This window comes from Onychostruthus taczanowskii, unplaced genomic scaffold (genome assembly GCF_017590055.1).
Source record: "Onychostruthus taczanowskii isolate IOZ18803 unplaced genomic scaffold, ASM1759005v1 scaffold25, whole genome shotgun sequence".
Lineage (NCBI taxonomy): Eukaryota > Metazoa > Chordata > Aves > Passeriformes > Passeridae > Onychostruthus > Onychostruthus taczanowskii.
The window spans coordinates 1,119,853-1,255,222 of record NW_024499796.1 but is presented as its reverse complement, the minus strand read 5'-3'; the positions used below and the strand labels follow the sequence as shown (position 1 = coordinate 1,255,222).

The 135,370-nt window shown below is 56.2% G+C and overlaps 6 protein-coding genes across 11 annotated transcripts in view; 2 read left to right on the top strand and 4 right to left on the bottom strand.

Moving 5' to 3' along the window:
• Positions 1-2,242, bottom strand: part of WDR31 (WD repeat domain 31) — a 6,546-nt gene extending 4,304 nt beyond the window's left edge. Inside the window, exons 1-4 of the mRNA XM_041406904.1 lie at positions 2,196-2,242; positions 1,351-1,480; positions 881-955; positions 1-6 (exon numbers count right to left, since the gene is read on the bottom strand). The exon at positions 1-6 is cut by the window's left edge and continues 139 nt beyond it. Coding sequence (XP_041262838.1) covers positions 1-6; positions 881-955; positions 1,351-1,480; positions 2,196-2,242 — 258 coding nt within the window. The remainder of the gene's footprint in view (positions 7-880; positions 956-1,350; positions 1,481-2,195) is intronic.
• Positions 2,243-4,609: 2,367 nt separating this feature from the next.
• BSPRY (B-box and SPRY domain containing) lies at positions 4,610-14,017 on the top strand. Its single transcript, XM_041406688.1, has 6 exons — positions 4,610-4,633; positions 5,322-5,420; positions 6,334-6,564; positions 8,134-8,159; positions 9,369-9,493; positions 13,488-14,017. Exons 1-6 carry the CDS (start codon positions 4,610-4,612, stop codon positions 14,015-14,017), a joined length of 1,035 nt encoding a protein of 344 aa, XP_041262622.1.
• A 1,385-nt stretch (positions 14,018-15,402) lies between these two features.
• Positions 15,403-16,597, bottom strand: HDHD3 (haloacid dehalogenase like hydrolase domain containing 3). The gene has a single exon (XM_041406937.1). It carries the CDS (start codon positions 16,266-16,268, stop codon positions 15,552-15,554), a length of 717 nt encoding a protein of 238 aa, XP_041262871.1. The 5' UTR covers positions 16,269-16,597; the 3' UTR covers positions 15,403-15,551.
• A 150-nt stretch (positions 16,598-16,747) lies between these two features.
• On the bottom strand, positions 16,748-24,627 carry ALAD (aminolevulinate dehydratase). Of its 2 annotated transcripts, none has more exons than XM_041406935.1 (12): positions 24,576-24,627; positions 21,124-21,265; positions 20,897-20,947; positions 20,100-20,196; positions 19,628-19,763; positions 19,140-19,223; positions 18,875-18,963; positions 18,544-18,599; positions 17,795-17,882; positions 17,213-17,299; positions 16,967-17,096; positions 16,748-16,887 (listed from the first exon to the last, which is right to left on the bottom strand). In XM_041406935.1, exons 2-12 carry the CDS (start codon positions 21,234-21,236, stop codon positions 16,814-16,816), a joined length of 1,005 nt encoding a protein of 334 aa, XP_041262869.1. In that variant the 5' UTR covers positions 21,237-21,265; positions 24,576-24,627; the 3' UTR covers positions 16,748-16,813. The 2 variants fall into 2 exon arrangements, with proteins under 2 accessions (XP_041262869.1, XP_041262870.1); XM_041406936.1 differs by lacking the exon at positions 24,576-24,627 and adding an exon at positions 23,669-23,731.
• Positions 24,628-27,123: 2,496 nt separating this feature from the next.
• On the bottom strand, positions 27,124-29,599 carry POLE3 (DNA polymerase epsilon 3, accessory subunit). Of its 2 annotated transcripts, XM_041406971.1 has the most exons (5): positions 29,534-29,599; positions 29,336-29,411; positions 28,594-28,679; positions 27,814-27,932; positions 27,124-27,338 (listed from the first exon to the last, which is right to left on the bottom strand). In XM_041406971.1, exons 2-5 carry the CDS (start codon positions 29,399-29,401, stop codon positions 27,178-27,180), a joined length of 432 nt encoding a protein of 143 aa, XP_041262905.1. In that variant the 5' UTR covers positions 29,402-29,411; positions 29,534-29,599; the 3' UTR covers positions 27,124-27,177. The 2 variants fall into 2 exon arrangements, with proteins under 2 accessions (XP_041262905.1, XP_041262904.1); XM_041406970.1 differs by lacking the exon at positions 29,534-29,599 and having other exon boundaries at positions 29,336-29,527.
• A 14,431-nt stretch (positions 29,600-44,030) lies between these two features.
• On the top strand, positions 44,031-113,911 carry RGS3 (regulator of G protein signaling 3). Of its 4 annotated transcripts, XM_041406746.1 has the most exons (24): positions 44,031-44,118; positions 47,739-47,789; positions 48,865-48,923; positions 49,561-49,655; positions 50,483-50,551; positions 51,230-51,290; positions 52,603-52,682; positions 53,759-53,776; positions 57,615-57,763; positions 58,446-58,551; positions 59,070-59,403; positions 59,763-59,806; positions 60,976-60,983; positions 62,946-63,133; positions 64,776-64,859; positions 71,048-71,165; positions 77,492-77,532; positions 88,817-88,939; positions 102,802-103,443; positions 106,842-106,915; positions 110,798-110,899; positions 111,724-111,785; positions 112,397-112,563; positions 112,651-113,911. In XM_041406746.1, the coding sequence occupies exons 1-24, from the start codon at positions 44,031-44,033 to the stop codon at positions 112,834-112,836; spliced, it is 2,949 nt and encodes a 982-aa protein (XP_041262680.1). In that variant the 3' UTR covers positions 112,837-113,911. The 4 variants fall into 4 exon arrangements, with proteins under 4 accessions (XP_041262680.1, XP_041262682.1, XP_041262681.1 ...); XM_041406748.1 differs by lacking the exons at positions 44,031-44,118; positions 47,739-47,789; positions 48,865-48,923; ... (4 more) ...; positions 53,759-53,776; positions 60,976-60,983 and adding an exon at positions 54,821-55,004 and having other exon boundaries at positions 57,682-57,763; positions 59,763-59,802; positions 71,048-71,159; XM_041406747.1 differs by lacking the exons at positions 44,031-44,118; positions 47,739-47,789; positions 48,865-48,923; ... (4 more) ...; positions 53,759-53,776; positions 60,976-60,983 and adding an exon at positions 54,821-55,004 and having other exon boundaries at positions 57,668-57,763; positions 59,763-59,802; positions 71,048-71,159.
• Positions 113,912-135,370: the final 21,459 nt, after the last annotated feature.

The window sequence follows — 135,370 nt, the reverse complement described above, 5'->3', positions numbered from 1 at the left end:
GGTGACCTGCCAAGGACCAGGAGGAGAAGCTGCTCATCTTCCCACCCAGCTCACAGGGAGAGCACAGCTCTGCTGCTGTCCTGCCACAGCCTAACACATGCAGGAACATGACTGGGGAGAGCCTGGCCTCCCAACTCTGTCAGAGCCAGGGATGGTGGATGGGTGCTCTCAAGTCTTGTTTGTAGAAACCATTCCTTTTATAGGAAAAACATCTTTACAAACCCAAATGAGCCCAGTGCACAGTTGTTTTGAGCACTGAGGTGAACAAAGCCCCCTTTGTCTTTGCAGTACCCACAGCTCAGGGGAACTGGGGCTGTCCCCTGCAGAGGTGCACTGGCCACACCACGCACAGCTACAGCCCCTCTGCACATATGCCCTCCCAGAAGCCTGCTTGGCTTTGTCATCCCAATCTCAGAAAGGAAATTAAAGCCCTGCTATTCCCAGAATATGCCAGCTACGGCACATGGCATGGGTATTCCCGGAATGTCTCAGCCAGGCATGGCTGATTTGTGGAATAATGTCAAGTCTAGCAAAATGAGGCCTGAAGAAAAGTGAATGGCATCTCTGCAGCAGAAGCTTGACCTCATAATTCATCCTGAGCTTTTTCTATACAGTCTCTTGGAAGGGAAGACAAGCTCACATCCAGACCTCCTACAGCCCTGTTTAGTCTGAATGCAACACTCCATTCTGCTTCCAAAAGTATCTCTTGGGACCTTGGGAAAAATCGAATGTGTTCTGATCACAGATTCATGAATCATTAAGTTGGAAAAGACATTTAAGGTCATCAACCATTCCAGCTGGACACCAGGAATACTCTGATCCCACCTTTCTTGTGGATGACAAACCAGTGCTCCAACATTCCTGTCTCCCCAGCTCTCACCTTGGTGACCTCACGTTCATGGCCGGTGAAGCGGCGCAGGACAGCCCCAGACCTCCAGCTGGACACAGCCACACTCTGCAGGGACAGGGACAGGGGTCAGCACAGGAGCAGGGCAGGGAGGATATGTCATACCAAGACTTGTGCACAGTCCACAGGACAGGGAACAGGTTCCTCTGGTTTTCAGCTCCCAGAGCATGTACAGCTGTCCTTAAAGACAGGTGATGTAAGAGTCAGTCTGGCGATCCCAAGCCTGGGAGGGAGCATTTGATGTGATATGAGCTCTGGAGAGGTTACAAAATTTGAGTCCTTGTGCTTCAGGGTGTGCCCTCACTCTAAGCTCATTTTTCCTTTCTAAATCCAGGCATCAACATAGCCACCATCCACGGAAATGCTCAAAGCTCACATTTCAACCTTACTTTTGAAGCTGTTGATACTGTTGATATATTATCCTGTCCCAGGGGATACCTCACCTTATCCCTTCCTCCTGACACACACAGCTCTGGTTTGAGGGCAGCCACAGAGGTGACAGCGTCAGTGTGAGCGGGGCTGTGCTGCCGGGAGGCACCAGCGGGTCCCGTCTGTCCCACGGAGCCGTCGGCCCTGCAGAGGAACAGGGACAGCACTGGGGGCTGCAGGGCTGGGAGGAGAGGTCAGGTGGTATTCCCTGGCACCTCTGGCATCTTCTGACATGACAACATCTGCCTTGGAAAGGCAGAGAGATGCTGTGAATGAGATGGAGCAGACCTATCCCAGCTCCAGAGCTGCTGAATATTTAATTGTCGCTCACTCTGTGCTGGTGCAAAGAAGAAAAGATATTTTGACCTCACCAGCCTCCACAGTCCTCAAACGGGTCAGGCTCTGCTGCTCTGTGCTGTGACACCTCCCTGGCCACAAGTCCCCCCACTGCCACCCCGTGCTGCTCTCCAGGCAGAGAAGCCTCTCCCCGCTGCCAGGGACTGAATTGTTTCATCTTGGCCATGAAGGCTGGAGACAGGCTCTGGGGGGACAACAAAGCAGTTTGGGTATTTGGGCCACAGAGCCACTCCTGGAGCTGTTCCCCTTCCTCAGCCATCACAGAGCACAACCACTGGCCATGGTTATGTGCTTGGCCATTCCTGTGAGTGACACTTGGGATTTCAGTCCCCCCAAAGAAGCTGAGCAGACTTTATAAGTGAGAGTTAGAAATTAAAACCTGGTTCAAACATCCAATAATGAAACTAAACCCCTGTGCTTGCCATATTCTCTGCTCATTTGTGCTCTCTTCACTCTCACACCTGGTTTATTAAGAAGACCTGATCTTCCAGCATTGCTTTACCTGTATTTGGTGGTGTGGAAGCTGATTTTACTCTGCAGTTTCCCCATGGTCCTGGCAACCAGTGGTGGGTGTCACATCAGCACCTTGAGTACCTGCTGTGGGGACACGACCTGTGGGTGAGGGGACATGGCACCACCAGGGATCCAGAGGGGTTTCTGTTTGTCACACATACAGGATAAAGTGCTGGTAATGTGTTATCTACATCCTAGAGTAAGGAGAAAACCTCAGAGGAGGGGACATCTGGAGGTCCTGAGTGGAACCTTTAGCTTAGAGCAGAGCCAGCAGCAGGGTGGGGTCACTGGGACCTCACACTGAGCTTAAAAATGCCCAAGCTTGGTGAGGCCACAACAGAGATGGAGCTGCTGCCTGTCATTCTTTACACCTCCTGTTACTCCTGGATCTGGTCTGGACTTCCATACATCCTGGAGATCCCAGTGCTTGGCTTGGTGAAGGCAAACACCTTCAGACTGAAGCTCGTACAGCAACTGGTGGGACCACGTGCAGGCACAGGCAGCCCCAGCTCAACTGAGCCAGCCTGGCAATACTTGAAGTGATCTTTCCCTGAGCTGAGGAACACTTTGGGAAAAGTTTCCATGTCCACACACCAGTTCCAGGCATGGTAAAACCATGTGGATAACCCAGATGCATTCAGCAAACACCTGCTGGCCAGGCTGGCTCCTCCCCAGAGGGGTCAGCACAGCCAGACCCTGCAGACCCTTCCAGGTGAGGAGCAGCACCTCCCCCGTCCTCACAGACCCAGCAGAAACCAGTCTCAGTGACAGTGAATTGTCACAGACAATAACTGCTTGCTGCTTAGCTCGAGGCACACTAATTGGATTTAGTCTGCTGGCATGCCCATCTTCCATGGCTGCAGCATTTTGCCAATCAAAATCAGGGGAAAAAAAACCCAATCTGCTTTTTCCAGCAAAAAACTGCTTGAAGGTTCTGCCCACAAAAAAAGTGAAAACCAAATCCTGGAAGCACTGAGCAAAAGGTTTCTACAAAATTCCCTTTCTAATTTTACCCTGACAGCCTTTGTGATTAGCAATTAATAATACCCAGTTAATCCCCTGCTGTTCTATCCATGAGTTTGCATGTTCCAAAGATGTGAGGAATGATCAATCTCACAGCTATGGGGCTGTGTTAATTTGGCAATTTATTCTTTCAATCAGACTGAGTGCCCCAATCATTTCAGTCCATCAAGAAACTGATTTTTCTCGGACAGTGGGAGAACTCTGGAAGTTGCAAAACAAGGCTCTAGGAAGAGGTAAGGCAGGAATTCTGAGTTTTTAATTCTGATGGTTACTGTTTCCAACCAGCAGTTAGTTCATGTTTATCCCTACCTGCACATCAGCTCACAGGGAGTTGCCCGAGGCCAGGGGAGGCTGCAGGGAAGGTGGAAGCTTTGTTCTGGGTCTCACTGTTCTCCTGCCTCTTCCTCACTGCAAGAAAGAACAGATTTTTCTGCATCCTGGATGAGAACAGCACTCAGACAGGATTTAATCCAAGCTTTTGTTGTCTGCATCCCAACACACATTTATCCATCAGGCTGCTCCACCACAAAACTCTAAAACTCAGGGATGCTATGACAACTGATCCACACCAAGCTTCACCTCGGCAGCCTGAGTTTCATGCTGGAGGATGCCGTTATCCTCCCTTCCCCCCAAATGCATCACTTGACAGAAACCTTTTTTACTGAATTGCTTTTGAGAATTAAGCCGTGCTGCTGCCTCCACCTGTCCAGGCTCTGCAGTGAAACCTGCACCGTGGGATAAGGAATGCCAACAACCACAGCAGCAGCACAGGGACGCAGCAGAGCTGCCCCATCCTCTCGGGGGAATAAGCATCCCTTTGAGGAGGGTGTTCGGCTTTGGGGAGAATCGGGAGGATATCCTGGGATCCTGGAGCTGGGTGTGACCCACAGAGGTGCTGGCAGCTCTCTGTGGATGGGAGTGATCCTGTGGGGTTCAGTGGGAGCATCCCGGGTCTCTGTGGATGGGGGAGGCCTTGTGAGGCTCAGCGGGAGCATCCTGGGTCCCTTGGGATGGGGGTGTCCCTGTGCGGTTCAATGGGAGCACCCCGGCTCCCGTGATGGGAGCGTTCCGAGGGAGCCCCTCAAGTGCCATGTGCCGCGGGCAGGGGCGAGGCGGGGCAGCCCTCGGGAAAGGTTTGTGAGGAAAGGTTTGTGAAGAATCGCGTCCCTGCGCTGGGGCAGCCCCGCGGCCCGGCCCGGCCCCGCCGCGCACTCACCCTCACCGGCCCCGGCGCCGTCCCGCCCGTGCCACCGCCCGCCGCCGGCTCCCGGCCCCGCCCGCCGCCGGCTCCCGGCGGGGCCGGGCCGGGGCGGAGCCGAGCCGGGAGCGCCGAGCGAGGCCGGGCGGGGCCGTCGCCCCCGCGGCAGGTGCGGGCACAGCATGGCCCGGGCCGAGCGGCTGCGGGTGAGCGGCGGGACCCCAGCCCGGGCCGGCTGAGGGGAGCCCGGGGCTGGGGGGGCAGCGGGGCCGTGCGGGGCTGGGGAGCTCCGGCGGGACGGGGGTCCGGGCGGGCGTGCCGGTGTGTCGGGGAGTGTAAGGGCTCCTGGGTGGGTATGAGCGTCCTTGGGGGAATATGGGGCTCCCTGGGGAGATATGGGGCTCCCTGGGGGTGTGTGGGGGTCCCGATGGGGGTATGGGGCCACAGGTGTCCCTAGCGGGGTGTGGGGGTGCCTCGGCAGCTGTGGCGCCGGGGGGGTCCCTGGCAGGGAGTGGAGGTGCCAGACGGGGTGTGGAGGTCTCAGACCGGGTGTGGGATCCCTGAGGGTGTGTAGGGTCCCTGGGGATTTGGGGGGCCGCGGGGGTCCCTGGCAGGGTGTGGGGCCATGCGGGTGTTCCCACGGGAAGCTGGGTGCTCTGAAGGAGCCCCTGGCGGTGTGGGCCCACCCAAGGATGGGGACGGGGGCTCTGCGAGGCGCTCCTGGCGGGTGTGGGGTGCTGTGGGGCCCTGGTGGGGTGTGGGGCTGTTCGGGGCCCCGTGGGGATGGGGGCTCTCTGTGGGGTGGTGCAGGGGAGCGGGCAGGTGTGGGGTGGCTGCCGGGGCTCGGGGCCCCGTCCAGACCCGCATCCATCGCCGCACTGCTCCGTGTCCCAGAACAAGCTCGTGGAGCGCTGCGAGCGGATCCAGCTGCAGAGCGCGGCCATCGCCCGGCACGTGGAGGAGGTGCTGCCTGCCAAAGACCAGGGCGTCCAGGTGAGTCCCTGGGGCTGGCCCTGCCTGCTCCCTGCTCGCCATTGCCGGAAGGGATGCTCAGCTCCCAGGGGGGAAGACGTCGGGATGCCGCTGTGGAAATGGAATGCCAGGGTGTGCCTGGAATTCGTGCTTCATTTGCCTAGAAAATGCGCATAGACAATGGTGTGAGTGTACAACAATCAAACATCCTACTAGGATCAGTGCCTTAGAATTCCTACGTTTATTTTATTTGTTCCTTGCAGTCAATGAGGACAAAGGACAGTGATAGAATCAGAATTCCAAAAACTGGTTTTGGTTGGAAGGAACCTTAAAGACCACCCAGTTCCAACCCTCTACCATAGGCAGGGACACATCCCACTATCCCAGGTTGTTCCAAATTCCATCCAGCCTGGATTTGGACACTGCCAGGGATCCAGGGGCAGCCACAGCTTCTCTGGGCACCCTGTGCGTCTCACCACCCTTGCAAGGAAAATTTCTTCCCAATATTCCATATAACCCTGCCCTCTGGCAGTGGGAAGCCATTCCCTCTTGTCCTGTCTCTTCAGGTTCTTGTCCTGAGTCCCTTTCCAGCTGTCCTGGAGCCCTTTTAGGCACTGGAAGGAGCTGTAAGTTCTCCCTGGTGTCTTTCCTTCAGGCTGAGCACTCCCAGCTGTCTCAGCCTATTCTCCTGTTTCTCACCCACAGTGAATCTGTGGAGGGACAGGACTCTGGTCCCTCACAGGTTGTCACTTAGGTACTGGGGCTGGCTGAGGAGGCAGGGGGCAGGTTTGGGACTGGTATGGTGCCAGGTGCCATGGGCTCAGTTAACGGAGTAGCACCAATGGCTGAGCCCCAGGAGTGCTGGCAGAAGCAGCTGGGCTCCTCTCGGGGCTGGAGCAGGGCTGATGCTCCTGCTGTGTCCTTGCCGTGGCAGAGCGCAGCCAGCGCGGCGCGGGAGCTGGTGGTCCAGAGGCTGCTCCTCGTGGGGAAGGCCTGTGAGAACGAGGAGCAGCGGCTGCTGGAGAGGGTGCACGCCGAGGAGGAGCGGGCACACCAGAGCATCCTCACCCAGCAGGTGCACTGGACAGAGGCGCTGCACAAGCTGGGTGCCCTCCGCACCTACCTGGTGGACATGATCACCAACCTGGATGACCAGGGCCTGCTGGTGAGTACTGAGAGCCAGGCAGCCCAGAGCTGACCTGCACGTCTTGTTATGGGACTTAAATGCAGAGTTCAGTGGCTGCTGTGCTGCCAGCAGGGAGGCAGAGGTGAGCAGGACATAAGGAATTCACAGAATCACCGCGTTGGAAGAGACCTTAAGGACCATTGAGTCCAACCCATGCCCTGACACCTCAGCTAAACCCTGGCACCCAGTGCCACATCCAGGCTTTTTTTAAACACATCCAGGGATGGTGACTCCACCACCTCCCTGGGCAGGCCATTTGCAGACATTTGGAGGTCTGGCTCAGTGAACCTCCTTGACCTGATCCTGATAAGCCCCTGTGGTTTCTGGTGGTTCCTAGAGCATCTGCTCTGCCCGATCCTGCTCTTGCTTGCAATGAGGTCCAGAACGACCCATATTCAGGTCTCCAGACTCTGGGCTTGTAGTTGCCCTTAGGCTGGACAGCCAGGACAGCTCTGGGTTGTGACCTGCTCTTACAACAGTTGTGCCACCAGTTTTCTAGTGTCTAGTTTAATCAAAACTGACCCTTGGAAACACCTGCAGCTCTTCTGGAAAGTCCCCAGTGTTGCCTGGCTTAGCCCTGTTAGGGATATTTGCCGTGCAAAGCAGCCTGTGCTTCCCCTTGCTCAGTTCCTTCTCTGGTTATTGAATCATCTGGGTTCACCCAAGTGATTCCTCTCGTTTTAGATGTGAGCAGGACCTCTGCCTTGCCACCACCATGCTCAGCCTCTGCTTCCCACATGTAAATTTGTGAGGAGAGGAACAGCAGTTTGGCTTGGAAACCAGACCCAATCCCATGGAAAGAGGGCAGAAGCTCCTTTGGTGGGAAAGGCAGTTCCTATCCTGCCCCAGCACCTCGATGTGCTGGGCTGTAGCTGCACCATAAAGAGGAGAGGCTGGACATCAGGATCCATCAGCTGCCTGCGGCAGAGAGCGGCCACACCCTCAGTTTCTCCTTTTGGAAGGGAATTAGGGGTTCATGTGTTTTCCACCTTGGGCTGTCAGTGTTGGTACTTTTGCCTATCTGGAATCAACGCATGGCATGCCACAGGAAAGCTGAAGGCATGCAAAGTGCGCTGCTTGGATTTGAGCAGGGATCAGGTATTTTCTTATCACTTTGCTGTACCTTTAGAGTGCCTCATGGCCAGCAGGTACAGAAACAAGTGGGACTGACCATGAGGTCACCTGACCCTTGGCTTAGTCCCTCTGCAGCCTCCCTCCTTTGCTGAAAGCCCTGGGGTTGTTTGCTGGGAGCACAGGCTGTTCCTGTGGCCTGCCCTAGTGGGGTGGGGACAGAGGGAACAGCAGACAGTATCCCAGCCACAGTGCAATGTACTGCCTTCAGCATTCCCACTCACTTTTGGAGTCGGGAAGTGCTGCAGCTGAAGAAAATGGATGTTGGATGCTCTTGCTGCTCCCCAGGGTTGGGATGAGGGGTGGCTTCTCTGGGTCAGGAAGGGGAACGCTGCTCCCTGGGTCCCGAGTTTGCTGTGTTGGGGTGTCTTCTGTGGGGATTTAAGCTCTGATGACTCTTTCTCTCCTTGTCCCCAGCATGCAGAACAAGAGATCTTCGAGAGGTCAGTACCTGGCTGCTCCTGGTCCTTTCCCTAACCTTGCTTAAAGCTTTTCCTGCTCCACACCTGCATCCCCACCCCAGCATGCAGAACAAGAGATCTTCGAGAGGTCAGTACATGGCTGCTCCTGGTCCTTTTCCCTAACCTTGCTTAAATCTTTCCCTGCTCCTGCTCCACACCTGCATCCCCTCAGCTCCTGTGCTGTGTGCCATGACTCAGGCACACCGTGATACCTCCTTTGTCCCTCGTGCTGCTTTTGTTCTGAACAAGGACAGAGCACAGAGATGCCAGCGTGGCCTCTTGTCTCTGCTCCTTGTGCTGTGCTGCACCTGGAGATGCTCCATGTGCTTTCCCAGATCAACAGTCCTTGCTCATGGGAGAAATGCTGCAGCTCCTTAGAAACCCACAGGGCTTGCTGGGGAATGGAGCAGGCTGTGCCAAGCTGTTGGAGGAGGTAGGATGGTCTGTGCTCCATGTAGGAGGTGGCTGGCACAGCATCTCCCCAGCCCTGCATGGGCAGGGAGAGACAGCTGCAGGTCCCAGTGTCCCCAACAGCCCTATCACTGACACTGGGCTGCCCTTCCTGAGGAAGCGCCTTGTGGCTGTGTTTTTATTTAATCTATTTCATTTTATTTAAGTCATTTATTTCTGTGGCTGCTGTGAGGGTGCTGGCCCTGGCTACACTGTGCTGCCCAGAGGGCCTGTGGGGGTATTTGTGCCTGTGGGGGTATGGAATGTGCTCCAGCACATCCCCAGCAGCCCGTGCCACAGCCTGTCCTCACAACCAGGAGTTCTGCAGGCCACAGGAGCCAGCAAACCCCTGGCTCTGTGCTGGGTGGAGCCTCTGTGCCCAGACTGTGGGGCTGTGGCAATAGAGGGAAATCTGATTCTCTGCCTGTTCATTGTGCTCCCCTGGTACCCTGATGGCTGCTCTCAGACACATTTATTTACCCTGTGTCTGCTGAGTGAGGAGCTGTTGACTCAGGCTGCTGGGATGTGTTTTACAACACTGCAGCCCTTTCACCAGGAACTGTAAGCAGAGCCAACCGAAAGTATTACTCGGGGTGAGAGCTGGCCCAGACACCCCTGCTGTGGTCTCTCTGCAGCCAGAGCTCCTCTTTAACCTCTGCCATACCTCCTTGTAATCTTTTAGACACCTCCCAGCACAAGAAATCGTTGTATTTTGAAACAACTCCTGTTTTCCTTTGCTAGGACGGAGGTGGCGGAGGGAATCTTGGAGCCACAGGAGTCCCTGAAGTTAAACTTTAATCAGACCTGTGTTCAGAGTCCACTGCTGCACCGACTGTGGGCCTGTGCTGTGCTCTGCTGCCTCACAGGTCAGTGTCTTGCTCAGATCTCTCATGCTCCAGCGATTCCTGCACCCTCACTCGTGTTGTGCCCAGACAAACACCCTCATGCTGTGTCCAAATTTCCTCAAGCTGTGTCCTGCCCCTCTGCTCTCCCAGCCCCTGCTTGTTTCTGGGAGCCCATTCAGGGAGGCAGCAGCAGCTGTGGGAGATGTAGGGGGTGCCTCCAAGCAGTTGTGGCTCGGGGAAGAACTGGAGTTTGAAAAGATTGTGTGTTTTATCAGCTCTGTGGCTTTAGTGTTGTGTGGTTTCTTTTGCTGTTTCCTGAGTCTCTGGGTGACAGCAGTGAAGCTGTTGCTGCTGTGGGAATCTCTGTCACAAACAGGCTGCTGGGGACTCTGAGAGGGTGATTTCTTCTGTGGGGTGTCTGTGAGACTGCCCAGTGCAGGAGGCAGTGAGTAGATGGAGCAGTGTTCTGATCACAAGCTGAGGTTGTGGCTGTGCATGAGCTGGTGGTTGTAGAGGTGTTTGTGCTCTGGCTCAGCCCCTGCTGTACAGCTGAGGCTGCACTGGAGGCATTTGCCAGGCCACTGACAGGCTCTGGGACTGGTTTACCTGGTTGGTGCTGGCTGTGTTAAGCAGGGAAAGACATTTTTCCTCTGGCTGTGATGTGCTTGAATGGCTGGTTGTGAAATGTTTGCTTTTACTCGGGTTTCAGTCTGTTGTTAGAGTATTTCAAATGCATTTTTTGTTTCTCAGAGATGGCAATATCCTTTGTGATTTGTCTTGTGAACAATCCCTAGCGTGGTTTTTCCAAAGCTGCTGTAAGACTTTTGATTTCTGCTCATCTTGATGTGATTCTGAGCTGTTTCCAGTTTTTCCCTGTTTCCAGGCCCATCTCCAAAGTCTGCACTTCAGGCTTTTATTGCTCTATGGTTTTAAGTATTAGCTTGAGAGTCTATGCCTATCAAGCACTACCATCATGTGTTTATCTACTGCAAACTCTGGTGTTGCTCTCCCTTTGTGATTAATTTCCCCCTTTGGAATCTGTGAGTGCTGGCAGTTGAGGAAAGTGTCCCTGCAGGGGGTTGGGACTAGGTGATCTTTAGGGTCCCTTCCAGCCCAAATCACTCTGTGATTCTATGCCAGTCCCTGCAGTGGTTCATTGACAGTGTCACAAAACCCCAGAATTGTTCAGGCTGGAAAAGACCTCTAAGACCATCCAATCCAACCTGTGATCACCACCTTGTCACCCAGCACTGAGCAACTGCCAGGCCCAGTTGTGCCTTGGACACCTCCAGGGATGGTTATTCCATCACCTGGGCAGTCCCTTCCAGTATTGAACAGCCCATTCAGTGAAGAAATTCTTCCTGAAAGAATCAATCAAGCAGGTTCTCAATGTTCAGAGCTGTGGAGTCAAGCAGAAAGCCTTTCCCTAATTTTCTTTGTTGTGACAGGGTTTTTGTAAGGATTCCTCTCCCAACAGTATCCTTGTGAAATGTAATAACTTAGGGCATTTGATTCTTGTGGTGGGTGTCCTGATGCACTTATTATACAGGAATTTGATTCTGTTTGGGTTTTTTTTTGAGTGTGTGGTTACATTTCACATATTACTGCATTCTGAGGATGCCTGGTGTATCCTTGAGGATCTCATCAGTCCCCAGGCCACCCCGGACCTAAGCCTTAGAGATTTTATATTAACAGCAGTGGTCTGAGCTTGCCTTAAGACACAGTAATGCAAAGTGTCACTCTGTGGTCCCTTCTCTCAAAGGCAGGTGAGCAGGTGGCTGTCTTGTTTATTTGCTTGAAAACAGAAAATTCCAAGCCTTGATGGTTCACTCCATAACCTCTAAAATACTTGGAAAGCAGCTGCAAAAGGGCCTCTATTTCACTCTCAAAAATAAACATGATTCCTATGATGCCTTTACCTGGCACCCAGGCTTCTGTATCACTTCTTTTTGGCGTTGGCAGCTTTTTCCTTACAACACGAGATGATGTAAATCTCCTGGCACAGTTTTGGGAGGGATCTCAGTTCATGGGAACTTGGATTTTTAAAAGAAGCCAGATGTGCTGCAGCTCACACAAATGTGCTTCCCAGAGCTGTTAACCATGGGAATTTATTGTCCCAGTATCCCTCATGTCCCAGGGCCACCCTGATGGATACAGGGCACAGAGAAAATAGATTTGGGGGTGAGATGAATTCCCAGTGGAATCATTCATCAGAATTATATGTGAAAATCCAGATTTAATCATTACAAAACACTTGTGTGAGGGGCAAAATTTGCTGATCTGAATTACTCTGCTGTTATTTTGCCAGCACTTCCCCTCCCTCAGATGCTCCCCTGGAACTGCAATTCCACAGGAAACAATGTGGTTGTCACTGGGGAGGTGTTTCCCCACATGGACCACCAGGATGCAGCCCTAGGTCAGCTGTGTGTGGCACAACAGGAGGTTTAGTGCTCTTCTGCCAGAGGAAGATAAAGTCTGGTGCTGCTGTGTTTTCTATGAATCCAGAGCAGCTCTGGCTTCCTGGAAAGCCACCCTGCACACCAGCAGCGTGGGCAGCCCCAGAGCCCTGTGGAGAGCTCAGCTTTGGCTGCTGTGTGGGGAAATAAATCATCAGGTGAATGAGGCTGACAGCTCCTGCTGAAGGAAATGCTGGCTTCAGCTCCTCTTTGGGCTCACTCTGGCTTGCAATAACTCCTACCTGACGTGCACAGGTGCATGGCACTGATTTGCAAAGGGATAATTGAGCCTCTCTTCATCTGCCAGGGAGCACCTGGGCGGGTGCAGCCTGAGGAAACCCTGGAGCATTGCTGCTGCTGCTGGGTGCTGATTGCTGCTAGAGGGATGCTGATCTGGGTCCTGGAGCAGGCTGGGCTCTGGCATGACCCTGTTGAGGTCATCCTTTGGTTCTTTAAGGGCTCATTGTGCTGTGCTCTGGATGCTGAGCAGAGGGTGTTGGGCAATGGCTGGTGCTGGCATGATGGGATAGAGCTGCTGGCAGGAATGGCAGAGCCACTGAGTCACCCCTCCAGCCCTGTTTCCATGGTGGTTTAAGACCTAAAGTGAATAAAGTGAGGGCAAGGAGGGGCACATACTGGCAGGAACTGGGTCCCCTCGAGCAGATGAGTCCACTGAGCATCAACCTCACCCCTGCTTCACAAATTTAGGGACTGAAGGACACACTTGTGCAGTTCTACAGCCTGCAGACCCACAGAAGGGTCTCAGGGGGAAGAATGCAGCCAGGGAAGGGCACCATGATCTTAGAGATCTTTTCCAGCCTCTACAGTCCTGTGATTCCATGATTTTGAAGAAGTGCAGACCCACAGTGGGTGCTGTGTCCTCTGGCCACCCTGGGCTGCTACTGGCTGGATTTGTGCAGCTGGGCACCCTCTTCTTTCACAGCTAAACCAGATCCAGTCACAGCCATGCTCAGCTCTAGGCCTGGTGCCAGCTCCCTGTGCTGCTCCCAGCACCTCAGGGCGGGTTGATCAGCACCTGAGGCTTTGTAGCAGGAAAGAGATTTCCCTGCCCGGCCCTCTCCAGTCCTGTTTTTCCAGCTTTGCAGGTTTTCTGCACACAGCCCTTGCCAGGCTCTTGGCTCCCCTGACTGGGGGAGGAGCAGCCAGGTTCTGCTCACCCACTATGGGGGTGAGAAAGGACAGGAACTAGGTTTGGATCTCTCCCAAAATTGGGGTGAACCAAACCTGCGGAGTTCTGTTTTGTGGGGAGTCAGGCCAGGGTCAGAGGAAGATGAGCAGGGCCTTTAGTGCAAGGTGGAGAGGTGTCTGGTGAGTCTGGGCTTTGGTGAATGTCTGCCTTGTCCTGGCCCTGGCTGAGAGGAGAAGCTGTGGCACCCAGCCTGAGCCCCCAGCACTGTCACCCTGGGGAGCAGAGGGGGCCCCAGGAGCACTGTGTGAGGAGAGGGTGGTTGTGCTTGTGTTTCTTGTGGCTGTGACTACCTCAGGTGGTTCAGGTGGTGGCCACTGCGTCAGTGCTCATCGTGTGGCTTCTCTTGCAGGCTCACAGGAGATTCACATCGATGAGAAAACCCTGAGCCCCCACCTCAGCCTGTCAGAAGACAAGAGAACCCTGACCTTCAGCCCCAAGAAAGCAAAGGTGGACTCGGGCTGCCCCGAGCGGTTTGACCACTGGCCCAATGCTTTGGCCACTGCGCCTTTCCACTCGGGGGTGTGTGCCTGGAAGGTCAGCGTGGAGCAGAGCTGTGCCTACAAGCTGGGGGTTTGCTACAGCTCCGTGCCCAGGAAGGGCTCTGCCAACGAAGGCCGCCTGGGCTTCAATGCTGCCTCCTGGGTGTTCTCACGCTACGACAAAGAATTCCGGTTCCTGCATGCGGGGCAGCCCCAGCCCGTGGAGCTGATCAAGGCCCCGGCAGAGATCGGGGTCCTGCTGGACTTTGCAGGGGGGGAGCTGCTCTTCTACGACCCCGACTCCTGCGCCATCCTCTTCTCCCACCGCCAGGCCTTCCTGGAGCCCGTGTACCCTGTCTTTGCCGTGGCACACCAGAGCATCTCGCTCGGCCGCGTGTGACTGTGTGTGCTCTGCAGTGCCCGGGCGAAAGGAGCCCGGGCAGGGCTCTGGGCTGTGTCCAGGGCCCTTCAGACAACACCTGCCTTCACACTACACCTGTTCCTGGCGTGTTTTCTGCAGCTTTCCTCTCGTCCCAGAGCCTACACCCTGTGCTGGGGTGAGGGTCTGGTAATGCCTGGCTGGGCCAGCTGCTCCTAGGTGAATTGTGTGATTTCTGCCCCACCAAAGGCAGCTTTCGAGTCTGCTGGTGTGCTGGAAAAAAGAGGAGAAATAGTGAGAGATATGTATGGAGAAGTGGCAGGGAGGAGGCCTGTGGAAAGGGACATAGTGTGCTCTACAACTCCTTGGCAGGAGGGTGGAGCTGGGGGGGTGGGGGTGCAGGCTCTGCTCCCGAGCAACAGTGCAAGGACAAGAGGAAATGGCTTCAGATTGTGCCAGGAGAGGTGTAAGTTGGATCCTGGAGAAAATTTCTTCACTGGAAGGGTGGTCAGGCCCTGCCACAACCTACCCAAGCCAGTGATGGAGTCACCATCCCTGGAGGGGTTTGAAAAGTGTTGTGGATGTGGCACTTGAGAACATGGTTTAGTGGTGGCCTAGGCAGTGTTGCGGGAACAGTTGGACTCAATCCTAAAGGTCTTTTCCAACCTAAATGAGTCTGTGATTCCCTGATTGGGACACAGCTGGAGATGCTTTTGGCAAGAGCTGCCTCCTTGCAGAGCAGGGGGCTGTCCCCTGTAGTGGAGCCATGCTGGGACAGGGGCACTGCTGAGGGGCTGTGGCCATGTCCAAGCAAAGGAACAAGCAAAGACCAGCAGAAAGAAATCAAAACTGATTGTCCCATGGCAGTGGGGTTTGAGTGTAACGTGGTGCAAACATGGGGAGCTGATGGCAGCAGGCAGGGAGGAAGGAGAGGTGTAGGCCTGGAGCTGAGCCAGAGAAAGGGGTTTTAAATGATCTTTATTTCTCACTACCAAAATCAGTAAAATTTGTTAACTGGCAATTCATTAAGTGAAACTGTCCAGCTCCAGGCTGTTTTGCCCACAGCAGAAGACCTGCAGGCACCTCCTGCCTGTGACTGCTGTTGGGAAGGGGGGGATGTTGGTGAGGTGGAAAAGGTGGGGTACACTGAGAGTGCAGGGCCTGGGCAGGGGTGTCCTGGGTGCTCTGTGTGGGCAAACCTTCCCTGGGACAGGGCTACCACTTGCACTGGGGAATACCTGGGCCTGTCCCCGGGGTGACTGAGAAGGGATAAGTCTCAGTATCTTTCTCCATCTCCTGCCAGAATGAACCTCTGCAGTGACCCAGTCCCAGCCCTGTTAGGGGAAGACACCACAGCTGACCCTTTTATGTGTTTTTAGAGCCATGAAACACATTTGCTCTGCTGCTGGGCATCAGAAGTGTTTTATTGCATGAACACTCCTCCTGCTCCATGGGCAGCTCAGCTGCTGCTCTTCCCTGCCCACCTGGCAGCAAGAAATCTCATGTCAGGACAGTTCAGCACTCGGCAGCAGCACCAGCCCCCTCCGAGCCGCAGCTACTCCTTCTCGATGCGAGCCAGGAGGTGGCCGAGCGTGGGCAGGACGTGCTCGGGGGGCACCTCCGGCCCCTCGCCCTGCCCGGCCGCCCGCAGCAGGAAGCCGTGCATGCCCGCGGCCCGCGCCGCCCGGTAGTCCCGGCTGTAGTCATCCCCGATGTGAGCCGCCTGCTCGGGGCGGGCCCCGCCGAGCCGCAGCGCCTGCTCGAAGATCCTCCCGTCCGGCTTGGCGAAGCCCGCGGCCTCGGAGGTGAGCACGAACTCGAAGTGGTGCCGCAGGTTGCACTGCGAGAGGATGGCTTCCAGCCGGCTGTCGAAGTTGGAGACGACTCCCATGCGGAAGCCGAGCTGGCGGCACCGGCTCAGGGTCTCGGCGGCTCCCGGCAGCACCTCCCAGGTGCTGGAGCTGCAGTAGTCGCGGTAGAGCTTCTCTGCCAGCTTCGTCAGGGCTGCCTCGTCCTGCACGCCCGAGAGCCTGAAGCTCTGTTTGACAACATCCAGCCACCACTGCCGGGAGCTGAGCCCCTGGCCGTGGCCGTAGTTGGGGAAGCGCCGGCTCTGGGCTCCGTACACCTCCCGGAAGGAGCGCCCCAGAGCCTCGGGCTGCACCTGCAGCCCCTGGGCCCGGGCCTCGGCCGCGTAGCTCTGGCCCACGGGCTGCCGCAGCCGCAGCAGCGTGTCCTTCACGTCCCACGTCAGCAGGCGCAGCCTGAGCATGGCCTCAGCAGCGCCCGGGGCCACCGCCGAGCCCCGCGGTGCCAGTCACATCCGAGGGCTGCGGGCACCCCGGCCTTCTGTCCACTCCAGTACGAGCGTCGGTGTCCTTGCGGCGGGGCTCGGGGCCCCTCTGGGGTCAGCACGGAGACGCGGCAGGGAGGGCAAACCCTGCTCCGAGTGCCAGGGGCAAAGTCTGCCAGGCCGGGGCAGCGACACTCGCCACGTGGGTGCCGCAGACGGGGCGAGCTGGGGCACCGGGGCTGGGGGTCAGGGGCACGGCCGGGGCGTCTGGGGAGGGTGTTCGGGAAGGGAGCACCGCTGGAACGCAGGTGCAGACTCGCGGTGTCCCCGCGGGTCTCGGAGGTGCGGGGGGGTACCGGTGCTCACCGGGCCGAGCTCCCGGTGCGCGGGGGCTGCGGGCTGGGGGGCCGCGGTGCCGGGGCCCACCTGCGCCGCTGCCCGGAAGCACCGCCCCTCCCGGGGAACCCGCCCTCCCGGAATTCCCTCCCCTCCCGGAGAACCCGCCCTGGCCGCAATGGTGGCACTCAGTGCCGGCCCGCCGCCTCCTTCAGCCAGCGCAGCAGCTGCGGTGTGAAGTAGGTGATGATGATGTCGGCCCCTGCGGAGAGACGAGACACTGGAGCCAGCCCGGGGGGACACGGGGGATAGAAAGGGGGACACGGGGGTCGCAGTCTCACCTGCGCGCCTGAAGGCCGTGATCGCCTCCTGCACCGCCGCCTCCAGGCTGAAGGCGCCGGCCTGCGCCCCGTGCCACAGCATGGCGAACTCCCCCGAGACGTGGTACACGGCCAGCGGGTGCGTGGGGTGCTGCGGGAGCGGGTCAGCGCCGGGGACAGCCCGGCCCGCACACCCCCGGTGCTCCAGTGCCTGTCCCGGCGCACAGAACCCACGGCCCCCACCCAGAGTCCCCCGCAGGTCCTCACCCGAGCCTTGACGTCCCTCACGAGGTCCAGGTAGGGCATCCCCGGCTTCACCATCAGCATGTCCGCGCCCTCCCGCACATCTCGGTCCTGCCACGGCAGCGCGGAGACAACAGCTTGGTTTTGCCCAGGAGTTTGGAGCCGTGGTGGTTTTCCCCAGGAGGGATCACAGGATGCTGTGAGTCCCTCGTGGCCAAGGTGCTCCCCCTGCCATACGCCATGCAGCCTGGGGAGAGCTGATGGCTTCGTGTCCCTGCACCTGACACCCCAAGCCAAGCAGGGCATGGGGACAGCAATTGCACAGCTGCCAGTGCTCAGCCCTCAGGCACACACTGGGACCAGCTCTGCCAGGCTGATGGGCCTTGTGTTTCTTTGGCTCATGGAAGGGGAACACCATTGACCATTTGCCTCCCAACCTCTTGCTCGCCCCAAGCCCTGCGGGGTGCAATCACCCAGACCCTGTGTGAGGGTGTCCCACCCCACAGCCATACCCCACAGCCCACAGTCACCCCACTGAGCGTCCCACCCCACAGCCATACCCCACAGCCCACAGTCACCCCACTGAGCGTCCCACCCCACACTCACCACAGCACGCACGGCCAGCCCGCGGGCTCCTGGGGGCAGCTGGTAACAGCGCCGGTCCCCAAAGGCAGGTTTGGACAGCGCCGCGTCCCTGCAGAGGGGCAGAGGGCAGGCGGTGAGGATCCCCTGCCTCCCACCTCCTACAGCTCCAGAAACACGAGGACAGGCCAGGACAAGCATCTGAGCCAGAACAAGGGGGCACTCCCAATGCAGTTCAGCACCCAGGGATTGCTCTGCGAGGTCCTACAGGCCCAGGCTGGCCCTGGGAGCTGTTTCAACACCCACTGCCCCCTCCATGCCCAGAGTCTGGGTAAAATTATGTTAGGCTCCTTTCCAAGGTAGATTCCTTGGGGACACCCTGCTGGCGTCAGGCTGTTCTTGGGACAAGGTCTAACAGCTAACTAAGCTGAGGCTTGTCCCTGAAGTCACGCTGTGGGGCAACACTGACTGCTGTGACTCCTGACTGCTCCTGGAAGCTGCAGGCAGCTCTCTCTGCCTGCCTTGCCACCAGCACCCGAGCAGGTGAAGGGTTGGGAGAGAAGATCACCCTTCAGTGACCTCGCTGCCAGCCAGCCTCTTCTAGGCAAGTCCTTTTTGCATGGGGAAGTAGGAGTAGGGTGTTGCAAAGTGACCCATGTGCCCTACATGCAGCCCATGCTCTGCGTAAGCCCCTTTCCCAAGTAACTCCCTGGGAATGCATTCCCAGCCAGCCTGGCCCCAGCTGGGCACACCTGGGTGGGGGACAGACCCACCTGAAGGGGCCGTAGAAGCATGAAGCAAACTTGGCACTGTAGCTCATCACTGAGACCTGCAGGGCACAGAGAGGCTGTGAGGGCTGGGAGCTCAGGGCCATATCCCAGTGCTGGGACAGGAGAAATTCCCTCCCTCAGCTTTACCCTCCCCCTGCCACACGTCTGGCAGCTCACCATGCCTGGGCATTCCCCTCCTGTGTGTGCCGGGGCAGGGCAGTGCCCGCGGCACCAAGGCGAGGTTTGCCCCTCCTGCCACTTGCCCTGTCCCGCTGTGCTGCAGCCTCCCATGGATGTGGCTCGTGCCTGTGGCACACACAGGTCCCTGGCTCACCTTGTTGCCCAGGTCGTTGGAGATCAGTGCCTGCTTTATGGCTGCAATGCGCCCGTCCATCATGTCTGAGGGGGCCACGATGTGGCAGCCTGCAGGGACAGACAGGACAGGGATGTTGGGAACACTGGAGGCTCAGGTGCTGTCAGGACAGTGCAGGGGAGCACTCCCAGTTAGAGCCAGGCCCAGTCTGCTTTTGGGTCTGCCCAAAGCAGAGAGGGGCAGCTCTGAGAGCCAGACTAGGGTGTCACTGCCCAGGGCTCCCCACCTGCTTTGGCATAAGCCAGCGCCACCTCGGCCAGCCGCTGGCAGCTGAGCTCGTTCTGGATGGTGCCATCTTCACGCAGGATGCCTGGGAGACAAACCCGGGGTTACACAGCAGAGGGACAGCTCAGTCCCCCGGGGAGTGTGGCTCTGGGGATAAGTTGTGGAGATGCTCAGAGCAGCAGTGGGGAACTTGATGTGTTAAGGGAGGTGGATAAGGACCAGGAGCCTGCTTGGGACTGCACACAGCATGTGGCTGCTCCAGGGAAGGGAAGACAGAGGGGGGACATGGAGGGATGCTCAGACTCAGTGGCCTGAGGGAGGGTCTGAACCATCCATGCTTCCCACTCTGTGGTCAAAACCCAGGAGAGGTTGCCCAGGCTCAACTACAGCAGTACAGGGAAGCCAAGTCTTGGAGCAGGAGCTGGCCAGACCCTCAGCAGAAAATGGCAAATCCCAGAGGCAGGAGAAGGCTCACAGGCCCGTGCTCACCACAGTGCCCATGAGAGGTGTAAGGGCACAGGCAGACATCACAGGCAATCAGCAGCTCCGGGAAAGTAGAGTGGATCTTCCTGATGGCCTGGATGGCAGGAGTGCCCTCGGCATCAGCAGCAGAGCCCCTCTCATCCTGTGAGGACATGAACACCTCAGCATGCACAGCTGACACTTCCCACAGCTCCTCTGTGGCAGCAGCTCTGCCCAGGAAGCATTTCCTCAACTGTGGAACCCTGTAAGGCTGGATGGTGTGACCCCACTGAGGGAAAAGGGTGATGGGCAGCTAGGGCAGGTTTTGGGTCTACCTGCAGAGCTCTGGGGACTTTATGGATGTCACTGCAAAATCCTACCATATCACAGCCAGAAACCCTGAACTGCTCCTGTTTGATCAGGAGACTACCCCCCACGCAGCCCCCATTGCTCTGACAGCCCTGTGGCTATCCCAGCACCCCCACACACGTGCACTGACCTTGTGGACCTTGCTGGGCACCCCAAAGATGAGCACACACTTGAGGCTGTCTTCGACAAGAGGCCGCAGCATCCCCTCCAGCTTGTTCACTCCATACCTGAGAGGGCAAAGGGAAGCAGCTGCCAGGCACCCAGACCTGCCCCGTGGGGAGAGCTGCCCTGGGATGGGGATGCTGCCCTGTGAGCAATCCAGCATCACCAGGCAGTGGCTGGAGGTACAAGGGAGGTGTTGCCTGAACACTGGGAGGAACAATCTGAGCCCTTATCTGGGGCTCCAGGAGCACTATCTGCCCGGCATGGACACTGCTCTGGAGGGATGGGCATACCCTGCCCTTGGATCCCTTATCTTGGTGTCCCTGGTGCAGCTCCAGCCCCCTTTCCCATCACAGCACCCCTGCCCAAAGCCCTGCTAATGTGCAGCAGATGCAGAGGGGAGCTGCCAGTCCAGTGGGATCCAGTGCAGGACCAGATCCCACATCCTTGCAGAGGTTTTCTGGCTGCTGCTGGAAACCCTGTTCACTTCCAGCCTCCCCATGTGCCCAGCCCACACAGCCTGGGAGTACTCTGGGACAGAGCCAGCCCCTGGTGCTGTCCCTCCCAGTACTGACACTTTTCCAGCATTCCCTGCATGATTCCCTCCACTCCCTTAGTGGATGAACATTCCCACCTTGTCTGATGTTGGAGATCTCCAAAGCAGGAACCAGAGGGTTGGAAGCCTCCCCCTGGCTCGTGCTCAGGGCTTAAATGAACTCTCCCCAGGCACAGGACACAGCAGTGACTGGGGGGCTGGATTCTTACCTGGCTTGTCCAGGAAGGCTGGGAATTGGCTCCACGGCATCAGGGCTGTCACTGTGGGAGGTGGATGGGACAGAGACGTGAGCACTCGGTGGGAGAAGGAAGCCTCTCTCCCAGACTTGTCCACAGGGGTTCTGCACCTATTTAAGAGCTGGGGGGCTGCAGGGATGGGCCCAGCCAGACACCCTGAGCCAGGTCCATCCCTCCCCCGAGAGATGGGGTTCACTCACGTGACAAAGATGGGGTAGATGAGGTTGGAGGCATCGAAGGTGGTGGCCGTGCACTGCCAGGAGCGCAGCACGGGGTGGAAGTAGCCGCTGTGGAGAACAGAGTCTGCCTGCATGGTGGGCTCTGCTGTCAGGGAAGGAGACTCTGAAACACCAAAACAAACCAGCGGGGCCCTGGTAAGCTGCTGCTCTTGGCACATGTGAGGAGGGGCTGGGATTCAGGCAGCCCCTGCAGGACTGACCCTGTGCCATGCCAGGCCATGAACTGCAGCCCAGGCAGCTCCACCCCACCAACCCTGGGCACCCTGGGGTGCTGCAGGACCCCCATCAGCAGTCACAGCACACCCTTCCCATTAACAGGGGTGTCGGTGACTCCTCCCCACAAACCTCCCCGTTCTGTGTATGAAACCCCCGTTTCCAGCCACTGACAACCTCCCCCAGCAGAATCATGTTCACCCTCCGCAGGTTCCTTTCCCTGAGCCCCAAGAGGGTCATTCTTCATTCATTTTATGTTTCCTTAGTACTGAGATATTGTGTTTTTGTATGGAGAGGATACAGAGCTGCTCTGTGTGATCTTTAAGGTCCCTTCCAACCCAAACCATTCCATGATTCCGTGTAGCAACACATATTTATGGCTGCAGTGTGAAGGTGCAGTTACAGAAGAGCAGGGGCACTGGAGGCACAGGACAATCCAGGGCTCTAAAGCTCTCACACAACTCACAGTTAAACAACTCCAGTGGCCACTTACTGCTGGGTAAAGAAAACCACGGAGTTGGGCAAAACTGATCTCAGAGGTAACAAAACTCACACATAAAGCAATCATTAGCTATCTCATGAAGCTTCTTCTGTAGCAATGTTTTATTCTCTAGCAGATCTAGTAATAATTCTGTGATCAGCCCATTAAGAACTACATTTCCACGAGGGTTCAATTCCCACCACCATGCTGCTGGTGGATGTGATGGAAGGGGCCGTGGGAAGGGAGCTCTCCTGGGACGAGGTGTTTGGCTGCAGTGCAGAGCAGCAGCTGCTATGGAAGGGGCCGTGGGAAGGGAGCTCTCCTGGGACGAGGAGAGCAGCTGCACGACCCCAACAAGGGACTGCTTGTGCAGAGCAGCTCCAAGGACTGCTGGCTGCTCACACAGGGCCACATGCCCTGAACACCCTGTGCAGAGGAGCTCGGCTGCCCTGGGAGACAAAGCAAAGTTCCTGCTGAAGAGCGTGGGTTTTTGGGAGCTGAGCCTGAGGGAGGTGGGCAGGAGCAGAGCTGAGAGGGGATTCTGAAAGAGCAGGTGGATTCCTGTGAGTATCCTGGGCAGGGCAGGGCTTTCCTGGGGAGATGGAGCAGCATCTCAGGGGAACAGCCTTGGTCTGTCCCAGGAGGGAATTCCCCAGGCAGTAAAACTCTCTGACCCTCAGCCTGCATCCAAACTTTCTCTGGAGAACAGAGTGGGGTCAGAGTTCCCCTGGAGGCACGGCTCCAGCTCCCAGCACAGAATCCAGGGGACAAAGTTTTACACCAGCACCCAGTAACAGAGCTGGGAGATGGCTCAGTTCTTTTGGAAAACCTTTTAACATGAAATGTTTCACCTATTTTACACACTCAAGACCCTTAAGATGTTCTAATATGGAGCCAAACTCTGTCAGAGCACCCCAGTGCACAGGACACTTGGAACAAAGGGGAATTGTGTTCAGTCCAGGGCTGGAATCGAGCCTCTCGTACCCCAGGGAATCGCTTCTGCTTGGGGATGAGGAAAGGCCCCTCTTGGTTCAAGGCTTACACGTATAGAAACCCCGAATAAAAACATCAGGTGGTGCTCGTGGGGGATGCAGAGCAGCTGACAGGCACGCTGCCAGCATCATGGCATCCCTTGGCAAGCCATTTTTAGCCCTTGGAACGCTGCTGCCCCAGGCCTGACTCCAGGGAAGGGGACAGCCCTCGGGTGAACCGGAGCTGGCAGCTCCAGCAGGCGCCTGGCTCCAGGCAGGGCTCCAGGCAATGGCAAACAAAGGGCTCAGTGAACAAAACCCACCTCGAGAATCCAAAAAATGCTTTAAACAGTTAATCCCACAGGAGGGAGGGGAGGGGGCCGGGTGGGACCAGAGGCACCTGACTGGATGGGACAGATAGAGGCCACAGCTCCAGAAACCGCGCTCTGGAGGAGGAGGGGACGGGACCGGCTGGGATTGCAGTGCCGAGATAAGAGCGGCACGGGTGGGTCCCAGGCTGCTGGGCCGGGTCCTCCTTCACAGCCCCACGTCCAGGACAAGCTGCTGCCCACGCGGGGCACCCGGCGGGACGAGGGCACCGGGGTGGCACAGCCGGGGACATCGGGGAAGGAGGGCAGGGCCGCGGAGCGAGGCTGCAAGAGTGTGCCGTGGGGACACTGCGGCACCCGCTGCGCCCTGGGCTGGGCTGCTCCTCCCGAGATCCCGGCAGAGCAAATGAACCTTTCCCCAATATCCAGGGCCCAAACCTGTCTTTCTAAAGCTCTTTGCTCCGCGCACACCGGAGGAGTTCAAGGACAGGTCGGCAGCAGAGCGGCTTCACCTTTGCTCCTTCCACTGGGACCGGTCCAAAGCCGCAGCCCCCGAACCCGCAGCTGTGCCCAGCCCGTGCCCGCGGCACTGCCTCGCTGCTCCCGAGGGACGGGAAGCGACCTGCCAATGGCAGGACCCGGCACGCGCCGCCACCGGCACCGACCGGACAATTTTCGGGGACGGGCTGGAGGCAGACTCGGCGCTGCCCCGGCTCCCCACGGCCCCCCACGAGCTAGGAGGGTTTGTCCCTTCATCTCGCCTCATCTTGGCAGGAAGAGGTGTCCCCCAGCATTTCAGGACACACAAGCACACGTGGATTCAGACGTGAGCTCAACTATTTAGTTAAATCCCAGGGACACGCAGGCTCCCAAAATCCCAGCTGGGGACGGACCGGGGTGTTCTAGGAAAGTGGAGCTCCCCAGGCAGACAACGGAGCTGTGGGTTAATTAACAGCCACTAACGAAGGCCAAGCTATTACAGGGTTAATTAAGAGCTACCTAGAAAGGTCAAGCTGTTAGGTCACGTTTCCCCGCTCCAGGACGGGAACGGGGATGCTCAGGGGTCTGAAATTACACCTCAGGACAAGCGGGAGCTCAGGACCGACGCCAGCTCGCAGCATCACACGCTGCTCGGTGCGTCCCCCGCCGTTGCCACGGTTACCGAGCAAAACCAGAGCAAAAACCGAGCAAAACTGAGCAAAACCCGGGCTGTCCTTATTGCGTTACCCGGGGCTGCCCTTCCTGCCTGCACCCAAGCGCGGCCGGGCCCCGTCCCTGGAGTCATTCCCCGGCAGCCCTGCAAGGGGCCGAGGTCGGGGACCGGAGGAGGGGGGGACGCCCTGGCCCCAGCTCCGATGCCCGTTCCCGGTGCCCGCTCCCGGCCCCGTTCCCGGTCCGGTTCCCGGTCCCGGCACTCACCGATCACCGCGTCCTCTCCTGCCGTGCGACAGTGTCCGCGATTTACATAACCACGCCCACACTCAGCATAGCCCCGCCCCGCGCGGAGGGGCTGGCGGGAAGTCTCGCGGCGGAGCGCGGGAAAGGCGGCGCGGGGGGACGGGGGCGATGGCGGAGCGGGGATTTGGGGTCCGGGGTCTGCGGCAGAGATGGACCCGGGGGGCACGGGGCACGGCCTCGGGGTGCTGCGGGGGCAGGGGCAGGCTCTGGCTGCTGGGGCCAAGCAATCCAGTTCCGGGGTGCTGCAGGGGGACTCAGAGCCAGGTTTTGGGGTTCTGGGGGGCATGGAGCAGGGCTTTGGGTGCTGGGGGGGACAGAAGGCAGGTTTTGGGGGTTCATGGAGGCTGGAGCAAAGCTCCGAGGTGCTGCAGGACCCAGAGCCAGGTTTTGGGGTGCCGAGGGGGAGCATGGAGCAGGGTTATGGGGTGCTGGAGGTCTATGCAGTCCAGTTCTAGGGCACTGTGGGAGGAGCTGGAGCCAGGCTTTAGGATTCTGGAGTGGCTGGGGCAGGGCACTGGGGCACTGTGAGGGTTTGGAGTGCTGCAGCGTTTGCTTTAAGGAGCATGGCTGAGAGGCTGTGCTGGTGTGGAGCAGGGTTTGGGGTGCTGCAGAGGCACCTGGGGCTGGGCTTTGGGGTGCTGGGGGAAGCCCAGACCCTGCCTTGGTCTCTCAGAGCAGGGGAGATGCCAGGATCAGGTTTAGTGCAGGACATTCTGCAGCTCTCCCACCAAAGCACCATTCCCTGGCTCACTCCAGTGCAGAAACCCTGGATCCAGATCCTGGCTCTTCCTCCCAGCCTGGAACCTCTCCATGGAGCAAGGAGGAGCTGGCAGCTCCTTCCCGCAGCAGTGACCTGGAAATCCCCTCCTTTCCACAGTCCCTCCCTCCTCTCACAGGAGGCCAGGCTGCAGCAGCCTTCATCCTCCCCTCATCCTCCTCCGTGTCAGCTGCACCAGAAACAATTTCCCAGAGCATTTCCTGCTCCCATCCCGCTTATGCAACCACAACCTGCTCATTTTATAACTGACCAAATTACGAGACTCCCATTTCTGTAAAAAAAAAACCAAACAAAAACCTGGCTTTTATTTAGATCTTGTTCCTTTCCAGAATATGCACCCCAGATATGCTCTGAAGAGAAAAAAAAAAAAAAAAAAAAGAGAGGAAAAGAGCTGGAAGGTGGGTGTTTTTCAGAAATGTGAGGAACACATCATCAGCTCAGGCTTTCCACAGCCTGACTGAATGCCAGCAGAAACTAGACAGCAGAAAATCTGTGTTGGTTCAGTTCTTTCCAGAAGCTGGGCTTGTGTGCATGTGAAAATCCAGCATGCCAGAAAAGCAGGAAGGCAGGGTGGTTCTTGTGGGTAGCTGCCACCATTTCTTGGTGGAAAGGATCCAGGATTCCTCACAAGTGCTATTTTAAAACTGCACATCATCAAAACCTGGGGGTTTTAAATGTATCTAAAACTTTCTGGGGGAGAAAGGCATCAGAACTAAGAGTTCAAGTGGAAAAGCACAAACCTACACTAGCACAAGGAATATCAACAGCTTCTCTCAATCCTTTCTTGCAGGAGCCTTTTGTGAAACCACATTGGCCCCCTGGCTGGGCACATCCTGCTGCCCTCCCAGAGGCATCCGTGTCCCTGGAATGACCAGCGAAGGCTACAGAGGGACCTTGGATGGAGTTAGCTCATCCCAGCTGGGGGAAAACAACCACCACAATTCACCACTCTGTTCTAGAACATCTCAGCTTGCTGCAAGGGGACAGGGGAGACCACCAGACCTCAGTGCCACCACTGACCTGTCACACCCCCAACACTGCACAAAGCCACCTGTTTTCAGCCCTGCTCCTCATCTGAGCCCCTCCTTGTGCTTCAGATTTTAAATCTGTCTCCTCTTTGTCTCTCAGGACTCTCAAAGTCACTGTCAGTGTACAGGTTACCCTGTCAGCACTGTGCATTTTTCAGATTTGGGTTAGTTTGGGTGAGTCAGTGAGTGAACTCGTGGTCCCTGTACAGCCACCCTGTGCTGCTGCTGAGGCTGGAGGACACAGTGTCACTGTCACAGTACAGCAGGGAGAGAAGGCACAGCCAGGATGCAAGGAAACAAAGGGAAAAAAACAACTCAACTGGATCAAAAGCTTCAATGTGCAGCTTCCAAGCCTCTGGACATCATCACCTACATTCTACACCCCAGAAGTGATCTGTGAATGATCTGCTGGATTCAGCCCCTCATATTCAAGAGTCTCATGTTCTCCTGGCCAGTTTCTGCACTGAGCACCCACCAGTTCTTTTTTCCTCTCTTTCAGAGCCAGCCCAGCATCAAAAGCCCGGGAAGTGCCTGCCCAGAGCCTGGGGAGGACCAAAGCCCCCCAGGCACAGGGAGGAACCACCCTGCCTCGGGAAAAGCTTCAGCAGAGTCCTTTATGTACAAATTACAGGCCAAAAGGGACAGGCCACAGAGGGGCAGTACAAAGCTCTAATGGAAACACGAGGGGACGCAGCAAGGTCGATTTGCAGCCTTTACATCCCTCTGAGCACACCCCAGCCCCTGCCCACGAGCCAGCTCAGTTGTCCACCTCTTCCTCATCGTTTTGTTCTTCCTCCTCCATCCTTTCATCATCGTCATCATTGTCCTCCTCTCGGCTCTTATCTTGCTCCTCCGAGTCTGCCTTCTTATCTTTATCTTTCCTGGCCTCTTTCTTTCCTTTCTGCTCACGCCTGTAAACTGGAGGAGAGGGAACAGTGAGGGTTTGGCGCTGGCATGGACAGGTCAGTGGCTCAGGTCCAATGTCCACTTGCTCTCCCAGCTTTGGAGGGGAGCAGGGAACTCAGAGCACAACTCACCCTACGAGCTGAGCTGTGCTGAGCAGCTCCATAGGAAATCAGGTTAAATTTCAGCAGAAAAATGCTGAAAAGGACGCAGGAGGTCACATTTACAGGCAGCACCTATGGCTTTCCTTAGATAAACATAATAGGGGAGTGAGAGCAGATGAGACTTTCTCAATCCTCATCAGTTGTGCAATAATGTTATCCCAGTCCCGTTAAGGTGCACATTAGTTACTCCCCAGGCAAACTGCAGTGTAGGATGCTGGGCAAAGAGAAGAGAAACAAGACAGGCAATAAGTGTTGCTTGTCCAGCATTGAAGGAAAACAGGACTCAGTGCCTCTCAGAATCCCTGGATACCCACAGAGCACGGTACCTTCCAGGGATTCCTTCAGAGGGGCCACGAATCTCTGGAACTCCATCTCCTCCATGGCAGAGAGCACATCCCCAGCATTCAGGGTTTTCCTCTTCCCCTTCATGGCAAAGTTATTTGCACTAGACAGAAGCAAAAAGAGAGGTAATTGGGAACTGTTAGCAATTCCATCTTCTTTATTGAAGTCATAAGCAACTTTAAAAAGCCATCCCCAAAACATTTAGCGGTTTTTTATCATTTACTAAAGGAGACTTGAGACATTTTTGTTTACACTGCATGTCTGTGCTTTCCCACAGTGTTACTTTCTGCCTGCACAGAACTTTTCTACAAGCAGGAGAAGGAGTAAGGTAAACCTTCGCTGTGACAGTTCCACACAGCCCTAGAAGCACATGACATTAGAGAAATGACTGCCTGCAGAGAATATGCCAAGCCACCCCAAAAATGTGACTGTGTCCTCTGTGGCAGCTCTTGCCCTAACACAGCTTTGTGATGAAGAGCCTGAAAGTGAGTCAAGTGTCCCTGCCTTTGCCAAGAAGGCTGTGCAGCCATGCTAAGGTTAACAGCAGTCTGGGACTCCTCTTTTTGGGACATGGATGTGTCCAGAGCCCAGCTACCTTCCCATGGGCTGCTCTGAGCAGTCCAAACTCACCGGCTGCAGCCTGGTAGATTGGTTTATTTTTATAAACAGGCAATACAGAAAAATAACACTGAGAAAGAGTCCCCAGGCCAGCAGAGATGAATTATCAATCAAGTGCCCCACTGACTGCTGCACCAAGTCCTTACCACGATGTTGCATACAGCACAAACACACTCGCTGCTCGGGAGATCGCGCTCCGGGCTTCTTTGGAAATATTGACTCCATCAGGAAGCTGAAAAACAAATCCAACTTTTATCAGCAGCTGCTAAAAAAGACTTAAACTCACATAATTCAAGTGTCAGTTTATTATGGCACTCAGGGCTCACAAGAACTGAGAACTGCTCTGAGGTGCTGTCACAGGAGCTCTGCTTCCAGCTGGAAGCCAAGGGCAGTAGGAATGTGTCCCTGAAAGGCATGGAGCTGAGCAGAAGCCCAGTGACTGGTGTTTGGGGTCTGGCCACTGTCTGCAGGTAACTCATCCTGCGACCACCCACCGCCTGACATGCCTGCCAGGCCCAGAGCCACTCAGCGACACTCACAGCTCCAGACAAACGAACTAAATTAACCACCGGGAATTATTCTGGATTTTTCTATAGACATGGACTTGTGTGCTGAGGTTTTGGGGGGCCCTGATTCTCACAGTGCCACTGCGGGAGCTGCGGCGCTGCGAGCTGCACTGGTGGAGCTGCAGCCCTCGGGACGCTGCAGTGAGGGCTGCAGCCCCGGCAGCCGAGGGGGACAGCCCAGGGCAGAGCCCCGCGGCGGGGACACAGCACGGGCCGGGGGCCGGGGTTCTCTCCCGGGTTCGGGGCCTCCCGGGGCCGGCATCTCCCGGGACCAGGGTCTCCGGACGCCCCGCTCCGCTGGGCCGCGGGGCCCGGCACCCACCGCCTCCTTGATGATGCGGGTGATGACGGCGTTGGGCAGGTTCAGGTCCTCCGGTCTCTCCGCCATCCTGGGCCTCCTGCAAAGCAAACGCGGCGTCAGGGGCGCGGGGATGGGCGGGATCCCGGCGGGACAGAGGAATCCCCTCGGGACAGGGGGATCGCGGTGGGACACGGCGACCCCGGCCCGGCCCGGCCGTACCCAGCCCGCGCTCCGCCGCCGCCCCGCCCGCTCCCGGCGCGCACCGCGGCCCTGCCCACACGGCGGGAAATGGCGGCGGGGCCTGAGGGACGGGGACGGAGAGCGGGGGAAAGGAAAAGAAGGAGAGGGACAAGGACAAGGACAAGGACAAGGAGGAGAGGCAGGAATAGGAACAGGATAAGGGCAGGCATAGCTATAGGTGTGGGGACAAGTGTAGGTGTGGGGCCAGGGGATGGGAGAGGGACGGGTCTGGGGGATGGTGCCGGGACGGGAACAGGTGAAGGGACAGGTGTAGGTGATGGGACAGGGACAGGGACAGGATGAGTGAGCTCTAGGTGAAGGGACAGGGACAGGTTCAGGTGGTCCCACTGCCTGGGCTTGCTGGGGGCTGAGGGGCTGTCAGGGCTGGCAGCAGGGCCAGGCACAGGCACAGCCTGGGCAGGGGGAGCTGGGGCAGCCCTGGGGCAGAGCTGGTGCCTGTGGGAATGTTCCCAAGATCCCCCAAAGTCCTTGGGGTCTCTCTCTAAGGCTGTGTGACACTGTCAGTGAGTATGGCATTACTGCATCCTCAGCCAAGAGCATGTGTGGCTGACAGAGCTTCAGCCTCTGCGCTGACACAGATACAAAACTTTTTCACTTTTTTATACATTTTTAGAAAACAAATTAATGTTCATCGGCTCTAGGTTACATAATTCTCTTCATTACTTAGTGTTCTATCTGCTCTTGGTTGTTAATTTCTCATTCTTCACACTAATCTGGTCCACATACTGTATTACTTTTATAATATTTTTCTCAGGGAATCTCCAGCTTTCCAGGCCTTAATCTCCTCTGCATTTTCTACTTACTCCAATGCTCTTGAAGGGTCATAAATTTAAGATCCCAGATGTCCAACTCTTTTTGGCTTTGTTTATTGAAGCTTGGCAAGGTTACTTTTAGCAAACTTGAGGTTTTGGTTATTTAGTGATCAAAGTAATTGTAAGAGCCTGTGAAGAAACTTAACTAGTGCTAGCTGGAAGTGGGCGCTGGTTGCAATTAATGAAAACAATTCGTTAGGAAGGTTCCATAATTTCCAACAGGAAACAGCAGCTGTTTTACCCCACACTGGTGTCTGGCCCCTTCCCTTGGTTCTGTGTGAGGTCACTGGGCTGTGAGCTCCTCTGTCCCTGCCCCACTGACCCCATGCCTGGCCTAAACCCTGTAATTCCATGGGACTTTATCCCTGTTAGTAACCTGACCAGGTAATTAAGTAAGCTCAGAGTGCAAGAAAGCAGATTAATTAGGTGCTGTGTTGGGGTGATATCTGAAACTGTGAGCAGTGATTGACAGTGCAGCTCTTTTCCATGGAAAATGGCACACTGAGCTGCTGTGACAGTGACCCATGACAGACTGAGCTGGTGTGACAGTGACCGTGGCACACTGAGCTGGTGTGACAGTGACCCATGAGAGACTGAGCTGCTGTGACAGTGACCATGGCACACTGAGCTGCTGTGACAGTGACCGTGGCACACTGAGATGCTGTGACAGTGACCGTGGCACACCAAGCTGCTGTGACAGTGACCATGGCAGGCTTGGATCCCGGACAGAGGATGGCTCAGAGCTCTTGGAGCCCTTGGGTGCCACTGCTGCTCATTTTGGTTTCTGTTTTTTACAGCATGAGGCGCTTTTGTCCATGAACTGAGAAGTGAGGTGGTGGTGTGGGACTGCCTGGGGAAGGGGTGGGATGGAGCAGAGCCAGGAATGGGGCTGCCCAAATCCAGGGATATGGCCCGAAGCTGGCCCATTCACCAGCAAAGCCTGGGCTGGACCGTCCAGCTCTTTGTGTCTTCTGGACACATCAGGCTCTCCTCCCTGCTCCCTGGTGTGAGTCTGTATTTGTTTTTAATTACAATGTCTGTAGGTTGGTACTTTGAGTCCCAGGAAGGGACATTAAAACCCATTCCATGGGCAGGGACACCTCCCACTATCCCAGGTTGCTACAAGCCCTGTCCAGCCTGGCCTGGGACACTTCCAGGGATCCAGGGGAAGCCATCCTGGCCTTATATCCTGTAGGTCCAGAGCCTTTATATTAAATCATCTTTCTGGTCTTGTTTCACTGTCATGTGTAAAACACGGGAGATGTTGAACATGCAATGCTCAAGTTTACTGCTCTGAGTCACATTTTACACTGGACCAAAAATGATGTTCCATGTAGCACAGGTATAGATACAGAGGAGTGTCACAGATATAGTGACAGAGGAGCAACAGCTCAGCTCAGCCCGAGAGGGAAAGCAAAGCCATGGGACAATATTGTACTTCTGTACCTCAGGGAAAGGCTATAACACATTTAGATTTAAATGCTCTAAATTAGATATTAAGAAAACACCGTGGGAAGGTGGGGAGACCCTGGCACAGGGTGCCCAGAGCAGCAGATCCCTGACAGTGCCCAAGGCCAGGTTGGACGCTGAGATTTGGAGCAGCCTGGGACAGTGGAAGGTGCCCCTGCCCAGGGCAGGGGTGGAATGAGAGGATCTTTAAGGTCCTTTCCACATTCTGTGATTCTGTTCAATGACTCTGCACTGATGTTAGGAGATGAACACTGTGAGTTTTAAGCCTGCAGTGAGGGTGGGCACTCCTTTAGCCTGCTTGCTTTCACAAAATCGCACAAAAATGTGACATTTATGGTTTAGCTGCAGGCACAGAGCTTACCCAGCAGTGTTTGTACTCCTCAGAACCCCCTGTTAGTACAGAGGGACTTGAATCTCACTTGACTTCTGTGAAAATGACACTTCAGTATCATCACGGCCAAAGAAAAAAATATTAATACAAAAATACAGATTATTCGATGTAGAACAGTCATTGTGGAACACCTGTATTGTTCCAGTACTCTTGAAGCCCTGTTTGGATGGGAGCACTCAAGTCCTGTAAATAAGAGGCTGTCGATGCAGTAACAGATAACTCTTCCTCTTGTAGAATCAGGGATGAGGTGTGCCAGGACGTGGTGCACAGCAGAGTTCCGAACAGCAAATCCCTCCCTCTGGGCACTCCCTGGCTCTGCTCAGAATGTTTTGGGGTTGCAGGATTAACTGTGAGGGCTTGAGCCTGAGAAGCGTTCAGCGCGTTCCTCTCCCGTGAGCCACTCCACGCCTCTGCCCCTCAGTAGTGCTGAACGGAACGGATCCACCCGCGCTGCTGCTGGGAGGGATCCCCGCCTCGGGCTGACTCAGGGGGACAGGAGCGCTCAGGAGAGTCAAAACAAACAGCAAGAGACACAGTGGGCACAAAGCAGAAGGCAGGGACACATCCCATGGTGCTGCATGATGCAGGGACACGGGGACTCATCCCAAGCTGGTGCTGGATGAAGGCAGGGGCACATCCCAAAGTGGCATTGGACGAAGGAAGAGAGACAGGACTCATCCCAGAAGTGGTGTGGATGAAGGCAGGGACACAGGGACTCATCCCAAACTGGTGTTGGATGAAGGAAGAGACACAGGGACACATCCCAAACTGGTGTTTGGATGGTTTGTACGTACCAATTTAAATTTCCTTGGAAGACTGTCTACAACTGCTCTGTTTTTAAAATTCCTTTTCCTTTTGGCTGTGGAAGAAGAATGAATGTGAAACACTTGGCAGTATCCTTTTTAAAAGGAAATAAGCTTTGACTTGGTCATTATAATCTCTAAAATTTTAAGTGCATCAGTCCTCTACTGAGAGCTGGTGCCTGGAATGATTCCATTTTTCCTTCCCCTAAAGACAAGCCAGGCCCTGCAGGCAGGAGCCTGGTCCCCAGAGGATGGAGCTGTCCCATGGAGGTGTCACTCACACACTTCTCTTCCTACCTCAGTCCCTCTAAGTTTAGCTCACCTCTGATGAAGGCCTCCAAGTGCAGCGCTTTCAAAATATCTTCCTGGCATTCTTTTTTTAGCCATAAACGAATTCAGCAGTTTTAACTGTCAAAAAAGCACCAGTCTAAAATTCTGCTGATTGAGTGGACCTTCCTATGTGACCTACGACAGAGACTTGGACAAATCCTGTGTTCCAGGTCAGGAGCTATTTTCAGCCACATGGACGACTATTGCATTAACTGTAACTTTGTTATTCCCTTTGGAAAGTGCTTTGGGAAGGAAAGCTGTAGGGTAACCTTTGTGTCACCTCTGGTGGTGTTCACTCGGGTTTGTGGCACCATGAATCTTGCTCCTGTTTGTGCCGTGCTCCAGCCAGAGCTGGGCTCTGCAGCAGGGTCAGACATCCTCTCACCTGGACAGATGACCCTGGGGCTCTGGAACAGCATGGGGACAGTGAATGCTCTCAGCTCCCAGGGAAGGGATTGCCTTCCTGATTATGGGTAATGGGATCATGCTTAAACAATATGGGCAATAATCAGGCTGTGCTCAGCTAATTGATCCAGAATAGCAATTAATCCACAGAGGTGGCTTAAAGATGCCCCAGTAAGGTGGGCTAATGGTGTAGTGTGCCACTACACAAATGGGATCCAGCTTCTGTGTCTGCCAAATGTACATTAAAGTTGACCCTACAGGAGTGGAAAGTCCTTGAATTGAAAATGGTTTGGGGCTGGGCAGCTATTTTGGAAAATGTCTCGTGCCTGCTCTGTTGTTGTGTTCTCCCCTGGGCATCACCTTTTGACATGAAACAGGAGCTTCACCTGCCCCAATGGCTCTGCTTTTATTTTCTTTGATATGCTTAAATATACTGTCTGCTTAAATATTCTTGTAAAGATTCCTCACTGAGAGGATGGTGGTCACTGGCACGAGCTCCCTGGGGAAGTGGTCATGGCACTAAGGCTGCCAGAGCTCCAGAAACATCTGGAGGATGTGATTAGTCATAGATTTAATTCTAGTCCTGCAAGGGAGTGGGGTTTGATGATCCTTCTGGGTCCCTTCTAGCTGGAGAGACTCTGTGTGCCTGTTCCCATGCTTGGGCTAAAGGGGGGAGTCAGGATCAGAGTTCTGGGGGGAGAAATGAGGCAGCTGCCCTTGGAGCAGCAGCTTCACTCTTAGATCAGCTTAACTGAACATAAAAAATGTTGGAGAACCTTGGTTTACTCTGTCCAGCCTGGGAATGGGGTCTCACCAGCTGACAAAGGAGATCTCTGTCAAGAAAAAGGCCAACTTACCCCTTTCTGTTGTGCCCCAGGACAAAGGACAATGGCGTTAAACTGAAGGAGGATACATTTAGTTAGATATTGGGGAGGAATTGTTCCCTGGCAGGGTGGGCAGGCCCTGGCACAGGGTGCCCAGAGCAGCTGTGGCTGCCCCTGGATCCCTGGCAGTGCCCAAGGCCAGGGTGGACAGGGCTGGGAGCAGCCTGGGACAGTGGGAAGTCTCCCTGCCCATGGCAGGGGGTGGGATGGGATGAGCTTTAAGGTCTCTCCCAGCCCAAGCCAGTCTAAGATTTCTGGCATTTGATCTGTCTCCTCCCATCACATGCCCTGGTCAAATCTGTTTGGGTACCAAATGCCAGAAATCTTTGATTTTCTGTGAAATTAGTGAGCTAACCTGGCTCACTGGGAGGCAGAGCATTGTCAGGGCTGGGGAGCAGAGCCATGTGAGGTACCTGAGAGGAGAGCTCAGCTATTTCCTGCAGCTCCAGACTGAGCCCAGCAGTTCAGCTCAGGTGACAGGCAATAACTTCCTAAGCTGTTTTAACTTCATTACTTTGATCCATTTGACCATTCTAAGGCCAAAAGCATAATTCCCAAGAGACCTTTTGCTATATTGAAACTGATCTCTTTTATGAGAAGGGTCACTAAAGACCCAGCTTGGTTATTACATTGTTTTTATTGCATTAAAATAAATCAACAATGGACTAATACTCAGCATTTGTCAAAATGCTGCAGCAGGACTGGATGCTCAAATCAGACATCCTCTAAGAGACCTGGAATGTCTCATGGTGCTGCTCTTCTGTGTCACTGAGGTTTCAGAGTGCAGAAGAATGGTGCTGTGAGCTGATGTGCTGCTGTAATTCACTGGGCTTTTAATCAGGTTAAGGCTGTAGGACAGGTGTGTGTTAAACACCTGGCCTGAGGAAGTCTCACTGCCCTAAGAAAATGCAAAACCAAGGACAAAACTTTGAGCTGGGAAAATTGTCAGATGTTTGGGTACTAAGTCAGAAGTGTGCCCAACCCACTGTTATCCTGCAGGCTAGGCATGGCAGAAGGGAAAAAGAATGAAAAAAAATGGGAAGTAAAAACCATTTTATGATGTCCCATTAGTGCTTTGGGGTCAGCATCCTCCCAGCCTTCTCAGAGGCAATTGGACTGAGCTGTGTGCCTTTCGTGGGGAAAGAATCATGGAACCCCAAACTGGTTTGTGGTGGAAAGAACCCTAAAGCCCATCCAGTGCCACCCCTGCCATGGTCAGGGACACCTCCCACTATCCCAGGCTGCTCCAAGCCCCATCCAGCCTGGCCTGGGACACTTCCAGGGATGGGGAATCCACACCATGGATAACCCATGGTGCTCTGATGGCTGCTGCTCTCTGTGATCACTGCTCCTCACTGTGAAGGGTGACAGTGGAGGCTCTTCCAGCCCTAGAGAGATCACTGCTCCTCACTGTGAAGGGTGACAGTGGAGGTGACAGCCCTAGAGGAGATGTTCTGTACAGGATGCTTCTGGAAGGACCAGGAAACAGCCCTGTGCCTCAAAGGGATCCCTCTCCTGAATTAACCCTGGATGTCTCCCTAATCAGCCCCAGGGCAGCAGGGGAAGAAGCCAGGCAGTTTCTGCAGGTTTAGAGTGCTCAATATGGGTAAGAATCTGAACTGAAATAAAACAAGAGCTTCTTGCTCTCCCACTTTTTCCCTGCTGCCCTCCTCCTGGAGAGGAGCTGGTTTGGAGCAGCTCTTATAGAAACCATGCTGTGGTCACAGCTGCCTTAGTTTCAGCCAGTTTAGCAGTGACAAAGGGACAAGATGAGCTGTTTGCAGCAAGCTTGGCCCTGCCGAAGGATGGGCACAGGAACAAGTGGTTGTGCAGGGAGACTGAGACTGTTCTGTGCTCTACATCCCTGGTGAGCCACCGAGGGGCTGTGCCAGCTCCTGCTCACGTGGGGTTTGTCACAGAGCCTCTGCCTGCCCTAGAAATACTCTGTGCTTCCATCCTGAGCTCTTGCAGCCATGCCTCAGAGCCCAGGAAGGGCCGTGGGCTGCTCCCTGTGCATGTTCAGACCTTGCATTTCGTGGGGAAGGGGCAGAGAGGGAGGTTTAGAGAACAGATCAGCCAAAGAATTTGTTAGCCAAAACGATGGGTGCAAAAGGCCAAACACATGAAGTCCTGTGGAGAGGCAGAGACACAGTTCTTGTCAGACTGGATGTTGCCAAGACTCCAATATTTTGGCAAAGCAGCAGTGTTGAGCTGAGTGCTGTGCTGGGATCATGTGCTGGCTGCGGGGACACTGTGGAAGGGGCTGGGTGGTTTTGTGCAGTGGGCAGGAGCAGCCCGTGAGGCTGGGTCAGTGCTGGTCTGACACCCAGTGCACTGTCCTCTCCCAGCTGGAAGGGGCCATTTTCCAGGAATGTGGAGTCCTGAGTGCATCTGCCTGGAAAGAAGGAGACAAGGGAGCTGCAGGGTGGCAAAGGCAGCAACAAAGACCACGCTGGGGATGTTGCTGCTGCTCTGGCTGAGATTTGGGCTCCAACAGGAAGCTCACACTCTGGGATGTGAGCAGAGGAGGGGTGGGTACCTAAAATACCCTGGAAGGAGGAGAAACCTTTCTTAGGCCTCAGACTGGAAAAGAATTCACTAATGTGCCTGTCTGCCTCTTTGTTGGGTTCCTAATTGGAGTTTTCCAGGGAGAAGCTCAGCTGTGCCTGCTGCAGAGATGGTGTCAGGGACAGCAGCACCTCAGCTGGGCCCTGGGGAAGAGGGGCTGCAGTGTTCCCACTGCTGGAAAGTGCTGTGTTTGTGTGTCTGCTCTATATGCCAGGCTGTGCTAATCCCAGAAATCTGCCCTCAGGATTGCCCTGAAATAGCCCAAACCCTCCTTGCAATCCTCTTACCATCTGGGAAGCCAGATAATTTTTCCCAGCCTGATTTATTTTCCCTAGTTCCAAAGGCAGCCTCAACCTTGTGTGTTTTCTGTGTGCATATGTTACCCTTTTGCCTGGAATAACTGTCTAAGCACGTGTTTGGATTTGAATATCCAGCCAAAGGCAGACCCTAGTGCTGGCAGAGTGAAATTTGTGATGGAGAACAGTGTTAAATTTTAAAAGAAAGTCATTAACTCCCAGGCCAACCAGCTGAATGGGCAGTTTGCTGGAGACTCCAACAACACTGCAGGTTAAGGTCAGTCCCAGGGCTGGAATGTGAGGAGGGAAGTTAGGAGGAGTTGATTCCTTGCTGTTGGGAGCCAGCAGAGAACAGAGCTGTCGCAGGACCGCCATCTCTTCCCAGCTTACAATTTAATTTGTACCTCCCCAGACTGGATCTCTGCTCCCTTGGGACATTTCTGTACTGGTTTGGATTTGGGTTTCCCCCCTCCCCTTGCACTGGTACCACAACCAAAGGCTCGTGGCAGCTGAATCCCAACGTGGCCATTGCTGGAGAGGATCTGACCCTGCGTGGGAGCCATGGAGCAGCTGGATCTCACCCGTGAGTGCTCGGTGATTTCCCCCTGCCTCTGCAGCACTGCTCATTCCCCTGGGGGAGGAGGGGTGCATGGGTGATGGCTCAGTGGGTGGCTGCTCATGGCAGCCAGATCCTGGTGGCTGGAAGAGATGAGGGTCTGTATCTCCCCCATGCCTGTTGTGGGGGGGGTTGGAAATGCCCAGCTCCATGTGAGATCATGTTTGAGCAGGACAGAATGGATTTGAATCTCCTGGTTGTGTATTAGGAGTGATTTCTGCAGCTAGTGAGCCTCAAACCCTCTGGGAGATGGGTGGGGAGAGTTCTGTGGCCCGGGAGTCCTATAGAGAATCTTTACTATAATTTTGAAAACCCTGTCCCCTGGGACTCTTTCACCCAAAGCTGTGAGACTGCCTGCTTTAACTGGAGAGACAGAGCATTTATTACTGTCCTGTTTGCCTCTTAAAAGCCTTTTGCAATGAGAGAGAGAGAGAGGAGGCTTTGTGTGAGCCTGGGGAGCTCCTGGGAGACAGGGGGAGTGTAAACACCTCTGTGTGCTGGGAGAGCTGCGGGAGCTGCTGAGAGGAGCCACACAAATCATGGTGCTGGGGCTGCCAGGGTGCTGTGCTGTGACAGGGACCAGGACACGGCAAGGCTGGGCAGGTACAAACCCTGCTCCCATTCCAGGGGCTCAGGATACCTGGGATTGTGGAGGGAATTGTTTGCTGCTCGCTCAGGAAGCTGCTTGGCGTTGTCTGTCCCGTGGGCTGAGCTGTGCAGTGAAAAAAGCAATCCCAGATTGGTTTGGTTTTTCCCAGGGGCAGATAAATTTGCTGGGAAAAAGCTTCAGTTTTGATGGGTGGCAGGTGGAGATCACTGGCAATGTCAGCAAATGGATTCAGCTGAACAAATGAAGGGTTTTTCATTATTCTGAAAGGAGGAACATTCAGAAATGCCTCAGAAACGACCCTGGATCCCTGAGCAGGGCCACCCCACCTGTGTGCTGGTTCTTGCCTGTCCAGGACAGAGCTTTGGTGTCATGTTCCTGTGTCTGTGGGGCTCTGACATCAGCAGAGCTCCTGGGGCACATGGCCAGGGACAGAGGGGGACTGTGGCAGGGCTGTTCTTCAGCCCTCCTGTCCAGGAGGTGACAGCAGCACTGACTGTGACCCCAGGCAGTCCAGGGCCTCTCCCTCTGCATTATAAACACGCCCATGAGGGAGGGAGTTTGAGCCTTTGTGAGGTTTCTCTGTAGACCCCAGGGCTGGGATGATGAGTGGTCCCCAGACCCTCCCTGTGGGCAGGACAGGAGAGCTCTTGGAATATTCTGTAACATAAATACACTTCAGTTCCTCTCCCAGTGCTGTCTGTTGAGGATGGGATGAAAATGAGGGTGGGATTAAAGGGTTTATCCCCACCCCAGCTCTGTATCCTGGGCTCTTTTGCCTTTCAGCAAGATGTGTAGAGGATGTGACATCTCCAGTGTCAGCCTGTCATATTTTGGAGGAGCTCTGATGTTGGTGAGCTGTGCTGAAGCTGGGGGCATTGCTCCTGGGGAGAGCCAGAACTGCTCCCGTGGCTGTGCCCTTCTGCAGGGAGAGTGTGGAGCAGGCCATGGGGATGTGTTTTGGAATGCCAGGGTGCAAATATCAACTTGGGCAGCTGGGACAGGCCATTGTGGGATGCTGTGGCATTGGCTGAGTGCCTGGCCAGGTTGGCCCCTGGCTGGAGAGCCTGCCTGGGACGCAGGGATTGCTCCTGCCTGCTGGCAAAGGACCCCTTCCCTTTCTGTGCTCCCCTCCTTGTGTTTCTGGGTTTTGATAACTGCATTAATCCCTTCCTCAAGGACCTGCAAAGCAGCTGTGCCAGATGTGGGAAGCAGGTTCTTGTTCTGGGCAGAGCTGCTGGAGCAGCCTTTCCCCTCCTGTGCCCCCCACATTCCACCAGACCTCGCCCTGGGCTTGCTGCTTCAAGTCCCTGGTGGAGGGGCAGGAGCCTGGGGGCTTCCCTGGGGCTTCCCTGGGGCTTCCTGGGTCCTGAAGGATTCCTGAGGCTGCTGGGCAACTCTGGGAGTTTTGGGGCCACCAGGTAGACAGGAGAATTTAGGTGGTGGCCCAGACTTGCAGGGATCAGTGTGACCAGGCTTCACCTTCTGCTCACCTCTGACACTGCCAGCTGGGAATGGGGATCCAGCTTCCCCTGGGCTCCAACCCAGCAGTGCTGTGGGAGCAGGCAGATGTGCTGGAGAGCAGGCAGATGTGCTGGAGAGCGGGCAGATGTGCTGTGAGAGCAGGCAGATGTGCTGTGGGAGCGGGCAGATGTGCTGGAGAGCAGGCAGATGTGCTGTGGGAGCAGGCAGATGTGCTGTGAGAGCAGGCAGATGTGCTGGAGAGTGGGCAGATGTGCTGGAGAGCGGGCAGATGTGCTGGAGCTGCTGAGGAGCTCCTGGTGCTGTCTCACAGATGTTTCTGCTCACTGCCCCGTCCTGCCCTACTTGTGCATCCCCTGCATTGTGATGGGGGCAGCAAAGGCCACTGCTGTGCTGTTCAAACACGCAGCAATTACAGAATAAATCACTTCTTTGTTCCTCAGCCCACCCTGGGCCCTGGATCCCATGGCTGGAGACACAGGAGGGGATGGGGAGCTGCAGGAGTGCTGTGCAGCCCAGCTGTGCTCACAGATGTGCCTGGTGCCTCTGCCCTTGGGCTGTGGGTGCAGGGGCCTCCAGCAACACTGCATCCATGGGCAAGGACCTGTGTGCTTCCCAGAGCTGGAAAGGGACTCTCACAGCCTGAGTGGACTCAGCTCTGGGCCTTTTCCACCCCACTGCTCCCTGAGCTGGACATTGCCCTGCTCCCATCCTGGCTGGTGCCTTGCTGCTCTGCTGTGGGAAGAGGGAAAAGGAGGCACCTGGCCCCTTTCCACTAGGAAAGCAGGACCTTGGCATGGGAGCTGGCAGCAGAAACCCTGCCAGGCCCTCCCCAGCTCTGAACACCCCCCGAGACAGCAGGCCCTGGGCAGTGCTGGCTGGCTCTGGGCTGGGAGCCTCCCAAGGCCCCTGCAGGGTGCCAGGGTCAGGCTGACACTGCAGGCACAGGCAGTCCCAGCAGAGCTGTGCTCTTTGTCCAAAGCCTTCAGAGGCTGCTGGGGTTTTTGTCTCCACCAGTGCCCAAAGGGGCTTGGATTTATGGCAGTGGTACAATAGATGGCTGTGGCAGTGATGGATTGGGCTGTGCAGAGCATTCCTCCCTCCTTGCCTCCCTTGTTTGCTCTGTGTCCCTCCTGTTGTTTTTCCTTCAGTTTCAGGCAGTTTTGCTGTGGAAGTTCAGCTGAATCAATCCAGTGCCCCTGGCAGCCTTTGGGGGCAAACACAGCTTTTCCAGTGAGCAAACAGCCTTTCCAAACTGCTGCCTCTGCCTAGGGGCTGTGAAGATGGAGCTGGAGATATTTTGGGGTACCTGGAGGTACTGGGCAGGGTGTGGTAGGTCTGTCCATCTGTCCATCCTGGTACACACTGGCACAGGGCTGAGGGACACCAAAATCCCAGCTGAGGCTCTTTTGCTTTTACAGCTGCTGTGAGTGTGGCTCCATCAGGGCTGAGGGACACTGCTCTGCCCCACTGCCCTTCGAGGGAGTTCACCTGGGGCTCCACAGCTGGCTCTGTGTTAATGGAAGTGTAAAACAGCTCTGCCTCACCAGTCATACCCTGCTCGAGCCTGTGGAAGAAGCCTGGGCAGATGTTCCTTGTCCTGCAGAGTTACTGGGCTCTGCTGGCTTCTCTGCTCTGTGCTGGGCTGGGAGATCTCTCCACCCAGCTCCCAGTTCTGAACACTTTTGTCTGTCTCAGCATCAGATCCTGTGGCAGGTTTTGATGGCTGTGAGTGAGGAGGGCCAGGCTAGGGCTGCTGTGGCTTTGTCAGGGTGCTGGACATGAGGAAAACATCCAATTCCCCCTTTTGTGGAGCCTCCTCTGAGCCCCCAGCACATCAGCAGGGGTGGGATGGAGCTGGGTCTGAGCCAGAGTCCTGCAAGAGTGTCCAGCTCCAGGGCCACCCACAGAAGGAGGACCTGGGGCTGCTGGATGTGTCCAGAGGAGACACCTGAGCTGCTCCAGGGACTGGAGCCCCTCTGCTCTGGAGCCAGGCTGGGAGAGCTGGGGGTGCTCACCTGGAGAGGAGAAGGCTCCAGGGAGAGCTCAGAGCCCCTTGCAGGGCCTGAAGGGGCTCCAGGAGAGCTGGAGAGGGACTGGGGACAAGGCATGGAGGGACAGGACACAGGGAATGGCTTCCACTGCCAGAGGGCAGGGATGGATGGGATATTGGGAATTAGGAATTGTTCCCTGTGAGGGTGGGCAGGCCCTGGCACAGAGTGCCCAGAGCAGCCGTGGCAGTGCCCAAGGCCAGGTTGGACTTTGGGGCTTGGAGCAGCCTGGGACAGTTGAAGCAGGCATGGAACTGGATGGTCTTTAAGATCTCTTCCAACCCAGACCATTCTGTGATTCTCAGCCTGTCGTGAACACCCAGTTCAGGGCAGCATCTCCAGTGTCCTGGACAGCTGCTTACAGATTAATAAAGCCCTGACAGGACTGGTCATCTGTTTTAAATAAAATAAAACTGTGCTGAGCAGGGCCTCTGGGATGCACTTGGTGTGTGGGATGGGAAGGGCCGTGGCCAAGTCTGCAGCTGGGGTTCCTGCCAGGGGTGAGTCCCCGTGAGCGTGGCTCTGTCTCCTCTGTGACACTGCATCGAGTGAATTGCCATCGTTCCTCCTCTCTGTGCTCACAGGGAAGGCTGGGCCAAGGTGGGCACAAACCCCCGTGGCAGATAAAACTGAGGGTACAGCAGAGCCTGAGCTGTCCCTGCTGTCCCTGCTCCCGGTCCTGCTGCATCCTGCTCTCATCTCCTCTTTCCCCTGGCAGGGCCAGGGCAGAGTCCCGCGGTGCTGGAGCATCTGCCAGCAGCGGCCAGGGCGCCACTCCGGGCTGGACACTCCCGGCTGCGGGGAGCCTCGGGGAGCAGGAGGAGGATCAGCCGTGCCCGAGTGAAGGGGAAAGGTGAGTGAGGGGTGTGGGGGGGCTCTGGGCCAGCGGGGGCTCAGCCCTGGCCATGGGTGTATGGAGGGGCCACTGCAGGCAGGGTGGAGGGGTGTGTGTCCGCCAGCCTGGGCTGCACGGAGATCTTGTTCTTTTCCATCCTGGAGAGATCTGGCACAGCCCAGCCTTTGGGGAGGGCTTTTTCCCTCAAGATCCATCTCCACCATTCCTCCACACCCTCCGGAGCTGGTGCTCATTCCTGGTGCCTCCCGGTGAGCTGTGGTGCAGCACCCAGAGCCGGTGGGAGCACCCCCAGCTCGTGGGTGATGGAATGGGCTGCTCTGGGCTATTGCTGGGTGACCCCATAAGCCTGGGGGGGCTGCGTGCCTCTTTCCTTGTCACATGAAAGCCAAGCAGGTCACCCATGCCCTGCCATCCCCCCGTTCCAGCTCACCCTCCCAGACCAGCTCTGCTGCAGTAATGTCCCCAGGCTGCTGTGCCTGCTCCTGCCCCGCGCTGCTGCAGCTCCTTGAGCAGCTGAGATGTGCCAGCAAACCCGCCCGGGCAGGCCCAGGGACTGCTGACACCAAGGAGGGTCTTATCTTTCTCCTGCAGCTCATTCCTGGGGCACCATCGGCAGGGTGGCTCCGGGGTCCGCGGGGGCCGGCAGGGCACTGTCCCCACCCCGGCACTGTCCCCATCCCGGCACTGTCCCCACCCCGGCACTGTCCCCATCCCGGCACTGTCCCCGCCCTGGCACGTGGCCGCAGGTGCGGTCCCGGTTCCAGCCCCGGGGCCGATGGGAGCCGCTCCATTCAAACCGCGGCGGTTGTTCCGTGTCCCGTGGAAGCCCCGCTCCCTCGGGGACGGCTCCAATTACCGCGGCTCCTAATTAGCGGTGCCGTGCCATGGAGGCCGGCAATGTGCGCAGGGTCTCGCTCTGCTCCCGCCGGGCCGGTGCCCTCCCGGGAGCGTCCTTCTGCCTCAGCAGGTTCGGTAAGCGCGGAGCCGCGGCTCGGGGAGCCCGGGGATGCCACCCCGGCCGGGCGCCCTGGGAAGCGGCTGGGGAGCTGCTCCTCGGAGGAATCGGGGCCGGGCAGCAGCTCCTGCCTCTCTGAGCCGCGGTAATTCCTGGAGGCGGGAGCGCCCCGCGCCCGGCTCAGGCGCTGCGGTGTGGGAAGCGCTCCCAGGTGTCCCAGGCCCGGCTCCTTCTGCCGCCTGGATGGACACGAGCTGGGGTAGGGCTGTGCCCCCGTTCGGGCAGAGCCCCAGTTTCCTTTATTCTCCTCGGGGGTCTCTCTGTGGCTGTCTCAGGTGTGCAGAGTGGGTTTTGGTGGCTCTGCAGGGGGAGCTGGCCCGGCCCTGGCTTGCTGCTGGCCCCAGGGAATCTGGATGTCTTGTGGATATCTTGGTGGTGTGTGATGGCTGGGCAGCAGTGTCACACACAGGGCATCTGGGTGCCCCTTCTGGGTGCTGGTTTCAAAGCAGCAGTTTTGTTTTCTTTCAAAGCTTCTCTTGCTCTCATGAGCAGAGCTGGCAACCACGCAGTAAGCTCCTTCCTAGGGATGTTGCCCCTTCCCAGGGATGCTGCTCCTTCCCCTTTTGGACTTCTGAGTGCCAAAGTGCTGAGGACGGCCTGGAAGCTGAAATCTTCCTGTATCTGTAGGATAAAGGCCAAATAATGTGGGTTCTGTGGTGCCTCCTGGCTCTGTAACCAAGTGCAGGCCAAACATCATCTCTGCAGCCACAGTTCCCCTCATGGGCTGAGCATCAGTAGTGAGATGTGGAGTTGTGTTCTGAGCTGCAGAGCCTGGCAGGACAGGGCCAGCACTGCCCTCTCACTGAGGGTGACTAGGAGAGAGTCTCCCAAAGGGCTGGTGCCAGGGCAGAGACTGTAGATGGTGATTTTGGGGTGCCTTGTGCCCATGGGGACCTCCCACCCTGGCAGGATCTGACACTGTCGTCTGGCAGGAATCCCCACTGACATTTGAGAGAGGGTTCTTGGATGCCCCAGCCAGGCCCAACACTGTTTTTCCTACAGTAAAGCAGAAAAGGATTTAAGAAGAACTCAAAAATTCCCATTTGTCCGAGACCATCAGCAAGGAGCAGGTTTCCCTGCTAGGTCTGCTCCCATAGAAGGCTGCCCTATCCCCTCCCTTAACCTGGCAAACTTCTCTCATGGGTGGGAACCTGTTTGATTACCATCTTGTGCTTGTTCATGCCCATTTTCCCCTGTTCTCCTTGTGCCAGCTTTGTTCCTTGGCATGAATTGCCTCTCCTGGCCCCGTGGGTTCAGATGGATGGGGCTGGGAGCATTCTGTGTTGCATCCCTGCAAGCCTGGCTGAGTCCTGCTCTGTGATGAGATGTTCACCCAGGAGCTGCATGTGGCTTCTCCCTTTGCCCTTCTTCTGCACTTATTTTAATTTATATTAACCTTTATTTAACAGAGAGGACCTGGACAAGCTGTGTCAGGGCCTCTCTGCTGTTTCCCTCAGTTCTTGTTAGGGATGTATCAGGAGATAAATCCAGGGCAAAAGGTTTCGCTGACCCTCTGCACTTGGAATGAGGTGGGAATCCAGCCCATGAACCTGCCTTGACAGGGATTGTGTTCCTACCCACCCAGGTGTGGCACAGGTCACTGCTCTGCTCATCTGACAGTGCCCCAGCCCTGTCTGAGCACAGACCTTGGCACAGCACATCCCTGCCACCAACTCCAGCTGGATCATTCTTCCCAGAGCAGCTTCCCTCTGTGATCCTGGCCCTACACAAGCCAGTGAGTGCCTCCCAGGACTGAGCAGGGGTCAGGCAGGGGCTGGAATGTGCTGGGGATGGTGATTTGTCCTCTCATGGGCTTGGGAGACACTCAGGAGCAAATGCACTAAGAGGGAAATGTCCTCTGTTCCTCACAGAGAGGAGAGCACCTCAACTCCCAAACCCTACTATGGCCAATTTGTGTTTCTCCCAAAAAAAGCAGAGCTGCCCCTCTTCTCCCTGCTCTCCTCTCCTCTCCTTGGTGCTGGGGCAGCCTGTGCCAGGGGCTCTGTCCCCACAGCAGTGACACACACGGGACAGGGGTGGCCCCATCCCTAAGTGTGCAAAGCCTTGGCCCCTGAGCTCCCCAGGAGCAGCCCCAGCCAACCCAGGGCAGGACAGTCCCCAAACTGGCCCCCCCCCCAAATTACCCAGCACAAAAACTTACCTTCTTCCCCTCTCCCTTCATGCCCCTGGCTCCTCCTCATGCTGGGCTGCACTGGGGCAGTTTCCTTTGTGCTGTGACATCTGTTGTGTGCTAACAGAGGAGCAGGCATGGCTTTGGGGCTGGGCCAGGGCTCTCTGGGCACTCTGGGCTCGGTGGGTGGATGGAAACAGGCTTTTCCCACGGTGGGAGAAGGTGCCTAGGGAGTTCCCTGCTCCCATTGCCAGAATGGATGGGCAGTGTGATGCTGGGGTTGGTGTGGGTGCTGGAGATGGGTGGGGGGCTGTTCAAGGAGGGGTCCTGGCACACGGGATGTCACTCCCTTTGGCAGGGGCACAGAGTGGCAGAGATTGGGGGTGCACAGAGCTGTCCCCAGAGGGTTCCCACAGTCCCAGAGGTCTGCAGATGGCAGAGGGGTTCCAGCCTTGTACCTGAAGTGGGAGGATGACACTGGGGACAGCATTCTCTCTGCTGCAAACCAGTGTTAGAGCTGTCCTGCCCCACCCACCCAGCTCCTGCCTTTGCTCTCTCACCTTGCACTTGTGCTACTGCATACACACACCATTTCCACGTGTCCATGAACACGTGAGCTGCTCAGAGGTTGAACCTTTTTTTTTTTGAGTGAAATATGTGTTCTCTGAATTGTTTCAGGTTAACAATCCCATCAGATATCCCCTCCCAAGCAAGCCCAAACCCTTGGGCGTGTCTTTGGCAAAATGAAATGTTGGGTTTTAACTTGCAAGATGTTTATGTGTCTGTATGTTATGTTTAATTGCCTGTAAATGATGTTTACTCACTTGTTTGCAGTGTTTTGTAAACTGGGGAAGAAGTGAAAATGGGATCTTTGCTTTGGACTAAGGGAAACATCGTAGTAGTGATGGTTTCAGTTCTTGGCTTCTCCAGGGGTGTTGGGAAATGTTTAGTTTTGGGTCAATCCAGAACAGTTACATGATTAGAGACCCTTCACTGCCATTAAAATCTGCACATCCCATTGAGGCTGGCAGGCCCAGCTCCTGGGGAACCTTTTGGGAGGACATCCAGAGAGGAGGCAGCTCACCCTGCACCCTGCAACCATCACACCCCGACCCTGACCAACACCATGGGCTGAGTCTTCTGTCAGTATGAGCCTTGTGGTGGGATTTTTGAGCTGATGCAGAGCTGCTAGTGCATGGAAAAGTGAGGGAGTGGGTGTGAGCAGGCTGGCAGAGCAGTGGTGCTGCCCGGGGTGCTGTGCCCTCACAGCAGGGCACACCTTGGCTCTCCCAGCACTGACCTCCTGCACAGGGATGTTTCCCGCAGATCCCTGCCTGGGGGGGAAGGCAGGATATGTCTGGCCCTGTGTGAGCCTTGCAGCTGTGGAGTGGCTGAGTCCTTCAGCCTGTCCTTCAGCCTGTCCTGTCCTGTCCCCTCCTGTCCCAGGCCAGCTGAAGCTGTCCATCGAGGTGCGGGGCCGGACTCTGGTGCTGCACGGTGAGTGTGTCCCTGGGGCATCCCAAATTAGCCACGGTGGGCTGGTGGTGGGGACAGCACTTGCATGCTCTTCCTTCTTGGTCCTGTTGGGAACAACTCTGTGGTGCAGTGCACAACTGGGAGCTCTTTGATTAAGAGACCAAACTGAAATTTCCAGAGACCTTCATGTGTTTGCACCCATGTGTATAAATTACTTTTCTTTTATTCTATATAAAGAGAAAAAGGCAAATCCAATTTGGAAAGGAAAGTCTGAAATGCTTTGTCTCTGCCAAAACCCTTTTGCCATATTTGCCAGGATTTCCAAACTCTTCTGTTGCCTCCAAATGCTGCAGTTTTTAACACCAGCAGTATTTCTTCAATGAAAGTGTTTTGATGGTGATTATCAGAGAGGCCAATGGGAGTGTCAGAACAATATCTTTTTTTTGGGAAACACCTGTCTGAGGGTCTGGCACAGGCTTTACCCCAAATCCCTCCATCTGGAGCAGCCCCACGGTGACTGGGTGTGAGTGGTGAGGTCTTGTCCTGGCACATTCCTGGCACATTCTGGCACATTCTCGCACATCCTGGTACATCCCTGGTACATCCCTGGCCCATCCTGGTACATCCCTGGCCCATCCCTGGCCAATCCTGGCCCATCCTGGCACACCCCTTGCCCCAGGTACCTGCAGGGTCCCGGCAGTGGGGCTGAGGCAGCAGGGCTGAGCAGCTCTGGGCAGTGTCAGGGCAGTGTCACTGCAGTGCCAGGGCAGTGTCAGTGCCAGGGCAGTGTCAGGATGGGCTGTTGATGTTTAACTGGAGGATCTGTTTGGCTCCAGGGGAGGGAGAGCAGGGCTGGGGAGGTCGGGCAGAGGGAAAGCAAGTTGTGCCACCCAGATGCTGAAGTGCTCTGCCACCACCAGAGCCCAGGCTGCATTTATAGCACGGGTGTGTTAAAGGGAAAGTACTATCTAGCCCTGCCCCTGTCTGAGGGGGTTCTGCCCCACAAGGAGGGATCAGCCTGTGGAGCAGAGCAGTGTGGGGTAGAGAGATGCCCTCCCTGCTGCTTTGGGATGTGACCATTTCATTTCCTTTCCAGTCATGGAAGCAAAAGGTCTGATGGGAGCAGAGTGCTGTGTGTGCGACTCCTATGTGAAGGTGGGTTCTCCTTGGGCTTTGCTCAGAGAGCTTTGTGCTTTTTGGGGAGAATTTTGTGGCTGGCTCCTCGAAGCTTGCTCTGCACTGTTTTTCCCTTTCACTTCCTTCTCCATCCTGCTCTGGAAGAGCATCCCCAGCATGCAGGGAGCTGGCTGGGCTCTTGCCCAGCGCTGGACAGCTCATAGGTTTTGTTGGCAGTGTCTGGATGAAGTAGAAAAGTGGAGGACAGGACCCTGCTGAGGGCTGTGCCAACCATTCCTTGCAAGAACATCCAGAGGGTGCCCAAAGCCTGGTGGGGATGTTTGCTGGCACAGGGTGGGTCTCCTGCTGGGATGTGCACAGTGCAGGAAGCAGCTGCCCTGAGAGGGGTGCAAGCCAGACCCCAGTCAGCCACACTTGTGTATATCACTCCCTATTTTCTGCTCTGTTCCCTCCCTCCTCTGCCCTGCCCCAAGGGGTTTTGAAATGCAATTACCTGAGAGGCAGAAGGGTGGAGTGATCCCAACCACCGTTAGCACAGGCTCAGCAGGATCTTTGAGCTCAGCTATCCGTACAAGTGCCTGTGCCAGTGTCCTGCCAGGGCAGCTGGGGAATGTGCTCTGGGAATGTTAACACGCTGCTTGTTTTCCTCTCAAAGATGTCCATTGTGCCAGATGCTGACTGGAAGTGCAGGCAAAAGACGAAGACAGTGCCAGACAGCAAAAATCCCGTGTTCCATGAGCACTTTGTGTTGTGAGTATGGCAGGGCAGAGGCAGCTCTGGGCCATCAGCACCGTGTCACACAGAGCACTGGGGACCCCATGCCACTGTGCCAGGGCTCCCTCCCCACGCCACAGCCCTGTGTTTTCTTTTGCTTTGTGATCTCTAATAAACAGTCAGCACGCCTGAGCGGCTCTGCTGCTGAGATGAGGAGTGACAGCCATTATTCTGCTGGTTTTTGTAGCTGAAGTGCCTTGAACTTTTGGGCACAGCTCTGCAGAGCTGTCAGCACACACAGCATGGCAGCACAGCTCCTGCATGCTCAGACTTTCTTGCTGGGCAGGAGTTGGACAAACACACTTCATTTCCTAGACCTGGCACCTGCAATAGTGTGACTGAGGCAGGTAAAAGGATTTCCTACAGCTCCAGCATGTCTCTGCATGGGAAAGGAGCTGCATGACTTAATGTTTGAGTAGAGCTTGTCACTGCTGGTGGCGGGGGCTGTGCCAGCCCTCTGACCCATGCAGCGTTGGATTTGGCACAGGGTGGTGGTTTCAGAGCATGAACTGTGGCTTATTCCTTGCACTTACCCTTTGGTGTTGGATGTGTCTTCATGCAAGTTTATTTCCCCCTTGAAGTCACATGAGTGGTGTCCCCACACCTGCCCAGAAGAGGTCACATCCCCTTGCAGCTGTCTGTCAGGAGTGAGCAGTTTGCTCTTTGGGGAGGTGCTGCCGTGCTCTGTGCAGAGACTGGAGGAGAACACCTGGCTGTGAGGAGGCTGAGGAGCCTGTGGCTGTGAGGGCAGCCCCTGCTGAGTGCTCCTGGGGAGGCTGATGGGCTGTGCCCTCTTGTTACAGCCCCGTGAAAGAGGAGGATGAGCAGAAGCGTCTCCTGGTCACGGTCTGGAACAGAGAGAGGAATTCCAGGTAAGGGGCTGCCAGCTGTGATAGGATTCTTTTCAGAAGGGGCTGTTGTGGCAGAGACTGCCCCCTGCTCTGGTCACCCCACGTGAGCTCCTCCAGGGTCCTGGGCCCCGAGGGCTGGCCCTGACCTCAGGGCTGCTCTGCTCAAGGCCTTGGGCCAGGGATGTCCAGCTGGGGTCACACTCATGGGCAGCCAGTGCTGGGGAGCATCATGGGCAGCAAACCCTGCCCTTGGCACTCTGTTGCCATCAGTGCTGCTTGGTAGCCACCAGCTGGGCCAGCATTTAAACCCCTGTGGCTGCTCGTGCCTGCACTGGTGGCCAAAGCCAGGTGGGGCTGGAGTGGGCTGGGACCTCCCCTCCCTCTGGGGACAGTGCAGCGAGGGCACCAAGGGGCCTGGCACCTTGCAGGCTGTGCTGCCAGCCCAGGCAAGTGTCACCTTGGCCAAGCTCCTGCCAGCACCAGGTGGGCTGGAGGTGACCAGGGGGCTTCAGCCCAGCTCCTCCTTGCCCTGCAGGTGTGCTTGCACCCTATCTGCTCACACCAGGGGCATGTCCTGGCACTGCCTGGCACCCAGCATGGGCAGGGATGGTGGGGGGCTCCCTGAAAAGGGGTGCCAGGGGGGATCTGGTGCTCCAGCAGGCGTGTGCTGACAGTCCCTGAACTCTGGTTGTCCTGCAGGCAGAGTGAACTGATCGGCTGCATGAGCTTTGGTGTGAAATCCCTCCTGTCCCTGGACAAGGTAGCTCTGTGTCCCAGTGCAGGGTGTGGGGCTGGGGCAGGGCTCTCTGGGCTTTTCCCACGGTGGGAGAAGGTGCCTAGGGAGTTCCCTGCTCCCACTGCCAGAATGGATGGGCAGTGTGAGGCTGGGGTTGGTGTGGGTGCTGGAGATGGGTGGGGGGCTGTTCAAGGAGGGGTCCTGGCACAGGGGATGTCACTCCCTTTGGCAGGGGCACAGAGTGGCAGAGATTGGGGGTGCACAGAGCTGTCCCCAGCAGATGCTGCCTGCCCAGTTTTCAGGGAGGGCACACAGGACACGGGGCCAGGCTGCTGTGGGTCACATCTGAGATGTGGCTGAGGGGGTGTGATGGTGGGGCACATGCAGGAGTCTGCCTGGTTCCCAGCAGTGTGCTGATGGGCACAGGGCAGCCACAGAGGTCTTTCTGGCTGTTCCTGCAGGAATTCTGTGCCAGAATCCCTGTCCCTGCTGTGGCAGGTTTGACAGTGCTGCTGCCCCAGCCTGGCTGCTGCCCGTCAGTACAGCTGCTCTGCCTTCCTCGGGCAGGGCTCCCATGCCTGTGGCTCCCAGCGACCACCAGAGCCTGGGAACGCTTCATCCCATGGGAACTCTTCATCCCATGGGAACTCTTCATCCCAGTGGGAACTCTTCATCCCAGTGGCCAGTGGGGAGGGGTTCTGTCCCTGGGCAGCAGAATGTCTCATCAAGCTGGAGGGGTTTCATGGAAGTGTCAATACATCCCCTGAGCTCACAGAATCACAGAATATCCTGAAGAGACCCACAGAGAGCATTAAGTCCCACTTCTGCACAGACAGTCCCACCCTGTACCTGAGAGCGTTGTCCAAATGCTCCTCGATTTTTAAAATTTTCTTGCCTGAGGTGTGTATGTTTTCTTCATAGCATGAGACTAAAAAGGAGCTGTTGGTGGTGGTGGCCTGAGAGGTGGGTGAAGCAAGGCCTCCTCTGAAATTTGGACAAGTGAGGTGCAGTTTTTTAAAACAGTGTGGTGCTCACAGGCCCTCAGCAAGGCTGAGATGAGGTCCTGTCCCCTGGCTGCTGCATGATCCTGCTGGATATCCCTCTAAAAACCTGAAATCTTGGTGCTTCAGTAAAACCCTGGAATCTTGGTACTTCAGTGTTGCCCGTTCCCTCTTGCAGGGAGGATGGAATTTTAGCTGTTGCTGAGAGCAGGACTGTGTGTGTGTGTGAGCAGGTCTGGGCACCTCTGTGGCTGTACCTGGGGCAGCTGCTGCCCTGGCTGGCTGCAATGGGCTGAGCAGCTGCCCTGCATGCCCAGCTGCTTCCCTCCCCACAGGAGATCAGTGGCTGGTACTACCTCCTCGGGGAGGACCTGGGCAGGACCAAGCACCTGAAGGTGGCCATGAGGAGGCTGAAGCAGAGCACAGGTGTGTCCCACCACGGGAATATCCCAGGGGTGTTGTCAAGGCTTGGAAAAGGAGTCACTGCTGTGTCTGAACCTGTGTGAGGAGCAGCCCCAGCCCCACTGCACCCTGTGCCCCACAGGCACTGTTCAGCCCTGTGGTGCTCAGTGGGCACTGGTATCCCAAAACCTTGTGGGGTGGGGACTTTGGCTGGTTCAGCAGTCCCTGCTCTGCCCTTCAGCCTCATTTCTGGGGCTCTTTGGGGATCCCAGCCCTGCAGCCACATCTCTTTCTCTTGCTTGGCTTGTCCTCATGCTGCCTCCTGGCTCTCAGACTTGGGGCTCATTGCTGTGGCCATGCTCTCTTTGCCCCTGGGGTCTGGGCTGGATGTTTGGGAGCTTTTTCTCCTGCCTTGGTGTCACAGCGCTGCCAGAGTGGAGGAGCAGAGGCTGTCACAGGGCAGGGTGGGGCAGCAGTGCCTGTCTCAGGTGTGCAGCCACCCTCGAGCTGCTGCCTGGAGGGGATGTGCCCATGCCCTGTAAAGATCTCATGTGCAGTGTGGGATTGTCAGGTGTGCTGTCACACTCATGGGGCCTTTTCCTTTTTAAAAAATGTTTTAAAAATAATTTCAGAAGTCAAGCCAGGAAGTCAAAGTGCAGCCCAGGAGAGCCAGGACGCTGTGACCCTGCAGCAGCTGAAGGTGGGTGTGACAGGGCTGTGACCCACCAGCACTGGGAAGATGTGGGGTCGGGTGCCTGCCTGAGGGGTTTCCAGAGAGCCAAGGGACAGTGTTTTAGTGAGGGTGATGCTGAGGTGAGGGAGCTCTGTCACCTCCCTGTCATAGGCAATTTGTTACCCCAGTCAGGCCCCAACTGGTGGAGGGGGTGATTTGAGTGCTAACCCCCCTTGCCCCAGGGACCTTCTGTTTTCCAGTGTGTTCCCACTCCAGACAAAGCACCAGCCTGGCATGGTGGGGCTGGGGCTGGCAGGCTCCTGCCCCACAGCATGGGCCCCTGCCTGGTTCTGTGGCTCCTTGGACACGTCTGCTCCTCTCCTCCTTCCAGGACCATGTGCTCTGGGAAGGGAAAGGCCCATGGTGGAGCCTGGGTGATTTATAGGAGAGGCAAGGATGGGAAATGGGAACACAAACACATGGTTTGCATCGGAAACGGGGCTCGGGCGGCCCCGTGATTTATCTGTGCCGAATTCCGCCCCGTGCTTCCCTCAGCTGCATTTGCAGTTATTTGTTTTACAGCGCAGGGCTGAGCAAGACAAACAAAGCCAGCGCCCCTCTCCTCCCTTCCTCTCCGGCAGTCGCCACTGACTTGGACAGTGGTGGCTGGGAAGGAAGGCTGCTCCTCCTTCCAGCCCCAGCCCCAGCTCCAGCCTGGCAGCGTGGCCGCCCAGGACAATGCTCTGATGGCTCTGCCACCGTGGCTGCCCTGGGAGTGCTGAGGCTCCTCAGCTTCCTCCCTGGCCCTGCCACCCTGGTTACTGTGCATGAGAACTTAGATTTTGTGTTCCCCCCAGCCTTCCCTCCTTTATCATCCCCCTGTAGGAGTGTGGAAGGTGTTTTCTTCTCTGTTGGAACCCCATCTCCAATGAATTGTGCCCAACTCTGGCAGTGGGGCAGAAGAGCCTTGCTGGGTATCCTGCTGCTGGCTGTGCTCAGAGTTCCTCTTGGCCTTTAAATCCCAAATTCCACTATGGATGCAGCTCAGTTGACCTCGGTGCTTCCCCCTTGGTGACTTTATAAGCACAAAGCACAGGGACGTGCATATCCTCTGGGTCTGTGCTTTCAAAAACAAACTTTTTCTTTTTTGCTTCTATAAACCCAAACCTCTGATTTTTTTATGAGCATGGAGTCATGTCCTTCATGGAGCGAGGCTCTCACAGCCAGTGCCTGTGAAACGCCGCTCAAACATCCTCCAAGTGTTTGTGAGAACGTCGCAATAACAAAGTGCTCCGTGCGCCTGAAGAATGCCACGGGAACAAAAGCCACATCAACAGAGCTGGGACTGGGGAATACTAAAGAGTTGACAGGAATTTTAATATAAAACTCTCTCCCTTCCTCGTCAGTGAGGGTTTTCAGGAAGCCTCTGGCTTATCGTAAAGCGGCATACAGCGCTCGCAGGGGCCGGGGAGGTGAAAGGTGGCTTCCTGCCATTCTTCTCGGGAGCTGGGTTCCCATGGGCGGTCATGCCAGTTTGACTGGGGCTCCTTGCGCTGTGAGGAGTCCGGGATCGCCGCGGGAGCCGCGGGGTTTTCATGGGCTCCAGCCATGAACCGCTTCAATGGACTCTGCAAGGTGTGCTCGGAGCGGAGGTACCGGCAGGTCTGTATCCCCCTGGCACCAGCCCCGGGGGCTGCAAGCCTTGGGCAGAACTCTGAGTGCCTGGCAGTTCTCTTGCCGTGGCTGGATGTGGGGAATGGATTTGTAGAGGATTCTTAAAGCTTGACAGAAAGCTCACATAGCGTGTATCTGAATGTAAACTTTGAGAGGAGAAATGCTGGCTTAGAAATGCCATGGAATAGGACAGACATTGCTGAGAGAGAAATGGAGCTAGAAATAAGTTTCAAAGGATGGTCTTGTAAATAAGACTAGATGCTTTGGAGAAATAGAACTATAAAAGATGCATTGTAGTAGGACCCATGAGGGGTAATTTTAGATAATTGGCTTTAAGGCATCTATAGCATGGTGTGGCAAAAAGCTGATAGGCCAAGAAATGCTTATAGTGTATTGTAATTAGAAAATAGTTAGCTTCTGATTGTGATGGCATGAATTATAACATCTGTTATTGTCTCACCCTTCGCATGAGACTGAAAATGGAATAAAAGTTTTTAAAATGCCTTTCAGTTGCCCCATCTCTGCGTCAGAAGAGGGCTTAATCTGACAAATGGACTCTGTGGGTGCTGCTTGTGAGGCATCACCTTGATATCGTTACCATTTGTAAATTACAGTGAGGCTAGAAGGAAAACATCTTCACATGGGTGCCTGTGGCTGGTCTTTGTTGCTGCAGTGGAGAAATGGGCAGGGAGGGGTGCTTTTAAAATATATATAAATTATTAAAATATAGAAATATATGCAAATAGAAAAAATATATTTACTGTGCAACTAGCAGGTAGCATGCTGACAGTAACAGTGTTAAGCTGCAAGGTTTTGTCTTAATTTCCCCCTTATTAGAGAAGAAGCAGGCACAGCAGGCTGCTACTGCCTCTTTTAAAATGATTTTAGTGTTTTTGGGAGCCAACAGTGCTTGTTTCCTGAGGAGTATCTTGCTGTGCTGGTTCCAGTTCTCCCAGTGCACAATGCCAGGTGCTGCTTTTCCATGTGCAGGTCCCAGTCTCCTGCATTTCAAAGAAATATGCTCTCTGTAGTCTGGACTGGGACTCCAAGCTCAGGGTCAGCTTCTCCCTGTGCTCCTGAGCTCAGCGTTCAGGTTATTCCAAAGCTGCTGTGGGGGACAGCAAACACTGGGAATTACAAAAGCTGCAGAATTCCAAACCAACTGCTCCCTTCTTGCCAGGGCTGTGGTGACCAGCTCGTGCAGGAAAGCTGCTCTGCCTTGGCTGAATAACAACTGACTCTGCTTTGTCTCTTAGAGCTCCTCAAGTCTTTATTTTGAAGATTTCCTCTGCATTTTCCAGCAAAGTTTGGGTACATCAAGCCTCCCCACTCATGGCAGCCTATGGCAGATGCTCCTAGTTCTTTAGCTCTGCGCATGGCAGCAAAAATAGGCAAAAAATGGGCAATGACAGCCTGCGATGGCCATGGTGGTGGAGCTGAGGAGCATCAGCAGGGAGAAGCTGCTCTTCAGTGGCACAGGGCAGGCGGGGGGCAAGGTCAGCCAGCTCAGGGAGAAGGAGTGGGAGCCCTGACACAGGGGAAACCTTGGGCTGGGAAGTGCCCATGGAGTCTCTGTGGTGGGAGAGATGCTGGGCTGGCTCCTGAGGCGCCAGTGCTTGGTGTTGGAGATGAAAGTGGAGGATCTGGAATATCCTGAGCTGGAAGGGACTCACAGGGACCATGGAGTCCATGGTTCATTCAAAGGTGCAGTGAGGAACCAGCAAACTCCAGAGAGAAAAATAGTGCAATGGGACTGGATGTGTGTTTTGATCTTGCCAGGGCAAGCCAGTTTCTCTTTTGAAGCCTGAATTTATGCTGAGCAATCACACAGGACAAGGTGCAGGGAAATGAAATCTCGCTGCCTTTGCCCTCCTGTGGTAAAGGAGTGAGGAACCATATTACCTCCTTGGCAACTTCTGCTGAATTCCTCATCTTCCTTCTGCCTGTTTGTTCTCAAAATAATACAGGTCAGATGTTGGATTTTTAATTTTCTTTTCTCTGTCAGTAAAACAAGCATCTTGACTAATGTCTTGGGGGCTAATCAGGTATTTACAGGATCTGTCATGCTGAGCTGCTGCTGGAAGCCAACATCAAAAAATAACCATAATTTTATTAATAAGCTCAATGCTCCTCGAATCAGGAGGAGAAATGAGCCTAAAGCAACCCAGCATCCATCCTCTCCAAACTCAGCGAGGGAAAACACACTCAGCCCAGGGAAGGGGTGATGCACACAGATGTCTGGAGGACAGGAGCGTGCTGAGCTTGCAGCTCCCTCCGGAGCAGGGGAGTGCTGCTATTTCTGTACTCTCCAACAGGAAATGAAATGTTTAAGTGATTTGCTTAGAGAAGTCAGTGTCAGGGCCAGACTGCCAGGTTTTCCTTTCCAATGGCTTCTCAGACCTTTCCTTACACTTGGAAGGGCTGGGAGCAGAGTGTGTGCTAAATAAGCACTCCTTTAGTGGCATTCCAGAGAGCCTTGGCTCGATCTGGCACTGCCTTTTAGCACCCTCTCCACCCATCACCCGTGGGGGTCTCAGTGACAGCCCTTCCCCATCTCTGAAATGCCATGTGCCAGCGTTTCCAGGGGCAGTGGGGCAGTGTGGGAATGAGGGGGGATCATCACACCCAGTGGCTGCTCTCCCACCTGACAGGTGTCTCCCTGCAGATCACCATCCCTCGGGGCACTGATGGCTTTGGCTTCACAATCTGCTGCGATGCCCCCGTCCGTGTGCAGGCCGTGGACTCTGGTAAGAGACTGGATCCTTTTCATCCCTCTTGATTTGAATGAATTATTGCTCCTTTTTTGCTTCCCAGAGCTGGTTGTGATTCTGGAGCTCCCAGGCCTTGCAGGACTCTGTGTGCCTCCAAGAAACTTCATTAGAAGAATTCTCTGTTGCCTCCTGTGAGGTCAGAGACCCCTGGCTTAGCACTGTGTCACTGTTTTGGCAGTGTTTTGCAGTAATTTGCCGAGATTTTGTTCCCTTACCTCTCCAGCCTGAGAAGTGTCTGTCTGGTTGGGTGACCTTCAGAAATCATTTGGGGGGAAAACAAGTCAGAGGGGAGCAGGATTGTGAGAATCCTCAGTTCCCTGAGCAGATCCTCTTGCTGTGGACCTGTGGGATGGACTGGTGTCTCCAGTGTGCCCTGTTGCTCCCCACTGCACCCCATGAAAAATGGGAATTTCATGCAGTAGCTCTGAGGGAGCACTGATGGCTCTGTTCTGATGCTCTGTGTGTGTGGATGTGCTGCAAAGTGAAGCTCCAGGTTGGCTGACCCCACTTCATTTTCGGGTGTGGGTGTCAGACGGTGTTTGGGGGAGTGAGGAGTGCAAGCTGTGGAGCTCTCTGGGTGTCTCCAAGCTCCAGGGCTTCTTCTCCCCGTCCTGCTCGGCCTCCTGCCTGGCAGGTGACTGGAATTTGTCCCTCTCAGGTGGCCCAGCAGAGAAGGCCGGGCTGCAGCAACTCGACACGGTGCTGCAGCTGAACGAGCAGCCTGTGGAGCACTGGAAATGTGTGGAGCTGGCACACGAAATCCGGTGAGTGCTCCCAAAAACCCCAGGGCAGGGAGAGGTGGTTTGGGGGAGCCCAGAGCAGAGCAGTGGGAGCACTGAGTGACTGTGGGAAGGGGAAAGCTCTGAGGGATGCAGGACACTGGGAAAGGATTCCCTGGAAGAGAAGGAAGGATGCAGGGGAGGATTTCCTGGAGGAGAAGGAAGGATGCAGGGAAGGATTCCCTGCAGGGCAAGGAAGGATGCAGGGAAGGATTCCCTGGAGGAGAAGGAAGGATGCAGGGAAAGATTCCCTGGAGGAGAAGGAAGGATTCAGGGAAGGATTCCCTGGAGGAGAAGGAAGGATGCAGGGAAGGATTGCCTGCAGGGGAAGGATTCCCTGGAGAAGAAGGAAGGATGCAGGGAAGGATTCCCCAGAGGAGAAGGAAGGATGGAGGGGCTGGGGAGCACGGGAGAGGGGCAGAGGCTTTGTAGGAAGGAAGGGCTGCAGGGCTTGGTGCAGGACACGGGGCTCCAGCCCTGATTTCCCCACCCATCTCCGCCAGGAACTGTCCCACGGAGATCATCCTCCTGGTGTGGAGGCTGGTGCCTCAGGTGAAGCCGGCCCACGAGGCCATGACCCGCAGGTCCTCCTGCAAATCCGCCTACGACCTGCAGTCCCCTCCCAACAAGCGGGAGAAGAACGGCCCCGCGCAGGCGGAGCAGCGCCGCAGCTGCCACATCCTCTACGATGGCACCGAGGGGCTGGGGCTGCACACCTGGGACAGGTACACGGAGCTGGGCAAGCGGGGCCAGAACACCCTGCCAGCCCTGTCCCGGGTGCCCTCTGCTGCCGACCAGAACTACATCATCCTGGCCCCTCTGAACCCCGGCAGCCAGGTAGGGCTCAGGGACTGCAGCCTCTCCTGGCTCCTGCTTCAGTCTTATCCAGCATCATCTCTAAATATTTGCCAGTTTTACAAGCCACACCTCTGTCCCTCGGTGGAGCTTTCACTGTTTTCCTAAAACATTTCCCTGCTGCCTTCCCTCAGGGCTCACCCCAGGGATGTGGGGAGTGTTCCCACTGCACAAGACCACACTATCAGTTATTGCTCTCCTTTTCTGCTGCAAAAATGTTTTTTTCCCCTCTCTGAAGTGCTCTGGCTTAGCTGAGTTTGGCATATTATCTTCTGTAGCTGGTTGTTGTCCCTGTACCTGGGGCCTGCTGCAGGTGACCGTGTCCCCTCTGTCCCTTACAGCTGCTGAGGCCCGTGTACCAAGAGGACAACACCACCGTGGGTGAGTTGTGCCTGTGCTGGCAGTGCTGCTCAGAGCACCCAGCTCTAAGCTGGGCTTCCTGGCACCATCAACTGCTTGTCCCAAGCCCTGCAGAGGCTCGGGTTTGAGGGCAGGAGCAGCCCAGGGGTTTTGGGATCATCCTCCCACTGTGGCTTCAACCCAAAAGCAGAGGGGAGCAAGGCACGGGGTGAGCCTCATGTGAGAGGGTCTGGGGAGCCCTCAGAGGGCTCTGCTGGTGGGGACCTCCCAGGACAGGCTGAGAACAGGCAGGGTGAGAGCTCTGAGCAGCCTGGCTCCCACGTGTCCCTGGGTCCATGGTGTTCTCCTCATCCATGAGGCCATGATGGAAGAGCTGATCCCTGCTCTGAGCCTCCTTCAGTGCTACAGGAGTGAGGGTGGCTGTGGCTCACATCAGTGTCAAATTATGCCAGGTTTGGGGAATATTCAAGCCCTGGGCTGCTGCAAAGTCTCTGGGCCAGCTCTCCTCAAAAAACCTTTGAAACATGAACTCGTGGCTCATAAACATGAACATAAACCACAGCTGTGACAGGTGTGTGTGGGATGCCTGGAGCTCCCTGGGGATGGTTGGACTTGTGGGAAGAGTGGGCTGAGGTGGGTGGCAGGGCTGGGCACTGCAGGACTCCAGGTCCATGTGGAAATACCCCTTGTCTGCTCATGGATTTGGGAGCTTTGGGAGGCTGTGCTTGCCCTGGCCTGCCTGGATGCCCTCAGGATGAGCCGTGGTTCCCTAGGAGAGCTGAGATCCGGCAGGAGTGTGAACCCCTCAACATTCCCTGTCTGAAGGCACAGCTGGAAAACTTGGTGCCGTCTCTGAGGTGGGGCTGTGTCCAGAGAAAGCCAAGTGTGAGGCTGGCAGAGCCATGGGGCAGTGCTGGGGAGCAGGAGGGAGCAGTGTGGGCCAGGCCCCCCTGCCTCTGGTGCTCCCAGCCCTGGAGCTCTGCAGCCAGGAGAATTTTCCACTCTCAACTGCAGGGGATGTTTTGTTCTGTGGATAATTGCAGCTCTTTCCTGCTGTTTGTGGATCCTGTGAAAAGATGAGCTGGACCACAGGGACTTATTCTTACAGTGGGGTGGGATTTGAAAGGCTTGGCTTCTTCCCGTAGCAAATTTTGGATTTTCATGGATTTGTTTTTAATTATTTAATGTTCCGAGGGAGGGAGGTATCAGTTACCCTGAGCAGCACAAAGCTGCCCACTCAGTGGCAGGAGCTGACATTTGGGTGTTTCTGTGCCAGGACCTGTGCAGGTGATTATTTCCTGTGATAAAATGAGGTGATTTAGGGATAAGAGCAAAAGCAAATCCTGAACAGCCCAGACAGATCTTATCTGGCCAGTGCTGAGCTGTCTCTTGTGCTTTGATGTTATCTGGCAGTGCAACCAGGAAAAAGAGAAAAGGGAAAATGTCAGGATTAATGCACTTAGAGGTGGAAACAAGCTCTTAGGTCATGAGGGTGCCCCCAGCAAAGGCAGCTGCTCCAGCCAGCAGTAAACAGCCGAGCTGGCTTCCCAGCCCCGGCTGGCTGGCTCTGCTGCCTTTATCTGGGAGTAAATGTGCTATTTCCTAATGCTTAATGGAATATGTAATGCTGGGCAGGTTTGTGTGTTTGCTTTGGACAAGACCTTATCTGCCCTGGGCCATGGTCAGGAGTGTTTTGGCTCATTTCTGCCTGGGAAGGTTCTGGGTATCCCTTACAGTGCGAGGGTAAAAGGCTCTGTGGTGGGAGCAGGAGCTCCAAAAAGCTCTGTGGTGGGAGCAGGAGCTCTGGGGTGGCTGCAGCAGGGGAAGGAGAGATGCTGGGGGTCCCCCAGGAGCTGTAGGAGTGATGCTCATCCCTGTGGGGGAGAAGGAGAATGCTCAAGCTCCTCACCTGGATATGTTCAATCCCAGTGGAGAGTTCTGCCTGCAGCCCCAGGCTGGTTCAGTTTATCAGCTACAGGAGGAGGGAGTTGATTTTTCAGTGGGGCTTCTTCTGAAGGTGTGAATTTTTGTTACAGAGCCATGCATTTCCTGTTGGATCTGTTGCCTGTGAGTTTTAGGACAGAGCACAGGTTGCTGGTGTCCAGCAGGACGTGGTCTGGGCTCTGCTTGAGCAGCTGGGGTGGGAGGGTGCAGGAGAAAGGCTCCTGTAATCCCTCCTTTGAGTGAGGATAACTCTCTTCAGGGAAGAGGGACAGAATGGAAACCAGTCAGGCTGCCTGGGCCTTTTCCAGCCCAGAATGTAATGCTGAAAAACAGAGGATGATGTGATGCCAGCCTCATGAACAATGAGGTCATCCTTTATAAATACACCCAATGTCTGAGTAACCACTGCTGGCAGCAGCAGGGATTGATCCCAGCCATGAATGTTTGTAACTTCTGCCTCTTTCTCTGACACCTCCAATCTCAGCATCTTCTGAGAACTGTCATTAACCCACTGCCCCATGTCATGGCATTCCTGCACTTCGCTAATTCCGTGCCCAGAATCCAGAGCAGGCAGGACTTGTGTGGATAGAAATGCTGAAGTTCCTCTCCAGCAGCCCCTTCAGGCCCTGGCAGGGGCTCTGAGCTCTCCCTGGAGCCTGCTCCTCTCCAGGTGAGCACCCCCAGCTCTCCCAGCCTGGCTCCAGAGCAGAGGGCTCTAGCCCTGGAGCAGCTCAGGTGTCTCCTCTGGACTCATCCAGCAGCTCCAGGTCCTTCCTGTGCTGGGTCCCCAGAGTGGACAGAGCACTGCAGGTGGAGACTCACGAGGGCAGATCAGAGGGCAGAGCACTGGTGGGATGTGCTGGCCTGAAGCAGAGCTTGCTGTGGCCTCCCTGGGGTCTGTTTGTACCTTCCCAGCCGTGTCTGTGCTGCTGGTGGCACCCACTGAAGTCCTCAGGCCACCAAGCAAGCAGCTCTGGAACAAAACCACCCAGGGGCCTCTTGTTTGCCCATAGAAACAATGGAATCAGTGCTGTTATTCCTTGAATCCCTGGGACTCCTGGATAGCTGAGTGATGCCTGTCCCTGCAGCTCTTGTCTCCAGCAGTTCCCCAGGATTCCCATGCTCTCCTCCAGGCTTGGAGAGCAGGACTGAGCTGCAGTGGGCAGAGCTGGGGCTCCCTCCTCATTCTGTGTTTCCTTCTGCCTCCTTTGTCCATCCAGGGAATGGCTCTAAAGGGAAATCCCACACGGGCTCTGGGAGGAAATCCAGGCTGATGAAGACTGTGCAGACCATGAAGAGCTATGGGAACTACCAGAACTGCACCATAGTGAGGCCTCACATCCCCCATTCCTACGGCACCTACGTGACCCTGGCCCCCAAAGTGCTGGTGTTCCCCATCTTTGTGCAGGTCAGTGCAGCCAGAGGGGGGCTGGGATGTGCTCAGTGCCCAGGCTGGGCATTCATGCAAGGATCTCCTTCCCAGCAGGATCCCTGTCATGCTCAGCTCTCCTCTGGAGCTGGCTGGACTTGGCACATGCTGGGGGCTCTCTCAAAGGGAGCTGTGTCCTGCCCAAGAAATTCTCTGTTGGATTTTTTTTCTCCTTTTCAGCTTTCGAATCTGGTCCTTGGTACTTGCTTAGGTCAGGAGGAGGTGTCCCAGCTTTTGGGCTTCAGAGCTAACTTTGGACTTGCAGCTCAGTGTGGTTCTTCTTGATGGTTCTTTGTACTCAGTGTGTGCAAAGGGGTTTTAGTTTAGCTGGTGGTCACACTAATATTTAAGCAGCCAGGGCCAGAGCCTCATCATCCTCACAGGGAAGGATTTCTCCCCAGTATCTCATCCAACCCTGCCTCTGGCAGTGGGAAGCCATTCCCTGTGTCCTGTCCCTCCATCCCTCGTCTAAAGTTCCTCCCCAGCTCTCCCAGCCTGGCTCCAGAGCAGAGGACAAGGATTCAGAGCAGTAATGGCTTGACAGGGAATGTTCTGCCTCTGCAGGTCCATGAGCTGTTTTTAGACAACAGCCCTGAATTTGCTGTTAGTAGCTCTAACTCCCTCTGTGTCCTTAATTTTGTCCTTCATATGGCCAGAACCCCAAAAATCTCATCTGCTCCATGTATTTAAGTACATTGCTGATGGATCCCTTCCTTTCTGAGCCCATGGGGACCCCTTTGTCCTCCTGTGCCAGTGGCAGTGGCATTGTCACCTCAGCTCAGCCTGGTGGCTTCCTCTGGGCTGAAACCATGGCCCACATTCCCTGTCACTCCAGCCTAAGCCGTGGGTTGCCTGAGGCCAGTGTGGGCTGGGCTGGAGCTGGGGACAGTGTTTGATCACTTCCTTCCCCCTGATGGCACCTGGGTGAGCCCTCAGCTTGTTTTGCTAGGAACACAACTGGCACTTTCTGCCTCCTTGCTCCCAAACCTCATCCTGGATTGTGCCTGGGAATTTGCCACTTCAGGAGCTGCTTTTTCTCTCTGGTCTGTCACATCTGCAGGGCCCTGTGCAGATCCCCTCCTGTTCCCACTGTGCTGCTCCCAAGGGTGCTCCAGGCTGGTCCTGCAGGGTTTGTTGTGCACTCAGGACACGTGAACCTGTCCCATTCTCCAGCACTGACTGGGGAGCTGGGTGTGGCACAGGAAGAGGCAGGAATTCTTAAAATTTGCTTTAAGAGTGATGCACACCGTCAGGTACAAATACTGGTGCCTGAGGGGCGTGGGAACCTGACGTGCCAGCACTGTGGTTGTGCTTCCTGCTGACAAGCACCCATAACCCCCCCGTGCAGGGCAGCCCCCGTCAGAGGCAAGGGCTGCTGTCTTTTCACAGCTGGGGCTGGTGGAGGTGTGAGTGCAAGGCTTTGTTTTCTCCTCTGACTGGACTGCAGACTTTGTGTCCTTCTGAGCACAGTGCGGGGTGGCTTCTCCCTGAGTGAGTAACAGCTCAAAGCGAAGACAAAGTGGGTTTGGTGGATAGAAAGTGTATCTCACTAACCACACTGTCACTGGAAGGTTTGACTGTTTCTTTTGTTTCCTTTTTTCTTTCCTCCCACCAAATGTAGCCCCTGGATCTTTGCAACCCAGCCCGGACTCTGCTGCTGTCGGAGGAGCTGCTCCTTCACGAGAGCAGGAACAGGACTACACAGGTAAAACTCTTCCACGTTGTCTGAGCTCTCCAAACTTGCTCTTCTGCTGTCTTATATAGAGGATTGAATTGTAGAATCACCATGCTTTGGGTTGGAAGGGACCTTAGCTCACCCAGTCCCATCCCATGGGCAGGGACATCTCCCACTGTCCCAGGTTGCTCCAAGCCCTGTCCAGCCTGGCCTTGGGCACTGCCAGGGATCCAGGGGCAGCCACAGCTGCTCTGGGCACCCTGTGCCAGGGCCTCCCCACCCTCACAGCCAGGAATTCCTTCCAAGTATCTCACCTAACTCTGCCGTCTGGCAGTGGGAAGCCATTCCCCCTTGTCCTGGCATTCCACACCCTTGTCCTTGTCTCCAGCTCTCCTGGAGCCCCTTTAGGCACTGGAGGGGACTTTGAGAAGGGACTGGAAGGGACACCTCATTACCTTGAGAGGGGAAATGTTTCATTGTGCAGTGATTATATTTATATGGTACTTGGAAAGACTTCTAGACAGTTTATTGTGGGATAAACTAAATATCAAAACTCTTCTGTGCTAGAAATCAACTGTTGTTCCTGTTGCCTTTGGGCTCACAGAGAGGAAACTGTGGGTGGCAAATGCACTTCAGTGACAGCCCAGCAGACTCAGGAGGAGGGGGTTTGAGGATATTTTGTGCCAGGTTAGAGAAGCACAGAATGGTTCAGGCTGAAAGGCACCGCTGGAGGTCATCCAGTCCCATCCCCTTGTTCAGGGATCCCCGAAGTCACTCAGGATTGTGTCCACATGGCTTTGCAGCATCTCTAGGGAAGGAGAATCCACTAGAACTAGAACCAGACAGAGAACTTGCTGCAGACGTTCTCAGAATTTCAGTTCCTGAAACAGCTCACATGTTCTGTCCAAATTCCTCTTGCTCTTCTTACTTCAACTTTTCTGCCATTCTGTTGTTGAAGAGCTGTTGGAACTCTGGGGACACAACAGGACTTTGGCACCCTGGGGATGAGACAACTTTTACCATCCAAACTGGCAGGGTTTGGATGCGTTGATCACATTTGCTGTTGGCTTCACTTGCATCCAGCTGCATAGTCTGCAAAGCCTTGGAATTTGGGAGAGAGGCAGAGCCCACTCATGCACTGCTAACCAGAGACATTTCTTCTGGGGTAATTTCAGAGGATCTCACAGAGTAATTTGGGGTTGAATTCAGTAGGAGTGAACAATGTCTCATCTTCACAGATCTGTAGAGGAAGTTCTCCTTCACTAGTTTAAGTTTCTGGGTGGCCAACAGCAGCAGACTAGAGCCATTTCCCACCACTGGCAAGTACAAAACAGTAGAAGGTTGTGCTGACTCCTCTCACTTTCTGGTTTTCATTGTGTAATTCATCCCTTGCTTTGACTTGAATCACTTTTCCTTTTTTTCTGCCAAAAAGTACATCAAAATACATGAAAAAGTCCATGACTGATTAGAAAACTTGGCACTAACTTTTAATTAACCCCTTTCCCTCTCTGTCATACTGTCCTGTGGTGCTCAGGGTCTTCTGGGCACCTGCAGGAATGAATCCCTGTAGGAATGAAACACTGCTGGTTGTGTGGCACAGCTGTGCTGGATGGCTTGGGAGTGCAGCTGAAGTCAGGGAGCTCCTCCTGAGCTGGAGGCTGGAGTGCAGCTGGGTTGGAGGTACCTGCCTTCAGGTCAGACTCAGATATTTGGAGTAACAGCCAAACATGGAATATTTATGGATAACTAATGCTGTTTGCAGCCTGGGTGGGATATCTGTGCACATGGGGGTGATGAAGAACCCCAGGACAAGTGTGTTTGGAGGAGGGTCCTGTGGGCAGGGTCAGGAGGAAAATGTCTCAGGGAAAGGACTCTGCTTAAGATGCTCTTGGGATGAGCCTGGAGCTGGGAGAGGATTTCCCAGCTGGAGCTGGTGCCAGGAAAGGGCAGGATGCAGGCCAGGAATGTGAGGCAGTGCTTGGGAATGTGGTGCCCTGGGGCTGTGCTGTCTGAGTGAGCTGGCACAGGGGCAGGGCAGGAGGGGCTGGGTCTGGGGTGAGAAATGAGAGGTGCAGAAGGGAAACAGCCCGTGGTGCTGAGCCCGTGCTGGCAGTGACAGTGGAGGGGGCAATGCTGGGATGTCACCTGTGGCCCTTGGGAAGGCTGTCTCATGTCTGAGTGTGTGGCACAGCCATGGAAGCCTTTGTGGAGCTTCAAGGAGCCCATGCAGGTCTCTCTGGAGTGCCAGGCTCTGCTTTGGTCCTGCTGAGCTGTGAGGGGAGAGAACCTGAACCTCTGCAGCCACCAAGACCTAAAACAGCCTGGACACCACAGAGCTTCCCCTGGTGCAGGAGGGCTCTGACTCCCCTCTTTGCTGGACTTGAGTTCTTTCCCTCTCTGCCTTCTCTGATGCCTGGGCAGAGGCTGTCTTGTGTCCAGCCAGTCCTTTCTTCCTTGCTACATGAGGTTTTCTGTTTTCCCACTGCTCTTCCCACACAGCCTCTCTCAAGCTGGGCTCCTGTGCTTTGCAGGACTGCTCTCTGTGTGTTAATCTGCTTTACCTGAGAGGCTCAAGAGAGGAGGGCCTGGGTGCAGGGGCTGGAGCTGCAGGTCCTGCTCCTCTCTTTTTTTCCCAAACCCCCAGATGCTTTTCCCTGTGGCAGTTTCCACATCAGGCACTGCATCCTTGTCCCTGAGCAAACTCTCTCCCATCTCCTGAAGGAGTCAACCTATCTCTCTGGAGGCTTGCCAGGGTCTGTCCTTTCCCTGACCTTACCTCTGGGGCAATCCTTATTCAGGCCTTAATCACATCCTGTCTAGACTTTGCTGCAATTCCCACTTTTATGGCCTCCTGAAATCCCTCCAGCCCGTGGAGTGTCAGAGGAGCCAGCGGGTGATGGCACATGGGGTGTCCAATGTGGCCTTTGGCCTTGTCCATCCATCTCCAATGGACTGGAGGCCTCCCAAAGCCCTGAGGTGCCTGCTCAGTGTGGGCCATGCTCTGCCCTCCTCATCCCTTCTTTCTGCCACTCTGGCAGGGTCTGCAGGTCAGGATGGGCCTTTGGAGTCCTGCAGCCTCATGGATGGGCTTGGCTGGGCTTATGCTCCTCTCTATAGAGCAGGAGGCTTTCTCCTTTTTCTCTCTTCAAGGCTGCATTTCTGGGCACCTTTTCACGTAATTTTGCTGCCACATATTTCTTCCCAAGAAGAAATTGTGATATTGTCTCACTCCTGCCCAGGGCAGGGCTCAGTGGCAGTCTCAAGGCAGCACACTGGCCCATTGCTCCTACCTTCCCTCTTCGCTTTCAGTTTCTCCTGATTTCCCTCTTTAAATGTGTCCCTGTCTCCTGTGCCAGTGCTTTGCCACTTATGTCCTGTAGCTGCTCAGGTCCCTCAGCAGAAGAGGCTGTTTGTGGTGCAGAGCACACCCAGATGAGCAGTGTGGAGACATCAGGGTCAGCCTCTATGAACAACTTTTCCCCCCTGTAAAATCTGTTCAGAGCTCCCTAAAAGGTCCACGTGACAATGGCCGTGTGGCCTCAGTCACTCCAGCAATAACCCAGGGTGCCATCTCTGTCTCGAGAGTCCTTCTGTCCTGGCAGCTCTTGGATTTCTGACTGTGGGGTAGGAAATTACTTCTGCTAAATACCCAAAGCTACTTTGATCCTCCAAGGAGCAACTCTGCTGAATTCTGTGACTTGCCTGGGTGAGCCCAGACGTTGTGTTTGTTGTTTGTTTGCTCTTGACTTTTAGAAGCCCTGTGGTTTTTCAGGGTAGATCTGTTTGCCAAGGGCTGTTAGAGACAGGTCACCGCCCGTCAGTGTGGGATGGCAGCCAGGGCAGAGCTCCACGTTACTCCTCCAGTCTCCCCTTATCCCTGCTGCCCTGGGGTCATCCCTGAGTCCCCTCCTCAGCTCTCAGGTGGGGGATGTGTCCAGCTCCAACCTCCAGGTCTGCCAGAGCTCCAGGCCCCGCAGTGCTAGGCTGCCCCTGTTCCTGCCTGCTCCTGCCTCTGCCTCTACAGGTGGAAGGGACACTTTTGTTTTTCCTCCCAACAGCCTGGAGGAGCAGAGGCACCTCTATCAACTGCTCTCAGATCAAGTGTCTTCCTAGAAGCAGCATCTGACAGAGATGCTCCTACAGAACCTGCACTGGATGTGCTTTTACCGTCTACATCCTGAATACAATCTATCCCATCTTCCTGTAAAAGCTCAATGCTACCTGTAAATTCTTAGCCATGTAATTCCATTTCCAAGATCCCCTATTGAAACTTGATTGCTTTAGAAGTGATTTTCCTGCTGCTCCCAATCTTTTTTCTACCCTTTAAATTTCCACAGGTAGTAGGTTTTCAGTTTCTTTCCTCCATTTCTGTGTGACTGTTAGCTGATCATGCCTTTATCATTTTGGGTTGCTATTCCCAAAATCCCTTCAGCATCACTTCTTTGGGGTTGAGGGACCTGAGATGGCACCAGACATGTCCCAGAAAGTGGCACACCTTTGGCCACCTTTGGCACAAGGTGGGAATGGGATGAAGGTTATAGTGCAGTTTCTACCTGGTTATTCCTTGTATTACCAACAAGGTCAGAAGGAACAAAGAGGGTGGATGTGGGCATAAGGCCAGCAGAGTGTTGAGAGCAGAGGAAGGGATTTTCCCAAGAACACAGAGAAGAACATCCCCTCCCTGGTTTCATTGTCAATTAAAGCTCCACCAGCAGCTTTGTACTTACTGAGAATCCCATGAAAATGAACTTGCACTGCAAGGAGAAATCTTGTGGCAAGGGCTTGGTTTTGGATTTGGAGCCAGATGCTCTTCCCTGATGTGAGACTCCCCAGCATGTGACAACTGTTACTCAGCTTGTCCTCCTCAGGATGTGTCCACCAGCTGCAGACACAAACTGTGCTGTCAGCTGGGACTTGGTCCCTGTGGGAGCAGAGTCACCTCCCTGTGCTCCCTCCCACCCCTCTGGGACTCTGGGTGTTACCTCCTTTTCCAAAAGCATTGCTAAAAGACCACAAAGCCTTCCTTGCTGTGGCTCAGTGTTGCAAAGCTTTCCCTTTGCCGTGGGAGGTTTTGGGGGGACACCCCAAGGCCCTCACCCTGAGCAGGTCTGGCACCCGCTGTGCCATTGTGCCATTGCCACCTTGCAGCTGCTCCCTGGCATCTCTGGGGACCAGGGACAGCCCCGAGGGCACGGCTGGAGCTGGGCCAGGGCAGCTCAGGCTGGAGCTCAGGGCAAGGTTGCTGGCACTGCCCAGGCTCCCCAGGGAATGGGCACGGCCCCGAGGCTGCCAGAGCTCCAGGAGCCTTTGGACAGCGCTGCCAGGGATGCCCAGGGTGGGCTTGGTGGGGGTCTGGGCAGGGACAGGGGCTGGGCTGGGTGATCCTGATGGTCCCTTCCAGCTCAGGACATTCTGTGATTCCATGATTCTGTGATCTTTGAGGCTTTCTGTGTGTCCCAGCTCCTGGGGGCCAGGACAGGTTCACACCTCAGCTGTGGCACCAAGCTTCTCATCCCTGGGGTCTTCTGGGTTCAGGATCTCCAGTGCAGTGGAGAAACCCATTCTTATTTTAAAGGTCCCATTAATCTGAACTGATTGGGCTGGGGACCTCAGGCAAGACTTTTCCCACTGGCCTGGAGGAGCCCCCAGCCTCTGGGACACTTGAGGCACTGCTGGAGCACAGCTCTGGGAGACACTCAGCCGGTGTTTCCTGTCCACCCCCACCGTGTGCAGGTGTCAGGTTTGTCCCCTGCAGCTGCTCTGTGTGGGTCCTGCTCTTGTGAAAACCAAACTTTACTTTCTAACTGAGAACAGTGAGGAGCTCCTCCGTGAGGGTGATCAGAGTGATCAGATTTGCTTTCAGGCTTCAACTTCTGCAGCGTGCTGGGATTAGTTGGCAATTTATTCCCTCCTCCTGCTGTGATTTGTAACTGGTGTAAGTGGGAAGTGACAGGAGGGAGCAGAGAGGGTGTGTTTGTGTGGCGTGGAACTGCTGGGCAGGTTTATCCCTCGTGTCACAGGGCTCCACAAGCCTCAGGAAGCAGCTGCCAGGTGAACTTCATCTGAAGCTCGCTGGGTGCAGCAGCCAACAGCCTCTTGGGAAGGGCTGTCTGGGCTCCCTGTTGAGGCTGGTGCCTCTCTCCAGGGCAGAGGACATTTCCAGGACACTGTCTTGGTGCCAAGAGGTGAGCTTTCTATAGCTTCTCCTGTGCTTCCAGGTGACTCTCTTTGTCTACTCCGACCTGCTGCTCTTCACCAAGGAGGATGAGCCTGGGCGCTGCAACGTGCTGAGGAACCCTCTGTACCTGCACAGTGTCAAGCTCCAGGAGGGTGAGTGTCTGCAGCAGCAATTGGAGGCATTTGGGAGGTTTTCTGGCTGCTAACAGCAAAGGTTTCTGGCCAGCAGCGCCCCACTGTCCTGTTGTTTCCAGTGCCACCAACCAGTGCTCCCAGGTCATCCTTCCTGGGGTGCCAGCACCACCCCTGCTGTCCCTGCATTTACCTGGGAGTTCCATCTCCTGGGACACCTCAGGAGCACCCAGGCCCTTTCTAGCCTTTCTGGGTGCATGTCTCAGGATCTGGGCTGGCATTCCCTGGGTGGTGTCACACAGTCACAGCAGGGACTGGCCAGGCTGGGAAGGGGAACTGAAGCCTTGAAGTTTCCCCCATGATGCCTCGAGGGAGTTCAGAGATTGGCTCCAAGCATGGCTGGCCAAGCTCTGGTGACCTTTACTTTGCTGCTTTGCTTTGCTACTTCTCTCTTCAGCTGCCCACGGTTTCCCTGTTGCTCACATCCATCCCCTGCTCACCCCCCTGGGGAGAAAAGAGCAAACCCTCAGAGCAGGGTTGGGGACCTTGCCCTCACCCTGCACCTTGGCTGACACCTTTTGTGCCCAGCTGAAGATTCAGGGAGGGCTTCTAGGGCAGGGGTGACTGGAAATGGGTTATTTCAGGCTGTACAAAAGGCTCCCTTTAGCTTCTCACGTCTAAAGATGAATAAGGGAATTGCTCTACCACATCCTATTTGCTATGGTGGAGCCACTTCTTGGCCCTGGGCCCAGTTTCACCTTGTTCCTTGTGTGGTGTGGTTGCTTTTTGGGTATGGGCTTGTTTTATGTGCAGTTACCTAACTGTGCCACAGCTCCTCCTCCAGCCCAGGCAGCTGCCCTGGGACCCCACAGGGGAAATCAGGATGAGATACAAGGAGAAACTTTCCTGTCATGAGGTTGGTCAGGTGTTGAGTTGCCCAGAGAGGTTGTGGGATCTCCATGCCTGGAGGCATTGAGGACTCCTGAGTGCCCTGGTCTGGGTGCTTTGGTTGGGGATTGGACTCTAGAGCCCACCAGAGAGGCCCCTTCCAACTGAAATTACTCTGGAAGTGATGAGCAATGTTTTTATGCAGTCCTATGGCCCTGACCAAAAGGAATTAATCCAGATCTGGGCTGCTTCTCCATAGGGATCTTTTTCTGGGTGAATTTTGCTGCTTCCCAAGACTTTTCCCAGCTGAGCCACGAGCTCTGTGGATGGACTGTGTCTCTCCACATGCATGACGCTGTTCTGAGCTCAGTGCTGGACACCACAGGCAGTTCTTATTTCCTATTTCCAGCAACAATTCTGTTTCCACATGAATTCCCTGACCTATTTGGTGGGAGCAGAAGCACAGGGGAGGGAGATGGGGCACCACAGCCATGAGCCATTGAGAAAAGCCATTGAAGCCTCCCCGGGCTTTGTTGAGTGCATTCTCAGCACTGCTTATTTCTAAGAGACAAAATAAATTGTCCTTTGTTAAAGTGCTTTTGGTCAGCTCCTGGACCATGTATGTGTGCTGCCCCTGGCTGCTCCCAAAAAGGGAATTTTGGGAATATTCCCAAAATATTGGGGAAAGGCTGGGGAATAGCTCTGCTCTTTTCACCTGTTTGGAGAAATCAGCTTCCCCGGTGCTGCTCCTGGCTCTGCACTCTGAGCTCTGTTTGTAGCAGCACAGGACTGTGCCTCCTCACCTCAGGCACGGTGGATTTGTGAGCAGTTTTCTGCCACTTATTTCCTTGTGACCATAATTACTCGGCTGGATCATGTCTGGAATAGCTTCCCAAGGCTCTCCAAAGGAGATAAAATCCCTGCAGCACTGAGCCACCCCCCGTGCACTGGGAATCCAGCCCAGCTGCTGTTCAGGCAGCTCCAACCCTCCTGCTTGGGGCAGGGCTGCTTCAAAGGCGGCTGGAGAGAGCACGAAGATGTCTGTCCCTTTTGGCAGGGATTTGCTGCTGCTCTCCTGAATGACTGAGAGGCACATGAATAGGAACAGGCGTGTGGCTGCCTCCAACAATTGAGACATCTCCGGTGCGCTCAGGGCCATTGTGCTGTTTCCTGTTCCTGCCGCTCGCTGCTCTGTGCGAAAGCAAATCAGTCTGATCTGCCTCACAATGCTCTCTCTTCCTGCTTTACAAGCCCAGCACCAGGCTGATGAGCTGGCTCCCAGTGACACAGGGCTGGCTTCCTCAGCAGGCACTGTGGGAATTTCCACACGCTGGGATCCTGGCTCCCCCCTCCCCGGTGGGTGTGCTCAGCTTTGGGACAGAGAGGAGCATTCCTTTATCCTACTATGGGAGCCCATTCTCAGCTGGGATCCTGCAAACAAGGGCTTCTCATGTGCTGCTTTGCTGCCCTTGACATCCCAACCTGCTGTGTTTGCAGCCCCAAGATGCTCAAGAGGCAAGAGTGGGATTTATGGGCCTTCTGTGCTTCCTTGGGATGCTGGGGAGCACCCAGGGCACTCCCCCAGTGGGATGAGCTTGTCCCCTCCTGGCAGCTGGGTTTGGATGTGCTCAGCAGCTCCCTCCCTTGCCACACATCCAGGGCCTGGCAACACCTTGTCCTGGCTGCTGGATGCAGTCCCAGCCTTGCTGAGCAGAGGTGAGGATTTGGGGTCAGGGTGCCTGCCCTCACCAGGGCATTGCCACAGCCCTTGGGCCGTGCAAAGGAGCAGAACCAGCTTCCCTCTTTTCCCGTGTTTCTGAGCCAACACCAGGCATGCAGCCCGCAAATCCTGAGAGCAGCAGGTGCTTTCCATGGGCTGCACAGGAAGTGGCAGAGGCAGAGAGGTGCTGGAGCTGCTGCTGTGCTGGGTAAGGCAGTGTGGGTGTGCAGGACGGGGCTTAGCTGCAGAGGGGACGTGTCCCTGCAGAGCTCCCACTGTGCTTCGTGCCCAGCCTGGCACAGGGTCAGCTCACGTCACTCTGGAAGGCAAGCCAGTCCCCACCTCAGCACATCAGGAAGAGAAGGAAATACCTTCAAGTGAGTTTTTTCCTCCTGCTTATTTCTTTTTAGCTTTTCTCTGAGTCTGGCTGAGAGAATGCGCTGTGCTGTTGTCATGAGAGCTGTGGGGAGCAGAGCTGGGGATCATCCCGGGCATCTGCCGCCCCTCCAGTGCCAGGCTCTGCCATCTGTGCCATGTATTTCTGGGCTCTGGGCACATCAGGCTCTGCTGATCCACCCTGGCCCTCCAGAGACTTGAAAACATGGAAGGAATCCTGGCAAATCTGGTTTGTGGTGAAATCTGCATCCAGGTCAGCCCTGCCTGGCTCTGCCATCGCCCTCCAGCCTTCCCCTGCGCCTTGCCAGGGATCAGCCCTGCCTCCAGCCCAGCTGCTGGGATGGGCAGCCAGTTTATTACTGAAGTTCTCCCTAAAGGCTGGTATAAAATAGGATTTAAGCCATTCCTTAGCCCAGACTGGCTCCCTGCTTTGTATGTCCTGTAGGCACTGAGCTGCTGGGCCATGTGTAGCAGTGAGTCTTGGAGGGACAGGGAACAGCAGCTGCTGACTCTGGAGGTTGCTGTGCCAGAATTCACAGCTCAGTGGAGAGGAATTTGAAAGGGAACTTAATTCTGGTGGGTTTGCACCTTGTCAGGATCACTTGTTATTGCAGAAGGAATCCACAGAGGCCCAAGAGGAGCAGGGTCATTCCCTGGGCTGTTACACTCCAACAGGACCTTTCTTTATAAGGGTCCTCACATTGTGAAAAACATGTTCACTCTCCTGTGAAAATGGAAAAAAATTAATAAAGGACAATAGCAGACAAGGACCATAGAGCGAAGGTTATTAGGGATGGGTGCATCTTGGCACCCAAGTGTTATCTTTGGGGATTCCCCTTAAATACCTTTTCAATTGCATCAGCCTGTTGCACATTAATAGACCCTTATGCTTAGTAAACTTTTCCACCGACTAGTTTACATGTTCCAAGGATTGTTTAGCATGGCTCCTCCTTGGGTCTGTTTTTTTGAGTGTATGTGTATTTTTTTGGTTGTGGTTTTAGTCTATTTTTATTACATCTAGTTTTTGGGCCTTGGTCCACACTGTCTTCAGATGGTGAGTGTTGATAGTTGGCACATCTACAGCAGATGTCTTCTTCATATGGTCATTGGATGTTATCTAAGTAGGCATTTTAATACAAGCATAGCTATTTCACTACTATGTCTAAGTTAACAACTGAAATAAAAACTAGATCTTTATAACAAAGTTACTTTAACATTACACATATAAAATCCATTTTAATATTTGCAAAAAACCAGTATTATAATATGTATCTGTAACAACATCATCAGGGAAAACCTGGTTAAAGCTCCTGAGGAAACACAGCTGGGATGTGCTGGTCCTCCGTGACCTGCTCTGCCAGCCAGCCTGGAGAGGTCCTGGGGCAGGGAAGAGCAGGGCCCAGCTCAGGAGAAGCAGGAGCAGCAGGAGGGGGTGGTGGGCTCCAGCAGCAGGCACAGATCCTGCTTCCAAACTCTGCCTTTTCCAAGGGGAAAAGCACTGGGTGAGGGGCTCCAATGGCTCCACAAGGAAAATGCTCCCTGGTGGTCCTGCTGGGATGGATGGGAGAGGGGCTGGGAGCACTCAGGCACTGCCTTGGAGCAGTGGATGTTTCTCTGTGAGAAACAGAGGTGAGGGATGGGCTCCCAGCCAGGCCCATCCTGCTCCTGCTGCCAGGGTCCAGCACCCCTCCCCTCCTGGCAGAGATGATCTGGAGGGGCTGCCCTGGGCTTCCATCAGCTCACCTGGGGCAGCACAGAGAAGGTTTTGGGAACACACAGGGGCTCCTCACCTGAGGGCCACAGCAGCACTCCCAGTGGTGCTAGGCTCCATCAGCCACGGTGTCACAGTGTCCTGGTGTCCCTGTAGGGATTTTCCAGCCCAAATCCTGCAAAATGCATTAAAACTGAAGCTGGCAGTGGAGGCAGAGCTGTGACCCCCACAAAGGGCAGCTGGAATAGACACCCAGCAAAGGGCTTCAGGCCACTACTTCACGGGTTTCACGTGGCCCAGGGAGTGACACAAGAGGCACCTAAGTCCCTCAGTGGGTCGCAGCTCTTATCTGGACATTTGGGCTGCTGCCTGCAGCAGGAGAATTGTTTTCCTCCAGGGAACAGGGTGTTTCCAGCCCTGTGCAGAGCCTGTTCCCATCCAGCAGCTCAGGCTGCTGAAATGAAGCAGAGCTTGTGCTGACACCACTTGCAGTGGGATCTGCAGCCATGCCCAGGCTGCAGCCCTGAGCTCCTGGCACAGATAATGTCATTAGGAGCGTTAGGGAAGCAGCAGCCCCACGGTGCTGCCAAGGACAGAGCTGCTGTGAAGGGCCAGCCAGCTCCTGGAGATGGGATGTCTGCTCTGGAGAAGGGATGTCCTGCTCCAGAGCTGAGGTGACCCCATCCTGGGGCAGTTCCATGTCCTTCTGTGAGGTTGGTGTATGCCCAGAGCTGGCTTCCCTCGAGGCTGGGGGCACACCAGGGCCAGGGCAAATCTTCAGGAATGCCTTTTGGTTGGGTGCAGGGAAGGCTGTACCTGCTTTGTGCAGCAGCTGGAGTCTGACACAGCTCCTGGGATGTCTGGCAGCAAGCTGAGGAGCTGTTCTGGGCTGCTCCATGGTTTAGCAGGAGGTGGATGGCAGAGTCGGTCATTGTGTTGCCCCCAGCACCACCTCCTTTCACAAAGCTGTGGAAGTGCAAGTTCCTTGGCTGGGTGTCCCCAGTGTCCCAGTGCTGGGCAGTTTGTCCTCAGCCCAAAAGAGCAGGATGAGCTCTTCCCCCTGCCCTATGCCTGCTGCTTTCCATTGCTGTGGGATTTGGCTCCATCCCCTTGCAGAGCTGCTGGCACTGGGGGAGGCTGGGACAGACAGCAGAACCACCAGGATCAGCCAGGACTGGGGGCAAGAAGCTGGGAATGAGATGCAGGAACAGGAGTTTCTGTCAGTCCTCCTGGGAGTAAAGTGCCCCCAGGGATAAGATGGAGAGACCCATCCCTGATTTCTAGGACTGCTGTGTGGGTGCTGCAGGACCTGTGCAGCCCCTGGGACGCTCCCACAGGCTGCATGTGCCAAGGCAGGTTGGGCAGCAGAGCCTGCACGTGGCCTCTGAATGAAGCAAACCCTTTTCCAAAGGAGAAACCCCCAGGAGGATCCCTGCCAGGGCAGTGAGTCCCTGCAGGATCCCGCCGTGCCCGGCCCTGGCAGATGCCACATACATCACCCAGGTCACAGCCTGGTACTGGGGACAACAACAAACATTCATTCAGTGCTGTCTCTCAGCCAGTTTTCCTCTGCCAGTGGTTCCAATTGCAGAAATGCAGCTGCAGCTTCGCTCTGATCCTGGTTTTTCTTCTCTGCAGGTTCAGAAGATCGCAAGTTCTGCATCCTTTACCTGGCAGAGGTGAGTGGTGCTGATTTCCACTTTAACTTTCCAGTGAGAGCTGGGCAGGTGCTGACAGCTCTGGTCCTTTATTCTGGGGCAAGGAGCACTGAAAAAATTCATTTTAACTTCTCTTTAAATTAATTTGCCAGAAGCCTGGAAAAGAAACATAATGGCTGTGGAATATATGAATAAGAAGCTGCTAAAAGGAGCTTGGGCAGCACTAGGATGGGTTTCTTTTCCCCTTCTCCCTGTGGATCTTCCTTGAGACACCTCACTTTTGTCTTCTCTTAGGATTCTTATCCCTGGGGACAGATTCTTTGCCAAATGTTTTGTCATAGGCACCTTGCTTTTCTTGTCTTCAAACATCCACGTTTGGATCCCTCAAATAAAATAAGGAAGCTCAGTCTGAAAGCAGAATCATAGCTGTAAACCCACATGTAGTTGAGTGCTCTAAGCAGATTTGGAGTCACCCAGACTTTGGCACAGTCCCTTTTGTCAAGTCAAGGACTCTGCAAAATTGGTTCACACTGGACCTCCCTTACCATTGAAGGCCGTGGGGTTTTTTTGCTTTTTCAGTGACTTTGCTGTGTTCCTGCTTTCAAGGCCTTGTACTTTCTGAGGTGGAAAGGTGGGTCTGGGAAAGCTCCCCAGGGCACAGAGGAGAAAGGCAAACACTGCTCAGCAGCACTGTGGAATAATGAGCCATTGTGAAAGCTGGGTGCAAATGCTCAGCAGTGGAAGTTGTTCACCTTGAGTGGCTGGAGCTGGGCCAGGGCACGACTCACTGCAGAATCCTGCACTCCTGTCTTGTTCCTTCCTTGTCTCCTCTGTGCTTTGTGGCTGGGCAGGGGCTGAGCCTCCCCTGGGTTTGCTCAGTGTGTGTCCCAGGGCAATGTCACATTGGGCTGGTGACAGCTGGGCTGTGACTCAGCCAGGCTGTGATGGGTGTTTGGATGAGGCTCTCCAGTATTTTCTCAGGCACTTGGAAAAATGCATTCAGAGCCTGATACTTGGTTTAGAAGCTTAGTGCCCCTAAGTAGAAGTGACCAAAACAGAGCTGGGTGTGTTTCCTGATATCTTGAGAGGTGAAGAGGTGTCTTTGTCAGGCTGTAATGAAGTGCTGGGCTTTCTTCTGAGGGGCTTAATTGGCTGTGAGAGCTCTGGTGATGGAGACCCCTGGCTTCTGCTGTGGCTGGAGTGGAGCACTTGGAGAGAAAATGTGAGATTTTTGCTTTCCCACCTCCTGTTCCCCCACAGACTTCAGCAGTTCTGGACTGGCCACGCTCTGGGGCTCTGCAAACCCTGGCTGTTCCTCCTGGGGAGCTTTGGGACAGGTCACAAGGGGACTGAGGCTTCCCCAGCCCGTGGTGACCAGCAGCTCTGCCACAGGCTGGACCCCAGGGGTGGGTGTTCACCCCCTGCACTGGCCAGCCCAGGCTTTGAGGTGACACTGGGGCAGCCCTGGCTCGTGCCAGCGGGACGTGCCCCGTGCCACCCTTCCCTCGCACCCCACGGCTGCTGGTCTGTCCTGAGCCAGAGGGACCAGCTGGCTCCAAGGTGAAGGGGACAGTAACCTCCCAGCTGTAGGTGCCATCAGGCTCTCCAGCAGTGGAAAACTGGGGTTTGAAAGGGGAACAGAGTGGGGCATGTGTCTGTGAGTCAGAGTGAGCCAGGGCAGGATGGGGCTCTCCCGGCAGACTTCTCTCAGACTTCTCTTCTGGGAAACAGTGACCTGCAGGTCACCTCCCCACGAGCCACAGGGAGGGGGTGACAGGACTGCAGGGGCTGGGGATGGAGCAGGAGAGCAGGAACCTCCCAGATGTGCAGTACAGGGGTTGTGCCCTTGGTCCCAGGTGGAGAGATGGGCTCTTCTGAAAGGATGGGATGTCCTGAGAGCCAGCCTGGGAGCAATCCAGCATCTGATTCCTGCAGGGAAGCCAAGAAGAGCATTTCCTTCAGGTTGTCTCTCTTTTCTTCTTTGCATTCACATTTTGGGAGCAGATCTTTGCTTACAGGGTTGTGGGGGTGTCACCAGGAGGCTGGAAGGGGACAGTCCCCTCAGAGGTGTCCCTGCAGGCTGGCTCTCACAGAAACACTGCAGGGGGGCAGTGGGGAGGCTTTGGGTGCCTCTCTGGCCTGGTGGGAGGGTGGGTTTGTGTGATAAGGTGATTTTTGCAGTGGGCCTGCTCTCAGATGAGGGCTGGGGCTGGGCACTGGGAAGTGGCAGTTGTAGCACACATGGGGCTGGGGAGAGTCCCTGGGCCATCCCAATACAGCTCTCCCCATCACCTGATAGATCTGGTGTCCAGTGGGTGCCACACTCTGCTTGTGGCACCTTCTTTTGCCCTGGTGAAAAGCTCAGCCTCCTTCCTGACTGTGGGAACAGCCCTCTCCAAGGATGGGCTCCCCTGAGGAGCTGGGTGTGCCCTGGGGACAGGGATTCCCCTGGAGAGGGGCTGGCTGTGCCCTGGGGACAGGGATTCCCCTGGAGAGGGGCTGGCTGTGCCCTGGGGACATGTTCAGGCTGCTGGGAATTGGGCTGAGGGGGATCAGGACTGCCTGGCTGCCCAGCCCGTAACTGCTGGTGGCAGCTGGAAGGGATGAGTGTGGATAACCACAGGATGTGAGAGCTGTCATGGCTTTCTGGTCCCTTGTCACCCTGAGGGGTCTCTCCCCATGGTGACCTGCTCCATCCCTGGCCTGGCAGCAGCTCTGTGTGTGCCCAGAGCCTCTCCTGGCTCTGCCCTCGCTGCTGGTGGCTCAGGAGGGTTTGTGGCACTCTCAGCTGGGCTCCTGTCGCCGTGGGCTGGGCAGACACATCCATTGTGCTGCTGTGATGGGCTGGGAGGTCGGAGGAAGCTCTTGAGCTGCTGTTTCTTGCCCACAAATCATCTGCAATGAGCACTAATGTGTTTAGTGCTGCTGAGAGGAGCCCATGGGGCCTGGCTGCCACTGCCTTTGCTGCAGCAAGAGCTCTCTGCTGAAGCCTTGAGCTGCAGGCTCCTGCTATTGCTCATCTTGAGGGTTTCTGAGTAATGTTCTGACCCATAAGGTCACAAATTTGCATTTGGATCTGACACGTTACAAAACGAAAGTATGTTCTAATACCTGTGAGTTGCTTAATTTATTATAAACAAGAGAGAAAATTCCAACCTTCAGGAAGTGTCACAAAAAAGCTACTGCTGGTCATCCTGTCTAATTGTGTGTAATAAATCACTGCACAGAGTTTAAACCCTGGGCAGTGTGGTTATCTGCAGGCAGAGCTAGCAGGAGCTGCAGAGCCTGGTGTGGGTTCCAGCACGAAGGGTGTTTGTTTTACAGCCTCTGCCAGGTGTGAATTGCAGGGCTTGGAGATCCTGAGTGCAGATGGACCCGCTTCTGGAGGGGCACTTGGCATCCTGGGAAAGCTGAATGTAGAATGGGGTTGGAAAGAATGTGAAAGCAGAGGGAGGTTCTGCACTGAGCTGCACTGAGCTACTCCCTGTGGGGGTTTTGTTCCTTTTGGTGGCTGTGATAGTCCCAGCACAGACTCGAGCCAGGATTTTGGAGGTGAAGGTGGTACCTTTTGATCTCGGGAATGCCTGAGTGTGTACCTGGGATCACAGAATCCCAGAACAGCTGGGGTTGCCAAGGCAGGGTCACCTGGAGCAGGTGTCACAGGAACGTGTCCAGGTGGGTTTGGGATGTCTCCAGAGAGGGACACTCCACGTCCTCCCTGGGCATCTGTTCCAGAGCTCTGCCACCCTCATGGAGAAATGTTCTTTCTCATGCTGGGTGGAACTCCTTGTGTTTCAGTTTATGGCCATTACAGCTCCTCTATTTTTTCTGTTTGCCAGCTGGTATGTTAAAAAGTCCTGGCAGTGCATTGAGACCTGGCCTGGGCATCTTTCCTTTCAGGATTTCAAATCCAAAGAGCACAGTTTGAAGTCGAACAGCCCCTGCCTGTGACAGCCTCTGGCTGATTTGAGCACTGCAACAGGCATGGGGTGCCCAGGGCAGCTGTGGCTGCCCCTGGATCCCTGGCAGTGCCCAAAGCCAGGTTGGAGCAGCCTGGGACAGTGGAAGGTGTCCCTGCCATGGCAGGGGGTGGGATGGGATGAGCTTTAAGGTCCCTTCCAACCCAACCCAGTCTGGGATTCTGGGATTCAGTGTGGACCCATATTTCTGCACCCTGCAGGATTTGGGGTGTGGGAGTTTGTCTGCATTTTCCCCATTCCCCACTCCCTGCAGGACACACATACCTGGTGGGATGTGTACAAGCTGTCAGAAGGGAACATTTGCTGCCTGCTGGGAATGGGCAGCCTCACAGGGAGCCGTGTGGAGCTGTGAGTGTGCTCCAGGGCTGTATTCACACCCTTCCCTGCTCCGGAAATATCCTGCTGAGAGGAAACTGCAGGTCAGGGGTTTAATGCATTGTTACAAGTGTTTGATTCCAACCCAACATATTCAGATGAAATCGACTTAAAACCAAACAGCTCAGTAAGTTTTTCCTTTGAAAAGCATTGGCAAATTTGATCTTTTTTTCCTCTGGAAGTTTTCATCTGCAGACACAGAAGTTTTTCTTGGGAAACAGAAAATCCTTCCAGTAGCAACTCCTTGTGCTGCTGTGGTGAGCACTCATCCAGAGCTGAGCAAATTGATGTTATGAATCTGTGCCTGAGCTGGCTTTGCCTTGGACATGCCCATCCTGCATGGGAAAGCCTCTGACAAGTGCCAGAAAAATGCCACTGTCCTCCACCTTGCCCCATCAGAGAATCCCAGGCTGGTTTGGGTTGGGAGGGACTTTAAAGATCATCTTGTCCCACCCCTGCCATGGCCAGGGATGGCACTCACCAGACAGGGCCTTGGACACTTGCAGGGATGGGGCAGCCACAGCTGCTCTGGGCAGCCTGGCTCTGTGGGCACATCCCTGCACCAGAGGGCCCTGGTCCTCTTCCTGTTCCCACCCCTGGCTGCTGCCAAGGGAATGTTTTGGATAAATGGATCACAGCAATGCTGTGGCCTGTGTAATGTGCCTCACTCCATCCATATCCCAGCTTATTTAACAGCAGCATTCATTTCCCAAAGCGTTCTCTGCTCCTGCTGGGAGTCAGCGCTGCTCACTGAGTGCCCTTTGGGATGTGGCATTGTCCCAAAGGGAGAAGCCAGGGAGAGCCCAAGTTCTGTCTCCAAACAACAAATCTGAATGCTGGGAAAAGCAATTTACTGATGGCACAGAGGACAAGTCTCAGGGACACTCTGGGACACGGCAGATTTTGTACACCTGGGTGATTTTGGAGTTGTTCTGGACATATCATCGGCAGAGTTTGCAAGGAGCATTTTGGGCACTGTCTTGGCAGACCTAGAGGGCACTGGGGCAGATGGTTTGGTGATAAGGAAGAGGGCAAAAGCGCTGGGCAGGGGTTGACATCAAACCTACGTGCCCAAGTGAACAGCTGAGGGGAATCTGTTTAGTGAGAAGGGAGTGGAGATGAGCCTTTGTCTGGGAAATGGGCTGTGTGCTCTGCTGGAATTGTATCTCAACTTCCTCTCATTCACAATAGCACAAGAGATGGTGCTTGTCAGGTTTGTGGCTGTAATTTGTCTGATGGGCTTGTCCTGCACAGGGGAAGGATCCCCTGGGCTGTGGGGGAAGGCACTGCAGGCAAGGCTGCAGGGCTGGGATCAGTCCCAGGACTTGGGGTAGAGACAGCCTGGAGACTCCTTGCTCTCACCAGTTTTGTGACATTAATATTCTGAGAGAACAGAACTGTGTACCTCTGTTCCCAGTCCTGTTCAGGGGAAGGGGGACTCCCTTTGCACCATTCTGCTGCTGGTGGCCAGGAGATGCTACCCAGTGAAAAATCCTTTCCTGCTCTCTGGCATTTCCTTTGTTTCCTCCGTGGCTCATTTCTGGGATGCTGGAGAGGTTCCCCAAGCCTTGAGTCACCCAGCTCACTGAGAGCTGGACACTGAGTCCCTCTGCCATGCACACTCACAGCAGCAGCTTAACTCTTTCCTGAGCTGAGCTCTCCATTCTCCCCCCTCCAAAGGCCATCAGGTCCCAGCCCCTGCATTTCTCTGGGTGGTGCTGAGCAGTCCAAGCTGCAGCTGCAGGGAGACAACGTTAGAGCAATGCCAGCCTTTGGAGATGCCCCTCTGGAGGATGCTGTGACATGAACCCACGTGCAGATTGCCCCAGATGCTGAGGCTCTCCAGAACTGCCCAAGCCAGCATCCCCACGGCAGCCCCAAGCTGCAGCTGCAGTGGCAATGTCCCTCTGGCCCAGGCTGTCTCCTGGGATGTCCCTGGAGCTGGAACACCCGTGACAGTGGCTCTGGAGCTGGTGGCCAGGCTGCTGCTCTGTGCAGACAGACCCTTGGCTTCACCTCCTGGGCCTGGGGGCTTTCCCAGGTCAGATGTTGGGTGACACCAGTGGCAGAAGGGCCAGGCTGGGCACAGAGCCTGGGCACAGGGCAGCTCCTGGGCACTGCCAGATCACAGCTCAGGGCTCTTCAGCAGAGCAGGGAGTGCTCGTGTCCCAGCTGGAAGAGCAGCTGGTTTTGAGCTGCTCTCCTGGTTTTGTGCACCTTTACACAGCTCAGCCTGAACCTGAGTATTGAGATAACCAAAAAAGATGAGTTTTTTTCCCCCCAACTTTAATTTTGGCGTCACATTTCCCAGATGTTGGCAAAAAGAAGAGTTCATATAGTGCAGTTACAGTGCTAGAGAGATTTTAAAAAGGCTCAGGCAGCATGGGGTGATGATTTCAGAGGGCCCTGGGGTGTTTGCACAGGCTGGAACTCTCTACCCATGGGGCTGTGCTAGGGAAGAGGCATGGAAAGCTGTGGGAAAGCTCTGGGGCTGTGCTGGCACTGGGTGGGTGAGCTTGGTGCTGCTGGGGCCACTCAGCTCTGAGCAGCTTTCCTCTTCCCTGAGAGGAAAGGATGTCTGCAGAGCAGGAAGGTGCTGGCCCAGCTCTCTGTTTGCCAGAGTGGTGTTTGCAGCTGGAGCTCCATGCCTGGCTTCTCTCAGGGATTCCTGGGAAGGCTTTTACCTGATGAGCCACTTAAAGACAACTGCCTGGCCTGGGAAAACAGCCCTGTGTCCTCACTGGCTGCTCCACAGCAGGTGGAAAAGGTTCTTCAGGCTGATTTTCCTCCTGGAGGTTTAACAGAGAACCATGGAATTACAGAATGGTTTGGGTTGGAAGGGACCTTCCAGCCATGCCATGGCCAGGATGCCTCTCCTAGATCAGGTTGTTCAGGGTCCTGTCCAACCTGGCCTTGAACACTTCCAGAGATGTGGCATCCACACCCTCTGGGCATCCCCCAGGCTGTACTATCATCAGTGCTCCCAAAAACAAGACCCAGAGCAGAGCCATGCAGAGACTGCTGTGTCCTGCCAGTGTTATCTCCAAGCACATCCTCTCCTGCAGCACCCCTGGCACCTCTGGGCCTCCCAGCTCTAGCAGGGCCCCTGCTGTTAGGGCCAGGGTTTGTTTTATGGGCACCACCAGTGTGCCCAGCAGTCCAAAAACCCACAGGAAGAGCCCTGGTCCCCCCCACTCCCCCAGCACAGGAGCAAGCAGAGCTTTCTCAGCAGCCCTTGGTCGGTGGTGCATGAAGTCAGCAGGCAGCAGTGCCCGCGTTTTGTGCACAGGATATTCCCAGGGCCGGCTGTTTCTCCCTGGGAAGGTTTGCTCTGTGATTTGGAGCCATTGTAGTCTGGAGCAGCTTCCGAGGTACTTCCCCTCTGGGATCTCTGCTGCCTTTGGCCACGGCCCAGCACCCGGAGCGCTGGAGGCCAGGGGCTGGCAGGGCTGGGCTGGGAGCCTGTCCCCAAAGCACCCTGCCACCACCCCTGGGGAGAGGAGCCCGGGGAAGGAGCAGAAGTGCATCCCTGCATCTGTGGGAGGAGATTGCCCAGAGCAGCTGTGGCTACCCTTGGATCCCTGGCAGTGTCCCAGGCCAGGCTGGACAGGGCTTGGAGCAGCCTGGGACAGTGGGAGGTGTCCCTGCCATGGCAGGGGGGGCACTGGATGGGCTTTAGGGTCCCTTGCACCTCAAACCAGTCTGTGATTCTGTGACATGACCCTTCCCTCCCACCCTGGGAATGTGTCCCTCACACAGCCAGGAGAGACAGTGGTGAGAGAACAGCCCTGGGCTCTGCTGGGCACTGAGCTCAGGGCACCAGAGGTGTCAGACTGAGTCTGGCTCCTCATTCCTGTGGTTTCTCAGCTTTGCAGTGTCACACAGAGCCTCAGTGTGTGCTGGGCCCTGCACAGAGGGGTGTCTGCACTCAGGGGGCTCGGTGTGTGGGGTCTGGGGGCTCCTCCTGTGATGCTGCCATTCTCTGGGGGCTCCTCTCATGATTTATGGGCTACAGAGTCCACAGCCCCTCTTTGTGTGGTGTCTTCTGGGGTAGGCAGGAGCTCTGCATGGCCAGACTTCTCCCCTGGCTGTTGGGGGGTTGGTCCCAGCCTGGGGGAGCTGTTCCCATGGAGCAGAAGGAACTTTTCCTGCAGATCATCCTTGGCTGTAGCAGGACCTGTTTGGGCCATTCTCTGCAATACCTGCTGTGTTCTCCTGCTCTCCCTCGGGCAGTGTGGGGGGCCTGGTGCTGGGACTGCCCTGGGCTCACCAGTGGCTCCTGAGCCCAGCACACAGCACCTGCAAAAACATGTTTGTCACTGAGGACAGTGGCAGAAAGCCACTGGCAGCCACTTCAGTCGCTGCCTTTATCTGGTGGCAAACGCCCCCTTCACGCCATCTGCATCCTCCTTTCCCAGCGCTGCGAGATTAAACCCTGTTTTCTCTCTGTAAATATTGGCAGGCCAGCAGCAGCCTCCCTGAAGGAAAACAATCACGGGGAGACTGTTCCCAGCTCACGGGGCAGCGTGTGCAGGCACAGCTCCCTAACCCCCTCCCCAGCCTCCCCTGGGTGGGCAGCTTGGTGCCCAGCATGGACCAGGCTCCAGGGACACGTGCCACAAGTTTTATCCTGAATAACACCCAACTCTTCACCTGGCTGCATCCCAAAGGGCTTTGCCTGGGTTTGGAGGGAGCTGCAGGTGCTCAGCCCCTGCAGGCTGGACTTTCTGCAGTCCAGGTGAAAGTTTTTAGGAGAGCAGGTTAATGGAAGAGGGAAAACCAGAGCTCTTTCTTTTGGAAATGTACATTGGGGAGGCTAAATGTCACCGTGGTGGTAATAAAATATGTACACGTTGGATAAATGCGATTTTGGCTGTTCATGTCCCTCCTCAGCCTTGCCCACAATACCTGGCACACACTTTGGGGTGGTTGCTTTTCCCTGAGTTCTGGAGCAGAGGGAAGTCTGCTCTCCTGGCTGTGACATTGCTGGGTGGCCGAGGTCGGGGAGCTGCAGCAGCTGAGGGGGGCAGAGGGAGCAGAGGAGCACTTTGCTCTCAGCAGCCAGCGGGAGCTGAGCATCGCTGCTGCCAAATTCAATCAAAGAGATGGGCTGTAATTGAATCAGGGAGGGGCTCAGGGCTGGGCTAGGTGAGCTCTGTGTCTGTCACAGCAGGGGACAGAGATGTCCTTGGAATTGCTTTGAGCCCCAGGAGCTTGGCAGGGCTGGGAGTGTGCAGCAGTTGCAGCATCAGGGTGGGCTCCTCACAGCTGCCCCGTGGCTTTGGGGCTCTGCTGAGTTCTTGCTGAGTCCTTGCTTTGTTCTTTTCTGACCACAAGTGGGGAACAGGGAAATGCCAGCCTGGATTCCTTCCCAGGAAATGGCTGCTCATCCTCCCCTCTGAAAGTGGGAACCACTTCCTAGGGATGAGTGGGTGTCACAGTGGTGCAGCCTGGTGACCTGCTGGTGTGGGACTGGGAGACACTGGGAGAGACTGGGACATCCAGGATGGGAAAAACCCACGATGACACTCCAGGGATACTCTGAGCATCACTGCCACCCAAGATCTGGGGGCAAGGGGGAGCCCCACCACTTCCTGTCCCTGAATCCCAAACCTCTGCTCGTTCTGATTGTGCTCAGGAAGCCTGAGAAGGAATTTTCAGTGTTAAAGCCTGTAGGAATAAGTGTGGGGATGTCCAGGCATAAAAAAGCTCAAACTTTCTCCTTCATGGAAGTCTCCTCATAGGGGCAAAGGACTGAGACAGAGCCCTCTTTCCCAGGAGGTGATGTGGGAGCTTGGTTTATTTACCACTTTAGGGGATTTTGGATGAAACGTGAATGAATTCCCATCCAATGCAAACACTGATATAAATGGTGTGACTAAAGAGCATTTCCCCTTCTGGCTGTGTTATGTCTCTGGAGTCACAAAGCTGCAGGTTCTCTCTGACCTTTCTGGGAAAAACCAGCTACTGGGGACCTGCCCTTCTGGAAGGAAATTCTAGGGGGAAAGAAAAGGTCTTTTTTATGGCCCTTAGTGAACAACACTTTTTCTTTTCTTTGCAGTCTGTCCTAAAGTTGTGCTTTGATTTTTTTTTTTCTCTTCCCCTCTGGCCACTTAAGGAGATCATCCAACCTTGGGCATTTCTGGACCCTTTATAAAGTGAAACGTGCAAAATCCCAGCAGGCAGCAGATGTTATAATGCTTAATTTTTAGCATGAGACATAAGCAATTGAAGGGCTGGGAGACAGCTGCTGAGGGGACTTGGTCAGAAAGTTTCTTAAGTGAGTGAGATTTGGCCCAAGGAAAACCTGTCCGAGAGGAACAAAAGGTGTGTGCAGGGAAGGGCACAAGAGGAGGTGGGCCCAGCTGGGATGACTTCTCATCATTTCTCTTCCTTCCTTGCTTCATGTTGCTAACAGACAGTGTGTGACCAGAGCTGGAGCTTCACCACCAAATTCATCCTGGTGAGGAACAGGACAGGGAGGCTGGAGTTTATCCCCAGATTCCTCCTGGTGTTCAGTGAGGAGCAGGACAGCGAGGCTGCTCTGGAGCTTCCCTGAGCTCTTCCTCCCAGCCCCACCCAGCCCAAAGGCTCTCGTTCTCACCAGTTCATGCTCTGGTGCCTCATTAATGTTTGCATATGGCAAAGAGCAATTTCCACCCTCGGTTTCCACTGCAGTGGCACAGGGTGCAGGACTGCCTGTGCTCTGCCTGTGCTGCTCCACTCCTGCTCATGGAAGCACAGTCAGCTCCCCTGCACCACTCTCCCTGTCTCTGGAGGGAGCTGATCTCCAGTCTCTTTGACTCTCCTGTGCCCAGGGTGCAGGACAGGGGTGAGAGCTCTCCCCTCATCTGCTGCGGTGTGTGGGGACCAAGGAGTTTGCAAACCCCGGCAGGGCCTGCGACACACAGCTAATGACCTTCTCCCTGCCTGTGTTTCCTTTACGTCAGAAGTCGGAGTGCTTATTAAGTTTGGAGGCTTACTCCCAGGAGCAGAAGAAGAGGATCTGCTGGTGTCTGGCTGAGAACATCACCAAGCAGCAACATCCGGCAGCAGCTCCTACGGAGAGCAAGGTAAGAGACCCACGCGGAGCTGGAAATTCCTGCCTGGAGCACGGCAGGCTCTGCCTGTGGGGGGCTTTGCTCAGGGCTGCTCCTGCCAGGAGGGCTGTGCAGGAGGCTGTTTGTTTGCCAGGTGAGCAGTGAGTTCGTGTTCAGGCACTGCTGTGTCTGCAGCTTCCTGCCCTGCCTGGGGAGCAGTGCCTGTATTTGCATCTGCTGGCTGGAGCTGAGGCAGGCTGGCTGACACCTCCCAGCATCTGTATTTGGATATTTGGACAGCTGAGGCTCCACAACCCTGTGGCTAGTCTGCTCTGAGAGCTTGCCTCTGAGGCAGGATGGAAAGCAGAGGGAGAGGTTTAAGCTGTGATCTCTGGGTGCTGATGAAAGGGCCGAGGTGATGGGAGTAGTGGGGCAGATTTGCCCCTTCTGTGCACTTGGGTGGGCTCAGGTGTTTGATCCTGACCCCACAGATGTCCTCAAAGCACAGAAGGCTCATTTGGGGAGTGCTGTATTTCATGCCCAGCGAGGCAGCCCCAGCACTTTTCCTACACTGAGGAGCTCCAGCCTGGCCCGGGAGCGCTGTCTCAGCAGCTCTGGCAGAGAAATGTGTGTGTGCAGGGCTCTGAGGCTCAGCCTGCCCTCTGTGGGTGTAGTGAACACCCTCATCCACCTCCTCTGGGGCTGGGGCTGCCCCACGGAGCTGTCTGGGACAGTGGCAGTCTCTGCTGGGTCATGTTGTGTCCCAGGGGCTGGGCTTGGATTGCTGGAGAGTGACACTGCTCCGGAGAAGAGAAACCCCTGTGCAGGTGTTTGAGGAGCTTTAAGTTCTGTAGATGGGGATTTCGGAGGTAAAACCCCCGGATCCCTCCCTTGGCTGGTGCAGGGTGGTGGAGCAGCTCCTGCCCCACGTCCCTGTCCCCCTGTGGGTGCCTGTCCCGTGCTGGCCCAGGGCAGGTGGCTCGTCCTGGGAGCCGCGGCACAGCCGGCGCTGCCCGGCCCCGGAGCGGGGAGACGCGGCTGCGGCGCTGCAGCCTCCCAAAGTGGGTCAGCACAAACATCTCCGCAGGAGACAGAGCCTCCGGATTCCTTTTCCTGCACGTTTCAGGCAGACTAAAATAGCAACAGCAGCGCACAAAGCCTGAGAACCTCGTTACCAACTCAACCTCCCACTCTGCGAGCGGCCCCGGGCAGCCGATTCACACCGGTGACAGCGCCGGCCACGGCTCCGCTGCCCCGTGGGGCATCCTGCTGGCACAGCCCCGTGCCCAGGCACGGGGGCCCTGCTGGAATCCACTGATCCTTGGCTGGCTCTGTGCTGGCCTGGGTGTGATCCTGCCACAGGCTGGCGATTATCCAGGGTGGAGCTGTGCAGGGACATTTCCAATCTGGGTATCTCACACGGGTCCTACAAAGGGGCATCTTGGTGGAGCTCCATCATGGCAGGAGCTCAGGGCTGTTTGGGCTTTCAGGGGATGGTGCTGTTTGCTCTCCCCAGCCCAGACTGTTCATGGCAGGGCGTGGGGCTGTGCTCAGAGCAAAGCCCTGGAGCATTTGCTCCCTGAGTTGTGGAAGGAGCCTGGCCACTGGACAGGTGAAAAAGTGCTCCAGAAGACATCACATCTCATTCAAAGGCTTTTCTGTGCTCAGTAGCCAAGAGGGTGCTGTGGAGAGCCATCATGGGCCCTCCAAAGTCGTGACAAAGGGGGTTCATCTTGACTTGCCAAAGCTGATGGAAATCTCACTGGTGGGGTGTGGGGCCAGGAGGGAGAAAAGGAGTGTGACAGCAACTACCAGGTGCTGTAAATTGAGTTTGTAGCACCACTGCCATCCCAGCAAGGTGTAAAGTGCCCAGGATGCAATTTTAAAGCAAACCTGGTGTGAAATGCAAGAAGGAGCAGCGTAGGGAAGGAGCTCCCCAGGGGACAGGGGAGGGTGCTTGGGGCAGGATGGGCACACAGGGCTGGGCAGGAGCCTGACCTGGGAGAGCTGCAGCTGGGGCTGTGTCCAGGCTGGTTTGTCAGGACAGACTTCTCTGGGGATGCCAGAGCAGTGGGAGGCAGGAACTGGGAAAATCAGCTCCTTCTTGCAAGGGAGAACTGATCCATTAGCTTGGCTTACCAGTCATTTGATACTAGGGCTATTTAGGGAAAAAACCCAGTGTCTGTGCTCTGTGAACAGACAAATTAAGCTGGAAATATCAGCCTGGCCAGGAATCTGATTTGCAAAGCCTTCAAAACTGCTCCAGCTCAGCAAGAGGCAGCTCGTTTTGCTGTGGCCACAGTCTGGCCAAGGGGATGTGGGTTTTGTTGTGGGGTGGGAACAAAGGGCCATCACAGCCTTGGTGCCAGCAGAGCTGTGCCATGTGCCAGCTGTGTGCTGGAGCCAGGAAAAGGGACACTGTCCGAGCACAGAGCTCAGGAGCCTCCATGGCTGCCACCAGTGGCAACGTTCAAGCTGTGCAGAGATCAGACAGATTTTGGGCTTTGGGGTGGTGCCTCCTGTTTTTAAAGGCCCCCCCCGAGCTCTGCCTGGGTAGGGCAGCTCTAAGAGCAGGAAGGTGCCTGTGGCTCAGGGACAGGCTCTGCAGAGCTGTCACTGCCTCTGGCAGTGCCCCTGGCAGTGTCCCCAGGGAGGATGGTGTCAGGCCAGGAGTCTGAGCCCTGCAGGGGTGTGTTGGCACTGCTGCTTTCAGAGCTGGTTTTGGAGCAAAGCTGTTTGTTGGTTTCTGGGAAACTTGAGCAAATGCAGCATCTGCTTCTGGAGACAGAGGAAGAGCCATCCATGAGGGATGCGGCTGTGATAGTCCAGCCCTGCTCCCAATGGGCTTTTCCTGCCAGAGTCGGTTCAGGAGGAGCTGTGGGGACAGTGTGGCTGTTGTGGTCCAGCTCTCTGTCCCCATTGTCCAGGAGATGTGGTGCAAATGGGGCTCTGCTGCCACAGTAAGACTTGGCTGAACCCCCCTGAGCTGCAAACCCACCCAGCCAGCTGCAGCAGCTCCCAGGAATTACGCTGTGGATATTTTCTCCACCTGCAGAGCCTTCACCCTCTGGTCCTTGTGCCCAGGTCTGCTCTGGGATGCTGCTCCCTGCCCTGTGATGTGCTGAGCAGGTCCCTGTAAAACACATCCCCGGCTTGGAGCAAACCTTCCCCACTGGGGCTGTGTGGAGCCCGGAGGCTGGCTGGGGCTGCCAGGAACCACAATGTGATTACAGAAGAGCAGCTTTGTGCTTTAACTGAGTTAACCCCGGGTCGGGTGCTGACCGTCAGTGCTGGGCTACCCTCACACAGCCGCACCAGCTGGGGTAATTCAGCCTGACTGAAGAGAGGGCAAACTGCAGAGCAGGGACAGGGGCTGGAGCTGCTCCAGCTGCTTTGGCTGCCAGGGAAAAGCTCCGCACACAGCACAACCCCTGTGTGTAACAGACCTGCTGCCACCGTCTGATTCTCACTGCTTGTTTCTTTGTGTCTTCCACACTCAGAACGGCTGATTACTCTTCCCTTCTGGCTCCGTGACCTGAGATTACCTCGGAGATGATGGCTGGCTGTATCTGAAAGATGCAGATTATCCTTAAGCTAAATAATTATGGACACTCGGTGGCGTGGACTTTGGGAGTCCAGGACGGGTGCTCCCCTTGTTTCCCGAGGGAGGTGGTGGATGCTCAGCACTTTCCCAACCCTGGCTGGGAGCAGGCGTGGATGGCCCGGCCCCTCCTGGCAGCGCTGGCTCCGGTGCTGGGAATGAGCGGCCGGGGGGACCGGCCGGCCCCTTCCTGGCCGTGCCTCTGCTCAGGAAGGGCAGGGCTGTTTCTCTCACTTATTTACAACGTGCTTGACAAGTGCGAGTAAATGAGCTGTCAGCAAAAGCAAACAGTGTGTGATGGAGGGCTGATTGAAACCAGGGCCAGGGGGCGGGAGGGCTCCGGGGCTGCGGGGACAGCCCTGCTCCCCCGGCACCTGCAGCTGGGGACACTTCAGTGGGGGTCACCCCTCTCCTGTCCCGTCCCCTGCCTCCTCTTCCTCATCCCGAGCACCCCAGGCACCCACCCTGCTGTCCTCCCACAATCCCTGTTCCTTGGCCCCTCCCTGCCCCAGTAAATCCCTTCTCCTTGCACTGGGGCATCTCCCGGGCCCTCCTTGCACAGTCAAGCACCAGGCTCTGGGGGGCTGTGACAAACACTTGGGGACAAGGCTGTGGACAGCCCCATTCCTCCCTGTGTCTGTGAGCAGGGGCTTCCCTCACAGCAGTTTAGCCAGAGTGTGATCAGCTCTTCAATGGGGAAGGAGGGGAGGATTTTGTACCTTCTGATTTTTTTTTCTGGCCATAGTCTTCCCATTTTGGTCTGGGAATCTGCTGCCCCATTGGTGCCATCTGCTCCAGGGGGTTCTGCTCATCTGCTGCTCTGGGGCAGGACATGGCCAAGGGTGCAGGAAACCTGGACCTTCACCAGAGCCTTTCCTGCCACACACCAACACGAGAGGCTAGCCAAGGCTGAGCACATCACAGCAGCACCTGGAGGGTCAACCTGAACGTGGCCATACCCTCTGAACACCTAACTGTGCTGTCAGGGGGCTCAGAGAGGGGAGAAACCTTGAGAGTGATTCTGCCCCAATGAGGGTTAAAGCAGAACATGCAACCAGGTCACAAAACCAAAACAAAGTCTTGATCCACTGTTCCGCACCAGGGAGCACAGCCCAGCTCTCGCCCTGGACTGGGGAAACTCAGTGTTAAGGTCAGTCAAAGGCTCCAAGGATCTGTGAGGCTGTGGGACCAGAGATGCTCTTCCTCTCTGAGTCAGGCTCCAGGGCAGCTCTGTCCACCTAAAAATCTGGAGGAAGCTGTCCCTCCTTGAACAGAGTAATGGAACTACAGACTGATTTGTGTTGGAAGGAATCTTTAAAACCCAGTTCTAACCCCTCTGCTTAACCCATTCCACCCCCTGCCAGGGACAGGGGACACCTTCCACTATCCCAGGTTGCTCCAAGCCCTGTCCAGCCTGGTCTTGGGCACTGCCAGGGATCCAGGGACAGCCTCAGCTGCTCTGGGCACCCTGTGCCAGGGCCTGCCCACCTCTAGTAAAGAATTTTTTCCTAATATCTGACTCAACCCTGCCTTCCTTCAGCTTAAGGCCATTCCCCTTTGTCCCGTCACTTCAGGCCCGTGTCCAAAGTCCCTCTCCAGCTCTCCTGGAACTCCTTTAAACACTGGAAGGGGCTCTAAGTTCTCCCCAGAACCTTCTCTTCTCCAGGCTGAGCAGCTGCACATCAGTTGACTTCCAGCCTTCATTGCAAGGACACGTCCCAAGGCCCCAGGGAGCTGGGGTGTGCCTGTGGGGTGGATGGGATGCTGGGCTGGGGTGCTGATCTGTTTATCACCTCCCCTGAGCCCTGGGTCACTGAACCCTGGCTCCCCTGGCCTCGCTGCCCAGCCCTGAGGCTCCTGGTGCCGTTCCTGTGGCAGCGAGGGGTGGGCAGGAGGAGTGGAGCAGATGGGCCGGCCTGGAGCCACAGCTCCCCCGGGTTTGTTCCTTTGCTTGGCTGGGCTCCTCAGCCATGAGCAGAGCTGTCCCCCCTGCCCCAGCGGCTCCCGTTTCTCGGGCAGATTTCTCCCGGCGAGCCCGCACCGCCTCACCCCCCCAGCAGCAAGGCTCGGGGGGAGCCGGGCAGGAGCAGCTGCCAACACTTCCATCATGGCCAGAGGCAGTTTTAAACCCTGGAAGGGCTGTCCTGGCCGATGGGACCAAGGGCTGGTAAGAGGGAAAGCGCTGGCAGCAGCGGCGCCGGCAGCCCGGGGGGGCTGAGCAGGGTGAGATCATTTGCACAGGGTGGTCAGAGGCGCCGCTGAGCGCTCCGAGCCAGGCTGCCGTGATTTAATGAAGGTGCTGCAAGTGCTTTGTTGCAGCCTGCCAGGCTGGAGCCCTGCTCTCCTGTGCCCAAACACCTCCTGCCTGTGCCCAAACACCTCCTGCCTCGGGTGGCTGCTCCTTCTCTTCCCCCCGAGCATGGCAAGGGACTGTGAGCGTGTGACTGGGCAGCCTCTGATGTCAAGTTCAAGTAACTCCTTGCAAACGTTACGCAAACCCTGATATCTCTGCAGAGTCAAAGGATCTACTCAAAATTCCAGGGGGCTTTGGGTGGTGTGGGACTGGTAGGCACAGCTCCATCCTGTCCCTGTGGCACCCTGGCCCTCCACCAGGCTTGGTGTCCTGCCCTGAACGAGCACCTTCCTGATGCAGCAGCAGGGCAAGGCCTGTCAGCACCACTGCAGGAGGGCTGTGTGTGCCTTTGGAGCCACCAGTGCTGGGTTTGGGACCATTTGGGATTCCTCCCCCCTGTGTGTGGCTCTGGCCATGGCCCTATTGGAGGCAGTCACAGCAGAGTTGCTCTGCCATATCCTCTTCTCTCGGTGGATGTTTCCTTCCAGTGGTGTCTGCTGGCAGCAGAAACAGCTTCCAGCACCAACCTCGTGGTCCTGTTTAAGTGGTGTTGGGATGAGTCCTTCCCAGTGGATCTGCAGTGGCTGAATGCATCAGGCTCTGGTTGTCACCTCCCTCATCGTGCCCAGGGGACAGAGCTCTGCCCTGCCCATAAAGCTGCAGAGATTCCCCTGCTGAGCAGCACCGAAGGGAAAGGCTTCTGTGGGCTGAGTGGCAGTGATAGGATCTGCTCCTTCCTCCCCCTTTCCCACCACTCTGGATTTTTACTGCCAGGGATATTTATGACCCAGACATCATCTCACAGCTCTGGGTCCCCCAGCACCTGCCCTGCAGTGATGAGGCTGCAGGCAGCAGCTGGAGCCTGGCTCTGGGGCTGTATCCCCCTCACAATGGGCACAGAGCAGTGAGTATGGGCAGGCTGGGGTGGTGGCTGGGTCATTCCTCACTGAGAGGGGCCAGGGACTGGGGTGCTCTAAGTCTCAGGGACATCCAGGTACCCCAGTGTGGTGACATCCTGTGTCCCACAGATCTGCAGCCAGCCAGGTGGCCTCAGAGAGGGAACAGGCACAAACCTCGCCAGGCCCAGCCCCCTTCAGCAGTGCAGGCAGGATGGGAGCTGGGCACAGCTGTGGGGGTGGCTGTGCCAAGTCACTGCTGTCCATGGTGAGCACGTGTAGCTGAGCTCAGCTCTGTGTCCAGTGGGACCAGGGTGCTTCCACATTTCCTGTGCCACTGCAAAGCTGTGAGGCAGAGGAGGCAGCACAGTCCTGCTCCATCCCAGGGGCATTCAGGTGGCTGCAGCTGGCTGAGCAGGGGGACGTGTGTGTGCCCAAGGTCCGTGCTGGAGGAGAGCTGAGCTCAGCCTGTCGCTGCAGCAGTGAGGACCCGCCAGTGAACGGTGGCTGTGGGGCAGATAAAACCAGCACATGTCTGGGAGTGGCTGTGCACACAGCCCTCACTGTGCCCTCTCTGGAACCATCAGGACACTTGTCTTTCTCAGTCAGTGAGGCGGAATCCCAGCAGGAGAAATGGCCAGCCTGGGGTCGGGTTTCCAGCCCGGTGTGCATGGGCGTGCCACGAGAGGCCCTGGCCTTGCAGGAGCAGGGGAGGGGCAGATGGTCACGCGTGGCTGTCCCCTGGATGGACGCCATCCACCATCCTGCCTGTTTATTCTCCCCGTCCCTGCCCGTTAGGGTCGAGCTGCTCACAGACGTTGAGATGCCAAGGGCAGAGCGCCCCATTGCAGAGCATCCCCCCACTCCAGAGCCATCACTTTGCCACGGGAAACAGTTTGGGGAAAAAGCCCCACAAACTTGCAGCAGAATTTCCTTAAGCAGGAAGCACCGGGATCTCTGCACTCGGTGTCGCTGGGGGCAGGACAGGGCAGGAGAAGGGAGCGCGGCGGCTCTCGGGGTGATGCATGGCCCTTCCTCAGGGCACAGCGGCCGTCCGCTGCTGTCAGCAGGTAACAGCACCTCCGGGGAGAGCCGGCAGAGCCAGAAATAGCACGAGGGGCACGAGTGAGCCGCGTCTGGGGGAGGCTGGGGCGGTTTCAGCCGCCTTTGACACGGACATTAATAACGGGAGGGCAGAGCCGGAGCGCTGCGCCTGCAGCAGCCGAGCGCCGCCGCGGGCACATGGCGGGGCCGGGGCTGCCGGCGGAGGTGCCGCTCGCTCGGCCCGGGGGATGCAGCTGAGAGGCCGCGTTTGGTAGGTTTTACAAGCAAAGGCTGCAGCTGAGGGCTGGACCCTGGGCTGGGCAGGAGCCGGCTCAGGCTGAGGGAGCCGCACAGGGCGTCAGGAGCGCTGATGTCCTTGGGGATCCAAGGCTCCGCTCCTGCCTTGCTCTCTCCTGGGGAACCTGTGGCTCCTGCACGGCTCATTTACCACCAGGCTGGGCTTGAGGGTTGGTAAAGTGCATCCAGGGAGAGCGAACGGGCAATTGTAGCATGGGGATGTTTTGAGGTTCCTCCTCAAATGTGGGCTATGCACGGCTGTGCCGTCGGCACCAGCTGGCTCTTGCTGTGGGATCAGCATTGCAATGTACCCACAGTGTGGATTTTCTGCTCCAGGACTTTTGCAGCCTTTTGAATGCCGTCCCTGAACTGGCACTGGGGACCAACCAGCAGGTTCAGCCTGGAGCTGCAGCCGTGGCATGCTCGGAGTCTCGCTGGGGATGGAGGGTACCGGGTAAGGGCTGGGCTGGGATCCGGAGCTGGGACTGCCGGGGCAGCTGCGGTCGGGGCTGGCAGCCCGGGGCTGCGGCCGTGTCGAGCCCCTGGTGACGGCGTGGGGAGCTTCGGTCCCGGGTTGGTGGCTGACACTTTGAGCAGGTGGTGACACCGAGATGCGGGGTGCGAGCTGAGCCTGCAGCCGAGCTCCTCTCCCCGGGCACGGGGCTGCTGCCCTCGGGTGAACGTGGGCTCCACTTGCCGCTGCGATTCGGGAGCGGAGCGGCCCCGGGAGCCGCAGGGCTGGGGCTGGGCAGAGCCCTGCGAGCAGCGACCCGCCGGGAATGCAGGGATGGGATCGGGATTTGTGCAGGGATCCTCCCGTGCTTCCTCCCCGAGGAGGGCTTCTCCTGCCAGGGCTCTGAGGCAGCCGGGCTTTTGGGGCGGTACAAACATCACCCCCCATCTCCCATCTGCGCCTCCGCCCTCACTGCCCTGCCCCAGGCACTGCCGGCCCTGCTGTTCGGTGTTGCTGTTACGCTAATTGCTCGGGATCAATTATTCATTGTGCAGTAATGAAGCAGGGAGAGGGTAGAAAACCCGGCTGTGCAGCGAGCCCTGGGCTCTGGCCGGCCTCGCAGAGGGTGAGGAGCAGAGCTCGGGGAATGTTCCTCGTGAGCACTTTCACAATGACTCCCACGAAGATTTTCTCAAGTTTTGGTAGTTCTGCTTTGCATTTCTGGCTTTGCTTTCTTCCCCTCAGCCCCGTGCTGTGCTTTAGATGCTGTTCCTTGTAGCTGTGAGCCTCCTTGGTTCTTACTTGCCACATTTAAATATGAGGTGCTCAACAGCATTTCACAGTTAGAAGTCTCCAACCTGGTGGATCTGGGCACAGCTTGTCCCATGCTAAGAACCCAAATTGTAAAATATTTTCCTTCTGCTTTAGGAAAGATCTACTTTGGAAGGATTGGTGTTTCCTGGATGATGTGGGTGCTCTTTTTTGCATCAGCTGCAATCCAGCTGGTGTGGGGTGGGATATTGTCTCCAGCACTGCTGTCTGCATCTCTTCCAAAATAACCTTGGTCTCATTCCCATGGAGTTAAATGCTTTTGGGGACAGGTGAGGCATCTCAGAGCAAAGGTCATTGAAAGGCAGCAGGAGCCAGAGAGGTTCCCCATGGGACACAGGGAGGATGGAGCTGCCATGGTTGGGGACAGCCAAAATGTCACAGAGGTCCATTCACCCCTCCTGGGTGCGAGCACAGCTGGAGCAGCACATCCCTTGCCCTCCTGCTCACATCCATGTCCGACAGCCTGCAGGGACTTCCCTGCTTTTCCCAATCCCTGGTTTTGGCTGAGGAGGTACCTGGGTGCAGGGCAGCTGTCTGAGCTGTGTTTTGCCTCCTCTTCCTCAGCATCACCACAAAAGAAAAGAGAAAACCTGAGCATCCCCATCAGGAGCCAGGAAAGGCTCAATTAAATGTCCCCGTGGCCAGGCATTCCTTGAGCCACAGTGGCTCCATGACTGAGAGGAGCAGAGAGGCTTTGGGGGTTTTGAAAAAAAAAAGAGGGGAGAAAAAAAAAAAAAAAAAAAAAAAAAAAAAAAAATCCCTGACCTCCCCTGGCTGGGGATTCCAGGAATGCCATGTGTGCCAGCACTTCTGCAGTGGGACAGCTGGCAGCACCAGGGCAAGGGCAGGGCAGGCTTCAGCTCTCAGTGTGCTGTCTCCATGGCTGGGGTTTTCCCAGCTGGAAGTCCCAGCTGTGGGCCACTATCAAGGCCACATTATTAAAAGAAATGCTGGAGAAGTCGAGGTTGTGCTGGTGCTCATTGAAATTTTCTCTGCTGGTGAGCTGGAACAGTCCTGGATGTGAGCAGCAGCTCAGAGAAACCTGCTCGAGGTACAGACCAAGGAGCTGCAGTTCTTCTGCTCTGTCTTGGTTTCAATAAAACTTTAAAAACTTGAAAAAAAATTTTTTGAGATAGTGAGTGATCCTTGATGGCAAAAAGAACTCAGGGAGTGGGTAACAGGTGCAAGGTTTAAGGATGTTGGAGCAGGCAGGGCAGTGTTGGCTTTTTTTGGAGTGTGTTGATATTTGCTCAATGAGGAGATCATTCTCAGGAACTCTCTTGCTGTTGCTCTGGTCTCAGACCTATCATCTTCCTTCCCTAAAATGACCCCAGAGAGCCATGCTGGGCTTTGGAGGCAGCTCTTGCTTCTGCTTTCTCTTCCCCTTGTCAGGAAATGCTGCCTTGGCCTCTCAGTCTGAGACAGAAACTGGGAGAGTGAAGTGTGAGATCCTCCAGGCAGGATGGAGTAAATCCCCTCAGCCCCTCGCCCTGCCCCGATGCAGACAGCGAAACCCAGAGGCTGGGAATGGCAAAACCACTTTGTTGAGTGCAGGGGAAGATGCAGGTGGTGAAAAATGGAAATCTGCCCATGGAGGTCAGAGACACCCAGATGCTGAGAGCAGTGAGACCAAGGCATTGGGAATGGAGAAATCCAGATGTTGGCTGCTGGCACCTGAGCTGCTGCAGGGAGGGCATGGGATGTTTTGGGTGAGTCTGTGAGGTGGAAGGACAGCATGTCCTTCAGACAGCACCAGCACTGCCTCCTCCAGCAGCCCCTTGGCCACATGAAGTGGTGAGAAGGTGTCAGCCCCCCTCAGGTACTGGAAACTTGCTCAATGCCTCCAGGGAGAGCTCAGAGCCTCTTCCAGGGCCTAAAGGGGCTCCAGGAGAGCTGGAAAGGGAATTTGGACAAGGGCCTGGAGTGACAGGCTTTCCATTGCTAGAGGGCAGGGTTAGGTGAGATACTTGGAAGGAATTCCTGGCTGTGAGGGTGGGCAGGCCCTGGCACAGGGTGCCCAGAGAAGATGTGGCTGCCCCTGGATCCCTGGCAGTGTGCAAGGCCAGGCTGGACAGGGCTGGGAGCAGCTTGGAATAGTGAACCCCATGGAAAGGGGTGGGATAAGATGGGCTTTAGGTCCCTTCCAACCCAAACCATCCTGTGAGTCTGTGAAACCTGGTCACATCCCCATCTCTGAGGTCCCAAGTCAGCTTTGGGCAGCAAGGTGGCCTTGGCTTTGTGCTGATGAAGTCCCTGGTGCCCCAGCCAGGAGCAGGTCTGTGGGCTGGCAGTGATGGCATTGCTGCCTCTCCCCAGCCCAGGTGATGCTGAGCAGAGCTCAGCCCTGTGCAGACAGGATTTCCCAGCCCTGGTGATGCTCTCAGCCCGAGATGGAACCGACCCTGGCTCATGGTGAGGCTGCTGCTCATCCCCTCCATGCCAGAGAAGAGCAGCAGAGGCTCTGATTGAATTAGTGAAAGGATTTAATTTAATCCCCAAATGTCTCTCATTTTAAAGGAGCCTGTTCATTTCCTTCTAGGACCTTATCAGATGCAGGCACCCAGCACGTGAGCAGAAGGACTGGGCAGATAGGCAGTGCTGGGGGAGGGCTTTGTGGAGAGTGACTCGAGGGCTGTGTGGGTTTTTCCTCTAATTATTTCATGAGATAATGATGACAGTGATTGTAAGACAAATAAAACATCAGGAGCATCATTGAGGCGCATGCTGGTGCAAATGGCAGCCTGGCAGGGCAGGGCTGGGAACATTACCTTCCTACAAGGAATTACTGTGTCATTTCACCCCAAGGGTGGGGTGAGGGAGCATTTGCTTTGTGCCTGACACCAAATCCAGCTGTTTCAGGACAGGGCGATGTCATGAAGGGACCAAGCACAACGTGGTCTCTGATTTTTTGTCTTCAGACTCACTGGGGGAGTTCAGGTGATGCTGAATCGCTGCTGGGGTGTGCCAGGCTGGGTGGGACAGAGCTGGTGCTGTCTGTGCTACAGGTGACACCAGGGACCCTTTGGGTGTGGTAAACCAGGACAAGGCACAACTGACTGTGGCACTGAGCTCCAGCACCTTCCTGGAAACCTGCCCGGCTCTTTGCCCCTGAGCTCAGGCAGGTGCTGCTGGGTGGTGCCTGTGCTGTCCCCTCTGTGCTCATGGGGCTCACATCCCCCCTGCCCCCGGGGGAGGTGACAGCAGCTTCTGCAGCCCAACATCTGCACACAGCTGCCTGGGGATGTCCAGGGGTGGTTATCCCCTCTGTGCTCCGGGGAATGAAGGGTGTCCAGCAGCAGGGTGGCTCTCCCAGGGGTGCTGTCACAGGCTGGGACCTCCATGGGGATACAGCTCTGTTCACTCTGTAGGTGCCTCTTCCCAATGGGATGTGAGGCTGGGTGGGTTAACTCCTGGGGCTGCTGCCCTTTTTGAAGCTGAAGTCAGGGGTGTCTTTGTTAACTCCAGCTTTCTGGTGTCGCTGGGTTTGTGAAAATGCTTGGATCTCAGCTGGGGATACAGGAACTTCTTTCTGGGTGACTTGTTAGCTGGGGGTGGTCCTTTGGAATAGTCCTTGCCCCAGGATCTGTGTAGGAGGAAATTGCTTCTTAAAGAGAGGATTTTCTCTCCTTTGGTCTTTTTTCCCTCCTGGGCTGGTTTTGCCCCTTTGGCTTAGACACAAAAATCACATTGGACTCTGCTCTGTCAAGGGAGGGCTCATCAGAGGCTCCGCCTGCTCACAAAACAACCTTGGAGGTGCTTTCACTTGGACTTTTCCCTTTGAAACGACAGAGCTCACTCAGGCCTTCCCCAGCTGCAAAGAAACCTGGAAAAACCAGCCCCAAAGGCATAAACCCCCGACGGGGGCTGGTAGGAGTGGCTGTGGTTTTGTAGGACTTGCCCAGAGCCACGGGCTGAGCTGGGGCACTCCAGGGATGGGCAGAGCCCGGCGCTTCCCTTCGGCATTTGCTAACGTGGTGCAGGAGGAGCCGGAGCTGCCGGACGAGCTGCTGGGTTTCTCTGCAGCCCCTGGGGGAGATCCCTGCAGGGCAGCAGCTCGCAGCAGCCATCGGGGTGAGGATGCTGTCACGGCTCTGCCTCTGTGGCTGGAGCCCAGCCGGCACCCTGGCATTCCTCAGAACGCACCAGAACTGCTGGAAGCTGAGTGCCACCATCCCAGTCCTGCCAGCTGGGGAACCTGGTGTTGCAGGGCTCAGGAGCAGGACTGGGTGCTGACAGCAAGGGGTGACTTGGCACCAGCGGGGATGTGGGGATGATGCCATCCCAGCCCACCAGAGCACTGTTAGCATTGTACCAATCGGGGTAGGTGGGGTGTGAGGAGGTGAAAGGCTCCCCTGGGAGGTGGCCAGAGAGATTTGGGGTGCTTCTGCTTTCATCCTTCTTTATCTTCTCCTCTGGCAGATGCTGGAGACGGACGCCGAGAAGCCGGGGCAGATGCACTCGGAGGCTGGGAAGGCAGCTGTGGGTGATGCCCCTCTGGCTGCCAAGAAAACAGCTCTGACTGAGCCCTGGGACGCTCTGGGGGCCACCCAGGCTCCTCTCCCGGCGGAAAAGCAGCCGGTGACCACGGCAAAGGGAGAGGAGCAGCCCAGCTCCCTGCCAGCCTTTGTCATCCCCGAGCTGCGGCTGGACAGCACCTTCAGCCAAAGCGCGGCGGGCACGGCGGGCAGCGCCACGGACGGCGAGGACGAGGAGGAGGATGAGGAGGAAGATGAGGAGGAGGAGGACGAGGAGGACAGCGACGAGCAGTACCTGGACAGGAACGAGCTGAAGCGCAGCAGCATGATCGAGACGTCGGGCGGGCAGCCCGGCTACACCCTGAGCGTGCAGGGCTCGCTGCGGCGCCGCACGCACAGCGAGGGCAGCCTCCTGCAGGAGGCCAAGGGCCACTGCTTCACCTCCGACACCACCCTCAACTGCTCCGACAGCCAGGGCCCCGCCGCACACTGGGCGCTGCCCTCCCCCAGGACCCTCAAGAAAGAGCTCGTCAAGAACGGCGGCTCCATCCACCAGCTGACGCTGCTCTTCTCGGGCCACAGGAAGGTACGTGAGCCACGGCTGGCCGTGGTGCTGGGACAGCTCCTGGGCTGGAGGTGTCCTGCCGTGTAGCTCCTGTCTCCATGACCATGGCAAAGCTCCCTTCTGAGCGCTCAGGAGGGTCCCTGTCCCTGGCAGCCAGCTCTGGAGGTGTCAGCAGCCGGGGCATGGCACCAGAGCAGTGTGTTGGGGCTGTGGGTGGCACTGCCACCGCTGCACCCACACCCTGCAGGGCCCCTGGCCTGGGCAGCGCTGTCTGCTGGGGCTGCTGGTGGCAGAGGTGCCCCTGGGCATCTGGGCTTGCACAGGGCTGCTCCCAACAGCAGTGGGGAGAATCCCTGGTGACAGTCCCCAGTGTGCAGGGGTGCCAGGAGCAGTGTGACCCTCTGCCCCACCAGCCTTCTGCAGGGCTTTCACCACTGTGGGGGTGCATCTCATGGAAAAGCTGTGCTCAGCAGTGATGTGTGACCCACCTCTGCTGCAGGAGGAGCAGCAGAGGCTGCGCTGAGGCAGCTCTGCCCAGGACTGGCCCGTGCAATCCCGGGGGTGGGTCTGGGGTGCTCCCTGAGCAGAGCTGGCCCTGGCTGCATGGTGCAGGAAATGAGCTGCCAGTGCAGAGATCATTCCTGGGAAGTGCTGCTGTTCCCATCCTCCCCAGGTGGCACTGGCAGGGTGCTGAGATTGGCCTCTGGCCCCATACCCTGCTTTGGCCCATCCTCAGCTCTGGGTGCTGCTTGGGGCTCTGGTGCTCAGCACAGGACTGCAGTCCATTGCTCAGGGTGCGTTCCCAGCTCAGGACCTCGTTTCACAGCTCAGGACCATGTCCTGCTGCTTGGGACACCTTGCAGAGCCACATTCTGCTCCAGAGCAGTGGCTCCTTGGCAGGAGAGGCTGCTGCAGACCCTGGGGTTAAACCCATGCTAGAGTTAAACCCATGCTGGGTTAACCCTCTTCCTGCCACGCTGCTTGAAAAGCCACCCTGATGCTGTTTCCTGGAGGAATTTTTGGGCTCAGAGTCCATGCCCAGCTGGTAAGAGCCCTTCCCAGGGTTACTCACTGCTGGGATGGGGCTGCTCTCTGCAGGGAAGTTCAAATTCTCCTGGAGACTGAGGCCAACAATTGTGTGTGGGTGGAGATGGGGGTTCAGACCCGCCCTATCTCCGATAAAGAAAAGCCACCCTTGTGTCAGGGGCACGGTCACTGCCTGTCACACGTGCGAGGGAGGCGGTGACAGCGCCAGCGCCGGCTGAGAGCGTCCCGTGAGCAGTGCCCTGAAGGAGAGCTCACAGTGCCGCTGTGTGTGCAGCCCCGAGCCCGCAGCCCTGCAGCGCTGCAGCCCGGCAGCCCTGCAGCCCGGCAGCCCCGCAGCCCGGCAGCCCTGCATCCCGACAGCCCTGCAGCCCTGCAGCCCGGCAGCCCGGCAGCCCTGCAGCGCTGCCCGAGCCGGGTGGGCTGTGTGTCCCTGCCGGGCACCCCGGGTCGTGCTCCCCCTGCCCCGGGGAGCCGCCAGCTGCGCTTCCTGCTCTCATCTGGGGGCATATTTTCCCGCAGAGGTGAACAGAGCTCCACCTGCGTTGAACTGTTCTGAAGGTGCAGATTAGACTGGGATTTTTGGGGCAGGGATTGGCAGCCTGTGCCGGCCGGGAGGGCAGTGTCGTGGCTGCACCTCCTGCAGCTCCCAGTTCCAAGCCTGCAGCAGCTCTGGCTGTTTGGAGCCCAAATCCCTGCCTATGTGTTCTCCTGGGCACCCCTGCCTATTCCTACTGCCCTGCTCCCTGCTCACCTCACCTTGCTCCCACCACCCCATTCCCACTGCTCTGCTCTCATTTCCCTGTTCCCACTGCTCTGTTCCCACTGCCCTGCTCCCACCACCCCATTCCCGCTGTTCTATTCCCATTGCCCTGTCCCCAGTGCCCCATTCCCACCGTGCTCCCATTGTCCCATTCCTCTTGTCCTGCCTCTCCAGCTGCCTGTGGAGGGTGTGCAGCAGTCAGGGAAGCCGACACGGGGCTGAGCCGCTGTGGGATTGGGTTACTGCCACTGTCCCTGCCTACACTTTGGAAGCACTTTCATTGGTCTGTGTCCTTGAATAGTTCAATGAAACCTCCGAGTTTTTTTGGAGCAGGACACTGGTGCACAATTCCCAGAGGGAATTCCCCCACCAAGTTGTCAAGCACTGGCAAACCTGCACCCGGCAGCCTCGGCTGCAGGGCCATCACATCCATCACCCTTCTTGGTTATTTTCCCATCTGGGAGTGTGTCAGAGGGGCTCATCCCACAGCCTCTTTTAACAGCATCGTGCCCGGTGTGCCTCCCCATTCCCCCCTTCCCGCGGTGGGGCTGGGAGCTGGTTGTTTTATTGGGCATGGTGGGGAGCGCGGGGACTCCTCGGGAGAGCTCTGCCGCTGCCTTTTGTCCCCGAGCACGGAGCCTCTCCGGACAATGGCAGGAAGCCGCGGCCAGCCCGTCTGCCGGGGCCGGAGCGGCCCGGGGAAGGTGCTCGGCGAGGGCCGCATTGTTCGGGCCCGATAAACTCCGGAAAGCCGGGGGCAGAATGGAAGGAAGTGTCCGGAACCTCGGGCCCGGGGCTGCGGGGCTGAGCACAGGGTTCCCACGGCCCGCGGGGTGATGATCCTGGAAAGCGCCTGGCAGCCCCGGGAGCACGGGATGAGCTGCCGGTGGTCGGGTGGGTGCGGGGCGGGATGCAGGGCTGGCCCTGAGCTTCTGCAGCGTGCAGGAATGGATGGAATGCTAAAGCCCCCGAGCCACGGTGATCCCGCGGCTCTCCCTGCCTGGTGCCAGGCTTTCTGGCTGTGCTGGGATGCTCTGAGCTCATGGCACATCCCAGATCCCCTTGGTTTGTCCAGGCTGCCCTGGAGCAGTGGTCAGAAAATAAACTGCAATGATATGATTCAATTATAACTGAACTTCTCTGATCTCTCCTGTCTGGGGACTGCTGGGAACTCCTGACTAATTTTGGATGCCTAGCCTGGTTCTGGGGGGCCTTTGGGCAGTGGCATGATCCCTGTGCTCATTCAGCAGCAAGAGTAGGAGCATCAGGAGTGGAGATGTGAATGTCCTCCCTGTAGGAGGTTCCACTGTCAGCACCTTGAACCTGGAGGGTACGTGGGCCAGCGGTCCTGGGGTCTCCTTGCATGCTCCAGGAGCACCACGGGCTGAAGGTGGCAGAGGACGAGTGAGGGCAGGGAGGTTTCTGTGTCAGGAGCTTGTCCTGTGCTATTGCCATCATGAGGAAGGGACTCTGTGGGTGCTGGCTGTCTGGACTGTGTGCTGTGGCCCACGGCGGATGCTGGCCCTGCTGGCCCTGCTGGCTGGTGACACAGAGTGACACAGTGGGCACGTCCTGGTGTGATGACAGACGCTGTTTTTCTGTTCACCCCCAGCTGAGTGGAGCAGACCCTGAGTGCAGCTGTGATGAAGGGGATGAGACCTCTCGCAAGAAACGCAGCAAGAGCCTGTAAGTGTCACATCGGGGGTGGCATCAGGGAGTGCCAGGGCTGTTTGTGGGGTCAGACACCTCGGCCTAGCCCTGCTGGTACCGGGAGCCCTCAGGATCCCTGTCTTCCCCCTGACTTCTTCCAGCAGCAAAGCCATGACCTGGGATCTCACTTGAGATGGAATTATTTCCAGGGAGGGTGGTGGGGTGTGCTGGGGGCACTGCCCAGCCCAGCTGGGAGCACCCCCTTCCACCGTGCTCGGGCAGGGTGAAGATACCGGCTCTGGGGAAAAACAGCTTGCCCGGGTTCAGGGAGAGGACATGGAAGCAGTGAAATCTGAGCTGGGGGCCTCCTTCCCGCTGGCCCCATGCCGGGAGGAGGAATGGGGAGGTGGAATGGGGAGGTTTTGCACCGTGGGTCAGGCTCAGCCCTTGCGGCACATCTGCGGCAGTGCGGTGGGAGCAGGGACCGAGGGGACCCCGAGGGACACCGGCAGCCCTCTGCTGCCCCCGGTAAGACTTTGGGGTGCCAAAAAGTGGGTGCAAGCAAGGACAAGGCAGCCGCGGCCTTTGCTGTCCTCAAACACAGCTGCATCTGAGGGGGGCAGGGGCACGAGTGAGGATGTTCGGGAGCGAACTCCTCCGGAACGTGGATCCGGCCGGTGCCGGGGCCACGGGGATGCCCGTGGCCGTGTGCCCCGTGCCCTGCGCCACGTGTGCCGGGCAGGTGGAGGAGCCACACGCGGCTGGAGCGGCTCGGGGTGCGAGGGGGCTGCGCACGCAGCTGCCCGGCCTCGCCGGCTGTGCCAGCGAGCGGCACTGTCGGCCCGCGCTGCCTCATCGCTGCCGCCTATTTTTAGCTCTTTTTATTATTTCCCCCCCCCCAGCACTCGAAATGAAAACGAAGCCCTTGCGGCAGGGACGTCCCCCGGCCGCGTGGCAGCGCCGGGGGAACGGGGCTGGCGGGGGAGGCTGGGCCCCCCCGGCGCGGCGGGGTCAGGGGCGGGTGCGGAGAGGGCTCCGCGCTCACCTTGAGCGGCGGGGATGCTCCGGGGAGCGCTTGGCAGCGCCATTGGCTGCACCGCGCCGTCCCGGCCGGCTCCGGGACTATTTATGGTGCGGGGGCCGCGGGTCGGCACTCGCTCCTCTGCCGGCACACGCTGCCGGCCTCGATGTACCACGCCATGGTGGACTTTTCCGAAAAATACCTGGAAAGGTAGGACACCCGGCATCCTGCCAGGAAGGGGAATGTGCTGCCCAGGGAATGGTTTGGAAGCAGCGCGGGGTGATGGTGCTGGGCCTCGTGGTCATGCTGGGGTGCTGGGGCAGATCACTTCATAGAGGCAACTCTGAGTGAAATCAATTATTTTGTGGAATTATTTTTGCTGCGGCATTTATTGTGCAGTGTGGCCGCAGCTGGGGGCTGTGCCTGCCCGTGGCTGTCACAGGCTGGGTTGGTGCCACCCCTTCTTTGCAAGGGTGTGCAAGATGAGCAGCATGTGGAAGTTGGGGAGCTTCCTTAGGAGGTGTTTGCCTAGTGTGTTCCAGCTGGAAAATCCACCCAGGAGCCAGGATCACCTGCCTGGTGTGCTCCAGCTGGCCTGGTGCCGAGGGCTGTGCTGTGGGAGCGACCCTGGTGTGCCACACAAGGGGTGCTCAGTGCCCTGCCAGCCCTGCCGGGCGCCGACTGCTGCCCTGCTAAACTGGGAATGCTGCTGGAGTTGCTGCCCGAGGCTGTGTGGGATGGCTCGTCCCGTGTGCTGGCGGGTCCCCGGCTGCCGGCGGCGCTGGTGGCGCAGCAATGGGAGGCAGATGGTGTTTGGAGCGTGAGGCTCCGTGTTTGGATCTGCTTTTCCTGCGTTAGCGGGAGCCTGGCAGCAGCGGGATGTGTGTCCTGCTGGGATCACAGCCCAGGGCGTGTGAAGGCAGTGGAACTGTCCGTGTCCATGAGGGCATGGATGGCAGCAGGGACTGGGGGGAGAGATTGCCCTCTGCAATCATTCTGTGGCTCATTGAACTGACCCCTGTGGTTGTTGCACCTTTTATTTTTCCCAGTGGCTGCTATGTTTTACCCTCCTGGGACTGGAGAAGTGTGGGTCTGGAGAACATCACCTGGCGGGAACTGTCCGTGTCCATGAGGACATGGATGGCACCAGGGACTGGGGGGAGAGATTGCCCTCTGCAATCATTCTGTGGCTCATTGAACTGACCCCTGTGGTTGTTGCACCTTTTATTTTTCCCAGTGGCTGCTATGTTTTACCCTCCTGGGACTGGAGAGAGGTGTGGGTCTGGAGAACATTACCTGGCATGGGGTTGTGCATCCGTGCCCTGAATCTCTCCTGTCCCTCTTGTGTCCCTGGGCATGGCTTGGCCAGGTAGAGGTGGCTTCTCTCAGCATCCTTGCTGTGCGACCTGTGGCAGATCCTGTAACATTAAATTTGCAGAATCAGAAAGAGCAAGAAGTGGAAACTGAAGCCGCTTGCCTAATGAGATGATGCCAGATAAGGAGCTTCAGATTTAGAGGACAGAGTCCATGTATGTTGAGAAAAGACTGATGCTCTTATGTTTTGATAAATACATTACATCCACAGGCAGTGAAACACTGTCTATGTGCACTTCATGATGCGATCGAGGAGAGGTATTTTAAATGGAAGAAATTGAAAACACAGATGGAAGCTGTAATTCTTTCCAGTTATAAGGGTTCCAGCCACATGTAATTAAGATAGCATTATACTTGCTTTTTAATGAGTGACAGATCAGAGCCATTGGGAGAACACTGACAGAAAAGGGAGTGAGAAGCAAGGCCCATACGCTAAAACTTGTCATTGCTGCATTTTTGGGCTTTTGGGGCGGTGTTTGGTACCGGTCCCCCCGGTGTCCCCGCTGCGTCCGGGTGCAGTGACCGCGCTGTGCCGCGCGGGGGCAGCACCGCCCGTCCCATCCCTGCCCGCGCCTGCTCCGGCCGGGGGGGCTCCGTTCCCAAAAATCTGGACAACTTCGTGTTACTGGCAGCTCCCCGGGGCAACCGCGACCCCCACGGCCGTGTGCCCGTTAGTCTGTCTGCCCAGGGATGCTGGAGCGGGGGCACCCGTGCGCGGGTGACAGAGTGGCGTGTCTTTGTCCCAGTGCCCTGCTCTGCCAATCCCGGCCACCCCCTTACGGAAATGTCCCCAGGCCATGTCCCACAGGGGCTGGCACCGCAGACGTGTGAACACCCGTGGGGTGTGCACGTGTGGGTGCCCACGCAGGGGGGACACAGGGCAGCGCAGTCCCCGCTCTGCTCCTCAGCCCGCTCCGCCCCGCCGCCGGCCCCGCTGCCTTCCCGGGATGCCTGCGCTCTATAAATAGCCCTCGTAAATCCTCGCCGTGATTATTTTTCCCCGCCGTCTCTTGAAAGGCCCCACTATCCGCCTCGGCGCTGATTTTTCCACCTTTCCTCAAGTTACCCCAGCAACGGCAGAGCCGTCCCAAACAGCGGCGGGGCTGACACAGCCTTTACTCACTCGCTCGCACGCTCCCGGGCCGCCCCAGCCGCATTTAAAGCTCTCCGCGCTGAGCCCTCCCACTTCCCGTTCCGCGCTGGCCGCTGCGGCAGGAGCGCGGCTCGGGGCGGGCGGCAGAGCGCCCGGGCGTCCCCGCTGTCCCCGCCGTCCCCGCCGCTCGGGCTGTCCCCGCTGCCATGCCCTTCTTCCGCGACCTGTCCAAGCCGCAGCCGCTGGAGTTCCACGCGGAGATGCTGCTGGCGGTGCAGCGGCCGCACACGGGCAGCCTGCAGCGCCGGCACACCATGAAGGAGTAGGTGCTGGGTGCTGGGCGCGGGGCGCGGGCGGGACGCGCTGCCCGAGGGTCCCCGCGGGGCCGGGGGTCCCCTCGCCACCCGCTCACACTCGCTCTTCTCTCTAGAGCCAAGGACATGAAGAACCGGCTGGGGATTTTTCGGCGGCGGAACGAGTCCCCCGGAGCCAACCCCTCCGGCAAGCTGGACAAAGTGCTCAAATCGCTCAAGTAGGTGCTGCGAGCGGGCGGCGCGGGGATGGATGGGGACCGTGGGGGCTTGGGGACCGTGGGGGCTTGGGGACAAGCTGTGGTCTGGAGCTCCTCACCTCCAGGGAGGCTGTATTCACCCCGTTTTGGGAAGCTGTGGACAAAGTCTTTGTGTCTGGAGGAACATTTACAATTTTTTTTTTTTGGCTGAAAATCTCCTGCTGGAGGGTGAGAGGTGCTGCCTGCACAGTGGCACCGCAGCAGCTTGGGCTGGAAATTTACCTGACAGCAGCGTTCTCCCAGTGCCTGTCTGTGGAACTTTAACTGGCCAGAAGATGGTTTGAAAAACCACTTTGCTCTGGAGATGCTCCAGCAGCTGGAGACAAGCCCCCCCCTGCTCTTGCTCCTGGCAGCTTCTCTGGCTGCTTGAATGGGGCAGCTGAAATCCCACTTTTCCGCAGCTCTGCATCACCCAGGGCTTTTTCCTCAGACACCCCAAGTGCCACAGCTGCCTTCACAGACCCCCGGGGTAGGATTTTCTTCCTGCCAGCCTAAAGGCAGCGGTTTCCTTTTGGCAGAGCTGCTGTGGTGCTGCCTGGTGCAGAGCCTGGCTCTGCCTTCAGCCGCTCTGCCGGTGCCAGTACCAAGGTGGGAGCCAGGGCCAGCCCCTCGGGCACACAGCGTGGCTTTATCCTCTGGAAACGTTTAGCAGGAGGCTGATTTGGGAGCTGGGAGCAGCCGTGCTGGGCTCACAGCCTGGCTTTTAATCCACTGGAAATGTTTAGCAGGCAGCAAAAGCAGCTTTTGCTGCTGAGCTTTGCCAACGTGCCGTCCTTTTTCCACAGGCCCACTCCCGAGGAAGCGCTCAAGTGGGGGGACTCTCTGGAGAAGCTGCTACTGCACAAATGTAAGTGTGTGTCCATCCCTTCCACTTGTGTTTGCTGCCAGGGGAATATCCAGACACGTGCCTGGATAAAGCTGGGATTTCCTCTATTAATCCCTTCCGGAGTTTGGGGATGCACAAAGCCAAATTAGCCTCTCCCTCGTCTGCCCCCCTCCTGCTCCTGCCTGGCCCAAGGGGGAACTTGGTGACAGGGGCCAGGGAGAGCTTCAGGTCGGGGCTGCAGCCCCCAGCTTGGGGAGGAGAGATCCATGTCTGTGCCCAGTTTGAGGCTGTACAGAGGAGCAGGAGCTGCTTTAGAACATTCTGAAGATGGGAGGACAGCCCTTCTCAGGCACCCCATCCTACACCCAGCCCAGGGGATGGCCAGAGCATCCTGTCGCCACTCCAGCCCAGCCTCCCTTCTGGCTCTCAGTGCTGCAGCCAGGCTGGGATGTGGATTCAGCTCCTGGATGGGCTGTGCTGCCTTGGCAGTGCCATCGCTGCCTGTTTGCACAAGGGGCTTTTTGGGGCAGTGCAGAGAGGTGGTTTGGACTGCAGCTCTGCCAGAGCTGAGGGTCCTGTGGGACTGTTCCCTGTCTGTGAGCAGGGGTAGAGCCTGTCCTTGTCTCCCACAGACGGGCTCGCTGCCTTCAGGGCCTTCCTGCGCACCGAGTTCAGCGAGGAAAACCTGGAGTTCTGGCTGGCCTGTGAGGAGTTCAAGAAGATCAAATCTCAGTCCAAGATGGTCTCCAAGGCCAAGAAGATCTTCGCTGAGTACATTGCTATCCAGTCCTGCAAGGAGGTGAGGGCTGGCTCCCAGCTGGTATGCGGCTCCCGGCACGGTGGCTGCTGGGGAACTGCTCACCAGCCCTAGTTCCTCTGCCCACAGGTCAACCTGGACTCCTACACACGGGAGCACACCAAGGAGAACCTGCAGAACATCACCCGCAGCTGCTTTGACCTGGCTCAGAAGAGGATTTACGGGCTCATGGAGAAGGACTCGTACCCCCGCTTCCTCCGCTCTGACCTCTACTTGGACATAATCAACCAGAAGAAGGGCAGCTCCCCACTGTAGGCCCAAGGACTGTCTCGGGGCAGGCTGGGAGCTGTGTGTTTACATGGAATTGGGCAGTGGAGGCCTTCCCAGGAGCTGGTGGGAGCTCGTTGTGCTGCTCGTGCCCCAGGCCGTACGGACAGGGGGCAGCTGAAGGCACCGAGCCCGGGGCCGAGGGGACCGACAGGCCGGGCAGTCTGGCACTGCTGCAGCCCCACCACCGCTGGTACAACGCCTTCGGGGTGGCCCCGGCATGGATTTACCCAGGAGGGAAGCTCCCACAAGACTACTGTGAAGCACCTGCCCCAGCCATGAGCGTTGCTGGAAGGTGGAGAGTGAGCCCAGCTCGGCGAGGAGGAGGAGGGGATCTCGTGCAGGGCTCTGGCAAGGGGACAGCAGCACTGACACAGATGTGGTCCTGGATTAAAGCCTTGTGAACTGGAGCAGCCCCAGGATGCTGCTGTGCTTCCCTGTGCCGTAGGGCCTCCCGGCTGCCCTGGAGCAGCTCTGGCAGGAGCCTGACGCTTCCTTGGCTCATGGTGGGTCCCCCCGGGAGCAGCGAGAGCCGGGCCCTTCTCCTGTGCTGGAGGTGTGCAAAGCACCCCCTCCTGCCCTCACCCCTGGTTTATTTATTGCCCTCCTGTAGCTGGACACGTTGCTGTGTGATAGGAGCCCCCTGTGTCCTCCCCGTTCCCAAGTTACAAGTGCAATATTTGTGTGTGTCGCGGCCGAGTTCTCCGGCGGAGTGGATGCCTTTTTCTTTTCCCAGGTGTGTAGATTTTGTAAGGTAGCAAGTTTTGTGTGCCAGACCCATTCCCTGGCAGCGGGCCGCTGGGGGAGCCTGGTGTAAATATCAATATACCGATGCCCTGACGACGGAGGGTTTGGTGATGGAGAAAAGCAACTCTGTGCAGCAGCCGCTCTCCTGACTCTGGATAACGATGCTGTGGTTGGGAAGCGGGGGTTCCTGCTGGCCCTGGCAGGGCGGGGTGCACTGCCTGCCTCCCAGTTTACAGTGCAAAGCATCTCTGCAGCTAGAAAAAACCTACATTGTCATGGCCATAGGGTAAATAAAATGAGAATATCATTTCTTGTAGCTGGCTTTTGTTCGTGCCGTGTTTGTCAGCACTGGTGGAGCTGCGCAGCCCTTGCCTCGCTGTAGAGTGTAAAATCCTATTACTGTGTGGCTAAAGAAGGGAAAATCTGATTCCATGAAATTCTGAGCTGTTTTTTATGATGGAGCAGCTGCCAGAAGCTCCTGAGTCCAGGTCTGGGTGTAGGAGCAGAGTTTTGCCCAAACTGAGACGTTCCCAAGCACAGCAGGGCACGAAGCTCTGAGCAGGGAAATGCCCAAACACACCAGTGACCTCCTGCAGCTCCAGGTCCCTCTGTGGACACACCAAAAGCAGCAACAAAAAGCTGTTCCAGGTCTGTGCACAGCTTGGCATGGCTGCTCCTCCCCAGCAAGGACAGTGCTCTGGTGTGGGATGCAAATATTTTGTAAAGGCTGTTCAGGGTGTGTTTGGCACCTGAAGTGCTACCTGGTTGTGGTGGGCCTTGGATGGCTCAGAGATGTGACTGTGGTGTCACAGGGCCGTGCTGGGCTGTGGTGGGGCTGCCCAGAGTGCTGCTGGGGCTGCCCAGGGCTGTGTGGCTGCCTCACCTGAGCACAGCTCTCCCCAGCAGCTGCCATCTCTGGGGAGCTGCCTGTTTTTCCTATTCAAACAACCAGCAGGTGATGCCAGGTGAGGCAGAGCTGAGGGCTCTGCTCAGGGCTTGGCTGGGACAGCAGGGTTGGTGAGGTGGCTCTCCTGGAGATGCTGTTGGCACCCCAGGGTCAAGGTCCATGGCTGGTGTCCCAGTGGTGACCCAGTCACTGACCCCAGAGCTGCTGGACTCAGTGGGTGGGGGCACCCTCCCAGCTGCCTCCTCCAGGCCAGACCCCCCTCTTTCTCCTGGCATTGCCCAGAGCTTTTATCTCCTCTCCTTCCCAGCTGGGAGGGTTTCCCTTTGTGTCTGGACTCAACATGGATTTTCTTGCACTTCCCCCTTTCTCCATCTGCACTCTCCTGAACTCCTCACTCCATCCCAAACCACCAGTGTTAGGAAACTTACAGCAGGGTCCCTTTATTGTCCCATTTTTCCATGTCCCCAGGCTCACTGGGACACCCACAGAGGGTCTGGGCTCGGGGGGCTTTGTGGTCAGTGGGCAGCTCAGTCCCTGCTGTCACCTTCTCCCTGCCCTGAGCACAGCCCCAGCAGCCCTGGTGCATCCCGTGGTGCTGCTGATGCCCAGGAGCATCCCAACCCCATAACCACACTGGGGTTTGAGCCTAAAACCTGCCTTCCCTCCAGGAATTATCCCAGCCCAGGGAGCCAGGCAGGCAGGGAGGGCTGGAGCTGCCGTGGGATGTGTGGGGTGGGAATCTGGCTTTCGGCTTTGATCCCTGCAGGGGACAAAGGCCCCATGGGGGTTGAGAAATGAGGACATGGGGTGACTCCCTGGAAAGATGAAATAGCCCTGGGTGAGTGGCAGGAGCTGGGTTATTGCTGTAAAAGAATTTATTGCTGGGTTCCAGGCTGGCCTGAGTCACTTGGCAAACACCATCCCCACGTGCCTGGGGACACTCGATTCCCTGGAGGGACAGGCTGGGGGAAACCTGGAAGGGCCACGTGCTTTTTCCTTGTTTTCCTGGGATGGCCAGTGCCCCCTGCACAGGACAGGTCTCAAAATGAACTCAGGTCTCCTTGTGGACTCTGTGGTGACACTGAAGCCACAGCTTTGTCCTCTCTCTGCTGTCCGAGAGGGGCTGGGACAATTTCTCCAAGGCTTTGTGCTGCAGAGCAGAAAGTGTGAGCAGCTTGGAGCATCTGCACAGGAACTGCTGAGGGAAGTGAGCCCGTGGAGAGGGTTTGTTCTGGGGACATTGGTTGGGATGGAGATCCAGCCCAGGTTTGTTCTGGGGACATTGGCTGGGATGGAGATCCAGCCCAGGTTTGTTCTGGGGCCATTGGTTGGGATGGAGATCCAGCCCCACTGCTCTGAGGGGACACAGGGAGCTCTTACAGGGATACTGAGCTTACAGCCCACAAAGGGAAGAGCAATGTCCTTCTGTAGCATGAAATCAGATATCCAGGACAAAATCCAATCATGCCAAGAGAAGAAATTCCTGACTCATCGATGCCAATGCCACAAGCATGCATGAAGGGAATGGGAATTAGGTATATTCCTAATTCCTAATTTGAGCCACAACCCAACTGGCACTGCTGGAGGGACATTCCCAAGGCAGCAATGCTGGGATCAGGGGGGTCACCTGGCTGGGGATGGTCCTTGGGGAGGAGAGGGGACATTACTTGCACTGAAGCCACCCAAGAAGGGTGACAGGAGGAGCTGCTGCCTGTCCTGGGCTCGTCCTGAGGATCAGGGATGTGGGGAAGAGCTGCCTGTGGACATCGCTGGTGCTGCAGCCAAAGGGAATTTCCCAGTGTGGAAACTGGTGCCTTCCAAAACAGGGAGCATCTTATCTCGGCAGGTAACGAGGATTTATCTCTGGGCTAAAAATTAGTGGTTGCTGAGTTGCAAATAGTGGCAGCTCAGCCGTGTTTGTTGTGTGCAAACAGGGCAAAGTCCACCCAGGTGCTCCTTGTTCATCCATGGCACGAAGCTCACCCAGCTGAAGGCAAAGCTCCCAGGGAAGGGATTTATGTGGGAAAATGGGAATTATCACCAGAAAGAGCTGAAAGCTTCAAAAATTGACGTGGTTCTCGGTATAAAAAAGGTAAAATGTCCTAAGGTCCTGAGTTTAACGTGACGGTTCCCTCACACCCTCAGGGATGAGGAGGTTGGGATGAACAAAAAGCACTTGGAGAGGTGGGAAAATGTGTCAGCTGTCCCAGGTGATGGCCTTGACCCTTCAGGTGTCCCTCAGGTCAGCATTGCATCAGCTGCCTTGCATGGCTGGCAGCCAGGGATGGCTGCTGGGGTCACCTGTGATTCACAAAAGCAAAGGAAGCTCTGAATGTGGCAGCTGAAAATGCAGCTCAAGCTGCTGAGCACCTCTGGCATGAAGATTTATTGGGAGAAGGGAATGAGGAGTGTGGTCATCCCAGGTGAGCACCTGCAGCACTTGGGTTGCAAGGAGCCTCGTTCCAGAGCTGGCTAGAAGCCAGGAGCATAAAGCTTTTCTCTTATTTCTACAGAAATGTAAGTTTTCCTTTTTTTGCAGGCGTGTCCTGTGCCCCAAGACACTCCAACACTTGCTCAGCCTTTACTGCACTTTTCCAAGGCACCCATTCTGGTGAACAAACCTACCCAAATAAACAGAACTTTCTACTGAGCAAAATCATTCCTTGGACCCCTGATTAGACAAATATTCTCAGAATAGAAGCAAGGCTGCTTTCCAGCCCCAGACTAAACAGAGCTCAGCAGTTTGATACTGAAACCACTGACACAAGAATTCCCTGCCTGGAGTAAACAGCTGAGCTGCTGTGACAGCCCCTTCACCCTGCTCAGGGCTACTGAGGCTTATCAGGAGCAGCCTGAGCTCTAATTTGGGTGCTGAGGTGCGCAGGAGCTGTCTGGAGCCCCACCACAGGAGCACCCAGCTGTCTGCAGGGCGGGGAGGGAGGTCAGCCTTGGTCTGGGTTTGTTTGGGGCCTTTGGCATCCTCTGGGGGTGATAAGGGTGAGAGTGTGTTTGTCCTTCCTGGTGATGGCCCCGGGGCTGGGCTGGGCTGGTGAGGGGGTGCTCAGCTCATTGTCCTGCCCAGGGTGCCACAGGTGCCCTTCCAAAGCATCCTTGGCCTGGGGCTGGCAGGACCAGTGCCACCAACCTCTACAGGTGGCATTAACGATGTCATCCCCAAACAACCCAAGGGAGCAACTACAGGGAAAGTAAAAGGCTTCTGAGGTAAAAATAAAACCAGACTCAGAGGTTTCTGCTGAGGATACAAACCCAGCTCGGCTGGGCCGGGGCCAGGGCAGGAAATGCAGCAGTGGTGGAGTCCCCTGGGTGCCTCCAGCTCAGTGGGGAAGCATTGTTGTGTCCCTCTCATTGCTCATTTTCTGATTCTTCCCTGCATGAGGTCATTTTTACTCAGCCCATCCAGCTCACACATTCCCTGGAGCTGTGGAGGAAAGCAGATAATGCTGAGTGCAGCCAGCCCCGAGGCCTGGGGAGGATGGAGCAAGGGATGGTGAAAAATGCTTTTATTGGTGGCTGAGCAGGGCTGGCACACAGGAGGGGACGAGGGGCACCTGCTGCTCAGAGTGACCCCCTGGCAGCACCCCCACCCCCGCTGTGCATGGGATGGAGCTGATTTTGGGATTCTCATCCTGGGGAAATCTGGGATCCCCCATTTCCCTCCCTCCCTTGGCAGAGGGAGAGCTGGAGGGAGGTGGGGGGGAGGAAAAAGAGCCAAGCAGGAGCAGGTGGGGGCTGTGCATGGAGTGTTTGCACAGGAGCCATTTGCAAGTAATTTCTTGTCCCTTCCTGAACTAATGGGACAATTATTTCGGGTCACACGTATTTCTCATGGAAAGTTCCACGTGGACCATGCGTCATCTCCTGAGGGGAGCAGCCCTGCTGTCCCTAACGTGATTTTCTAGACAAAGACAAGCAGGTGAAACTCCTGGGCCTGGGGACAGCTGTGATGGGTCACAGAGCACCAAACAAAGCTCCCAGGGCAGAAGGGGCCCACGTGCTGAAAGCTGATCCCCAGAGCCAAAGAAGCTCTGCTCTGCTCTGGGATGGAGCTCCTGGGCTTGGCACGGGGCTTTTGGATGTGTCCCTCTGAGCGTGTGCCCTCTGCTCTCCAGCCAGCTAAGGAGGGGTGTGGAGAAACCAGAGGGAATCCTGCAGAGGCTGCTGAGGTGCAGGATGAGAGGGGTGGCATGCGGCAGCACCCACGGCTTTGGGAAGCACAGCAGGAAAGGCGGTGGAGCCAAAGCTCTCGGGGTGGCACCAGGTGACACAATAAGGGACAGCAGCACGGCGTGTGGCAGCTCACAGAGTTTCAGCAGGTGTTCTCATGGCACAGCTGGCACAGCAGGAAACAGCACCCAGAGAAGGAGGGGTCTCATTGCTGGAAGGGGCCCAGACCTGACCCCAGTCCCAGCTGAGCCCCAGGTGCTGGGGACATCCCTGCTTTGTGGGAGGGTGGGGGCAGAGAGCCCAGGGATGCACCCCAGCACACTGAGGAGCTCTGCATGGACATGGACAATGTCCCCCAGCACACAAGAGATGCAGGGCAGAGCTGCCGGAGGCCAAAGGCCTCATGTGAAGATGAATCCTGTGTTTTTCTACAAGGGAAAAATTAAATTCCATAGCTTGAGGATGCGTCCACTGAGGGAAGAGTCCTTCCCTTTGCTCTCTGACCACTCAGAATCTGTTTGGTTATGGGTAAAAGATGGGAGCTGAGAGCCAAATTTTGTCCTGTGTTGGGCTGTGGGATGGCCCTGTGGAGCTCAGGGTGACATCTCTGCTGTCCCCAGCTGCCCTGTCCCCTATCACAGAAGCTCATCTCCCTGACTGGTAATTCTGATCTCCACATTGCTGTGTTTTCTAGAGATCATGCCTAAAATCTCTTTTTTTTGGCCACCCCAGGCCTGAGCAGCAGCGAGAGCTGTGCAGGCTGGGGTGTGGATGGGGATCCCGGATGGCTCCTGCAGCTATTGCCCTAGGTATTTTATTTAATTTGTCATTTGTATGCAAACAATCCAGTTAATTAACTAGATGATCTTTCAGGGAGCACAAGTGTTGCCAGAGGTAGGAAGTCTGATAAGTTGATCCAGCCAATCTTCCCCTTCCTAAAATAAACAATGAGGAAGGAAGTAGGATGGGAGCCCCTGAAAATCACATTTTAAATAGTGTCAGCTTTTATGGCCCAGCCATAAAACTGTAGTTCCTGAAGCACTGGCACGGCATTAATGAGATGATAATTATGGACACACTCATTACTGCAGCTCCGTCACAGCTCAGGAATTGACTCTGGCAGGGAGCAGAGTGGGCTCTGCCCGCTCTCCTCTGCTGTGCCCTGTGCCAGGGAGGTGATTCCCAGCAGAGCTCCCATGGCTCTGCCTGCTCTTCCCACAGCCGAGGCTGCCCTCAGCACACAGGGCGAGGCTCTGGCTCCCTGAGGGCAGCTTTGGGACCCTGGAGAGTTTGGAGTCCCCAGCCCCTGTGGGGAATTTGCTGGAGTCCCAAGCACAGGACTCTGAGCCTGGTGGCAGAGTGGCCTCCCACGGGACAATCCCCCCCGTCCCTGCTCTCCTGCACAGAGAGGAGCCTCGGCAGCAGCTTCAGGGCCTCCACTGAAGATCCAGAGGGGTCTCAGCTTGGACCTCCTGTCCATCCTGGTGTCTGAGAAGGCACAGCCCCCTCTGCACAGGGATGTTTCAGAGGGATGGAGATTTGCTGAGAAATGTGTCAGCCCTCGCTGGCTCCTCATCCAGGCACATTCCATCGCCCAGAGCACGCTGGGTTCTAGCTGAGCTGTCAGCCAGAGCCTCCCGTGACCTGCAGAGACACAGACCCTGCCAGGGGGTTACTGACTTTCCCCTGTGCAGGAAGAGGAGACCCCTGATGTGCCACTTTGTCCCCACAGACCAGGACAAAACTTGATTTCTCCTGGACCTGGAGAGGCAAAGCCTCCTGAGGAAAATGGGAAAATGATTTCCTGCTTGTGTTTGTGGCTGCACAGGTTTGTGGGGTCAGGTGTGGCACCACCAGCCAGCCTGAGCCCTGTGGGGTTGTCAGGCACCGGAGGTGTTTTCCAGGCTCTAGTGTTAAAGACCAGACTTATGCTTGGGTTTTCTGGTTCCACCCTCATGTTCTGCTCATCTCCTCTGTTTCTGGGGGTGGCTGAAGCTCTTGCTTGCTGGATAAAGACAGGCTTGGGGAATTCAGCTGGTTTTTTTAACCCTGAGTGTCCTGTATCCCCCAAATGTTCCATTTCTTGGGTGGGATTTTGAAACCCATCAAAAGTGGGTCCTACTCCTTAGCCTTCCATCCTTTGTTCTCTGCTGTGTTTCTCTGGCTGAGGGTGTTGGATGGGCATCCTCACATCTGGGCTCAGCTGAAGTTGGGCTCAGCTGAACTGGGCTCAGCCTGAGCAGTGAGCAAAGGCACCACCCAAATCTCACTGTAGTCCCACTGGCAGCGATGCTGCAGGAGCAGTGGGACCCAGCAGAGGTGTTCCATGGCTTTTCTGCTCCTCTTCCTCCTGCTGATCCTTCCCACCCTGCCCAGCACACCCTGCTGCCATGCCCACCCCTCCTGCAGCTCTGCTCCTGCCACCTGGGATGGAAGTAAGAGCTGATGAATCCAGGTCTTCCTGTGAGAGGTGGGGGAATTCTCACCCTGGCAGTGCTGCAGAGCCCTCCCAGTGGGGCTTTGCATCCGGGGGACACAGCTGGGCTGGCTGGGGACACTGCTGGGCCACTGCCACAGGCTCTGTCCTCAGAGCATCACGGCCAGGTTCAGGTGGGACCCAGGAGAAACAGCAATCACCTGGGTCCTGCTCCCCATGGAGTGACAGGACAATGGCCCCAAACTGAAAGAGCAGGTTTAAGATATTGGGAAGGAATTGTTCCCTGGGAGGATGCCCAGAGAAGCTGTGGGTGCCCCTGGATCCCTGGAAGTGTCCCAGGCCAGGCTGGATGGGGGCTGGAGCAGCCTGGGACAGTGGAAGTGCCCCTGCCCAAGGAAGAGACCTTCCAACCCAGTCCACTCTGGGATTCTATGATTACACCCCCAGTACTTCCCCCAGACACCACACACTCAAAGCCCTCTGCTGCTGAGCAGTCCTGTTTGCTCTGCTCTGAGCCCATCCTGCTCCTGTTCCCCACTTTTCCATGGCTGCAGAGTCACCAGGAAATGCCAGACTCCTCCAAGATGAGGAGACAGGGATGGAAAGCCCCGGGCTGGAGCAGGGCTTGTGTGGAGCCCCACTGGCTGCCCTGTGCTCTCCTGTGGCGCTGTGCTCGGTTATTTCCAGCTGTGGCTTCTGGAAACCTTCAGTGCTTTTGCCACTCTTAGCCCTGGTGGCTCAGTAACTGCTCCTGGCAGGGCTGGGGCTGCTCCTCATTTTCTGGAAAAACCTTAAAACGCTGCAGAGAGTCAGAGGAACGCCAACTAAGGAAAAAATAACAACCAGAAAAACAAAACCTGGTCTTTTTCCAATCAAGCTACAATGTTGTTGTATTTTTCTTAAAGAAAAACACATCTCCTTTTTTTCCTGGATCCAACTGGCCCCTGCACTCTTCATTGTGCCAAACTCCCAAAATAACTGCAGCTGTCAATGGAAATAAAGCCGTGGGAGAGTCTCCCGTGGCTGTCTCACCCTCCTGAGCTCCTGGAGTGCTCTGTGCTCTCTGTTGGTGACAAATCTTTGCTGTGGCAGCTCCTGGGTGTTCCAATCCCAGTGCTGTGAGGAGCAGCCCCCAGAGGTGGCTCTTCCAAGCCTGGCACAAATCAAAGGCAGCACAAGGCTGGCAGCTCTGGTTTGTCAGTGGATCCCTGCAGGGTTTAACCCTTTGGCTGTGGGGTTGGCTGTGCCCCACTCATGGCCAGAGCAGGGTTTGGGGTGTTCCTGGGCTCCGTTCCATCCCAGCACATCCATCCTTGGTCCAGCCAGCGATTCCCAGATGAATTGTTTTGGACTTGGGAGTGCTGAAGATCTGCATGTTCCAGGTCAGGAAAAGGAACAGTCACAGCACTCGTTCCTCTGGATGAAATCCCTCAAATTGTTTTGATTTTTTTTTTTTAATTCCTGTACACAAATGTTCTCCTGGCCTCCTGTTGCCTCCCCTAAGAGGGGCCTGGAAGCCTGGGGAGTTCTCCTTGAGGGTGGCTGCTCTTGCACAGGCACAGGTGTGTTTACAGGTCCCACTGAGGCTCCTTTTCCCATAAACCACAGAAATGCCCTGGAAAAGCAGGGTCAAGCCCAACCTCTGCCCAGCTCCCTGGCGAGGATGCCCTGGACTGGAGCCACAGGGCTCCAGTGCTCTGGTTTCTCATGGAAGGACTGAGCTTTGGGACCAGAGCTGGCCTCTCTGAGCTGGAGCTGGGGCTGGTCCAGGCTGACATCATCCACAGGGTGCTGGTGCCACGGTTTCACCACCTTGCTCCCTCCTGCCTTCCCTGTTTTTCCCCTGCCTCTGCTGTGCACATTCCATTTCTGCAGCCCAGGATCTGTTCTGCTCCACAGGGCTGCACCACGGGCTGGTGCCTGGGTGTGGAAGCAGCAGGGATGGGCAGCAGCTGGGAACGTGGAGGGTAAAGGGCTGGGCCTGGGGGGTGCCTCCCACTCTGACCCCGGGTGATGAGGCTCCTCCTGGACACCACAGAGGTGACTCCACTTTGAACATCACAATCCTTCCTGTCCCCTGGCCTCGGCGTGGCTGATAGTCAGCCCTGCAGAGGGCTTCTCCAAAGGTGGAAAAGCCAGGTCAGAAGGGGCTGAGCTGGAGCTGTTATCAGCCAGGGCTGGGAGGGGAAGGGAGTGCCAGCCTGGCCAGGCCCTGCCTGTGGCACTGGGGAATGAGTCACAAGCGCTATAGGTGAGTAATAAAATAGCTGCCTCTCACCACGAAGACACAGATATTATGTGGATGTTCAGTGATGTTATTGCGATTTGTTCCCCACAGTCCTCTTTCCCTCTCCTTGTAACAGCCTCAGTAGTTAGAGCATTCAGAGAGGGCTGGCTTGTTACCAGGAGGGGTGGCATAACGACACCTGACCTCCAATCAAGATGTAAAAAGTAATCTCCACCAAGGGATGGCAGAGAAGGAGTTTGTGGGAAATGGATTTGTAGAAAATGCCATGGAAGAGGACAGACATTGCTGAGAGAGAAATGGAACTAGAAACAAGTTTCAAAGGATGGCCTTGAACAAAAGACTGGATACTTTGGAGAAACAGAACTATGAAAGATGTATTGTAATGGGACCCACGAGGGGTAATTTTAGATGATTGGCTTTAAGGCATCTACAGCATGGTGTGGCAAAAAGCTGATAGGCCAAGAAACACTTCCAATATATTGTAATTAGGAAATAGTTGGCTTCTGATTGTGATGGTGTGAATTATAACATCTGTATTGTCTCACCCTTCTCATGAAACTGAAAACAGAATAAAAGCTTTTAAAACACCTCTCAGTCACCCCATCTCTGGGTCAGAAAAGGGCATAATCTGACAGAATTGACTGACAAAACTTTGGGAGGGGCTAAGGGTATAAAAGCAGAACATCCATTTTGTAGACGAGCACGTGGCTGGTAGTCATGGGAGCTCCCAGTGCTGTAATTTTTCCTTATTCAGTCTTTTTGTTGTATTTTTTTGGTTAAGCTTCAATAAAACTTTGACATTTTAAAAGTGAGCAGTCGTTTCTCACCCAGGGGTCACGGGGTGATTCAGCTCCAGGGGTCACCAGTGCCCTGCCTGTGCCACGTGGGCAGGGCTGGCACAGGACACACAAGTGTCCCTTGTCCTGCAGGTCCTCAGCAAACCATGGCCAGAGCAGCAGGGGGGCACTGGCACCTCCAAGTGAACCCAAGGCCAACTCCTGACCACTCCTGAATGGAAAGCATGGACTGGGGGCTGGTTCTCCTTAAAACAATGGGCTATAAACTGGGGAGGTGCCTGGCAGAGAGGGAGTGCAGGGGCTGAGGCCAAGGCCAGTGCTCGTGTGTGACTCCAGCTCCTGGACCTGCAGGTGGCCCATAAGGACAGAGCATCCTGGTGGGCCCATCCTGAACCTGGAGGGTTTCTGGTGTCAGGGCATGTGGTGGGATTTGGCAGAGCAGGCCCTGGACTGATGGAGGAGGTGGGAGAAAAGGGGCTGGAGCTTTGTCAGCTGAAACCACCGAGGCAGCCTTGTAGTTGGAGCAGGGGTGGGAGGATTCTGGTCCCTGCTCCAAGGACTTCCAGCACCTTGTGGGCAGCTCCACGAGAAGGGTTGTGCACTGGCCCAGCTCATGCCAGGAAACGTCCCCTGTGTCCCCTCCGCAGCCCTGTGCTCCGGGAGGAGCCGCTGGAAGGGGCCACTCCAAACAGGGGTGATGAGCCCTGGTGGGGCAGGAAGCAGCCCCAGGTGGGGCTGCAGGAGACCCCTCATGTTGGACTGCACTGATCTGATGGGTCTGGAAATGCAGCTGCCCTGGGGGTGATCCCAGAGGTCCCTCCAGACAGCATTCCCTGGAACTGCAGCAGGACATGGCAGTGCTGGAGGCTCTGCAGCTCCAGAGTAATTCTCACCTAACCCAGTGCCCCCAGTGGGAGCAGAGCCCATCTCTGGTCACCTCCTTCTCCTCCCACCACCCCTCTGCTCTCTCCTCCACCTTCACTCCCTGCTGGGATGCTGCTGCCCCTGTCCTCTCTCCTGTCTCTGCTGCACTCCATGGATTTGTCCCAGGACTGTTCCCACTGCCTCTTCCCTGTTCAGTTTCTTGGCATTTTTTTTCCTGCAAATCCGAGCCAGGCTGGTGCTTCCAGGGGGTTTCTGCAGGGTGGAGATTTCATCACTTTGTTGTCTCCCATTGTGCTGCTGGCAAGGCTGGAAGCCTTTGGAGGTGAGGTTTGTGTTTGGGTGTTACCAGAGCAACCCTGGCAGGCTGAGAGCCTTTGCCTGTCTGCAGCACATCTGTCCAGCAGCTGTTTCCAGTCGTACCTGTGGGCTCGGGGCCTGCCAGGGGGGCTCTGCTCTGCTGGGACCCTTCAGGGGGGTGGGACCTGGTGGGAAGCCAACAACTGGCCCTTGGATGTGATTCCCTGTCTGCCCCAAGGACTGGACCAGGCTCTGGAAAGTGAATTTACAGTAAAAGGCTGAACTCAGTGTAACCACCCCCAGGTACAGGTTGGAGAGTGGACAGGGTTGGCCACATGGTCTGAAGGGTGTAGGGGGTAAATCCCATGGGAAAGGGGTTCAGCCTGGAGAAAAGGAGGCTCAGGGGGGACCTTGTGGCTCTGCACAGCTCCTGACAGGAGGGGACAGCCGGGGGGGTCGGGCTCTGCTCCCAGGGATCAGGGACAGAAGGAGAGGGAACGGCTCAGGCTGGGCCAGGGCAGCTCAGGGTCGACACCAGGAGGAATTTCCTCATGGAAAGGGTGCTCAGGCCTTGGAACTGCCCAGGGAGGTTTGGAGTGCCCATCCCTGGAGGTGTCCAAGGAAGGCCTGGACGTGGCACTCGGTGCTCTGGTCTGGGGACAAGGTGAGGGTTGGGCACAGCTGAGACTTGATGGCTGGGAGGAATTTTCCAACCCAAATGATTCTGGGATTCTGTGTGACCAGTTCAGACACTGCCTGTGCAGAACAAAAAGGACCTATCCTAAAGCTATCCACTCAGTGACCCTCACCAGCTCTTGGGTTTTCTTTGCAATCTTTTGGGGTCTTGAAGCTCCCTCTGCAGCACTTTCCAAAAGGAATAACATCCAGCTCTGCAGCCAGGCTCAGCTGGGCCTGGAATCAGTCAGGCTCAGGCAAGAGGCCAGGACAAAGCTCCCCAGCATCCTCTGATGCTCACCCAGCTCAAGCAGGAGAGAGGGCTGGAAATCGCCCTGGAGTTTGGGTGTCTGTGGCTGGGACCTTGTGGGAAAATTCCCTGTGGTTGCTTGACTGCCAGCAGTTTTCCAAGCGCATTTGCAAGCAGCACGTGCCTTTGTGAAATGCAGGGAGGAAATGAAGGCTGGCCTGTGTCTGCAGGGGAGGAACAGCCCCCCAGCAGCACAGGAGTGATGGAGAGCACGTCCCCAGCTGCTGGGGCTGTGGGAGTGGGGCTGGCCCTGCTCCTGCGCCAGGCAGGGCTGGCTGAGCCCCCATGGTGCCCCTGGGAGGGACAGGGACCCCTGTGCCCCCTGGCATGGCCCTGGGCTGGCTCTCCCTGTGGGCAGGAGCAGGAGGGATCCATCCTGCCTGCCCTTTCCCACCTCGCTGGGACTGCTCCAGGGCAATGTGCAGCTTGGCCAGCTTGGTTCCCTGGGATAAGGTGACCAATTGAAAATGCAACATTTTGGTGGCAAACTGGTCTTTACAAACATGTCAGTGTGCCATGAACTGGAAATGGGATTGCTGTGAGGGGGGAGAGGGTGTTCCTTGCTTCCCTCAGGTGAGACCCCACCTGCAGAGCTGCCTCCAGTTCTGGGGACCCAAACAGCAGCAGGAACTGGAGCTGCTGGATGAGTCCAGAGGAGACACCTGAGATGCTCCAGGGGCTGGAGCCCCTCTGCTCTGGAGCCAGGCTGGGAGAGCTGGGGGTGCTCACCTGGAGAGGAGAAGGCTCCAGGGAGAGCTCAGAGCCCCTTGCAGGGCCTGAAGGGGCTCCAGGAGAGTTGGAGAGGGACTGGGGACAAGGATGGAGGGACAGGACACAGGGAATGGCTCCCACTGCCAGAGGGCAGGGATGGATGGGATATTGGGAATTAGGAATTGTTCCCTGGGAGGGTGGGCAGGCCCTGGCACAGGGTGCCCAGAGCAGCTGTGGCTGCCCCTGGATCCCTGGCAGTGCCCAAGGCCAGGCTGGATAGGGCTTGGAGCAGCCTGGGACAGTGGGAGGTGTCCCAGGGTGGAATGAGATGAGCTTTAAGATCCCTTCCAATCTAAACCAGAATCCCAGATCTGGGATTCTATCAAATAGGTTTTCTGTGGGTCCTGGGGAGGAATGGACACATTCAGGAATGTTGTTCACAGTCACTTTCAGAGGAGGATCCCTCTGATTTCCTTCACCTTCCTTCCCAAGGTGCAAATTTTTTATAATTGTATTTCAAAGAGCTGCTTGTGTTTGTTGTGAACCTGCATTTGAACTGGAGCAGAACAACTGCAAAGGAACAATGAGACATTTGGAACATCAGAAATGCAGATGATGGAAAAAAAAAAATTACCCTCAATTTCTTTGGGCTCCATCCCAGCTCCAGGACAATTAATTCTGTGTTTCCCTCGAACACACTGGATGTTCCTTTTACTGCAGCAACTGCAGAAGATAAGAGCCATGGCCTGGCACCAACTCTGGGTGCTGAGGAATTTCTAAGCTCATTTTCTGATAAGAGCCTTCCCAGGGTGGTTGGAAACAGTTTGTTTTCATGGGTACTCTGCAAGGTCAAGTTGTTCAGCCAGGGCCACCCCCCAGTAATGCTGACCAGAATGAAATTAGGGTGGGAAATGAGGGAAACAAGGCTGTGGCACTGCAGACCCTGCAGCTCTGGCTCGAGGCAGGTCCAGGAAAATCAGAGGGAAGGAATGGAATTCAAACTGTAAAAGTGCTGAATGAAACATTCCCATTGTCCTTCTGCAAGGGGAGGGGGTTTCTGCTCCAGGGGTTGGGGTCACCCACCCTGGCCAGCAAAGATTGCCTGGGTGTGTCTGAAGTGGAGCAACATTTGCTGCCTTTGGGCTGGATGAGAGCCTGGGAACTGTATAGTAACACCTTCTCCCCACTGCATTTTGTGACCCAATCCAATATTTGCGTGTTCAGGAGGGAACAATCCTGCTCCCCTGGGCAGAGGAAGGAATGGGGAGCTCCTGGCTCCCCACCACATGCTGCAGGTCCATAACTCCATTCCCAGCTCCAGCGCCATGAGTGCTGGCTCAGAGCAGGACTCAATTCCTTGTCCCTCACAGCAGCACCCTCAGGGTGCCCTAGCTGTCCCCAGCTGAGCTCTGGAGCTGAGCTGCCCCCTCCGTGTCCTCTCCAGGAGCAGAGAGCTCCTGCTGGGCAGGGCAGTGACCCCGTGGCTGGGCGCTCGTGGGCTGAGGGCAGAGCCTGCTGCTCCCTGCCTGCTGGGTGTCCGTGAGGAGCAGAAGGGAGAAGCCAGCAGGATGTACCAGGGCCCTGCATCACCCACGGGGCTGCGGTGCCACTGAAAGGTGCTGGAAAAACACCCCTGGCTGAGAAGGGTCCACCAGCTGGGCCTGCTGCACCCTGCCAGTGCAGGATCCCCCCAGTGCCACCTGCCCGTCCAGCTGGAAAAGGACTTTGCATTTCCAGAGGAGAGGCCATTTGCTGGGACTTCATGCAGATGAGGACAGGGCATCACCCCACTTCCCAAGGCCTTGTTCAAGGGGGGAAAAGGAGAACAGATGTGCCTTGGCCCGTGAACAAACAGCCCCCAGAGGCTGCCAAGGCTGGGGTCACCCTGCTGGGGCTGACTGGGGGAGCTGCGAGGAGGAGAGGCAGCAGGACACCTGGGAACCCAGGAGCAGCACTCAAGGGGGCTTTGGCACTGCCAGGGATCTCTGCTGCACACAGGCTGCTTGTGTGGGAGCTGGTCCAGGCAAACTCTGGAGCACAGAGGTGCCATTGACTTCAGAGGGACTGGGCACCTCCTTGAAGGAGGTACTTGTGTGTTTGAGGCTCTGGAGCAGGGTGAGTTTGCTGGATGGGGCTGGGGTGGAACTGCAGGACACTGAAATGCTTCAGGGCTGAGATCACTCTTGGCCCCGTGGAACGACTGCAGAAGATTTATTGACGTTTATCTTCATTGCTGCAGAAAAATGAGTGGTGTGTTTGAGCCAGAAAGGCAAAATCAGGCTCTTGGAAAAGCAGCAGGGAGAGTTTCCAAAGCTGCTGGGTGTTTCAGCGAAGGTTCCCCACCCCAAGCCTCGAAATGCTCCTGCAGCAAAACCCCAGCTGGGAGGGAGCAGGAGCAGGGAGCTGTGTCTGGAGTCAGGGATGGCCACAGGGGCCAGGCTGGCTCTGATGTGCTGCTCCCATGAGGGCTGCCATGGACATTTGGAAAGGACACTTTCCCTGCCAGAATAGCCCACAGAAGCCTGGGAAGGTGTGGGGATCACTCTTTTTGTTCCCAGATTGCTTCAAAGAGTTCATGTCTTGCCCTTCTGGGGGGTGCATCTGGGCACAGCATCACCAGCACCATGTCCTGGGCAAGCTCTGCCCTCCAGGGCTCAGAGCAGCCCAGAGGCTTTTGGTCTTAAATTAAATCAGTTAAACAACGTCAGGAAACAGCTGGGAAAATGGGGAGGGTGGTCCACAGGGAGCTGATGGGAGACCACTGCTGTGTACAGTGTTTGTAGGATGCTCCCTGGGCTTGGACAGGGGGTGAAGGGCACCTCTGGGACCTGCTTGGATCTGCTGCTCACCTGGCTCCTTGCTGTCCCTGCTGCCAGGACAGAGCATGGCTGCGGAGCAGGGCTGGCACACAGCTCCCACCACGGCTGCCAGGAGGGCTGGGGGTGGCGCTGGGCGCTGAGCTGGTGCTCAGGAAATGCTGGACCTCATGCCAAGAGACTCTCTGGGAAGCAAAAAGATTCCCTGGGCTGGGTGGGTGGAAGAGGTGGCACAAGGAAGGCTCTGTGTGTGTCCTCCAAGTGCCCACCCTCCATCCCAGCAGCAGGAAGAGCCTCTGGGCTGTTTGGAAGACACAAACATTTCTGCTGAGGGCTCTGGGAGAGCCAACCAGACCCATGATGGATGCAGCCTGCTTGGCTGGGTGTCCCAGCCGTGGGGCTCGGACCCCTTGGGCTGTGCTGCCCATCTTCAGGGAGCTTTGAGCAGCCCCAGAGAGCAGGAAATGCTGGGCTCTGGGGACACCCTGTGCTGATCCCAGCCCCTTTGGAGGTTCCCTGCCGGTGGATTTTTGCCCTCTGCTCCCTTCCCTTGGCAGTTTTCCCAAAGGAAACCTCCAGAGAGCACCTCAGGGGGGCTGAGCTGTGCTGTGCACCCCTAGAGCTGAGGGATGGCCACCCATTGTGAAAAACACGTTCACTTATGAAAATGTAAAAAGTTTAATAAGGGACAATAGGAGACAAGGACCATAGAGCAAAGGTTATTATGGCCAGGTGCATCTTGGCACTCAGCTAAGACTACACTATCATTTTCAGGGATACTCTTTTTTTTTTTTTTTTTTTTTTTTTTTATTACATCAGGCCTTTGCATATTTATAGACTTTTATGTGTATCTATAAACTAGTTTACATATTCCAGGAACTATTTTACATGGTTCTTTTTTGGGTCTGCTTTTTTAGAATTATTACTTCTAGTTTGGGCTTTGGTTTATATTTTCTTCAGAAAGTGCTGATAGTTGGCATATCTGTAGTAGGTGTCTTTATCTTATGTTTATTGGATGTTATCCCATCCAAGCAGGCATTTTAACACAAACACAGCTATTTCACTACTATATCTAAGCTTAATTAACAACAGAAATAAAAACTAGATCTTTATAACAAAGTTACTTTAACATCACACATATAAAATCTATTTAAATATTTGCCAATATTATAAGATGTATCCATAACAGCATCCCAGCCCGTGCTGGCACCCTCAGCAAACATCTGGAGCCCTCTCTGGCGTGGCTGGTGGCCCTGCGTGTCTGAGAGCTCCTTCCTGGCCCTGGCAGCCCGGCTGGAGTCTCCTGCTCCTCGCTCCGAGGTATTTTTAGCAGGAGCTGCATCTGCTCGGGCTGTGGCTGTGCCCGCGACTCCTCCGGAGCCGATAAGGGAGCAGCGAGCAAACAATCGCGGCCTCAGTTATTTTTGGCTCTGAGGAGCTCCTCACTAGCAGCATGACTTTTTAATAAACAAAATCCCCTTCATCGAGGGCGCGGGGAACAATGGCCCCATTGATCCCCCCGCTGACGAGGCCGCAGCAAAGGAGTCAATGAGGGCCGGGCTGGCGGGCGGACAAGGGGCTGCAGAACAACGGGGCTGTTCTGGGAAGGGCAGGAAAGGCTCCCGGGACAGGAGGCTGAGCTTCCTCTGTGTCCCGGGGTCTGTTCTTCCCTGGCAGCTGGGAGAGGACAGAGCCTGGGGGTGGGAGCCCACTCATCCCAGGGAATTTGGCTCTGAGGTTTGGGGGATGTGCCCAGATGGGATCTGGGGAGGTTTGGGCCCAGATGGGATCTGGGGAGGTTTGGGCTCTGCAGGAAGAGGAGCCAGAGGAGGCTGGGTGGCTGCTGTGGGTGGCACTGGGACAATGGCCAAGAAAGGGCTTGATGGAGGCCAGGACCTCCTGCCCCGCTGTCCCTCCTGTCCCATTGTCCTTCCTGCCCCATTGCCCCTCCTGCCCCACTGTCCCTGATGCCCCACTGTCCTTCCTGCCCCACAGTCCCTCATGTTCCTCTGCCTCTCCTGTCCCACTGTCCCTGATGTTCCACAGTCTCTGATGTCCCACAGTCCCTCCTGTCCCACTCTCCCTGATGTTCCACTGTCCCTCCAGCCCCACTGCTCCCACTGTGGCTGCTCTGCTCCCACACTTCCTTACCCTGAGTTGGAAGGGACCCCCAAGGATCACGGGGTCCAACTCTTGAGCAAATGGCCCCTGTAGGGATCAAAGCCCCAGCTTGGTGTCATCAGCAATGTCCTAAGCACTGGGACAGCTGAAGAGGATCTTGGGACACTTGTGTTGAAGCAGACTGGGTTTGGGGAAATGAGAGAGCAGCTGTGCACAGGGCAGGTAAAATCTCAGTGTCTGTGCTGGCTTGCCTGGATTATCTGGAGATTTTGGGATAGCTGTGGGTTCCTTCCCTGGGCCTCACAAGGGAGGTTTGCTCACTGGGAATGGCTCAGGCAGCAACACAAGATGAAGACATCTGATAAAAGTGTTTAGTGGTGAGGAACACCAGTTCTGGGGCCTTGTTAAAGTCCTCTGGAGATGCCCTTTTTGTCAGATCTGGCATCAAGATGTTGTGAGGATTTGGCTCTTTGCCATAGGAGAGGGGTCTCTGCTCCCAGCATCAAACTCAGATCTCTGCTGAGTTGCTCAGCTCTTCCCCGTGCACTTGGCCAATGTTAAAAGGAGAATAAAGTCTCCTCTGGAGAGACATGGGGCTTATTTATAAACATTTTCAAGTGTTCTGAGCTGGGCAGATGAAAGGGGTTGTTAAAGTGCAAACCAAAGTTTTCTCATCAATCCTTAACTGTGTGATAACAGCTCAATTGACCCTGCTACAGGAGCTTTCCAGCTCCTTCTGATTGCTCTGACAGCTGATTGCTGCAGCTGGAGGGATGCTCAAATGTCTGCAGCACTGACAACTTTCTGCAGCACCCAGCCTCCTCCTCAGCTCTGTGCTGGTGTCGAGAGCTGCCTTCCTGGGTGTTTCCTGGGAAAGAATGCACCTTGGAACAAGCAAGGCAGCCAGACAGGATGATAAAATCAGCCTTTTAATTTATTTACATGCCAAAAATGTGGGGTTTTGGACTGCAGAGGATTATGGTCAAGTTGTCTGATTTGACATGGGCTTGGCATCCACCTGGAGGAACAGGCAGGCCCCAGACTCGCTGGTGAGACTCAAGACCAGCTTTCAGGGCAGTCCCCATCTGTGTCATCCAACTTCTCCAGGCTTTTTCCATGTGCTGGTAGAGCTGCTCCTGCCAGGAGCTGTTTGGGTCAGTGATAGTTCTTGCACACGACGTCTGTGTGAAAACTCCAGGGAAAACTGGGCTGGCTGCTGTGGCTGGAGGAACAGGAGAGAGCACCAAGGATTCAGGCAGGGCCTGACTTGTTATCTGCTGGCATCTGCTCAGTGCTGTGCTCTTCTGGGAGCCTCAGATGTGGTCAGGGCTCTGAGGAGGTGGGGAGGGCTGGCAGACGAGCATGGCTGGGGCTCTGGGAATGTGATTTCCAATCAAGTGATGCCCCACAAGCATCCTCAGATGGGGATCATCCTTTGATGGGGCAGACAAAGAGCTGCTGTCCCTGGGCTGTGCTGGATCTGCAGGTCACAGCACCACCACGCTGCTGCTCTGCTTCCAGCCCAACCCAAACCCACCCTCCAGTGCAACCACAGGAATGACCCTGCTGGACCAGAGCTGCCAGGCTGGCTCCAGAGGGAGCTGAAGTTGGCAAGAGTCTTTTCCTCCCAAAGGGACAACGACTTTCAGAAAAGTGGCTGGAGGTGTGAGAGGGCTGAGCCCAAGGGATGAGACCTCAGCCCCTGGCACAAGCCCTGTGGCCACCCAGCCCTGGAAGAGGAGCTGTTTCCCATCAGAGAGCTGGGATGGGGACTCAGGTGCTCCAGTGCTACTCCAGGACCCTTTTTTGCCCCAGTCCTGGCTCCAGGGTCCCCTGTCCAGAGCATCTCCAGGGTCCCCTGTCCAGAGCTGTGTGGAAGTAGGGAGAGCCTGATCTGTCCCTCTCTCTGGAGCTCGGATTTTGGGTCTCTGAGCCCTTGCCTGGAGGTTCCTGTGTCAGTCCTGGTGTCATCCTGCCCAGAGCCCCCTCCTGGCTGCTGCAGGTGACCCACGGCCCTGAGGACAAGGACAATGTGCATTTCCTGTGCTGCCTTCAGCCGGGATGTGGGTGCTGGACGTGCCCTTGTGCCAGACTGTCTCACCCTGACATGTTTCTGTTCCGTCTCTCTCAGCTCCTGCTGTCTTGGCTGACCTTCATCCCCAGCTGAGGAGGAAGCTGTGCAGAGAAATGCCAAACACCAGGTGGGAAATAGGAGCAGGATAGGAAAATTACCACTGCTGAGTCCTTGGGGGAGCAGAGTAACAAATCCTTCCACGGAGAACCTGGCACAAGGCCACCTCTGCAGACATGAAAATGCTCTGCACTTCCATGTCCAGGGAGAGGGCTGGGGGGATGACATGGGCACCAAACATCCTGCAGGGAGGGCTGAGAGCTTGGGCATCGCTCCCCATGTGCCAGGGAGCACCCAGACCAGACAGGATCTTGCCTGGGATCCAGAGAATCCACCAGCTGCCCCTCCTGCAGCTTCCAGGCTTGAGCATTTCCAGTGGCCGGGGCTGGTGGCCCCAGTGCTGGGCCTTAGCACAGGGCTCAGGCACAGAAACATTGGCCCCCTGCGTGGTCCTACCCAACTTCCTCCTTCTGGCCAGGTCTGCAGGAGCTCTGAGATGGGTCCTGGGTGCTTCAGCTGCCCTGATGTGTCTGCAACAGCAATGGGGGCCATGGCCAAGCACCTGGCTCCCACCCCAGGCTGCTGCTCCAGGTGTTCTCCAGGTAGAGAGGCTGTGGTTTGACACAGGGAAAGCTGGAGAGGTTCTAATCCAGGTGGGTCAGTACCAGCAACATTGCCTGGTCCCTCTGGTTCAGACAGGAGAGGAAGGGAATAACTGGGAAAAAAACTTACAACAAAGGAGGGGAAAGTTTTCACTCAGCACAGGCCCAGCCTGAGGAATTCCCACAGAGGGGGATGGTGTTGGGTGCTCCTCTGGACTGGGAAGGAGCTTGCAGCCTTTCACACTGCACTTCTGGCCCCACAGACTCCCAGAGGGATAAAGTGTCCCCTGGCCATGGCTGGGGACAAGGCTGTCCCTGGCAGCTCCACAGTCCCCAGTGATGGGGTGGGGAGAGATGGGGCACACCAGCTGTGCCAATGCCGCTCTCCCAGGGCTGCCTGGCCAGAGGCTCTGCCCACAGTGTCCCCAGGGAGGGGTGATGGCTGTCACAGCATCCTAGGAGCCAGCTGGGTCAGTCTTGCAGAGCTCAGAGTGTGGCTGCTGAGCTAAGGAGGTTTTTACAGAAGGTGAGGAAGTGTCTGTGGTGGAGCAGCAGGAATGTGGTGACTCAGGAGGAGAGGGACAATTCCAGTGTGTCTGTCCAGTGATGGAGTCCACAGCCAGGTGTGTGGGGATAGGGAACAGTGCTAGGAA

Excerpts from the sequence above, each read along its gene's own strand:
- BSPRY (XM_041406688.1), top strand. The coding sequence starts at position 4,610 with ATGGCCCGGGCCGAGCGGCTGCGG. Across the intron at positions 5,421-6,333 it reads CCAAAGACCAGGGCGTCCAG|AGCGCAGCCAGCGCGGCGCG; the intron begins GTGAGTCCCTGG and ends TTGCCGTGGCAG. Across the intron at positions 8,160-9,368 it reads GAACAAGAGATCTTCGAGAG|GACGGAGGTGGCGGAGGGAA; the intron begins GTCAGTACCTGG and ends TTCCTTTGCTAG.
- HDHD3 (XM_041406937.1), bottom strand. The coding sequence starts at position 16,268 with ATGCTCAGGCTGCGCCTGCTGACGTGGGACGTGAAGGACACGCTGCTG.
- ALAD (XM_041406935.1), bottom strand. The coding sequence starts at position 21,236 with ATGCAGGCAGACTCTGTTCTCCACAGCGGCTACTTCCACCCCGTGCTG. Across the intron at positions 18,964-19,139 it reads GCTGGCTTATGCCAAAGCAG|GCTGCCACATCGTGGCCCCC; the intron begins GTGGGGAGCCCT and ends CTGTCCCTGCAG. Across the intron at positions 17,300-17,794 it reads GGCTGGCCGTGCGTGCTGTG|GACCGAGATGTGCGGGAGGG; the intron begins GTGAGTGTGGGG and ends CTGCCGTGGCAG.
- POLE3 (XM_041406971.1), bottom strand. The coding sequence starts at position 29,401 with ATGGCGGAGAGACCGGAGGACCTGAACCTGCCCAACGCCGTCATCACC. Across the intron at positions 28,680-29,335 it reads CCCGCATCATCAAGGAGGCG|CTTCCTGATGGAGTCAATAT; the intron begins GTGGGTGCCGGG and ends TTTGTTTTTCAG. Across the intron at positions 27,933-28,593 it reads GTGCTGTATGCAACATCGTG|TGCAAATAACTTTGCCATGA; the intron begins GTAAGGACTTGG and ends GCTTCTGTCTAG.
- RGS3 (XM_041406746.1), top strand. The coding sequence starts at position 44,031 with ATGGAGGCCGGCAATGTGCGCAGGGTCTCGCTCTGCTCCCGCCGGGCC. Across the intron at positions 48,924-49,560 it reads TGTGCGACTCCTATGTGAAG|ATGTCCATTGTGCCAGATGC; the intron begins GTGGGTTCTCCT and ends TTCCTCTCAAAG. Across the intron at positions 110,900-111,723 it reads AAAGTGCTCAAATCGCTCAA|GCCCACTCCCGAGGAAGCGC; the intron begins GTAGGTGCTGCG and ends CTTTTTCCACAG.